The sequence below is a fragment of the Scleropages formosus genome, chromosome 3, assembly GCF_900964775.1.
Source record: "Scleropages formosus chromosome 3, fSclFor1.1, whole genome shotgun sequence".
NCBI lineage: Eukaryota > Metazoa > Chordata > Actinopteri > Osteoglossiformes > Osteoglossidae > Scleropages > Scleropages formosus.
The window spans coordinates 25,386,022-25,498,535 of record NC_041808.1 but is presented as its reverse complement, the minus strand read 5'-3'; the positions used below and the strand labels follow the sequence as shown (position 1 = coordinate 25,498,535).

The 112,514-nt window shown below is 44.3% G+C and overlaps 2 protein-coding genes and 57 non-coding genes across 59 annotated transcripts; 58 read left to right on the top strand and 1 right to left on the bottom strand.

Annotated features, from left to right (window-relative positions):
• The first annotated feature begins 34,615 nt into the window (after positions 1–34,615).
• trnam-cau (transfer RNA methionine (anticodon CAU)) lies at positions 34,616–34,688 on the top strand. The gene has a single exon. It is a non-coding gene; the product is annotated as a tRNA-Met (tRNA).
• A 527-nt stretch (positions 34,689–35,215) lies between these two features.
• On the top strand, positions 35,216–35,288 carry trnam-cau (transfer RNA methionine (anticodon CAU)). The gene has a single exon. It is a non-coding gene; the product is annotated as a tRNA-Met (tRNA).
• Positions 35,289–35,831: 543 nt separating this feature from the next.
• Positions 35,832–35,904, top strand: trnam-cau (transfer RNA methionine (anticodon CAU)). Its single transcript has one exon. It is a non-coding gene; the product is annotated as a tRNA-Met (tRNA).
• A 543-nt stretch (positions 35,905–36,447) lies between these two features.
• trnam-cau (transfer RNA methionine (anticodon CAU)) lies at positions 36,448–36,520 on the top strand. The gene has a single exon. It is a non-coding gene; the product is annotated as a tRNA-Met (tRNA).
• Positions 36,521–37,063: 543 nt separating this feature from the next.
• Positions 37,064–37,136, top strand: trnam-cau (transfer RNA methionine (anticodon CAU)). The gene has a single exon. It is a non-coding gene; the product is annotated as a tRNA-Met (tRNA).
• Positions 37,137–37,679: 543 nt separating this feature from the next.
• trnam-cau (transfer RNA methionine (anticodon CAU)) lies at positions 37,680–37,752 on the top strand. Its single transcript has one exon. It is a non-coding gene; the product is annotated as a tRNA-Met (tRNA).
• Positions 37,753–38,295: 543 nt separating this feature from the next.
• On the top strand, positions 38,296–38,368 carry trnam-cau (transfer RNA methionine (anticodon CAU)). The gene has a single exon. It is a non-coding gene; the product is annotated as a tRNA-Met (tRNA).
• A 543-nt stretch (positions 38,369–38,911) lies between these two features.
• Positions 38,912–38,984, top strand: trnam-cau (transfer RNA methionine (anticodon CAU)). The gene has a single exon. It is a non-coding gene; the product is annotated as a tRNA-Met (tRNA).
• Positions 38,985–39,527: 543 nt separating this feature from the next.
• On the top strand, positions 39,528–39,600 carry trnam-cau (transfer RNA methionine (anticodon CAU)). Its single transcript has one exon. It is a non-coding gene; the product is annotated as a tRNA-Met (tRNA).
• Positions 39,601–40,143: 543 nt separating this feature from the next.
• trnam-cau (transfer RNA methionine (anticodon CAU)) lies at positions 40,144–40,216 on the top strand. The gene has a single exon. It is a non-coding gene; the product is annotated as a tRNA-Met (tRNA).
• A 543-nt stretch (positions 40,217–40,759) lies between these two features.
• trnam-cau (transfer RNA methionine (anticodon CAU)) lies at positions 40,760–40,832 on the top strand. Its single transcript has one exon. It is a non-coding gene; the product is annotated as a tRNA-Met (tRNA).
• Positions 40,833–41,375: 543 nt separating this feature from the next.
• trnam-cau (transfer RNA methionine (anticodon CAU)) lies at positions 41,376–41,448 on the top strand. The gene has a single exon. It is a non-coding gene; the product is annotated as a tRNA-Met (tRNA).
• A 543-nt stretch (positions 41,449–41,991) lies between these two features.
• Positions 41,992–42,064, top strand: trnam-cau (transfer RNA methionine (anticodon CAU)). The gene has a single exon. It is a non-coding gene; the product is annotated as a tRNA-Met (tRNA).
• Positions 42,065–42,607: 543 nt separating this feature from the next.
• trnam-cau (transfer RNA methionine (anticodon CAU)) lies at positions 42,608–42,680 on the top strand. Its single transcript has one exon. It is a non-coding gene; the product is annotated as a tRNA-Met (tRNA).
• A 543-nt stretch (positions 42,681–43,223) lies between these two features.
• On the top strand, positions 43,224–43,296 carry trnam-cau (transfer RNA methionine (anticodon CAU)). Its single transcript has one exon. It is a non-coding gene; the product is annotated as a tRNA-Met (tRNA).
• A 543-nt stretch (positions 43,297–43,839) lies between these two features.
• Positions 43,840–43,912, top strand: trnam-cau (transfer RNA methionine (anticodon CAU)). The gene has a single exon. It is a non-coding gene; the product is annotated as a tRNA-Met (tRNA).
• A 543-nt stretch (positions 43,913–44,455) lies between these two features.
• trnam-cau (transfer RNA methionine (anticodon CAU)) lies at positions 44,456–44,528 on the top strand. Its single transcript has one exon. It is a non-coding gene; the product is annotated as a tRNA-Met (tRNA).
• Positions 44,529–45,071: 543 nt separating this feature from the next.
• trnam-cau (transfer RNA methionine (anticodon CAU)) lies at positions 45,072–45,144 on the top strand. Its single transcript has one exon. It is a non-coding gene; the product is annotated as a tRNA-Met (tRNA).
• Positions 45,145–45,687: 543 nt separating this feature from the next.
• trnam-cau (transfer RNA methionine (anticodon CAU)) lies at positions 45,688–45,760 on the top strand. The gene has a single exon. It is a non-coding gene; the product is annotated as a tRNA-Met (tRNA).
• A 543-nt stretch (positions 45,761–46,303) lies between these two features.
• trnam-cau (transfer RNA methionine (anticodon CAU)) lies at positions 46,304–46,376 on the top strand. Its single transcript has one exon. It is a non-coding gene; the product is annotated as a tRNA-Met (tRNA).
• A 543-nt stretch (positions 46,377–46,919) lies between these two features.
• On the top strand, positions 46,920–46,992 carry trnam-cau (transfer RNA methionine (anticodon CAU)). Its single transcript has one exon. It is a non-coding gene; the product is annotated as a tRNA-Met (tRNA).
• Positions 46,993–47,535: 543 nt separating this feature from the next.
• trnam-cau (transfer RNA methionine (anticodon CAU)) lies at positions 47,536–47,608 on the top strand. Its single transcript has one exon. It is a non-coding gene; the product is annotated as a tRNA-Met (tRNA).
• Positions 47,609–48,151: 543 nt separating this feature from the next.
• trnam-cau (transfer RNA methionine (anticodon CAU)) lies at positions 48,152–48,224 on the top strand. The gene has a single exon. It is a non-coding gene; the product is annotated as a tRNA-Met (tRNA).
• A 543-nt stretch (positions 48,225–48,767) lies between these two features.
• On the top strand, positions 48,768–48,840 carry trnam-cau (transfer RNA methionine (anticodon CAU)). The gene has a single exon. It is a non-coding gene; the product is annotated as a tRNA-Met (tRNA).
• A 543-nt stretch (positions 48,841–49,383) lies between these two features.
• Positions 49,384–49,456, top strand: trnam-cau (transfer RNA methionine (anticodon CAU)). The gene has a single exon. It is a non-coding gene; the product is annotated as a tRNA-Met (tRNA).
• Positions 49,457–49,999: 543 nt separating this feature from the next.
• trnam-cau (transfer RNA methionine (anticodon CAU)) lies at positions 50,000–50,072 on the top strand. Its single transcript has one exon. It is a non-coding gene; the product is annotated as a tRNA-Met (tRNA).
• Positions 50,073–50,615: 543 nt separating this feature from the next.
• Positions 50,616–50,688, top strand: trnam-cau (transfer RNA methionine (anticodon CAU)). The gene has a single exon. It is a non-coding gene; the product is annotated as a tRNA-Met (tRNA).
• Positions 50,689–51,231: 543 nt separating this feature from the next.
• Positions 51,232–51,304, top strand: trnam-cau (transfer RNA methionine (anticodon CAU)). Its single transcript has one exon. It is a non-coding gene; the product is annotated as a tRNA-Met (tRNA).
• Positions 51,305–51,847: 543 nt separating this feature from the next.
• Positions 51,848–51,920, top strand: trnam-cau (transfer RNA methionine (anticodon CAU)). The gene has a single exon. It is a non-coding gene; the product is annotated as a tRNA-Met (tRNA).
• A 543-nt stretch (positions 51,921–52,463) lies between these two features.
• trnam-cau (transfer RNA methionine (anticodon CAU)) lies at positions 52,464–52,536 on the top strand. Its single transcript has one exon. It is a non-coding gene; the product is annotated as a tRNA-Met (tRNA).
• Positions 52,537–53,079: 543 nt separating this feature from the next.
• trnam-cau (transfer RNA methionine (anticodon CAU)) lies at positions 53,080–53,152 on the top strand. Its single transcript has one exon. It is a non-coding gene; the product is annotated as a tRNA-Met (tRNA).
• A 1,218-nt stretch (positions 53,153–54,370) lies between these two features.
• Positions 54,371–54,443, top strand: trnam-cau (transfer RNA methionine (anticodon CAU)). The gene has a single exon. It is a non-coding gene; the product is annotated as a tRNA-Met (tRNA).
• A 543-nt stretch (positions 54,444–54,986) lies between these two features.
• On the top strand, positions 54,987–55,059 carry trnam-cau (transfer RNA methionine (anticodon CAU)). Its single transcript has one exon. It is a non-coding gene; the product is annotated as a tRNA-Met (tRNA).
• A 543-nt stretch (positions 55,060–55,602) lies between these two features.
• On the top strand, positions 55,603–55,675 carry trnam-cau (transfer RNA methionine (anticodon CAU)). The gene has a single exon. It is a non-coding gene; the product is annotated as a tRNA-Met (tRNA).
• A 543-nt stretch (positions 55,676–56,218) lies between these two features.
• On the top strand, positions 56,219–56,291 carry trnam-cau (transfer RNA methionine (anticodon CAU)). The gene has a single exon. It is a non-coding gene; the product is annotated as a tRNA-Met (tRNA).
• A 543-nt stretch (positions 56,292–56,834) lies between these two features.
• On the top strand, positions 56,835–56,907 carry trnam-cau (transfer RNA methionine (anticodon CAU)). Its single transcript has one exon. It is a non-coding gene; the product is annotated as a tRNA-Met (tRNA).
• A 543-nt stretch (positions 56,908–57,450) lies between these two features.
• Positions 57,451–57,523, top strand: trnam-cau (transfer RNA methionine (anticodon CAU)). Its single transcript has one exon. It is a non-coding gene; the product is annotated as a tRNA-Met (tRNA).
• Positions 57,524–58,066: 543 nt separating this feature from the next.
• Positions 58,067–58,139, top strand: trnam-cau (transfer RNA methionine (anticodon CAU)). The gene has a single exon. It is a non-coding gene; the product is annotated as a tRNA-Met (tRNA).
• Positions 58,140–58,682: 543 nt separating this feature from the next.
• Positions 58,683–58,755, top strand: trnam-cau (transfer RNA methionine (anticodon CAU)). The gene has a single exon. It is a non-coding gene; the product is annotated as a tRNA-Met (tRNA).
• Positions 58,756–59,298: 543 nt separating this feature from the next.
• On the top strand, positions 59,299–59,371 carry trnam-cau (transfer RNA methionine (anticodon CAU)). The gene has a single exon. It is a non-coding gene; the product is annotated as a tRNA-Met (tRNA).
• Positions 59,372–59,914: 543 nt separating this feature from the next.
• On the top strand, positions 59,915–59,987 carry trnam-cau (transfer RNA methionine (anticodon CAU)). The gene has a single exon. It is a non-coding gene; the product is annotated as a tRNA-Met (tRNA).
• A 543-nt stretch (positions 59,988–60,530) lies between these two features.
• Positions 60,531–60,603, top strand: trnam-cau (transfer RNA methionine (anticodon CAU)). Its single transcript has one exon. It is a non-coding gene; the product is annotated as a tRNA-Met (tRNA).
• Positions 60,604–61,146: 543 nt separating this feature from the next.
• trnam-cau (transfer RNA methionine (anticodon CAU)) lies at positions 61,147–61,219 on the top strand. Its single transcript has one exon. It is a non-coding gene; the product is annotated as a tRNA-Met (tRNA).
• A 543-nt stretch (positions 61,220–61,762) lies between these two features.
• On the top strand, positions 61,763–61,835 carry trnam-cau (transfer RNA methionine (anticodon CAU)). Its single transcript has one exon. It is a non-coding gene; the product is annotated as a tRNA-Met (tRNA).
• A 543-nt stretch (positions 61,836–62,378) lies between these two features.
• On the top strand, positions 62,379–62,451 carry trnam-cau (transfer RNA methionine (anticodon CAU)). The gene has a single exon. It is a non-coding gene; the product is annotated as a tRNA-Met (tRNA).
• A 543-nt stretch (positions 62,452–62,994) lies between these two features.
• trnam-cau (transfer RNA methionine (anticodon CAU)) lies at positions 62,995–63,067 on the top strand. Its single transcript has one exon. It is a non-coding gene; the product is annotated as a tRNA-Met (tRNA).
• A 543-nt stretch (positions 63,068–63,610) lies between these two features.
• trnam-cau (transfer RNA methionine (anticodon CAU)) lies at positions 63,611–63,683 on the top strand. The gene has a single exon. It is a non-coding gene; the product is annotated as a tRNA-Met (tRNA).
• A 543-nt stretch (positions 63,684–64,226) lies between these two features.
• Positions 64,227–64,299, top strand: trnat-cgu (transfer RNA threonine (anticodon CGU)). The gene has a single exon. It is a non-coding gene; the product is annotated as a tRNA-Thr (tRNA).
• A 543-nt stretch (positions 64,300–64,842) lies between these two features.
• On the top strand, positions 64,843–64,915 carry trnam-cau (transfer RNA methionine (anticodon CAU)). Its single transcript has one exon. It is a non-coding gene; the product is annotated as a tRNA-Met (tRNA).
• A 543-nt stretch (positions 64,916–65,458) lies between these two features.
• Positions 65,459–65,531, top strand: trnam-cau (transfer RNA methionine (anticodon CAU)). The gene has a single exon. It is a non-coding gene; the product is annotated as a tRNA-Met (tRNA).
• Positions 65,532–66,074: 543 nt separating this feature from the next.
• On the top strand, positions 66,075–66,147 carry trnam-cau (transfer RNA methionine (anticodon CAU)). Its single transcript has one exon. It is a non-coding gene; the product is annotated as a tRNA-Met (tRNA).
• Positions 66,148–66,690: 543 nt separating this feature from the next.
• Positions 66,691–66,763, top strand: trnat-cgu (transfer RNA threonine (anticodon CGU)). Its single transcript has one exon. It is a non-coding gene; the product is annotated as a tRNA-Thr (tRNA).
• A 544-nt stretch (positions 66,764–67,307) lies between these two features.
• On the top strand, positions 67,308–67,380 carry trnam-cau (transfer RNA methionine (anticodon CAU)). The gene has a single exon. It is a non-coding gene; the product is annotated as a tRNA-Met (tRNA).
• A 543-nt stretch (positions 67,381–67,923) lies between these two features.
• Positions 67,924–67,996, top strand: trnam-cau (transfer RNA methionine (anticodon CAU)). Its single transcript has one exon. It is a non-coding gene; the product is annotated as a tRNA-Met (tRNA).
• A 544-nt stretch (positions 67,997–68,540) lies between these two features.
• Positions 68,541–68,613, top strand: trnam-cau (transfer RNA methionine (anticodon CAU)). The gene has a single exon. It is a non-coding gene; the product is annotated as a tRNA-Met (tRNA).
• A 543-nt stretch (positions 68,614–69,156) lies between these two features.
• Positions 69,157–69,229, top strand: trnam-cau (transfer RNA methionine (anticodon CAU)). Its single transcript has one exon. It is a non-coding gene; the product is annotated as a tRNA-Met (tRNA).
• A 543-nt stretch (positions 69,230–69,772) lies between these two features.
• Positions 69,773–69,845, top strand: trnam-cau (transfer RNA methionine (anticodon CAU)). The gene has a single exon. It is a non-coding gene; the product is annotated as a tRNA-Met (tRNA).
• A 7,949-nt stretch (positions 69,846–77,794) lies between these two features.
• Positions 77,795–91,812, top strand: LOC108936653 (aminoacyl tRNA synthase complex-interacting multifunctional protein 1-like). The gene is made up of 7 exons (XM_018756163.2): positions 77,795–77,828; positions 80,525–80,609; positions 80,844–80,957; positions 82,083–82,223; positions 82,986–83,194; positions 89,145–89,313; positions 91,028–91,812. The coding sequence occupies exons 2-7, from the start codon at positions 80,531–80,533 to the stop codon at positions 91,192–91,194; spliced, it is 879 nt and encodes a 292-aa protein (XP_018611679.2). The 5' UTR covers positions 77,795–77,828; positions 80,525–80,530; the 3' UTR covers positions 91,195–91,812.
• Positions 91,813–92,144: 332 nt separating this feature from the next.
• On the bottom strand, positions 92,145–96,213 carry LOC108936697 (GTPase IMAP family member GIMD1-like). The gene is made up of 3 exons (XM_018756214.2): positions 95,778–96,213; positions 94,841–95,247; positions 92,145–92,639 (listed from the first exon to the last, which is right to left on the bottom strand). Exons 2-3 carry the CDS (start codon positions 95,234–95,236, stop codon positions 92,370–92,372), a joined length of 666 nt encoding a protein of 221 aa, XP_018611730.2. The 5' UTR covers positions 95,237–95,247; positions 95,778–96,213; the 3' UTR covers positions 92,145–92,369.
• Positions 96,214–112,514: the final 16,301 nt, after the last annotated feature.

Sequence of the window (112,514 nt, the reverse complement as noted above, 5' to 3'; positions counted from 1 at the left end):
TTAAGTGCAGTCTGGTTGTTTCAGTGACATTTGTAATATCTAGTATGTCAGCAATAACAACTTCACACTGCTATTATAAACAGCCTGCCCACTGGGGATATTGTCAATGTTGTGCATGTAGTTCATTTTGAGCGTTAAAGGTTTTTTTTGTAATGTAAATTGCCTCCATTTGGTTAATTGTTGTGTGTGTGTGTGTGTGTGTGTGTGTGTGTGTGTGGGTGTGTGTGTGCACGTTTCATACAGTCATTCTCATTTCCTAAAGGAAAAAATACCATTGATACCGATACTGTAAAATATTGAAATGCCTGGTTCTTTATAGCAGTGTCAATTAAAGTGTCATTATCAAAGTGCTTCTTTCTTCAGTGAATGAATGAATTATTTTAGTAATGATTCTGCTGTGATCTGTACAATTTCCTCTGTCCCTCGGTATCCAGAAGCAGAGTAGATTGCGGCTCTTTGGTCCACCATCATATTTTTACCATTTACTATTTAAAAATTACAGTATTTTTAATAGTTATCTTTTCATTCCAAGGCAAATTTTAACACATGCATCAAGCGGAACCATAAAAAGTGTCTGTGTTTCTATTATGAAAGCTGATGAGAGTGCATGTCTGCTCAGTTAATTATCCTTAACAGTGTATTGTTGACAAGGTTTTGAGCGCAGCTAGTGAATATCAGTGGGTACTCTCTTATCATACTGGCTAAACCTGTAAAAGTTCATTGCAGCTGTAATGTCAGCACTCGTTAGTAGTCTAATCTATAGTCAAAAAGTGACCTTGATTCATTACTGTACTGATCTTCCAGTTAAAATGGATAAATGCTTATGTTTATACATAGCATTACAGAGTAAACTCACATTTTCAGCATGATAATGGATCATGTTTAAACTGTTCATAAAATATCGGAGATGAGAATGACACACAAACACTTTTTCTTGAAATTTCAGACTCCCTGATAGAATTTTTGTTCTACTGAATGCAATGAAAAAACTGTTGAATTTACAAAAACACCGGCATCAAGCAGACACCAAGTCAAAATGAAAAATATTGTTTTTTTTCATGTTTTCATGCTCTGCAGTGATTTTTTGGATGAGGTAATTTTTCAAGGTAACACAAATTTCAGTAACTGAAATGGGGAGCCAGATTAGAGAACATGGTATGCTTCTAACAAAAAACATAACAGCAAACTTTTAACATCAAGAAAAAAAAATTAAAAAGAAAAAATGTAAAATAAAAGGAAAAAATCCATAATCCATGTTATCTTTAGTGTTCTTCTCTTTGCCATCCATTTTATCAAGCCTTATTTCTCTCTAGTATTAGTTTTTTCCAGTAGTATTTCTTTTCCCTTTTGATTTCATGTCTTTGGGTGTGACCGCACCGCCACCGCTATTCTGTGTATGCTCTTTACATTGAATGTAGAGTAACAGTAGAGCGGTTTATGGTCATGCCGGTGCTCCGGGGTGCAACATATCTCACTGAGGGCTGCAGCTCTATCTATCTATCTATCTATCTATCTATATTTGGCATTTGGCCATCAGTTATATAATTCTGCATAATGACCTGATTATGGACAGTTCAGCTTTATCTTATGGACTTGTGGAGACATATACTGTATGAAAGTAACCTTTGAGTCTTCCAGAGTCAGTATCTCTAATGACAAGTTTCACACAAATGAATAAAGGAAAAATTGCCTTGTAGGCATTTTAAGACGCAAAGTAGCCGAGCGTGTCACTCGACCCAAGTTACCCTTAACAGGGATGTGGTACCTAAGATAATGTGATTTTGTGATTTTATTTCCTCTTATCTGTCTCATGTCAAAAAGAGAATTCTGTGTCAGATGGAAGTTAATTCTGTAAAGGAGAAGCTCGTAGAATGTAAGGTTACTGATATGGGCTGCAAAACCATGAATTTCAATAGCAAACTTTTGCTGTATTTTATGTTTTATTCCAGATAAGGACTCACCATGGTTAAGTGCAGGGCAGAGACCACTGGAAAAGAGCAATGGGGGGTCAATTTGACATCTGCTTTAATGAAATCCTAACAACCTCTTCCGACTCTCAGGCTCAGACAAAAGTGAAAATGATCACCTCACCAAAAAAAGTGAAATCATTGGCTGGCTTTCACATGTCTCATATACATCCTTTAGTCACAAGAAACTACCAGATTTAAGGATATAGAACTTCTCTGAACTCCAGTTAGCTCAACATACAGTATTTTAGTGTCATTACTAAGAGTGTTTTTTCTTCTGTCATTTTTTTACCTTTTCCACTCCCCATATCAAAACACACACACTCATACCTGACAGTGTGCATCCAAAATGTGCAGGTGCCAACATAACTAAATACTAAATAATAGGGCAGCATAAGGTGTAGTAGTTATAGATACACCTTGTACTCGAAGGAGACGGTTTAAATCCCCTCTCCTGCTGCAGTACCCTTGATGAAGTGCTTAACCTAAGCAGATACAATAAACATTACCCAGCTATATACATGGGTAAATCACAGCATTTTTTTCAGAAAAGTGTCAGCTAAATGTGTAACCGTTGTGTAGACCATGATTTTCTGCTGTTTTCACACTCTAACACCACGCCCTGCTAGAATACAACATGGAAAAAATTAATAAACATGAATCTGACCCTCATTACAACCCTCGCTGCCAGCTTTGCCCTGGTTTCTCACTATCCGTGCCCAGCTTACCCTGGGTACCTGACCCAAAGATACCGCAGATAAATAAACTTGAGGCAAAGATATTGTACGTTCGTGGCTTAGACCGGCTCCTTCCCATGGAGCTTCCATTCCAGATTAGAGGTCCATTAGGCCATCTCTGTAGCCAAGGGTGCCTATTCCTCTGTCTGTCTTCTCTGCTTCTCTGCTTCCACGGGTTTGTTTCAGGCCCTGTTTTCCTTCTTACCTCCCTTCATACACCATCAATAAGCAGAGAGGTATGTTCTAGGTCCAAATCACTACAGGTTGCAGACTGTGTCATTCTCACAGCCAGGCCATGAGTACGTCGGTTACTCTTCACAATATGCAGCCATTGGTACTCAGCAGCATACAATGTGGTCACACAAGGGTCACAAGCATACTCACACACATACACACAGCAGGCCTCCTGCTAGTTGTCAGGTGTCAGGTTGAAGGAAGTAACCCTTAGTATTTCACCTTCTTGCCAGCCTAGTAATTATCACCCACAGTTTCCTCCACTCCCATGGCACCCTGTGCTTCTACCCTCACCCCACTGACAACTGCAAAAATATACCAGTCCTACTCTGCAAGGTAAAAACCACCCTTCATTTGTACAGTTCTATGAAAAATAATGCATGAATTCTCATCAAAGAGAAGGAACAGTGGTTTGCAGAAGACCAGTAATGTTATCACATGAGGAACAGATGAAATCATGCACAAGGCAGGCCTTGTTTCTTTGAGGGTAGTGGACTGACGAGAGAAAAGTAAACCGTGAACATAAAAAACTCTCACCAGCAAGTTTACTATATTAATTGAATTATTTACTTATTTTACACAGTGGCACAATAAATAATGCTGCTGTCTCACAATGCCTAGGTGGTGGGAGAGGACATGGCTCTATCCCCACTCAGTCTGTGTGGAGTTTGCATGTTCTACCCGTGTCTGCATGGGTTTCCTCCCACAGTCCAAACACATGGTCTTCAGGTTCCCCCACAGTGTGTGAGTGACAGAGAGAGTGTGTTTTGCTGATGTATGGATGAGTGACCCAGTGTAAGTAGTGTATCTAACAGTGTAAGTCACCTTGGTGAATAAGGTGTGTGGGCTCATAACACTACATGCTGTTCATTGGAAGTCACTTTTGAGAAAAGCGTCTGCTAAATGAATATATGTAAATGTAAACTGAATTAGGGATGGCTGGTGGCATCATGGTTGGCATGGCTGCCTTTGGTTCAGAAAGTTGCTTGTTTGATCCCTGCCTCCAGCTGTAGTGCCCTTGAGCCAGATGCTTGTCCTGCAATTGCTCCAGTCCCTTTGCCCAGCTGTGTGACTGGGTAGCTAGTTGTCACCCTCCGATGGGCTGGTGTCCGGTCCAGGTTATGCCTAGCACTTCAACCTTAGGCCCAATGTCTCTGTGACAGGCTCCGGCTTGCTGTGACCCCACTCAGGACAAGCAGTTGTTGAAATTGGTTGGTTAGTAAATTGAATTATATAACAGGATGTTTGCTTATGTATATCAATGGCCTTCATGCAAACATACATTATTATAACACTAAAATAAAGCATACAGTAACAGGAAAAAAAAAGTTACTAGACTCTGAAACCTCAGAGAAATTTGCAAAGTAAATAGCGAGCCTGTTGTTTTATTCCTTATTTTTCTTTCCCCTTTGTCATCCTTCATCTGAAAATAGCAAGTTTTAAATTTCTTTTACCAATTTATTCAGATATTGAGTTTTTGAATAAATTTAATCCATGTGAAACTCTTAAATCCTTTGTGAATACAATGTAACCCAAGAGCAAACTCATAATGTCTACAGACACACTTATCTTAACGGTTTAATAAAAGATGCATTATAAATCTTCTGAATTAACTTTTGTCTCATCTTGTTTCAAGCAATTCCATATTTCTACGAATTCCACATGGTACAGGAAGTCTTGCCATAAGTCTCAAGGCGAGATAACAAAATCCATGAAGTTTTACGCATCTCTGGCTCTGACAAGGATATCGGGCATGTTGTAAATTAGGTGACACCTCTTAAACTGAACACGTACAACAAGAGTCATGGGACACTGAAAGCACCAAAGGAGATTCAGCCCTGAGTTGTGTCACACTTCTCTGAACTGACAGATCATTCGCTGCCATTTTGGACCTTGCTCTCCACAAAATTAGATCTGAAGGTGATTCCATTTGGCATCAAGTTGTTTCTGCTATTTTCTTAATTAACAGAGATGGCTCCCCAGGAATTTTAATGAACTTGAAGAATTTGCATATTGTTATTTTGATGACCAGGAGGGATGTATTAGTTTTGAAGTCAACAACTTAGTGCCAAATGTTTTATTTTGAGCTGCAATTCTTAGTGGGGCAAGACCAGTGAACATTTGTTGTTCTCCTTCTGGGTAGACTAAATTGCTCAAGAACACCTTCTAGAGGGACCAGGAAACATGTTTACTGCTTTCAGGAAGGTACCATTACACTGTCTGCTGTGGGCCAGCAGGAGGCGCACCAGTTGGAGCTGCCACATTGCATTTCAAGGTCTCAGGTTTGAATAGCACTTCCTGCTATAGTACCCACAGTCAAGGTACTTACTCTGAATTGGTGCAGTAAAAAATTATAGAAGAGTAAACTTCAAGCTTACCAAAAGGCTTGGATCATTTCAAGTAGCTTAATACTATACACTGCATTAGAGAAAAGCAATTAGCTAAGCAAACAAATGTAATGGAGATTCCTGCAAGAGGGCCTGTTTTCCAATGTCGGTAAGAGAAATTTTCAAGTATATTTCAATGGTTTACACCAACCTTCATTTTTAGTAGAGGAGGGATGTTCAACCACTTGTACTTGGGAGCCCAAGTCCCTTTCTTTGTTTTTTGCTTTCTTTTGCTCAGTTCACATTTGGCTTTCTTGCATCCTATTTGCAAACTAGTATCTCTTGATTTCTTCCATTGCTTTCATGTCACTGCTATCCAACAGTTCTACGCTCTGCATCCCTGTGTTGAGAAGTGTGCTTTATAAAAATCAGTGTAATTGTCACTGAATTGCAGCTGGGTGGCATGGAAGGGGGACGTGGTGGTGCAGTGGGTTTGACTGGGTTCTGTTCTCCGTTGGGTCTGGGGATCAAGTCCTGCTTGGGGTGCCTTGTGATGGACTGGTATCCCATCCTCGGTGTGTCCCTTCCCCCTCCAGCCTTTTGCTCTGTTGTGGAATGAAAGTTTGCTGTGTTGCTGGGTTAGGCTCTGGCTCCCCGTGACCCTGTATGGGAAAAGTGGTTCAGACAGTGTGTGTAGGTGGCATGGTGGCACAGCAAGTAGTGGTACTGTCTCACAGTGTGTGGCAGGTGTGAGAGTGCATGGGCTTGACCCCAGCTCAGTCTGTGTGGAGTCTGCATGTTCTCCCCATGTCTGTGTGGGTTTCCTCTGGGTGCTCTGGTTTCTTCCCACAATCCAAAGACATGCTGTTCAGGTTCCCCCATAGTGTGTAAGTGATGCAGAGATAATCTGTTCCACTGATGTATGGATGAGTGACCCATTGTAAGCAGTGTATCTAGTAGTGTAAGTCACCTTGGTGAATAAGGTGTGTGGGCTGATAACACTACATAGTATCCATAAGTCACTTTTGAGAAAAGTGTCTGCTAAAGAAGTAAATGTAACTGAACTGAATCAAAACTGAAATTAATTGAAACTGAACATTTTAAAGCAGTTCTTGAGAAGTGTATTACTACTCTGCCCAATGACAGAGTGAAAAAAGCGTGAAAAAGTCTTCAGTTCGGTATGATGAAGTCTACTTTTTGTGCGAAAAGTGCCACAAATTGTTCAACAAATAGTAGTTGTAGACAGCAAATACAGCAAATGATTCCTGTGGAAATGAAACAGAGCTTTGCTGGCAGTTTGTGACAAGTTTTAAAATGTCAGAGTTTATTGGCTTGGAATGTGAAACAGAATCTGGCTGGAAGTCCAGGCTGGTGCCCGGTTGTCATCTTTCCGCTGAAAAACCAAGCAGATACTCAGCAGGCCACAGTCTAATATGTTTACATAGCTGTTACTTTCCTTATGTCACTACAAGATGAACCATAAAAGAAGATCGGATGACATCTTCTGCAGGAAAATTGAACTCATGGGAAATGCCTGCTGCTCTCCAGACACATCCAGTGAGACTCATGAAAATACAGAAGTGAAATCCACAGAAATGTGTTTTGATAAGCTTTGATTTGTACTGCAACAATTTCTTGATTTTACTAACTGGCATGTTCAAAAAGGGTAAGCAGCCATGTAACATTACATGTAGAGAAGGTCAGAAAGATTTTTTATTTGACTCTGAACCATACATTCAAATTTATAGTGCTTATTTGCAAGATAAATCTGTCATTTCACTATAAAAGCATTTTTCATGTTAATTTCTAAAACACCTTCTTAATTTTCATCCTTTGAATACTGAAATACAAAAGCAAATATTTTCCTTTTATTATTATTTACTCAGCAAATGATAAAGGGAACAACGGCTCAAGATCATTCTTATTATGAGGCAGATGAGTTATTCACATAAGAATGAATTAAAATAAAACTATTCAAATAGGAGATAAATTTACACATTTTAGGGCATCCAGTATATTAACATTTAATGATGTAACAATGCAGATCAATTTCTCAAAAACAGCCGTTGTTGCCAAACCCGTGAGAAGGATACTTGACCTGTGCTCAGTAAACATCCGTCTTTAAATAAATCCCTGTGCGGTGTAATGCTGTGGACTCAGGAAGCTGCTGTAAAAATAATAATATAACAACGGATAGACTAAGCACTCTCAGTGAATTATTATGAAAGTATTTGATTAAAGCAAGAGAATGTACTTCAAAGAATGAGCTGAAAGTTAAAACAGACAGGGAACCCGCCAAACCCAATAAAATAAATGCATTCTGCTGAAACAAGCTGCACCTTTGGGGACTTTGATTATTGCACCCTTGCATTAATCTGGCCCTATTCAGGCATCCAGTCAAATCCGGCCAGGGTCACGCTGTTCATTTCAGCAAGCTGGAAAAGCTTAAGCTGCTGATCGACAGAGCCCAGAATAAACCAGCAGCAGGTAACGAAGTACAACCAGATGAGACGATGATTACTGCTTCTCTAGTGTAAGGGTGCCATTCAAAATCTATTGTGAAAGTGACAGTACGAAAAACTCATTAAGATTCTGCATGTTGCTTTGCTCTTCTGCCCAATTGTCCTCACTGCCTTTCAGCAATTATAAGAAACTTAAGCATCTGTCTATAGATATATACATTAATAGAAGTACCTTTTCTAAAGCGAACTGACAGTTCACAGCAGTCACCTACCATTTTGTAAGGACACTTCAGCAGTACTGCTCTCCTAGATTTGGCCTGTATGTGGTTAAATATTCTTTTCTCACTGTGCTGTTTTACAGAGCTGCAAGTGGTGCGTCCTGTGCTCTGATGAACTGTCCGGTGTTGACAGTAACTTCCATTGGTTAGAGGTTGCTTGTTCTCCTTCCCTTGGGAAGGCATTGTTGCAGTCAACTGCAGTTCATACTAAGAGAGTGACATTAATGGGGTACCAGTTCAGAATAATGTCATTTCTATTTTATAACATATAACTTCTGCTTAATACCATGTTGTTTTCATTCCCATTTGAACTATGAACAACCTAGCTACTTCTGTGGTTCATACTGTGGAAAGAAGAGGTTAGTAAGTAAATGTTTTTAAGGAAAGGTCAAGGTGTCTGTTGGTGACATGCACATACAACATCACTATCTCCAGGATTGTCAAATGACTTCTTTTAAATGTGCTCAAAAGTGGTTTTATGTCATTTTAAGAGAGACTGTGCAGTGAAACACCAGACAGCTGATGTACACATATAGTGTAAAACTCACCCGTTGTATTGAAAGGGGCTGCAGGTGGCATAGTGGTTATGGCTTCTTGCTTTAAAGGCTTGGAAGACCCAGATTTGAATCCCATCTTCTACTCTGGTAGCCTTTATCAAGGTTGCTATAGCAATAATTAAAGAGTATTTTGATGTTGATCAGTGTCAAAAAGCTTAACTAAATCCACACACACACACACACTTTCAGAACCGCTTGTCCCATACGGGGTCACGGGGAACCGGAGCCTACCCGGTAACACAGGGCGTAAGGCCGGAGGGGGAGGGGACACACCCAGGATGGGACGCCAGTCCATCGCAAGGCACCCCAAGCGGGACACGAACCCAGACCCACCGGAGAGCAGGACTGCAGTTCAACCCACTGCACCACCGCACCCCCTCAGCTTAACTAAATCCATTATGATTAAAATCTGTCATACAATGAAGGATGAAAAGGGAGTGTTATTTTTTTACGTACTGCAAATGGGCTACAGTCCAGCCTTCACAACCAAATTGTGGCTGAATTGTTCAGAAAGGTGTTCTATAGAGGAAGAAGGTGAGCCACGTCAGAGCGGAGCAAACCTCCTGTCACAGTTGGAATTCCACAAGGAGTGGGAGGATCCCTCCTCTCTCCTTCACCTTGAATCCTGCTGATCTCCTGCTTGGTGTTCAAGAGGCCACAGCGAGTGGTGCACTTCACCAGAGAAAGAATAAAACAGAAATGCCAACATCCAAATCCCATAGTGAGTGGGGGAAGAAAATTCTCATTACACACCATGCTTCCATAGACACATACGGTTGCCATGGCCCCGAACTGCACAAGAAAACATTCATGTACCGCTGGGCTGCTTGGTCCATAAACAACCACACACTTTTTCATTACACAGTATTGTGCTACTATTATTATTATTATTATTATTATTATTATTGTTGTTGTTGTTGTTGTTGTTCTTGTATTGCTGTTATTAATCATTTATAAGAATTAATGCTGAATTAACAATTAAAAGGTAAATGTTTAAATACAGGGGGTGCGGTGGCGCAGTGGCGCAGTGGGTTGGACCGGGTCCTGCTTTCCAGTGGGTCTGGGGTTCAAGTCTTGCTTGGGGTGCCTTGTGACGGACTGGTGTCCCTTCCCCTTCTGGCCTTATGCCCTGTGTTGCTGGGTAGGCTCTGGTTCCCTGTGACCCTGTATGGGATAAGTAGTTTGGAAAGTGTGTGTGTGTGTGTTTAAATACAGTATTAAAATTTGTGTCATAAATTAACACATCAACTGAACAGAGGCAGTAGATACTGTAGTGGTTTGAACTGTTGCCTTTAGACTCAAAGAACCATGGTCTGAATTCTACCTCCTGGTGTACTACCCTTGGATGAGGTACTTGACCTGAATCACACACAGACACAGAGAGAGTCTGAAACCACTTGTTCTGAATGGGGCTGCAGCAAGCCAGAGCCTGAACACAGGGCGCAAGGCTGGAGGGGGAGAGAACACACCCCGGATAGGACACCAGTCCATCACAACATGCCCCAAGCAGGATTTGAACTCCAGGACCTGGCCAAACCCACTGAACTGAGCTAATACAATAAAAATTAACCAGCAACATTGGGTACGCTGTTGGAAACAGGCATCAGCAACAAATGAATAATGATTTTAGAAAATAAGTTTGTGAGCTTTTTAAAACACTTTCAGTTCCACAAATTGGATTTAGTCAATATTAATTCATAATTAATTTAATTTATAACCAAAAAATCACCATGTGTGAATGGATTTAAAGAGTTTGCGTATATGTGCTTACTCTGTGATGGACTGCCATCCTATCCAGGGTGTACCCCCCTTTAGCCTTGCGGCAAGGGATTCCAGGATTAGATCGAGACTGCTGTGACACTGATTAGGAGAAGTGCTTAATGAAAGTGGATGGATGGATGGAAAGTCACATCCAATGCAAAGATTTATAATGCTTGGAGAATTTTGGCAAGTAGCACTGAAGTTACTTCTGTTTTGTACCTGGAAGAACCAGGTTCCAACCCTACCTCCTGCTGTAGTACCCTTTTTAAAGGTACTTGCCTTGAAATGATACAGTACAAATGAATATCTTGTCAAAGTCGATAAATCGTTCTTAGTAGCTAAACACTGTAAGTCACTACTGAGAAAGCTGCAGCATTATCACTATTTTTTCAGTTGCTACCATAAACCAAGGTGACTTAAAGAGATACACAATTATATAAGGCAAAACAGTGCATACAAAGCCCAGAAATTCATTTAACAACTTAATACATATACAAAGTAGCAGTCATTACACAGCAGCACTGCATAGTTAATAATAATAATAATAATATAGAGAACAAGTCCATAACCACACGATACAGTTTAACAGTGTTGCAATGTGCCTAAGCAGATGGAGATAATTCACTCCCTGAAAGCTGTGACACATGTTCCCTCTCTTCATTTGTCTGCAGCTCCTCATGGCTTATTGCCCGCACTGCCAGCACTACTGTCTCCGGGCTTGTTCAGCTTAGTGAACTAACACAGACAGGTCGTGGACATGAGTTTGTTGGGATACTAGATATACCCAGGCACTTGGATAAGGCAAAATGAATGAGTAATGTGGGGCAAATGATTACTTATTCAATCTATGAGTTTCTATGTGAAATGAACTTTGAGAAAAGTGAATCCATAATGAATTTTAACAAAATTGATGGTTTCAAGATTCTGAAAGAAGACCATGATAATAAAAAACATAATTTAGGTTTTATATTTTGCATCTACTTCTGTATTTTGCAATTCCAAAAGAAGATGAAATTAAATATTTACATATTTGCATGTAATATTTTTTATTTCACTGTATTTGTCTCTGCGCTCTCTGCATTATTTACTGCACTCCTAGGAATGTTTTCAGTTTTTTATGTCTGATTTAGCCAAGCAGTAATCTCAAGGCAATCTGTGTTTTTATGACCCTAGATCACAGGTCCAGTTACATAATCCAGGAAGGACCATTACGTGCAAAAAATGATCACCAACCAAACATTTGTGGGATGAAATATTTCTCTATTTACGTGATATATGACTTTGACATGGATTCATTTTGCCAACCAAGAATGCTGGCTGAAATTTACAGTTCCAGTGATTTATCTGTGCAAAGGCAGGACTGTTATAATCCACATATAGTATAACTCAAGCCAGCATGTCTGGTTATTCAACCACCGGAAAACCATCTACAATATTTTATCTGTAATTCAAGTTAACATTTTCTTATTTATGAAAAATACACATTTTCAAGTTTTTTCTTATCTTCCTTCTACAGCACCTGAACAGTAAGCCAGTTTTCCAGACTACAGTTTGTTTACCACATATGTTTGGTCAGTTTTAGAAAAGTTTACTGATACAGTTCGTTGGAAAATTTGATTGTGTGCATCTAAGTCTTCACAAGAACATGAGAATTTAAATTACCTTAGGTTGAGTATCAAACAACTGCTTGATTCCAATTAAAACTTCAATAAATTTTTCAAATTAGTTCATTTCAACTGATTCATGGATGTATGATTCTATGTTTTGGAGCTACACAAAAAGCCAGTTAACTGTTTAATTTAATCAGTAGTTACTTAAATAATCAGAGAATAAACAATAATAAAATGTTAGTTATTGGGCAACCCTGTGAACTAAATATGCATTATAATGTGTAGACAGATTTTAATTCATGTGTGATGCTTTAGACTCTAGACTAATGTGCATATTACTCTTATGACTCTAGTTTCATATCTCAAAGTTAGTTAGTGTAAGATTATCACAATTAATGACTCACTGCTCACAGTTTTCTTTGGAAAGGAATTTCCTACCAGAGGACCATTGGTTCAGAAGTATTTAGTCAGGAAAGTTGGCCTTAGTGAGGATTCTTGCTAATCCACCTCCTCTTAACTGAAATATAATTCTTTTTAAACTATTAAAGTCAACATTTCAAAGACCTCAGAAAAATTTAGTCTCCTCCAATAAGTTGAAATTAACAGTTAATGGGCCTAAAATTGATTTAAACTTTAATGCATACTCAAAAATGTGGTCATGATTTTCTTTGTGATAGCATAAACATAAAATATTATCTTATTGTAAATTTTAGAGCAATTCAGAAAAAAAATAATAATGAAAAAATATGCTATCAATGAACTTCTGAGTCTCATCCAAGGAGCACTTGCAGCACTGTCAGACAGCACAACCACCCTTAACCAAGAGAACGATTCATTACTAACTACCCCAGTTCTTGGTGCCTTCCAACCACCCAACACACATCAGGATGGTTTGTTTATTTGCCAGTTAGTCAGTTTGTTTTTGTTAAATTCATTTTCATGTAATATTTCCTTCCTGCTGTACAAAAAATAATGTTTAAGGTTTAAATGTGTTCCATATACATGATAGTGGAATCAGGAAATATGTGATTTTGTTAAGTCTTACCTTTTCAATAGAGATGTGTCCTGCATTGCTAAAAGGTTCCAAGTAGTTTACTTTCTAAATTGCATTCCAGCTTTTTTCTTTTAGAGACACTTCCTACGGTGTATTTTCAAGAGAGTACAATTGACCCTTGAACAACATGGGGGTTAGGGGCGCAGACCCCCCCGCACAGTCAAAAATTTGCATATAACTTTTGACTCCCCAAAAACTTAACTACTAGTAGTGTACTATTGACCGGAAGCCTTACCAATAACATAAACATTCGAGTAACAAGTATTTTGTATGTTGTATGTTTTTTATACTGTATTCGTATGATAAAGTAAGCTAGAGAAAAGAAAATGTTATTAAGAAAATCATAAGGAAAAGAAAATACATTTACAGGACTGTACTTATTTATCGATACCGTAAGTTTACCTCATCTGTTTATAAGATGAATCGTCTGTCTGTCTGTCAGTACCTACATTAATATTGTCTTATATGATACAAAACACTGTAGATGTTGTATGTATTACTAACACTAGACATCAAAAATGAAAAGATAATGTGAAAAAGAAATTCATATTTATTTACAGGTATTGTTTTTATTTAAAAAAATCTGCATATAAATGGACCTGTGCAGTTCAAACCTGTGTTGTTCAAGGGGCAACTGTACAATACAGTATACTGTGAGTGAAAGACATAAAAAAATATACATCATATACTGAATTATATTTTTTTATGTCTTTCACTCACAAAAAAAAAATATACATCATATACTGAATTGAAAAGCGGAGGAAGATGGATGGATGGATATACTGAATTACATAGCATTTCAGTCTATCCCAGCATAAAAATATTAAAAAACAACATTTGTCAGTGAAGATGTTTTTGGTTCTGTTGATACCCAAACAAAAGTCCTGGTACGTAATTTAGGGATCTGGAGTGGGAGCAAGGCCCTGAGACGGAGCCAGACATCTGAACCTCCAAAGTGTTTAAACATCTATTGGTGCGTGACAGTTTGAAATCAAAATGCGTTACTGACATCCTGCTCTACTTTGATCGCCACATGCTTCATGGGCACAAGTTCAAGCTGACGACTCGCTTTCAATGCAGTGCCACGCTCTGGCACTCGAGCGGGAATTAGCTGTGATTTGCGGCAGGCTCTTCATCAAGCAGGATGGAGAAGCCCCAGAGGAGCTGGGACCCTACGGACTGCCAGGCCGTATCTTTGTTGATGCAATAACTCCTAACACGCACGGTTATGGAGAAATCTGCCCTGCTTCATTTCTTAATTTTTTTTTAAAGGAACTAGGATAGATTGTTGGGGTGATGTGTATATGTACATATCCTCAAGTTGTTACTGTGTAGAAATATTGCAAGTAAAACTGGAAATCTGAAATGTAATCAATGAATGCCAGATTACTGTTTTCAGAAGTTTAAAGAGGCTGTCCAGTCAAAACTGGAATTTTACAGGAAATTAATTACTGCAGTTGACTGGTAGGGTGTACCTTACCAAGTGCTTCTGGGATAGGCTCCGGACCACTTTGAACCTTCACTGAAGAAGCATTTGTTGATTATGCATAGATGGATAGATGTTAGTTAATTACCTGTTTAATTGCATGACATAAACTTTGTTTCAGTAAACACAAAGTTTGCCAATCATGGTATAATTTGAAAACCATGTTTTATTTCCTCTTAATTCTGTAGTTACTCATATGAACAAAGAGCTCTTTTCAATGTTATGCTCCTTCCAGCTCAGCAAACTGCAATTAATGGATGAGCCAGAATTTGTTAACCTAAAAACTGTGCTTAGATGTGATAAAAGTTTATTAGGCCATTTCAAACATTGCAATGGTGTACAAATTCATATTTCAATGAGCATCTGTTTAAAATCTTAGAAGAAGTTTCTGTCACGCAAAACACAGGGAGCTGGGGCGGCTGAACCCAAGTGCAGCGTTGTTCGTCTGAAGTTGAGGGAAGAGGCAAGTTCTCAAAACCAGGGACAGGCGAAGGGTCAGTCAATGGGCGAACAGGACAGAGATGAGGATCCATGGACGTGGTCGGAAAATGAAGCAAGGAGTCAAAAACCGGAGATCGTGAACAGAGAATAGAGTAAGTGTGTGTACAAAGTAACGCGAGGAAGGGCGGTTGTACCAAATGAGATTCCGCGATGGTATGGTAGCTGAAGAGGGTCTTTATAGGATGAGTGATTAATCAGGAGCTAGCGCAGAGTCAGGTGTTGTCACTTGTGTTGTGGGTGTGGACGTAACAGTTTCAAGGCTTAGAGGGGTATTGGCTGCCCTTTTTATTTTTAATTTTTTTTTATTTTTACATTATTGTTTTAATGTTCTGCTACAACAGGAATAATTAGTATCATTAAGCCATATTTAACTGACATCTTTGTCCACAGCGGTCACTTCTAAGTGATGCACATGGCAGGGTACAAGTTCAGCTCCTTGATTCAGGTACTACAGCAGGAGTGGGATTCATAACACAATGCAGCAAAACTTTTCAAAGTTCTTAGTTATTTTGATTTTTGTGTTAACTGTGATTAGTTAGCACTGACTGATTACAGAAATACCACTAGTCCTTCAAGAATGTCAATTTTAGTTTAGTACTTCACACCCTTTGGAAGATTCTAGAAGGCACCAGAACACTGCAGAAAGCACCAAAACATTCTAGAAAGCATCAGATTATAAAAAGTACTGGAATATTCGGTGCTTGGAACCCAGTGCCAAAATTCATCAAAATTTGCTAATTTCAAGAATGTGGAATATTTTGAAAAAAAAAAAAAGACATGAAATTTTTGTTACATTGTGTAATAGAAATCATTCAAATCAGAAGGTCTAAAGCAAAAACTTCTTGAGATTCAGCCAATCTCATGGAAATATTTGTTTTAGTATACATGAATTACTCAGTGCAATTCAGACTTTTAATGCAGACATCAAAATTTATTGGCACATTACACTCTTATGAGCAGAAATTGTGTGCTAAAGCTCATGAGAATTCAAGAGTAAGTTTTGAGCTGTAGATTTTGAGTTCACTCTCTCGACAGGAAAAGAAAGAGCAAGACCTCTGGATAAAATCTCCTGCCTTCTGTATAGACAGTGATCTTCAGAACGACTGACATAAACATAAACCTGCACCTGCAGTCTATTTAGCACTAGTTCATCTTGAGACAATTCCAGCCCACTGCTGCTCATACAGACACAAAGATGTTCAGCCACATTATCATATCAGTTAAATCCAATGCCATTGTGTGTATTTATATAATAATTCTTTTGGTGGATCCCTTTCCCAAAAGGAAATACCAATGTCAGAAAAGAGCAGAGCGCAGTGGAAATCGCTCATTCCACGCAATACTGAAGACATCTGCCACAGAGACTCCACACAGTGCAAATGTCAGGACTCTGTCATACATAGCATAAAATAGAAGGAGAGAAGTTATAGTGTGGCTGATTCCGTCCCCTGCCTCAACCCCGTTGCACCCGGCAACACGGAGGATATTTGTTTCAAGCTGTTGTGGCACATCTTGACTGCTCTCATTCTCCTCCATATGCCAAAATAATTCCTTAGAATTTTACAGGTAGGGCATTTATGGTAGCAGATGTTGAGCAAAAAAAAGAAATTAAAAATTAAAAGAAAAATCAAAGCTTGCAGTCTGGGGGTTGTTGACTCAAATCCCAGAAGGAGCCTTCCTACTCAATCTGTGAACACAGAAAATTTAACCTCAGCTGCTTCAGTGAAATACCCAGCTGTATTTATGGGTAAAGCGATGAGTTATGTTTGATAAAAGCATTGCTTCAGAGCAAATAAATGGTAATAATAATTGTTCTCTTCCAGAGGTATTTCTCTGCAGTGCTTGCATGGACAGATGGAGCAATGCTGGCCCTGACTACAATCATCCACCTCCACCTGTGATTTTAACTGCAATACAGATGTCTATTTTCTCTAAGATATTTTCCCCAGTGTTCAGCCTTGCTCACCATATTCCACCTCCACCTGTGATTTTAACCTCAGTACAGATGTCTATTATTTCCCCAGCGCTAGACTAGATCAGCCCTTGCTTACCATATTCCACTTCCACCTGTCTGATGAGTTGTACTACATATGGTTGCCCTTCTGACCAACAGGCTGTAATATGGAGGTCTGAGAATAGTGCTCTGGGCCGCTTGCAGGGGAGGCTAATTGTTTTTACCAGGCCGGTCACAGTCCGCTTTGAGCTTCTGCCTGGGATTTGAGCTCCAACATCTCTGATTTACTCTCCAGGCAGTGCTGCCATCTGGCTCTCGCTCCATTCATAATCAGCTTTGACATTTCACGCCTCCCTCACCTCAATTATAGATGTACATGGCTTCGAAAAGGCATGCGGCTCGGAGGGCTATTGCCTTCTGATTCCTGTTTCTAAGCCCGATAATTCAATCAGAGACCATTAATTCTGATAATTCAACCATTAGTTTCTCTTCTTTTAAAAAAATATATGTACACATATACTCTTACAAACAGGAACATTCTTTCCTGACTTCTCATTTAGCCAAACAGGAAATTGAAACACTTAATCAAATGGAAGCTTGGTCTTGAATTATTCAAGGTATTCCTGAATACTCCACAAGCAGAGGTGAAAGTTTGATTTTTTGGGGTACTTTTGTTTCCCCTGCTCTCTGCCTTGCTATTGCTTGCAGAGAGAACCAATTTTGAACCTTCTCTCACCTTATGAAGTTAATGAGTTTGCAAAAACCCTTTTAAGATAAACTCACACTGTCTAAAGCTGCCTGTCCCAAGAAGGGTTGCAGCAAGCTGAAGCCTAACCCAGCAACACAGGACACGAGATTGGAGGGGAAACACCCAGGATGGGATGCCAGTCCACTGCAAGGCACTGCAAGCAGGACTTGAACCCCAGACCCACCACAGAGTGGAACCCAGCCAAGCCTGCTGTGCCACTGCGTCACCCAACTCTCCCAATCTGAAGTCATAATTACCATTAGTTTCAATTTCAAAAATTTTTTATGAGCTCCTGAGCCCCAAATTTGACACCCATTTATGCTGAAATATCACCAGCTTCCCTTAAAATCCCATTAACACTGGTAGAATGACTTCAGTTGTTAACATTAGTTTCCATAGCACAACATAGCAAGGCAATTTCCCTTCATTAATCACTCTGTGATAGTGTATGACTGTCTACCTCTTCCTTCATTGTTTTGATATACCTTACACTTAATAAACACATTCAAACAAAACATACACACAAATGACACTCAGAATTTATTTATTATCACTGTAGTGGGCACCTGGCAGAATGATAAGAAGGACCTAAGGGGCATCAATCAAAGCCTCAGAATAAGCAAGTGATTGCTCCGGGGACAGTGGCAGGTGGGGAGATTGACTGGGGCAGTACATCTGTCAAACGGTAACACGGGTATCCTAAGGCGAGCTCAGGGAGGACAGAAACCTCCCGTGGAGCAGAAGGGCAAAAGCTCTCTTGACCTTGATTTTCAGTATGAGTACAAACCGTGAAAGCGGTGCCTCACCATCCTTCTGGTTTTTTGGGTTTCAAGGAGAAAGTGTCAGAAAAGTTACCGCAGGGATAACTGGCTTGTGACGGCCAAGCATTCATAGCGATGTCGCTTTTTGATCTTTTGATGTCAGCTCTTCCTATCATTGTGAAGCAGAATTCACCACCAGTAGGGAACATGAGATGGGTTTAGACTGTCGTGAGACAGGTTAATTTTACCCTAATGATGATGTGTTGTTGCTATAGTATTCTTGCAAACTATGCCAAAGGGACTAAGGTCCACATATCTACTGAATTTCAGCAGGTCTACAAGCCATTGGTAAGAGCTACATGTGGAACAGGATGGCCAGCCTAGGAGGAGGTAAAGAAATAATGAGTGTCACAGAGTCCAGGGTTTCTCCTTAATTAACACATTCATATATTATTCAGGAAATGAGTCTCAATGCTGTCAGATCCCATTCCCCTACTAAGTTTCAGGAGCACATGATGCACTGGGTACAGAATCTAAACATTAGGAGGAAAAAAATTAAGAATGCTTTTAAAGAATTACCTTGCATTTTGAAAAACCTCCCACGGTCATGGAAGTTAGACTGCTGTAAATACACATGAATGGAATCTGCGCTTTGCCTTCCATTAACAGGCTGAATCAAAGCTTGTCTGTCAGCAACTCATAGGCAATTTTATAAATCAGCAATGTGCACTTTGCTCAAAATGCTTTCATATTTCAGGGCTCTGGGGGAGTATTAAAGAATAGGCAGTGCGAATCAGTGCTAGTTTAAACATTACCTGCCCAGAATAATCATGGAAAGAACACCTGTACCTCCTCCTCTGACAGCATAATCACCACAGCTGAGGAAATGCTTCTCAAGCCTGTAATGGCAAGTTATACTTAGGAGCGCATGACTTCTTTGGAATTTGTGCTTTTGTGAAGCAGCTAACAACAGCATAAGGTTAATTACAAATACACAGTTGAAATAATCACAGCACAAATCAAAGGCGTTGATTAGTGCAAAATAATAATGGTGCCAGTTGTGGAAGTAACAGGGGTCAGCAACTCCTGAAAAACCAGTTTAATTTCTGAGGAATTCTATGATTTGAATCGCATAAGTGAAGAGAAAAAAAGTTCCAGTAAAGTGTTTATTGTATAGCTTTTATAAAACTGTGATGCTCTGGAAATGTTCACTGAGAATATGTACTGACTGACACTCATACTCACACATTCACACACATTCATGGTATATTCATTTCACGACCATTTGGACCATGACAGTTAAGATATGAGGTGCAATAAATACCCTTTTGGTACTTGCCAGGATCTTGTCTCATCATATGATGTATGTTGTAAAAATTCTGCTTATTGATAACAGTGAGTGGAATAAACCTGAGACCAGAAGTGTGTCCAGGCAATGATGAAATACCAGCTCTCAGGAGTATTTAAGGAAAACTGAAGCTGTTCCATGTTGTAACAGCGGTAATAGCGTAATTATTTTAGTGCTTTAATTTTTATACAACTTTAACATGTTTGTAAATATTGGGTTGCCCCCTGAAGGACTCTGGGTAACCTGGGGAAGGGTTAGGAACTGTGATGAGGAGTTGCAAAGCTTACAGTTGCCCGGTGGGTTATAGGTACGTTCAGGGCAGAGCTTTCATACCGCCTGTAGTGCTTTACTCAAAGCTGTTCCCAACGGCATAAATGCTTTAATTCTGAGTCCAGCAGTGCCATTGGGGGGTGTTATAGTGGTGTAAGAGATGGGATGGAGCAACACCACCTTTTAGAGAAAAGGAGTTCCTTGGAGTGAAAGCAATTTTTCTTGCTTTTGCAGATGGAAGATTCAAGTCATGGATGTCTTCCCACTGGAGCCCAAGGCCACGCTTTTTTGATGGTTGAAAACAGGTAAACAGGGTCAGGTCAACAGAAACCAATGTTCATTGTTATTATTATTATTATTATTATTATTATTATAAAGTCTAAATTCTCATCCCGTGAGAAGCCTTATTCAAAAGGAGCTGATGACCAGGCATGTTAAATTGAAGCAATATGTATGCAGAGGCACAGTTTATGTCTTTCTCTTCCTTTTTGGAATAAGCTCCAGTCTTCTCTGTTCTATTTCTGGACAAATAATGGTTTCAGACATTTTTGCTTTAAGCACATCATTTTTGGCAAGATCCCACAGCTTGATGTGGGATTTCAAAAAAATTACCACATTTCTATTTTTACTAACTAAAGACAGATGACACACACACACAATGTCTACAACCACTTGTCCCAATGAACCGGGACCTAACCAGGCAACACAGGGCACAAGGCTGAAGGGGGAGGGGACACACCCCAGATGGGATGCCAATCCCTCGCAAAGCACCCCAAGCAGGGCTCAAACGCCAGACCCACCACACAGCAGCCCCCAGCCAAACCTGCTGCGCCACCGCACCCCCCACAGATGTTACAGGCAGTACCAATTTATGATTCTTGTATTATCAGTTAATATAAATGTATATACAAAACAGACACACCACCTGAAACCACTTGTCCCAAGCAGAGTCATGGCAAACCGGAGCCTAACCTGGCAACACAGGGCACAAGGCTGGAGGGGGAAGGGACACACCCAGGATGGGATGCCAGTCCATCACGAGGTACCCCTAGCAGGACTCGAACCCCAGCCCCACCAGAGAGTAGGACCCTGCCAAATCTGCTGCACCACCACGCCCCCTACTATAGACAAAACAGAAGACTGTAAATAAAGAATAAACAAAAATAAGTCCTCAAGAAGAAAATTCACATTGAAACTAAAATGCAAAAGTGGGAAAAAAAAAGGCTTTTTAATAGCTTTTTAAGGTTTTTCAACATCCATTGCTCTATTATGTATTTCACGATAATGTCACCTAAACCAGGTGAATTAAGAGGCTAACACAGAACATATTCAACTGAATTCTTTTCATTCAAGGACATTTACAGAGACGGCACTTTAAAACACTTTGATCTAACAATTCATTCATTCAATAGTTAACGCAGGCCTTTTTTCACACATACATTTTCTGAACTGCTTGTCCCATACGGGGTCACAGGAACCAGAGCCTACCTGGCAACACAGGGCATAAGACCAGAGGGGACACACCCAGGACAGGACACCAGTCCATCACAAGGAACGGGACACCAGTCCGTCACAAGGCACCCCAAGTGGGACTCAAACCCCAGACCCACTGAAGAGCAGGACCCGGTCCAACCCACCATGCCACTGTGCCACTTCGCCACCATGCCCCCCTCCATTATAACCATTTATCCATCAAGTCATTATCGGTAAAGTAAAACCTTGCCCATGTCAGTGCGGTGCAGAGCTGATCCTGGTCTGTTTTTTTGTAAAGGCCAATCCATTACAAGGTCATTACACACTCATTCACTCATATGTCTACATCTACACACTATGGGAGATTTAGAGCCACAAATTCACCTGCCTTTGGACTGTGAGAGGAAACCAGAGCACCTTGAGGAAACCTACACAAACATGGGAGAACAAACTCCTCTCACAGACTGAACTGGATTCGAAGTCATGTTCATACCGACAGCCATGAAGCTTTGAGACCCCACTCTTTTGCCCTAAATCTTTATCAATTCATAACTAATTCCGATTACTAGAAATGCTTTTTTTTATTTCCTGCTTGAGTGGCTGAGCTTTACATACAAATAGAAAGAAATACCACCCTTTGAAAGCCCTCTAGCAACATCCACAGACCCAGGGTCTCCAACACCCCTTCCAGGTCAGGGAACTGGTATAAATGAGACAAATGAGGAAAATAATGTTAAATGAGTAGCATATTTGCAGATCATTCCTTCGAGTGTCACAGCAGCTGTAGATGTATGTGTTTCATTGATAAAGTGACCAGGCTTTTCCATTAAATTTACGTATTGCTTTAAAAATATTATTTAATCTAATAAGTGGTTGTTAGGAGCACATTTTAAGAAATAAAATGAAAAATTATCATGACAAGTAGAACACAACAGGTGGTTCAACCTTCAGCGCACCTTTTTTTAAATATACTGCCAAAGTCAATTTCAGTGGCAGTTCAAAAGTCTACTTAGAGTTTTGTATAATAAGAATAAGACAATTAACCCTTCATGTGCAGAGTGCAGCTTTTACAATCAGTGATCAGCATTTCTGGGGCTGAGGTTAAAACTCCTGAAATTGTTGTGGTAGGGTTCATGTGTTTGAACAAATATTTGTTCCTTTTCCTCTTAACAAATACATTTGGCTTAACATAAACAATGGAATTTGCAAACACTACCAAAACTGAAGAGTTATAATTACTTGTGGAATGGACTACACCAAGTTCAGTGGTCATGTTATTAAAATAAGCAGGCTCCATAGCTCAGTGATTAGAGCACTGGTCTTGTAAACTAGGTGTTGTGAGTTTGAGCCTTGCTGGGGCCTCACCCTTAGTGCTGTTCTTCTTTGGGTGAAGGTGAAAAACAGCAGTGTTGGGGTCTTTGTGGCCTTCCTTATCAACCTGCATGTCTGTTCAGGGGGTGTGGTGGTGCAGTGGGTTGGACCACAGTCCTGCTCTCTGGTGGGTCTGGGGTTTGAGTCCTGCTTGGGGTGCCTTGTGATGGACTGGCATCCCATCCTGGGTGTGTCCCCTCCCCCTCTGGCCTTATGCCCTGTGTTACCGGGTAGGCTCTGGTTCCCTGTGACCCTGTATGGGAGAAGCAGTTCTGAAAATGTGTGTGTTATTAAAATGACTGGAATAGTTTGTGTTGAGATTCTTATTTATTTCATTTGCAGTTTTTGCCAAGCTATTCACATGCCACATTGACACAACCATTAGATTGTTTTTAAGACATTCAAAAAAGTCAAAAATGACTTTGGATTCTGCCAGAACTGTAAGTGTAAGCAATCTGTTACAGTAACTATTTTTGTGTATTTTTCATTATTACACAATGGGACTTTCAAATAAATAATAACAAAATGTGCTGCGGGCAACGTCTAAGGAAAGCAAGTTCAAATAAAAGCAGGAGGCTGTTGTTAGCTTTTTGAAATATTATTTTATCTTTAAAATGCAATCCAGCATGGTTTCATTGATTCTAGCAGCATGTAAAAACTGGTTAAATTTCAAATAAAAGCAGCATGAAATTAATATGTTTAAAATTCGGAGGAAATTTGAGTGTTGTTATTAACAGCACATAAATCTGAAATTAGAAAAACAAGAAATTGATGTGTTGGAGACATGCAGCAACATTAATTACTCTTACTTACACATACCTTTACAACTGCTCTTCTACTATGATTTCAGGTGTTAAATTACCTGAATATTTCATTCAAAAACTCTTATCAACAAGTAACCATCCTCTCTATTTTTCTTAAAAAAATAGGGAATTTCTGCAACTATCTTGTACCGTCTGGTTTATCACTGCGAGAATTGTTCTTAATATTTTTTGTAGTTTTATAAATGGTTAAATATTGCAGTTGTGTGAACAGCTCACACATTTCCAAATATGCTTTCAGAAAATGACTGGATAAATGCATCTGTTACCTTTCTGTAACATATAATATATTAAAACTGATTTTTAGTGGACATCATACCGGCAAAAATCAGCACTTGTATGTATTAGCCTGTCAGTCTGTGTAGAAAAATTCAGAAGCTCATAGGCAACCTGTTACCATTCCCGTGTGTATTCTTAACCATCTGACTGCACTTGTAGAAGAAAATATTATCCTGGATGTGCATGCTGTGCTAACTAGAAAACCCTTAAAAAAAAAAAAAAAAAAAAAATTTTAAAAATTTTAAAAAATCTGTCAGAGTTGCAGCTCTGTAGCAAAATAATGTAAACTTCTTTCTTTCATTTCACACTCAGGATGAAGAGCCCTGTTTCTCTTCATCAGTATTTGGTTTAAAGATGAAAATTTTAATGCTTTTATTTAATAATAGTCACACATTTTCCTGATGTTTTTACCCAAAGCAACTTACAAAATCACATTACTCATGCATACAGCAAGATAACTTTACTAGTGCAATTCAGGGTGAGAACCTTGCTTAAGGGTACTACAGCTGAAGGTGGGATTCAAGCCTGCAACTTTTGGAGCCTAAGGGAGTAGCTCTAATCACTACACTACTAGCTACCTGAAAGCAAAGGAACAAATTCTTGATGCTTGCTTTCAATTGAACATTTTTTCATCATCAGTATTTAATAATTATAACTGTAGGTTAGAGTTGCAACCTTTGAAGTGAAAATAACTCAGGTCTGAATCCCAGCTCCTGCTGCTGTACCTTTCATCAAGGTACCAGCCCTGAACTGCTCCAGTAAAAATTACCACACTATTCAAATGGCTAAATCACTTAAAGTAGTTTACCAGGTAAAATGCTGTTGAGAAAGCAACAACAAAATAATTAAAAAAATGTAACTAATCTCAACAATTGACTTTTGTCAGCAATTCTTGCAATTAGAAGTCTGACAGGGTCCTCATATTACATACCACACATATATAAGAAAAAAAATACTGTGCTGTAAAAAAAGGGTTATAAAGCCTTTCCCAGGGGAATTGTATGCATTTTTTGAAGAAAATTCCTCTCCATATTTCTGTTAGCTGATATGTCTGGCTGATGGGATGAAGAAAATGACTGCTCCAGCCTTAGTTAAAACAAATATCATGTTTTACAGCCAAGTGAGATTCTCAGCATGGCAGAACAGGTACAATTACATGGTCAGTCCTTGGGAACACCAGTGGTCCTGAATCCCACCCCCAAACCACAGCCCCAGTTAGGGAGGAAGGCCGTCTTGGATCACGAGTGCTTTTTCACAAAACAGTATATTAAGTGCCCTCAAGATTGATAACACCAGACAGGCCAGCTGGAAAACCCAAGCAGAATTTTATTTTTTTAAAGTAATACTTCTTTCTAACAGGATTAGCTCTGCAGATGACATGGAAGGACTGGACCTCATTAACAGAACCCAGCTACAAAAGGAACAATGGCAGTTGCAAAGAAAAGTGTATGCAGCCACATCAAAATGAAATTCATTGATTTATTTATTTTGCGTTCCTTTGTCACAGAATGTGACAAATGAAAATACACACACACATTTTCAGAACCGCTTGTCCCATACGGGGTCACGGGGAACCGGAGCCTACCCGGCAACACAGGGCGTAAGGCCGGAGGGGGAGGGGACACACCCAGGACGGGACGCCAGTCCGTCGCAAGGTACCCCAAGCGGGACTCGAACCCCAGACCCACCAGACAGCAGGACTGTGGCCCAACCCACTGCGCCACCGCACCCCCTCCAAATGAAAATATTTTAGATGTGAATCTATAATTGAATAATGCATTTGAGACAATGAGTTCCACATGTACAGTATATCTACTATTATATATAGTACTATACTGTATATATAATTGTACTATACTATGTGTCATTTATAAATGCAAATGCTTGCCATTCTGACTCAGTATCAATTTGGAATATTGTGGTGCTGGAATTGAATCTTAGAGCAATCAGCATTTTGGCTGACGAATGCTGGTAGATGAGACAACAAAGGCAGGTATTTGGAAAAGGACATTCTTCAGAAGCTTTGTCACTATGCTGTCCTTCCATGGCGTCTGCCATTTCTCCACATGTCATTGTGGATGCAGCTGCTCAGCCACAAGTTCTCCTCCTGTTGGAAGCAGCATCTACACAAACAGACACTAAACAAAAGTTAGTGTTGCTTGTGGGAGTGAAGCAAAGCAGCATCAGTATGCAGAATGCTCTGCCAGCATGTGTTAAACACCGGGGAAAGTCTGGCAGTTAATTCATCCCAGCTCTGTGGTAAAAAAAGTGTCCTCCAAAGTTAGAACTTAGTGTGCAGTTCATCTGTGCATGATCGGACCATATATAATTTTTATGTAATATATTTTCAAGAAAAAGTTGGAAGAAAGTAAGAGTGGAACACAAATTGTTTAAAAAAATCATTTTGCATTAACATTTTATGTGATTTCTCTGCATAACTGTCATAGCGAAAAACATTAAAATATTTTAATATAAATGCAGAAATGCATGGTAAAGAAATGTTGCAAAAAACTATACAGTGAATTGATTACACAAATATTGATTTTATTGTCTTATTTTGTTACGTCATGTTATTTTTGTTAAAAATCTGATTTCATTTCCCTATAATGGTACTATTATCATGCTTAAAATCACTTAAAAATCATGTATGATTTAAAAATTATGTATGTGCTGCATTGAATTCCATCACCAAGCTCCCTCATCCCACTAGTCGGGTCATGCAAGGATGAATTTTATTTATTTATTCACTTAGGTGATATGGATTAGGAACACGCTGACTGTTTTGTCTTTTCATACTCCTGTGTGTCTCATTGAAGCAATTCAGGTTTCCCTCAAAGGTTCAACAGCAGGTCTCCTTTTGAGTCTTTGGGTTGCCAGTTTACATCCTTGTGTTACACTACAGCTTTTCACTTAGAAACATAGATCTGCCTTGTACACAAAGGAGTTCTCGGCACATTTGTATCCATTGCTAGCAGTTCAGCTTTTCAAATTGATTTACAAATAGTAGATTAAGCATGTGGTGATGAACCCTGCTCTTGGAGTGGATGCATTTAAAATGCAGCCAGCCTGGAAGGGGTGAGTGAGATGCAACCACTGATAATAGAGACTAACCTAGCTAAACAAATCCAATCTCAATGGCAAACACAAAACTGTGGATGACAGATTATTTATTTGTTTGTGCTTGTGATATTAAACCTATTTTAGCAGTAACTGGAAAACCACCCAATGACAGTACTGTGAACAAAGGTGTACTGTTGTGCGGACAGGTTGAAGATTTCTTTGGGTTTTGGGGATCATGATTTGTGTGTGTGTGTGAATTCCAAGCTGGATCCTGCAACGCATACATAGCTGTGTGCATTTGCTTGCCTGGGTTTTAGCTTTTTACCTCATTAACCTTGAAGCTTCTCTATTGATGGAACCCCTTGCATCTCCACATGTGGGTAAAGCACAGAGCAATTTAGGATGGGAGTACAAGTGCCAGGTACAACGGGCATCAATCTTCCTCTGTGACAAGGACCGGCGCCTGTCGGTGGTGAGGGGGCACAGGTGCACGAGGCAAATCACCCTCGGTGCTCAACCCGGTTGGATTTGATCTCTCTAAGACCTGGCAGCAAGCCGATCCTGCTGGTGCAGGCCTTCTTCACACATGGACTGGATGGCCTACACCTGTTTATCAGCAATCCATGCCAAATGCAAAGCCACCATAAAGACCCTTCACACCATTTACATATAAATTTATCTTTATGCATTTCACGGATGCTTCTCTCTAAAGCAACATACAACTCAGAGTAAAAAAGGATGCATCAGACACATACAGAGGGTTTATATACATACAAGGCATCACTGAAGCACGGTTTGTTTGACAGAGTCGTTGTCTTACTGCACCTTCTCCCAAAATAGGCAGTTATAAAGTAGGAGAGGGTTAAGGAGTAACTCACAAAGGTTTCAGGAGATCAGGAGGGGGTCTGATAAAGATGTGGTTTGAGACCCTTCTTAAATCATGGAAGGGAGTCAGGGACAGTGGGAGATCACTGTCGTTGGAGGAGATGCTGTCGAGTAAGGGAACTGTATACTCTGGAGGACGCAGTGGGAAGGCAGATGACCTTGCTGTGTTTTAGTCCATTTCCAAGGGGAAGATGTTTACAAGGAAGAAGGTCCTTAAAAACATGCACATTCATATAAATAGGCGCCAGGGAAACATCCTGATTCAGTGGGTTCAAAAGCACTATTCATTACTTGGGAGTGGACATGAGGCTTGAAGGAATAAATCCTCCACAGAATTTACAAGTCCAGCCAGGGAGACACAGGTTACTCACAATGTTTAACTGAGACCGTGCATATCCGTTTCCTATAATGTGCCATTTTTGATTGTTTGCATTACGGCCTACTGCTAGCCGGCTGAGCAAGAGAGGCAGGCAGGTATAAATTAGGCGTTATTAACTGAGTGATCCAAACAAACCGTGTAGCCTGTCCTTCTGGCACGGTGCACCTGACAGCTGCTCTTACTGTGAGAAGCACTTTGTTTGGCCCCAGTTGGCATATTTTACCTTTATAAGGAGAGTTTTCAGTCGTCGCCCTCATCTCAAATGTAGAGTGGCAGCGGGCCCGCTGCTTTTAAGTCGAAAAGAACTTATTTCCCTACTTAGAAATGATTAGGTTAAGCTGAAAGCCTAATCAGACATGTACACCAACCTGAAGAGTAAACTCTTGTCCCATTATTGTTAGAATTAGACAATGTTGCCTTAAACTGTGTTTAGTGTCCTACATTTTGTCCATGTATCTCATGTGAAGAAAGATGAGACTCCCCCCAAAAAAGGAATAAAATAATGAAAGAATGCACTGAGCATCACCCTGTAAAAAAGAAAATTAATGCTACTTCCATACTGTTGTGCTGTAATTAAACCGCATAACGAAAAGTTGAGGATGAACTGTTCTGCAAATTGTGATAGTAATGACATAATACATGATATTTTATTGAAAGTTTGGAATATTTCACTGTGTGTAGTAACTGTATATGCATAGTAATATCTGATTACAGTTACAGGTCTGAAATACACTTGGTCCTCAACTTCCAAACACAATTCTGTTTATTAAGATCAAGCTACAATAAAGTTAAAACAAATTTTAAATGATTGAAAAGAAAAAATTTTGTGCCCGCAACCTTCTACTTAGAGTTGATTATTCACAGATTCATCCCAACAACATGCACAGCAATTGTGATATTGATCTTGACACATACTAGACACAACTGACAAACACCATGAAAGTGACATGAAGTAATGTTTTCCCACATTTCTTCTCTCGTTAGGTGTGTATTACTGTCAACTAATGGATAGATATATAAAAAAATTAAAAGCGAAAATTTAACAAAATGAAGAAAATACAATAATGGAAAAACAAAAAACATCAGGATGGGATGTGGTGCGCAGTGGGTTGGACCAGGTCCTGCTCTCCGGTGGGTCTGGGGTTTGAGTCCCACTTGGGGTGCCTTGTGACGGACTGGTGTCCCATCGTGGGTGTGTCCCCTCCCCCTCCAGCCTTAGGCCCTGTGTTGCCGGTTGAGGCTCCAGTTCCCTGCGACCCTGTATGGGACAAGTGGTTTTGTGCGTAAAATATTAGTATCTTTGAAAACTGACAAATAAATCATTAGTAACACAGCTTGGATGTGTACATATATATAAATCACATTCATTTGTTTAGCTAATGCTTTTCGCTAAAGCAACTTATTATGCTACCTACAGTTACTTACACAACTAATCAATTCAGTAGTGCAAATACCTTTCACCTTACTACAGCATGCTGTGGAATTCAAATGCACAACCTCTCAGTCTAAAGGCAGCAGCACCAACCACTATGCTACCATCTGCCCCTAGCACTTACTGCATGACTGAGTGAGTCTCTCTCTATGTATATATGATACACTCACACAGTCTGAACCGCTTGTCCCATACAGGGTCGCAGGGAGCCAGAGCTAAACCGGGCAACTCAGAGCATAAGGCTGGAGGGGGAGAGGACACACCCAGGACAGGACACCAGTCCATTGCAAGGCACCCCCAGCAGGACTTGAACCCCAGCCCAGCTAGAGAACAAGACCAGATCCAACCCACTGCACCACTGCACCATCACACCCCCATATACATATATAAAATACATATTTTTTTAATTTAAAAATTGCTTTTTTTACAAAGATATGCATTGCACACTATTGAAAACAGTCAGCATTAGAAATGTATAATGCATGCCGATTTGCCTGAAATTTTCAGAATATACAAATGTTTACTAAAAATATGTAAAGTGTTTTAAAATATAAACTGTTTTCTGGAGAGAATGCTGTATTAGGTGTGTTTTTCCAACCAGCCACACACTAAAAAAGAAACTCTCTTCAAGAACTGATTTTAAACTTGAAAGCATCCCATATTTTGTCCTATTGGGGGGAAGTTCTTATGCTGTTGCCATGGCATTATAAGCAATTTTTTAATCTAGTTGTTTTGGGGATTAATCCTGTTTTTGTTCCCCTACCTGCATAGAGCTGGGGAAGTGTGCAGGTCTGAATGTGTGTCTTGGGTTGTACCTCCAGCTGAGCCTCAATCATTGGGGCCACCTGAGCAGGCTTTACTTTCACACAGAAGGAGCCTCATGTGGCCAGAGGTCCTTGTGAGTCGCGCCCTTTGAAATCCTGGCAAACAGACTCTTTTGACAGTTTCCACAAACTGCACTTAGCAACTTCATGTCAGTGGGTGAGGGAGGATCTCAACGAAAGGAGAACACAAGTCACTGGACGCACTGTGCCTGTTCTGGACAATGTTTTGATCTGTGAAGTGCTCCTTTCAGAAGTTGTAACTCAATGCTCTGCATGTTTTGACATTTTTCCTCTTAATATTCACTTTTTTCTTCACTAGTTGCCATACAGATTGTTGACACTTGATCCTTTTAGATATGTTTATATTTACATTTACTTTAATGCATTTGGCAGACACTTTTCTCCAAAGAGATGTATAATTTGGAGCAAACAAAAGTATATCCTGTAACAGACAGAGGGTTTAGATACATACACAGGATTACTGGAGCACAGCTTTTGACTGATATAGCCGTCATCACAGCCCACATATTCCGGTAACTGCCTACTGAAGTAACATAAGAATAGGGAAATATGTATATAAAAAGTAGCAGGTGGTGAGAAGTAACCTACAAAGGTTTTAGGAGATCAGGAGGGAAAAGGGTCAGAAAGAGATGGTTTTGAGACCTTTCTTGAAAACTGGAGGGGATACAGCAGCTCTGAGGGACAGGGGAAGCTCAGTCCACCACATCCAGACCAAGACAGAATAAACAGGCTTTAGATTTTGGACACTTGTGAATGGGACACAAAGCAATCAGCGTTGGAGGAGTACAATGCTCCTGCTGGGCTGTAGAGAACATGAGGTCCTGTAGGTATTGGGGTGTAGATCCTTCAACTATCTTGTAGACCGTAACCAGAGTGTTTGAATCTACAATGGCAGCACCAGAGAGTGAATGGGGAGAAAAGAGCAGGGGAGGTATAATGTAGAACTAGGATGTGATCACCTTGTAATTGTAGAAGATACTTCATGACAAAACAGAACTGCATTTTTCTAACAATTCTCCAAAGTCTCTAACAGTGCTACACTACACTGATTTTTCCATTTTTAAAGCAGGGTAATTTTTGCTGTATGAATTCAGAATAAGTATTTTCCTGAAGGGTTCCATAGCAGGAGGTGGAATGTGAACCTGGGTTCAAGTACAAAGGATTAGCTCTAACCATTACACTGCTGAGGCTTCAACAGTGCTTCTTTAGTTCACTAGTCTATACTGTAATTAACTGATCGCAATAAACCAATAAATATTTTTTTACAGTTCACGACAAGAACGTGGAAAGAGTTGTAGTTGTCTGAACTGTTCTGCAATTGTTTCAGTGTTTATTTCACCATCACCATTTGTTGCTTTTTGTCATGCTGTCAACACCACACATGGAATGAATACCAACATATCTATGGTCATAATGTTCAGAGTGGCAGGGGAATGGCACATAAGTGAACAAAATTTTTCTGTGAGAGCATGTTATGAGGGGGAAAGTATCATACAGTGTGTCTGCAAGGTTGTTTCTTTTTAACATGTTCACTGGGATCCATATTATCGCACGATGTCTAATGTTTTAAAATATTCCTCTCATCACAATGCCATTTTTTAGTGTGGACCCCCATGTAAGATGCCATATCTCCTTCAGTTGTCACAGTACATATTCACAAGGACCCTAAAATTAAAGTGATGTCAAATCCAGTTCAGCTATGATCTAGGTCACATCACTGGAGTCTTAAACTTCAAAAACTGCAAGGGGCTTGTATACACCTATAACATTGTAAGTTAACTTAAATAAAGGCCTCAGCAGTAACTTGTTTAATAACTTGGCTGTTGCTACTCATAACCGATTAGAATGTCCAGTTTTTCTATTACTTTTTTTTTCTATTAAATGTTGCACGAAAAAAGGAAAATTAAAAAAAAACTGTATATTTTAAAAAATTATCTAAATTCAGCTAAGGAAAGGGCACAAACCAATTTATATCTGAGCTGTCAAAAATACTGTGATTACAAAATCCTCTTGTTCCAGTAAACGGAAGGTTTTAATCTGGCAGCACATTTATTTTCAAGTGCCTTCCTTTCTTTGGTAAAGTAACTTTATTGTGATATGTGAGTGGTGATGAAAAGCCTATAACTGTAACCGGCATTCTTACACAGTGCAGGTCAAAGGCATTATTTTATTTGAGTTATGTAGTAAATTTTCAGGGTTAATGAGTTTTATTTGGTCAGCTAATAGGTAGGTGAAAAAAGCCCAACTTCCTGCTTGAAGAGCTTCAGACAGCCTTCTCTCCTCAGGCTGATGGAGAATGACTTCTGTGCAGCAACCTATTGGATCTCAATTTCAGAGCTCCCAATCCAATCTGGACTGTGGTACTCTAAATGTGAACACCCTGTGAAAATCAAATACAAAAAGGAAAAAAAGGAAAGACTGAATTTTGCCCTCCAGTTCAAGAAGTCACAAGTGGCCTCCTGCTAGGAATCAGGCCTGCATTCATAGATTGTGGGAAGTCAGTGTACTGAGTCATTGTGGGGATGCAGCTGATGAAGAACAGGTGGAATGACAAGCAAAAATGAAAGAAGTCATTTAAAAAGTTATAAATCCCAAAACATTGTTATACTTGGAAGTTCCAGGATATCCAGGTGTTTCAACACAGAGAAGAGTCTGATATTACACAGTATATAAATAAACTTATCTCTCGTTATCCTTTCTTAATTTACTTGTGAACACAAACAAAATATAGAAAAACTGTGGGATAAAATTACTTATTTCATTATTGGGGAAAAATCAAATTTGCTCCAAGTCTGTGCCAAGTGCCAAAATCACTCTAAATGATGCTCCATATTGTAAAAAACTTAACTCATTGAACTATAATGAATGCCAGTTAAAAACAACATAATGTACAAAAAACATTTTTAAAAGTGGTGTTTTCATAAATTAAATGTCATGTGGTAGTGTGCATTGACCGGCCTAAGGAAAATGCAACATCACATTTGAATAAACTGATAATGAGAAAATTAAAGCAGAAAAAAGATAAAGGCTGCTCTGCCACAAAAGTGAATGACAGGAAAGCATTGTGTTCACCTTTATGCATCACTAACATTGTATGTGTGCTGCAACAGTCTTAAAGAATAATTTAGAAAAAGCATGCACCAAAACTATTCTGATTTTATTATACATTCTGTATATTAAAAAAATAGTATATTGGATGTGAATGCGGTGGTGCAGTGGGTTGGAGCAGATCCTGTTTTCTGGTGGGTCTGGGGTTCGAGTCCCGCTTGGGACGACAGACTGGCGTCCTATCCTGGGTGTGTCCCCTCCCCCTCCAGCCTCACGCCCTGTGTTGCTAGATTAGGTTCTGGCTCCCTAAAACCCTGGATGAAAGAAGCAGTTCAGAAAGTGTGTGTGTGTGTGTGTGTATTGCATGTAGCATTTGGAACAGGTCTGCTGAACCTGTGTAAACAGTGAATTGAATACCTTTTGGTAAACGTAGTATCTCCACTCTGAGCATGTCTGAATGCACTGGAGAAAGTGTGGGGGACAACATGACAGAGAACGTGAGCTTTGTCAGCAAGCCTTGGCATCTTCTTCACAGGAGCCATAATAAGCCGGTATGCAAGACCATGCTGGAAGAACTGAAGATCCACAACATGACCAAGGCTGGAATCCCCAAGCCAGTGCTCAGGGATCATTACAGAGGCATCCTGCAACGTTTGAATCTCCTGGACATCCTGTGGATAATGATAACTGCAATAAAGTATGCCTCGGTTGTGAAGCAGGTAACATATCAGCTACAAAACCTAAAGGTCATGAGTTCAAGCTTCACATGGGACAAAGTGGTATCCATGTATAAAGAGTGGAAGCTGCCTGCAAAGTGGAAATGGCAGCAACTTCAGACAAGTCTGCTTCTCGGAGGAGCAAGCTTTACAAGGAAAGGTGTAACACTTGGTGTGTCAGGGGAGTAAGATGCTAATCACTTTAAGAATGCAACAAAGTCATGTTCTCTCGTGCTAAAAAACTTCTCCCAGCCTCGTTAGCGCAGCAGGTAGCGCGTCAGTCTCATAATCTGAAGGTCGTGAGTTCAAGCCTCACACGGGGCATGGCTGCGTCCGTCGTGAATTTGGCCTCCAGCTTTCGGGGGTGCTTCAGCAGCTTAGCAAAAGCATACGCTCCGATTTACGTTGTAGTCCAAGGAACCGAGTTCTTCCGTCTTCAGTGAAAAGCACCAGGAACAGTGGATAGCCTCCATCGCCCGTGAAGCACTTGGCAACGTTTGTAATTAAAGGCGCAGGAATCCCTCCCGCGTCCCATTTGACGGCAAAAGAGCGATTAGCATCTTAATCCCCTGGCGCACCAAATGCTGCGCGTTTGCTCGTAAAGCTTGCTCCTCCCAGAAGCGGACCTGTCTGAAGGTGCGGCCACTTCGATGTTGCAGGCAGGTTCCACCCTTTGCGCGTGTGATGACAGATGCTTCACGGGAAAGAAAGCGACGCGTCGTCATCGAGAATCTTGACGCTTCGTTTTCCTCTTGGGGAACTGTTTTTAGCGCAGAAAGGTAGCTAGGCTAGCGAGCGAAGCAGCAACTCTTGGAAGCGTTACAAGAATGCAACAGAGTCACGTTCTCCCAGCCTCGTTAGCGCAGCAGGTAGCGCGTCAGTCTCATAATCTGAAGGTCGTGAGTTCAAGCCTCACACGGGGCATGGCTGCGTCCGTCGTGGATTTGGCCTCCAGCTTTCGGGGGTGCTACAGCTGTCTTTTGCTTCAGCAGCTTAGCAAAAGCATACGCTCCGATTTACGTTGTAGTCCAAGGAACCGAGTTCTTCCGTCTTCAGTGAAAAGCACCAGGAACAGTGGATAGCCTGCATCGCCCGTGAAGCACTTGGCAACGTTTGTAATTAAAGGCGCAGGAATCCCTCCCGCGTCCCATTTGACGGCAAAAGAGCGATTAGCATCTTAATCCCCTGGCGCACCAAATGCTGCGCGTTTGCTCGTAAAGCTTGCTCCTCCCAGAAGCGGACCTGTCTGAAGGTGCGGCCACTTCGATGTTGCGGGCAGGTTCCACCCTTTGCGCGTGTGATGACAGATGCTTCACGGGAAAGAAAGCGACGCGTCGTCATCGAGAATCTTGACGCTTCGTTTTCCTCTTGGGGAACTGTTTTTAGCGCAGAAAGGTAGCTAGGCTAGCGAGCGAAGCAGCAACTCTTGGAAGCGTTACAAGAATGCAACAGAGTCACGTTCTCCCAGCCTCGTTAGCGCAGCAGGTAGCGCGTCAGTCTCATAATCTGAAGGTCGTGAGTTCAAGCCTCACACGGGGCATGGCTGCGTCCGTCGTGGATTTGGCCTCCAGCTTTCGGGGGTGCTACAGCTGTCTTTTGCTTCAGCAGCTTAGCAAAAGCATACGCTCCGATTTACGTTGTAGTCCAAGGAACCGAGTTCTTCCGTCTTCAGTGAAAAGCACCAGGAACAGTGGATAGCCTGCATCGCCCGTGAAGCACTTGGCAACGTTTGTAATTAAAGGCGCAGGAATCCCTCCCGCGTCCCATTTGACGGCAAAAGAGCGATTAGCATCTTAATCCCCTGGCGCACCAAATGCTGCGCGTTTGCTCGTAAAGCTTGCTCCTCCCAGAAGCGGACCTGTCTGAAGGTGCGGCCACTTCGATGTTGCGGGCAGGTTCCACCCTTTGCGCGTGTGATGACAGATGCTTCACGGGAAAGAAAGCGACGCGTCGTCATCGAGAATCTTGACGCTTCGTTTTCCTCTTGGGGAACTGTTTTTAGCGCAGAAAGGTAGCTAGGCTAGCGAGCGAAGCAGCAACTCTTGGAAGCGTTACAAGAATGCAACAGAGTCACGTTCTCCCAGCCTCGTTAGCGCAGCAGGTAGCGCGTCAGTCTCATAATCTGAAGGTCGTGAGTTCAAGCCTCACACGGGGCATGGCTGCGTCCGTCGTGGATTTGGCCTCCAGCTTTCGGGGGTGCTACAGCTGTCTTTTGCTTCAGCAGCTTAGCAAAAGCATACGCTCCGATTTACGTTGTAGTCCAAGGAACCGAGTTCTTCCGTCTTCAGTGAAAAGCACCAGGAACAGTGGATAGCCTGCATCGCCCGTGAAGCACTTGGCAACGTTTGTAATTAAAGGCGCAGGAATCCCTCCCGCGTCCCATTTGACGGCAAAAGAGCGATTAGCATCTTAATCCCCTGGCGCACCAAATGCTGCGCGTTTGCTCGTAAAGCTTGCTCCTCCCAGAAGCGGACCTGTCTGAAGGTGCGGCCACTTCGATGTTGCGGGCAGGTTCCACCCTTTGCGCGTGTGATGACAGATGCTTCACGGGAAAGAAAGCGACGCGTCGTCATCGAGAATCTTGACGCTTCGTTTTCCTCTTGGGGAACTGTTTTTAGCGCAGAAAGGTAGCTAGGCTAGCGAGCGAAGCAGCAACTCTTGGAAGCGTTACAAGAATGCAACAGAGTCACGTTCTCCCAGCCTCGTTAGCGCAGCAGGTAGCGCGTCAGTCTCATAATCTGAAGGTCGTGAGTTCAAGCCTCACACGGGGCATGGCTGCGTCCGTCGTGGATTTGGCCTCCAGCTTTCGGGGGTGCTACAGCTGTCTTTTGCTTCAGCAGCTTAGCAAAAGCATACGCTCCGATTTACGTTGTAGTCCAAGGAACCGAGTTCTTCCGTCTTCAGTGAAAAGCACCAGGAACAGTGGATAGCCTGCATCGCCCGTGAAGCACTTGGCAACGTTTGTAATTAAAGGCGCAGGAATCCCTCCCGCGTCCCATTTGACGGCAAAAGAGCGATTAGCATCTTAATCCCCTGGCGCACCAAATGCTGCGCGTTTGCTCGTAAAGCTTGCTCCTCCCAGAAGCGGACCTGTCTGAAGGTGCGGCCACTTCGATGTTGCGGGCAGGTTCCACCCTTTGCGCGTGTGATGACAGATGCTTCACGGGAAAGAAAGCGACGCGTCGTCATCGAGAATCTTGACGCTTCGTTTTCCTCTTGGGGAACTGTTTTTAGCGCAGAAAGGTAGCTAGGCTAGCGAGCGAAGCAGCAACTCTTGGAAGCGTTACAAGAATGCAACAGAGTCACGTTCTCCCAGCCTCGTTAGCGCAGCAGGTAGCGCGTCAGTCTCATAATCTGAAGGTCGTGAGTTCAAGCCTCACACGGGGCATGGCTGCGTCCGTCGTGGATTTGGCCTCCAGCTTTCGGGGGTGCTACAGCTGTCTTTTGCTTCAGCAGCTTAGCAAAAGCATACGCTCCGATTTACGTTGTAGTCCAAGGAACCGAGTTCTTCCGTCTTCAGTGAAAAGCACCAGGAACAGTGGATAGCCTGCATCGCCCGTGAAGCACTTGGCAACGTTTGTAATTAAAGGCGCAGGAATCCCTCCCGCGTCCCATTTGACGGCAAAAGAGCGATTAGCATCTTAATCCCCTGGCGCACCAAATGCTGCGCGTTTGCTCGTAAAGCTTGCTCCTCCCAGAAGCGGACCTGTCTGAAGGTGCGGCCACTTCGATGTTGCGGGCAGGTTCCACCCTTTGCGCGTGTGATGACAGATGCTTCACGGGAAAGAAAGCGACGCGTCGTCATCGAGAATCTTGACGCTTCGTTTTCCTCTTGGGGAACTGTTTTTAGCGCAGAAAGGTAGCTAGGCTAGCGAGCGAAGCAGCAACTCTTGGAAGCGTTACAAGAATGCAACAGAGTCACGTTCTCCCAGCCTCGTTAGCGCAGCAGGTAGCGCGTCAGTCTCATAATCTGAAGGTCGTGAGTTCAAGCCTCACACGGGGCATGGCTGCGTCCGTCGTGGATTTGGCCTCCAGCTTTCGGGGGTGCTACAGCTGTCTTTTGCTTCAGCAGCTTAGCAAAAGCATACGCTCCGATTTACGTTGTAGTCCAAGGAACCGAGTTCTTCCGTCTTCAGTGAAAAGCACCAGGAACAGTGGATAGCCTGCATCGCCCGTGAAGCACTTGGCAACGTTTGTAATTAAAGGCGCAGGAATCCCTCCCGCGTCCCATTTGACGGCAAAAGAGCGATTAGCATCTTAATCCCCTGGCGCACCAAATGCTGCGCGTTTGCTCGTAAAGCTTGCTCCTCCCAGAAGCGGACCTGTCTGAAGGTGCGGCCACTTCGATGTTGCGGGCAGGTTCCACCCTTTGCGCGTGTGATGACAGATGCTTCACGGGAAAGAAAGCGACGCGTCGTCATCGAGAATCTTGACGCTTCGTTTTCCTCTTGGGGAACTGTTTTTAGCGCAGAAAGGTAGCTAGGCTAGCGAGCGAAGCAGCAACTCTTGGAAGCGTTACAAGAATGCAACAGAGTCACGTTCTCCCAGCCTCGTTAGCGCAGCAGGTAGCGCGTCAGTCTCATAATCTGAAGGTCGTGAGTTCAAGCCTCACACGGGGCATGGCTGCGTCCGTCGTGGATTTGGCCTCCAGCTTTCGGGGGTGCTACAGCTGTCTTTTGCTTCAGCAGCTTAGCAAAAGCATACGCTCCGATTTACGTTGTAGTCCAAGGAACCGAGTTCTTCCGTCTTCAGTGAAAAGCACCAGGAACAGTGGATAGCCTGCATCGCCCGTGAAGCACTTGGCAACGTTTGTAATTAAAGGCGCAGGAATCCCTCCCGCGTCCCATTTGACGGCAAAAGAGCGATTAGCATCTTAATCCCCTGGCGCACCAAATGCTGCGCGTTTGCTCGTAAAGCTTGCTCCTCCCAGAAGCGGACCTGTCTGAAGGTGCGGCCACTTCGATGTTGCGGGCAGGTTCCACCCTTTGCGCGTGTGATGACAGATGCTTCACGGGAAAGAAAGCGACGCGTCGTCATCGAGAATCTTGACGCTTCGTTTTCCTCTTGGGGAACTGTTTTTAGCGCAGAAAGGTAGCTAGGCTAGCGAGCGAAGCAGCAACTCTTGGAAGCGTTACAAGAATGCAACAGAGTCACGTTCTCCCAGCCTCGTTAGCGCAGCAGGTAGCGCGTCAGTCTCATAATCTGAAGGTCGTGAGTTCAAGCCTCACACGGGGCATGGCTGCGTCCGTCGTGGATTTGGCCTCCAGCTTTCGGGGGTGCTACAGCTGTCTTTTGCTTCAGCAGCTTAGCAAAAGCATACGCTCCGATTTACGTTGTAGTCCAAGGAACCGAGTTCTTCCGTCTTCAGTGAAAAGCACCAGGAACAGTGGATAGCCTGCATCGCCCGTGAAGCACTTGGCAACGTTTGTAATTAAAGGCGCAGGAATCCCTCCCGCGTCCCATTTGACGGCAAAAGAGCGATTAGCATCTTAATCCCCTGGCGCACCAAATGCTGCGCGTTTGCTCGTAAAGCTTGCTCCTCCCAGAAGCGGACCTGTCTGAAGGTGCGGCCACTTCGATGTTGCGGGCAGGTTCCACCCTTTGCGCGTGTGATGACAGATGCTTCACGGGAAAGAAAGCGACGCGTCGTCATCGAGAATCTTGACGCTTCGTTTTCCTCTTGGGGAACTGTTTTTAGCGCAGAAAGGTAGCTAGGCTAGCGAGCGAAGCAGCAACTCTTGGAAGCGTTACAAGAATGCAACAGAGTCACGTTCTCCCAGCCTCGTTAGCGCAGCAGGTAGCGCGTCAGTCTCATAATCTGAAGGTCGTGAGTTCAAGCCTCACACGGGGCATGGCTGCGTCCGTCGTGGATTTGGCCTCCAGCTTTCGGGGGTGCTACAGCTGTCTTTTGCTTCAGCAGCTTAGCAAAAGCATACGCTCCGATTTACGTTGTAGTCCAAGGAACCGAGTTCTTCCGTCTTCAGTGAAAAGCACCAGGAACAGTGGATAGCCTGCATCGCCCGTGAAGCACTTGGCAACGTTTGTAATTAAAGGCGCAGGAATCCCTCCCGCGTCCCATTTGACGGCAAAAGAGCGATTAGCATCTTAATCCCCTGGCGCACCAAATGCTGCGCGTTTGCTCGTAAAGCTTGCTCCTCCCAGAAGCGGACCTGTCTGAAGGTGCGGCCACTTCGATGTTGCGGGCAGGTTCCACCCTTTGCGCGTGTGATGACAGATGCTTCACGGGAAAGAAAGCGACGCGTCGTCATCGAGAATCTTGACGCTTCGTTTTCCTCTTGGGGAACTGTTTTTAGCGCAGAAAGGTAGCTAGGCTAGCGAGCGAAGCAGCAACTCTTGGAAGCGTTGCAAGAATGCAACAGAGTCACGTTCTCCCAGCCTCGTTAGCGCAGCAGGTAGCGCGTCAGTCTCATAATCTGAAGGTCGTGAGTTCAAGCCTCACACGGGGCATGGCTGCGTCCGTCGTGGATTTGGCCTCCAGCTTTCGGGGGTGCTACAGCTGTCTTTTGCTTCAGCAGCTTAGCAAAAGCATACGCTCCGATTTACGTTGTAGTCCAAGGAACCGAGTTCTTCCTTCTTCAGTGAAAAGCACCAGGAACAGTGGATAGCCTGCATCGCCCGTGAAGCACTTGGCAACGTTTGTAATTAAAGGCGCAGGAATCCCTCCCGCGTCCCATTTGACGGCAAAAGAGCGATTAGCATCTTAATCCCCTGGCGCACCAAATGCTGCGCGTTTGCTCGTAAAGCTTGCTCCTCCCAGAAGCGGACCTGTCTGAAGGTGCGGCCACTTCGATGTTGCGGGCAGGTTCCACCCTTTGCGCGTGTGATGACAGATGCTTCACGGGAAAGAAAGCGACGCGTCGTCATCGAGAATCTTGACGCTTCGTTTTCCTCTTGGGGAACTGTTTTTAGCGCAGAAAGGTAGCTAGGCTAGCGAGCGAAGCAGCAACTCTTGGAAGCGTTACAAGAATGCAACAGAGTCACGTTCTCCCAGCCTCGTTAGCGCAGCAGGTAGCGCGTCAGTCTCATAATCTGAAGGTCGTGAGTTCAAGCCTCACACGGGGCATGGCTGCGTCCGTCGTGGATTTGGCCTCCAGCTTTCGGGGGTGCTACAGCTGTCTTTTGCTTCAGCAGCTTAGCAAAAGCATACGCTCCGATTTACGTTGTAGTCCAAGGAACCGAGTTCTTCCGTCTTCAGTGAAAAGCACCAGGAACAGTGGATAGCCTGCATCGCCCGTGAAGCACTTGGCAACGTTTGTAATTAAAGGCGCAGGAATCCCTCCCGCGTCCCATTTGACGGCAAAAGAGCGATTAGCATCTTAATCCCCTGGCGCACCAAATGCTGCGCGTTTGCTCGTAAAGCTTGCTCCTCCCAGAAGCGGACCTGTCTGAAGGTGCGGCCACTTCGATGTTGCGGGCAGGTTCCACCCTTTGCGCGTGTGATGACAGATGCTTCACGGGAAAGAAAGCGACGCGTCGTCATCGAGAATCTTGACGCTTCGTTTTCCTCTTGGGGAACTGTTTTTAGCGCAGAAAGGTAGCTAGGCTAGCGAGCGAAGCAGCAACTCTTGGAAGCGTTACAAGAATGCAACAGAGTCACGTTCTCCCAGCCTCGTTAGCGCAGCAGGTAGCGCGTCAGTCTCATAATCTGAAGGTCGTGAGTTCAAGCCTCACACGGGGCATGGCTGCGTCCGTCGTGGATTTGGCCTCCAGCTTTCGGGGGTGCTACAGCTGTCTTTTGCTTCAGCAGCTTAGCAAAAGCATACGCTCCGATTTACGTTGTAGTCCAAGGAACCGAGTTCTTCCGTCTTCAGTGAAAAGCACCAGGAACAGTGGATAGCCTGCATCGCCCGTGAAGCACTTGGCAACGTTTGTAATTAAAGGCGCAGGAATCCCTCCCGCGTCCCATTTGACGGCAAAAGAGCGATTAGCATCTTAATCCCCTGGCGCACCAAATGCTGCGCGTTTGCTCGTAAAGCTTGCTCCTCCCAGAAGCGGACCTGTCTGAAGGTGCGGCCACTTCGATGTTGCAGGCAGGTTCCACCCTTTGCGCGTGTGATGACAGATGCTTCACGGGAAAGAAAGCGACGCGTCGTCATCGAGAATCTTGACGCTTCGTTTTCCTCTTGGGGAACTGTTTTTAGCGCAGAAAGGTAGCTAGGCTAGCGAGCGAAGCAGCAACTCTTGGAAGCGTTACAAGAATGCAACAGAGTCACGTTCTCCCAGCCTCGTTAGCGCAGCAGGTAGCGCGTCAGTCTCATAATCTGAAGGTCGTGAGTTCAAGCCTCACACGGGGCATGGCTGCGTCCGTCGTGGATTTGGCCTCCAGCTTTCGGGGGTGCTACAGCTGTCTTTTGCTTCAGCAGCTTAGCAAAAGCATACGCTCCGATTTACGTTGTAGTCCAAGGAACCGAGTTCTTCCGTCTTCAGTGAAAAGCACCAGGAACAGTGGATAGCCTGCATCGCCCGTGAAGCACTTGGCAACGTTTGTAATTAAAGGCGCAGGAATCCCTCCCGCGTCCCATTTGACGGCAAAAGAGCGATTAGCATCTTAATCCCCTGGCGCACCAAATGCTGCGCGTTTGCTCGTAAAGCTTGCTCCTCCCAGAAGCGGACCTGTCTGAAGGTGCGGCCACTTCGATGTTGCGGGCAGGTTCCACCCTTTGCGCGTGTGATGACAGATGCTTCACGGGAAAGAAAGCGACGCGTCGTCATCGAGAATCTTGACGCTTCGTTTTCCTCTTGGGGAACTGTTTTTAGCGCAGAAAGGTAGCTAGGCTAGCGAGCGAAGCAGCAACTCTTGGAAGCGTTACAAGAATGCAACAGAGTCACGTTCTCCCAGCCTCGTTAGCGCAGCAGGTAGCGCGTCAGTCTCATAATCTGAAGGTCGTGAGTTCAAGCCTCACACGGGGCATGGCTGCGTCCGTCGTGGATTTGGCCTCCAGCTTTCGGGGGTGCTACAGCTGTCTTTTGCTTCAGCAGCTTAGCAAAAGCATACGCTCCGATTTACGTTGTAGTCCAAGGAACCGAGTTCTTCCGTCTTCAGTGAAAAGCACCAGGAACAGTGGATAGCCTGCATCGCCCGTGAAGCACTTGGCAACGTTTGTAATTAAAGGCGCAGGAATCCCTCCCGCGTCCCATTTGACGGCAAAAGAGCGATTAGCATCTTAATCCCCTGGCGCACCAAATGCTGCGCGTTTGCTCGTAAAGCTTGCTCCTCCCAGAAGCGGACCTGTCTGAAGGTGCGGCCACTTCGATGTTGCGGGCAGGTTCCACCCTTTGCGCGTGTGATGACAGATGCTTCACGGGAAAGAAAGCGACGCGTCGTCATCGAGAATCTTGACGCTTCGTTTTCCTCTTGGGGAACTGTTTTTAGCGCAGAAAGGTAGCTAGGCTAGCGAGCGAAGCAGCAACTCTTGGAAGCGTTACAAGAATGCAACAGAGTCACGTTCTCCCAGCCTCGTTAGCGCAGCAGGTAGCGCGTCAGTCTCATAATCTGAAGGTCGTGAGTTCAAGCCTCACACGGGGCATGGCTGCGTCCGTCGTGGATTTGGCCTCCAGCTTTCGGGGGTGCTACAGCTGTCTTTTGCTTCAGCAGCTTAGCAAAAGCATACGCTCCGATTTACGTTGTAGTCCAAGGAACCGAGTTCTTCCGTCTTCAGTGAAAAGCACCAGGAACAGTGGATAGCCTGCATCGCCCGTGAAGCACTTGGCAACGTTTGTAATTAAAGGCGCAGGAATCCCTCCCGCGTCCCATTTGACGGCAAAAGAGCGATTAGCATCTTAATCCCCTGGCGCACCAAATGCTGCGCGTTTGCTCGTAAAGCTTGCTCCTCCCAGAAGCGGACCTGTCTGAAGGTGCGGCCACTTCGATGTTGCGGGCAGGTTCCACCCTTTGCGCGTGTGATGACAGATGCTTCACGGGAAAGAAAGCGACGCGTCGTCATCGAGAATCTTGACGCTTCGTTTTCCTCTTGGGGAACTGTTTTTAGCGCAGAAAGGTAGCTAGGCTAGCGAGCGAAGCAGCAACTCTTGGAAGCGTTACAAGAATGCAACAGAGTCACGTTCTCCCAGCCTCGTTAGCGCAGCAGGTAGCGCGTCAGTCTCATAATCTGAAGGTCGTGAGTTCAAGCCTCACACGGGGCATGGCTGCGTCCGTCGTGGATTTGGCCTCCAGCTTTCGGGGGTGCTACAGCTGTCTTTTGCTTCAGCAGCTTAGCAAAAGCATACGCTCCGATTTACGTTGTAGTCCAAGGAACCGAGTTCTTCCGTCTTCAGTGAAAAGCACCAGGAACAGTGGATAGCCTGCATCGCCCGTGAAGCACTTGGCAACGTTTGTAATTAAAGGCGCAGGAATCCCTCCCGCGTCCCATTTGACGGCAAAAGAGCGATTAGCATCTTAATCCCCTGGCGCACCAAATGCTGCGCGTTTGCTCGTAAAGCTTGCTCCTCCCAGAAGCGGACCTGTCTGAAGGTGCGGCCACTTCGATGTTGCGGGCAGGTTCCACCCTTTGCGCGTGTGATGACAGATGCTTCACGGGAAAGAAAGCGACGCGTCGTCATCGAGAATCTTGACGCTTCGTTTTCCTCTTGGGGAACTGTTTTTAGCGCAGAAAGGTAGCTAGGCTAGCGAGCGAAGCAGCAACTCTTGGAAGCGTTACAAGAATGCAACAGAGTCACGTTCTCCCAGCCTCGTTAGCGCAGCAGGTAGCGCGTCAGTCTCATAATCTGAAGGTCGTGAGTTCAAGCCTCACACGGGGCATGGCTGCGTCCGTCGTGGATTTGGCCTCCAGCTTTCGGGGGTGCTACAGCTGTCTTTTGCTTCAGCAGCTTAGCAAAAGCATACGCTCCGATTTACGTTGTAGTCCAAGGAACCGAGTTCTTCCGTCTTCAGTGAAAAGCACCAGGAACAGTGGATAGCCTGCATCGCCCGTGAAGCACTTGGCAACGTTTGTAATTAAAGGCGCAGGAATCCCTCCCGCGTCCCATTTGACGGCAAAAGAGCGATTAGCATCTTAATCCCCTGGCGCACCAAATGCTGCGCGTTTGCTCGTAAAGCTTGCTCCTCCCAGAAGCGGACCTGTCTGAAGGTGCGGCCACTTCGATGTTGCGGGCAGGTTCCACCCTTTGCGCGTGTGATGACAGATGCTTCACGGGAAAGAAAGCGACGCGTCGTCATCGAGAATCTTGACGCTTCGTTTTCCTCTTGGGGAACTGTTTTTAGCGCAGAAAGGTAGCTAGGCTAGCGAGCGAAGCAGCAACTCTTGGAAGCGTTACAAGAATGCAACAGAGTCACGTTCTCCCAGCCTCGTTAGCGCAGCAGGTAGCGCGTCAGTCTCATAATCTGAAGGTCGTGAGTTCAAGCCTCACACGGGGCATGGCTGCGTCCGTCGTGGATTTGGCCTCCAGCTTTCGGGGGTGCTACAGCTGTCTTTTGCTTCAGCAGCTTAGCAAAAGCATACGCTCCGATTTACGTTGTAGTCCAAGGAACCGAGTTCTTCCGTCTTCAGTGAAAAGCACCAGGAACAGTGGATAGCCTGCATCGCCCGTGAAGCACTTGGCAACGTTTGTAATTAAAGGCGCAGGAATCCCTCCCGCGTCCCATTTGACGGCAAAAGAGCGATTAGCATCTTAATCCCCTGGCGCACCAAATGCTGCGCGTTTGCTCGTAAAGCTTGCTCCTCCCAGAAGCGGACCTGTCTGAAGGTGCGGCCACTTCGATGTTGCGGGCAGGTTCCACCCTTTGCGCGTGTGATGACAGATGCTTCACGGGAAAGAAAGCGACGCGTCGTCATCGAGAATCTTGACGCTTCGTTTTCCTCTTGGGGAACTGTTTTTAGCGCAGAAAGGTAGCTAGGCTAGCGAGCGAAGCAGCAACTCTTGGAAGCGTTACAAGAATGCAACAGAGTCACGTTCTCCCAGCCTCGTTAGCGCAGCAGGTAGCGCGTCAGTCTCATAATCTGAAGGTCGTGAGTTCAAGCCTCACACGGGGCATGGCTGCGTCCGTCGTGGATTTGGCCTCCAGCTTTCGGGGGTGCTACAGCTGTCTTTTGCTTCAGCAGCTTAGCAAAAGCATACGCTCCGATTTACGTTGTAGTCCAAGGAACCGAGTTCTTCCGTCTTCAGTGAAAAGCACCAGGAACAGTGGATAGCCTGCATCGCCCGTGAAGCACTTGGCAACGTTTGTAATTAAAGGCGCAGGAATCCCTCCCGCGTCCCATTTGACGGCAAAAGAGCGATTAGCATCTTAATCCCCTGGCGCACCAAATGCTGCGCGTTTGCTCGTAAAGCTTGCTCCTCCCAGAAGCGGACCTGTCTGAAGGTGCGGCCACTTCGATGTTGCGGGCAGGTTCCACCCTTTGCGCGTGTGATGACAGATGCTTCACGGGAAAGAAAGCGACGCGTCGTCATCGAGAATCTTGACGCTTCGTTTTCCTCTTGGGGAACTGTTTTTAGCGCAGAAAGGTAGCTAGGCTAGCGAGCGAAGCAGCAACTCTTGCAAGCGTTACAAGAATGCAACAGAGTCACGTTCTCCCAGCCTCGTTAGCGCAGCAGGTAGCGCGTCAGTCTCATAATCTGAAGGTCGTGAGTTCAAGCCTCACACGGGGCATGGCTGCGTCCGTCGTGGATTTGGCCTCCAGCTTTCGGGGGTGCTACAGCTGTCTTTTGCTTCAGCAGCTTAGCAAAAGCATACGCTCCGATTTACGTTGTAGTCCAAGGAACCGAGTTCTTCCTTCTTCAGTGAAAAGCACCAGGAACAGTGGATAGCCTGCATCGCCCGTGAAGCACTTGGCAACGTTTGTAATTAAAGGCGCAGGAATCCCTCCCGCGTCCCATTTGACGGCAAAAGAGCGATTAGCATCTTAATCCCCTGGCGCACCAAATGCTGCGCGTTTGCTCGTAAAGCTTGCTCCTCCCAGAAGCGGACCTGTCTGAAGGTGCGGCCACTTCGATGTTGCGGGCAGGTTCCACCCTTTGCGCGTGTGATGACAGATGCTTCACGGGAAAGAAAGCGACGCGTCGTCATCGAGAATCTTGACGCTTCGTTTTCCTCTTGGGGAACTGTTTTTAGCGCAGAAAGGTAGCTAGGCTAGCGAGCGAAGCAGCAACTCTTGGAAGCGTTACAAGAATGCAACAGAGTCACGTTCTCCCAGCCTCGTTAGCGCAGCAGGTAGCGCGTCAGTCTCATAATCTGAAGGTCGTGAGTTCAAGCCTCACACGGGGCATGGCTGCGTCCGTCGTGGATTTGGCCTCCAGCTTTCGGGGGTGCTACAGCTGTCTTTTGCTTCAGCAGCTTAGCAAAAGCATACGCTCCGATTTACGTTGTAGTCCAAGGAACCGAGTTCTTCCGTCTTCAGTGAAAAGCACCAGGAACAGTGGATAGCCTGCATCGCCCGTGAAGCACTTGGCAACGTTTGTAATTAAAGGCGCAGGAATCCCTCCCGCGTCCCATTTGACGGCAAAAGAGCGATTAGCATCTTAATCCCCTGGCGCACCAAATGCTGCGCGTTTGCTCGTAAAGCTTGCTCCTCCCAGAAGCGGACCTGTCTGAAGGTGCGGCCACTTCGATGTTGCGGGCAGGTTCCACCCTTTGCGCGTGTGATGACAGATGCTTCACGGGAAAGAAAGCGACGCGTCGTCATCGAGAATCTTGACGCTTCGTTTTCCTCTTGGGGAACTGTTTTTAGCGCAGAAAGGTAGCTAGGCTAGCGAGCGAAGCAGCAACTCTTGGAAGCGTTACAAGAATGCAACAGAGTCACGTTCTCCCAGCCTCGTTAGCGCAGCAGGTAGCGCGTCAGTCTCATAATCTGAAGGTCGTGAGTTCAAGCCTCACACGGGGCATGGCTGCGTCCGTCGTGGATTTGGCCTCCAGCTTTCGGGGGTGCTACAGCTGTCTTTTGCTTCAGCAGCTTAGCAAAAGCATACGCTCCGATTTACGTTGTAGTCCAAGGAACCGAGTTCTTCCGTCTTCAGTGAAAAGCACCAGGAACAGTGGATAGCCTGCATCGCCCGTGAAGCACTTGGCAACGTTTGTAATTAAAGGCGCAGGAATCCCTCCCGCGTCCCATTTGACGGCAAAAGAGCGATTAGCATCTTAATCCCCTGGCGCACCAAATGCTGCGCGTTTGCTCGTAAAGCTTGCTCCTCCCAGAAGCGGACCTGTCTGAAGGTGCGGCCACTTCGATGTTGCGGGCAGGTTCCACCCTTTGCGCGTGTGATGACAGATGCTTCACGGGAAAGAAAGCGACGCGTCGTCATCGAGAATCTTGACGCTTCGTTTTCCTCTTGGGGAACTGTTTTTAGCGCAGAAAGGTAGCTAGGCTAGCGAGCGAAGCAGCAACTCTTGGAAGCGTTACAAGAATGCAACAGAGTCACGTTCTCCCAGCCTCGTTAGCGCAGCAGGTAGCGCGTCAGTCTCATAATCTGAAGGTCGTGAGTTCAAGCCTCACACGGGGCATGGCTGCGTCCGTCGTGGATTTGGCCTCCAGCTTTCGGGGGTGCTACAGCTGTCTTTTGCTTCAGCAGCTTAGCAAAAGCATACGCTCCGATTTACGTTGTAGTCCAAGGAACCGAGTTCTTCCGTCTTCAGTGAAAAGCACCAGGAACAGTGGATAGCCTGCATCGCCCGTGAAGCACTTGGCAACGTTTGTAATTAAAGGCGCAGGAATCCCTCCCGCGTCCCATTTGACGGCAAAAGAGCGATTAGCATCTTAATCCCCTGGCGCACCAAATGCTGCGCGTTTGCTCGTAAAGCTTGCTCCTCCCAGAAGCGGACCTGTCTGAAGGTGCGGCCACTTCGATGTTGCGGGCAGGTTCCACCCTTTGCGCGTGTGATGACAGATGCTTCACGGGAAAGAAAGCGACGCGTCGTCATCGAGAATCTTGACGCTTCGTTTTCCTCTTGGGGAACTGTTTTTAGCGCAGAAAGGTAGCTAGGCTAGCGAGCGAAGCAGCAACTCTTGGAAGCGTTACAAGAATGCAACAGAGTCACGTTCTCCCAGCCTCGTTAGCGCAGCAGGTAGCGCGTCAGTCTCATAATCTGAAGGTCGTGAGTTCAAGCCTCACACGGGGCATGGCTGCGTCCGTCGTGGATTTGGCCTCCAGCTTTCGGGGGTGCTACAGCTGTCTTTTGCTTCAGCAGCTTAGCAAAAGCATACGCTCCGATTTACGTTGTAGTCCAAGGAACCGAGTTCTTCCGTCTTCAGTGAAAAGCACCAGGAACAGTGGATAGCCTGCATCGCCCGTGAAGCACTTGGCAACGTTTGTAATTAAAGGCGCAGGAATCCCTCCCGCGTCCCATTTGACGGCAAAAGAGCGATTAGCATCTTAATCCCCTGGCGCACCAAATGCTGCGCGTTTGCTCGTAAAGCTTGCTCCTCCCAGAAGCGGACCTGTCTGAAGGTGCGGCCACTTCGATGTTGCGGGCAGGTTCCACCCTTTGCGCGTGTGATGACAGATGCTTCACGGGAAAGAAAGCGACGCGTCGTCATCGAGAATCTTGACGCTTCGTTTTCCTCTTGGGGAACTGTTTTTAGCGCAGAAAGGTAGCTAGGCTAGCGAGCGAAGCAGCAACTCTTGGAAGCGTTACAAGAATGCAACAGAGTCACGTTCTCCCAGCCTCGTTAGCGCAGCAGGTAGCGCGTCAGTCTCATAATCTGAAGGTCGTGAGTTCAAGCCTCACACGGGGCATGGCTGCGTCCGTCGTGGATTTGGCCTCCAGCTTTCGGGGGTGCTACAGCTGTCTTTTGCTTCAGCAGCTTAGCAAAAGCATACGCTCCGATTTACGTTGTAGTCCAAGGAACCGAGTTCTTCCGTCTTCAGTGAAAAGCACCAGGAACAGTGGATAGCCTGCATCGCCCGTGAAGCACTTGGCAACGTTTGTAATTAAAGGCGCAGGAATCCCTCCCGCGTCCCATTTGACGGCAAAAGAGCGATTAGCATCTTAATCCCCTGGCGCACCAAATGCTGCGCGTTTGCTCGTAAAGCTTGCTCCTCCCAGAAGCGGACCTGTCTGAAGGTGCGGCCACTTCGATGTTGCGGGCAGGTTCCACCCTTTGCGCGTGTGATGACAGATGCTTCACGGGAAAGAAAGCGACGCGTCGTCATCGAGAATCTTGACGCTTCGTTTTCCTCTTGGGGAACTGTTTTTAGCGCAGAAAGGTAGCTAGGCTAGCGAGCGAAGCAGCAACTCTTGGAAGCGTTACAAGAATGCAACAGAGTCACGTTCTCCCAGCCTCGTTAGCGCAGCAGGTAGCGCGTCAGTCTCATAATCTGAAGGTCGTGAGTTCAAGCCTCACACGGGGCATGGCTGCGTCCGTCGTGGATTTGGCCTCCAGCTTTCGGGGGTGCTACAGCTGTCTTTTGCTTCAGCAGCTTAGCAAAAGCATACGCTCCGATTTACGTTGTAGTCCAAGGAACCGAGTTCTTCCGTCTTCAGTGAAAAGCACCAGGAACAGTGGATAGCCTGCATCGCCCGTGAAGCACTTGGCAACGTTTGTAATTAAAGGCGCAGGAATCCCTCCCGCGTCCCATTTGACGGCAAAAGAGCGATTAGCATCTTAATCCCCTGGCGCACCAAATGCTGCGCGTTTGCTCGTAAAGCTTGCTCCTCCCAGAAGCGGACCTGTCTGAAGGTGCGGCCACTTCGATGTTGCAGGCAGGTTCCACCCTTTGCGCGTGTGATGACAGATGCTTCACGGGAAAGAAAGCGACGCGTCGTCATCGAGAATCTTGACGCTTCGTTTTCCTCTTGGGGAACTGTTTTTAGCGCAGAAAGGTAGCTAGGCTAGCGAGCGAAGCAGCAACTCTTGGAAGCGTTACAAGAATGCAACAGAGTCACGTTCTCCCAGCCTCGTTAGCGCAGCAGGTAGCGCGTCAGTCTCATAATCTGAAGGTCGTGAGTTCAAGCCTCACACGGGGCATGGCTGCGTCCGTCGTGGATTTGGCCTCCAGCTTTCGGGGGTGCTACAGCTGTCTTTTGCTTCAGCAGCTTAGCAAAAGCATACGCTCCGATTTACGTTGTAGTCCAAGGAACCGAGTTCTTCCGTCTTCAGTGAAAAGCACCAGGAACAGTGGATAGCCTGCATCGCCCGTGAAGCACTTGGCAACGTTTGTAATTAAAGGCGCAGGAATCCCTCCCGCGTCCCATTTGACGGCAAAAGAGCGATTAGCATCTTAATCCCCTGGCGCACCAAATGCTGCGCGTTTGCTCGTAAAGCTTGCTCCTCCCAGAAGCGGACCTGTCTGAAGGTGCGGCCACTTCGATGTTGCGGGCAGGTTCCACCCTTTGCGCGTGTGATGACAGATGCTTCACGGGAAAGAAAGCGACGCGTCGTCATCGAGAATCTTGACGCTTCGTTTTCCTCTTGGGGAACTGTTTTTAGCGCAGAAAGGTAGCTAGGCTAGCGAGCGAAGCAGCAACTCTTGGAAGCGTTACAAGAATGCAACAGAGTCACGTTCTCCCAGCCTCGTTAGCGCAGCAGGTAGCGCGTCAGTCTCATAATCTGAAGGTCGTGAGTTCAAGCCTCACACGGGGCATGGCTGCGTCCGTCGTGGATTTGGCCTCCAGCTTTCGGGGGTGCTACAGCTGTCTTTTGCTTCAGCAGCTTAGCAAAAGCATACGCTCCGATTTACGTTGTAGTCCAAGGAACCGAGTTCTTCCGTCTTCAGTGAAAAGCACCAGGAACAGTGGATAGCCTGCATCGCCCGTGAAGCACTTGGCAACGTTTGTAATTAAAGGCGCAGGAATCCCTCCCGCGTCCCATTTGACGGCAAAAGAGCGATTAGCATCTTAATCCCCTGGCGCACCAAATGCTGCGCGTTTGCTCGTAAAGCTTGCTCCTCCCAGAAGCGGACCTGTCTGAAGGTGCGGCCACTTCGATGTTGCGGGCAGGTTCCACCCTTTGCGCGTGTGATGACAGATGCTTCACGGGAAAGAAAGCGACGCGTCGTCATCGAGAATCTTGACGCTTCGTTTTCCTCTTGGGGAACTGTTTTTAGCGCAGAAAGGTAGCTAGGCTAGCGAGCGAAGCAGCAACTCTTGGAAGCGTTGCAAGAATGCAACAGAGTCACGTTCTCCCAGCCTCGTTAGCGCAGCAGGTAGCGCGTCAGTCTCATAATCTGAAGGTCGTGAGTTCAAGCCTCACACGGGGCATGGCTGCGTCCGTCGTGGATTTGGCCTCCAGCTTTCGGGGGTGCTACAGCTGTCTTTTGCTTCAGCAGCTTAGCAAAAGCATACGCTCCGATTTACGTTGTAGTCCAAGGAACCGAGTTCTTCCGTCTTCAGTGAAAAGCACCAGGAACAGTGGATAGCCTGCATCGCCCGTGAAGCACTTGGCAACGTTTGTAATTAAAGGCGCAGGAATCCCTCCCGCGTCCCATTTGACGGCAAAAGAGCGATTAGCATCTTAATCCCCTGGCGCACCAAATGCTGCGCGTTTGCTCGTAAAGCTTGCTCCTCCCAGAAGCGGACCTGTCTGAAGGTGCGGCCACTTCGATGTTGCAGGCAGGTTCCACCCTTTGCGCGTGTGATGACAGATGCTTCACGGGAAAGAAAGCGACGCGTCGTCATCGAGAATCTTGACGCTTCGTTTTCCTCTTGGGGAACTGTTTTTAGCGCAGAAAGGTAGCTAGGCTAGCGAGCGAAGCAGCAACTCTTGGAAGCGTTACAAGAATGCAACAGAGTCACGTTCTCCCAGCCTCGTTAGCGCAGCAGGTAGCGCGTCAGTCTCATAATCTGAAGGTCGTGAGTTCAAGCCTCACACGGGGCATGGCTGCGTCCGTCGTGGATTTGGCCTCCAGCTTTCGGGGGTGCTACAGCTGTCTTTTGCTTCAGCAGCTTAGCAAAAGCATACGCTCCGATTTACGTTGTAGTCCAAGGAACCGAGTTCTTCCGTCTTCAGTGAAAAGCACCAGGAACAGTGGATAGCCTGCATCGCCCGTGAAGCACTTGGCAACGTTTGTAATTAAAGGCGCAGGAATCCCTCCCGCGTCCCATTTGACGGCAAAAGAGCGATTAGCATCTTAATCCCCTGGCGCACCAAATGCTGCGCGTTTGCTCGTAAAGCTTGCTCCTCCCAGAAGCGGACCTGTCTGAAGGTGCGGCCACTTCGATGTTGCGGGCAGGTTCCACCCTTTGCGCGTGTGATGACAGATGCTTCACGGGAAAGAAAGCGACGCGTCGTCATCGAGAATCTTGACGCTTCGTTTTCCTCTTGGGGAACTGTTTTTAGCGCAGAAAGGTAGCTAGGCTAGCGAGCGAAGCAGCAACTCTTGGAAGCGTTACAAGAATGCAACAGAGTCACGTTCTCCCAGCCTCGTTAGCGCAGCAGGTAGCGCGTCAGTCTCACAATCTGAAGGTCGTGAGTTCAAGCCTCACACGGGGCATGGCTGCGTCCGTCGTGGATTTGGCCTCCAGCTTTCGGGGGTAAGCCTCACACGGGGCATGGCTGCGTCCGTCGTGGATTTGGCCTCCAGCTTTCGGGGGTGCTACAGCTGTCTTTTGCTTCAGCAGCTTAGCAAAAGCATACGCTCCGATTTACGTTGTAGTCCAAGGAACCGAGTTCTTCCTTCTTCAGTGAAAAGCACCAGGAACAGTGGATAGCCTGCATCGCCCGTGAAGCACTTGGCAACGTTTGTAATTAAAGGCGCAGGAATCCCTCCCGCGTCCCATTTGACGGCAAAAGAGCGATTAGCATCTTAATCCCCTGGCGCACCAAATGCTGCGCGTTTGCTCGTAAAGCTTGCTCCTCCCAGAAGCGGACCTGTCTGAAGGTGCGGCCACTTCGATGTTGCGGGCAGGTTCCACCCTTTGCGCGTGTGATGACAGATGCTTCACGGGAAAGAAAGCGATGCGTCGTCATCGAGAATCTTGACGCTTCGTTTTCCTCTTGGGGAACTGTTTTTAGCGCAGAAAGGTAGCTAGGCTAGCGAGCGAAGCAGCAACTCTTGGAAGCGTTACAAGAATGCAACAGAGTCACGTTCTCCCAGCCTCGTTAGCGCAGCAGGTAGCGCGTCAGTCTCATAATCTGAAGGTCGTGAGTTCAAGCCTCACACGGGGCATGGCTGCGTCCGTCGTGGATTTGGCCTCCAGCTTTCGGGGGTGCTACAGCTGTCTTTTGCTTCAGCAGCTTAGCAAAAGCATACGCTCCGATTTACGTTGTAGTCCAAGGAACCGAGTTCTTCCGTCTTCAGTGAAAAGCACCAGGAACAGTGGATAGCCTGCATCGCCCGTGAAGCACTTGGCAACGTTTGTAATTAAAGGCGCAGGAATCCCTCCCGCGTCCCATTTGACGGCAAAAGAGCGATTAGCATCTTAATCCCCTGGCGCACCAAATGCTGCGCGTTTGCTCGTAAAGCTTGCTCCTCCCAGAAGCGGACCTGTCTGAAGGTGCGGCCACTTCGATGTTGCGGGCAGGTTCCACCCTTTGCGCGTGTGATGACAGATGCTTCACGGGAAAGAAAGCGACGCGTCGTCATCGAGAATCTTGACGCTTCGTTTTCCTCTTGGGGAACTGTTTTTAGCGCAGAAAGGTAGCTAGGCTAGCGAGCGAAGCAGCAACTCTTGGAAGCGTTACAAGAATGCAACAGAGTCACGTTCTCCCAGCCTCGTTAGCGCAGCAGGTAGCGCGTCAGTCTCATAATCTGAAGGTCGTGAGTTCAAGCCTCACACGGGGCATGGCTGCGTCCGTCGTGGATTTGGCCTCCAGCTTTCGGGGGTGCTACAGCTGTCTTTTGCTTCAGCAGCTTAGCAAAAGCATACGCTCCGATTTACGTTGTAGTCCAAGGAACCGAGTTCTTCCGTCTTCAGTGAAAAGCACCAGGAACAGTGGATAGCCTGCATCGCCCGTGAAGCACTTGGCAACGTTTGTAATTAAAGGCGCAGGAATCCCTCCCGCGTCCCATTTGACGGCAAAAGAGCGATTAGCATCTTAATCCCCTGGCGCACCAAATGCTGCGCGTTTGCTCGTAAAGCTTGCTCCTCCCAGAAGCGGACCTGTCTGAAGGTGCGGCCACTTCGATGTTGCGGGCAGGTTCCACCCTTTGCGCGTGTGATGACAGATGCTTCACGGGAAAGAAAGCGACGCGTCGTCATCGAGAATCTTGACGCTTCGTTTTCCTCTTGGGGAACTGTTTTTAGCGCAGAAAGGTAGCTAGGCTAGCGAGCGAAGCAGCAACTCTTGGAAGCGTTACAAGAATGCAACAGAGTCACGTTCTCCCAGCCTCGTTAGCGCAGCAGGTAGCGCGTCAGTCTCATAATCTGAAGGTCGTGAGTTCAAGCCTCACACGGGGCATGGCTGCGTCCGTCGTGGATTTGGCCTCCAGCTTTCGGGGGTGCTACAGCTGTCTTTTGCTTCAGCAGCTTAGCAAAAGCATACGCTCCGATTTACGTTGTAGTCCAAGGAACCGAGTTCTTCCGTCTTCAGTGAAAAGCACCAGGAACAGTGGATAGCCTGCATCGCCCGTGAAGCACTTGGCAACGTTTGTAATTAAAGGCGCAGGAATCCCTCCCGCGTCCCATTTGACGGCAAAAGAGCGATTAGCATCTTAATCCCCTGGCGCACCAAATGCTGCGCGTTTGCTCGTAAAGCTTGCTCCTCCCAGAAGCGGACCTGTCTGAAGGTGCGGCCACTTCGATGTTGCGGGCAGGTTCCACCCTTTGCGCGTGTGATGACAGATGCTTCACGGGAAAGAAAGCGACGCGTCGTCATCGAGAATCTTGACGCTTCGTTTTCCTCTTGGGGAACTGTTTTTAGCGCAGAAAGGTAGCTAGGCTAGCGAGCGAAGCAGCAACTCTTGGAAGCGTTACAAGAATGCAACAGAGTCACGTTCTCCCAGCCTCGTTAGCGCAGCAGGTAGCGCGTCAGTCTCATAATCTGAAGGTCGTGAGTTCAAGCCTCACACGGGGCATGGCTGCGTCCGTCGTGGATTTGGCCTCCAGCTTTCGGGGGTGCTACAGCTGTCTTTTGCTTCAGCAGCTTAGCAAAAGCATACGCTCCGATTTACGTTGTAGTCCAAGGAACCGAGTTCTTCCGTCTTCAGTGAAAAGCACCAGGAACAGTGGATAGCCTGCATCGCCCGTGAAGCACTTGGCAACGTTTGTAATTAAAGGCGCAGGAATCCCTCCCGCGTCCCATTTGACGGCAAAAGAGCGATTAGCATCTTAATCCCCTGGCGCACCAAATGCTGCGCGTTTGCTCGTAAAGCTTGCTCCTCCCAGAAGCGGACCTGTCTGAAGGTGCGGCCACTTCGATGTTGCGGGCAGGTTCCACCCTTTGCGCGTGTGATGACAGATGCTTCACGGGAAAGAAAGCGACGCGTCGTCATCGAGAATCTTGACGCTTCGTTTTCCTCTTGGGGAACTGTTTTTAGCGCAGAAAGGTAGCTAGGCTAGCGAGCGAAGCAGCAACTCTTGCAAGCGTTACAAGAATGCAACAGAGTCACGTTCTCCCAGCCTCGTTAGCGCAGCAGGTAGCGCGTCAGTCTCATAATCTGAAGGTCGTGAGTTCAAGCCTCACACGGGGCATGGCTGCGTCCGTCGTGGATTTGGCCTCCAGCTTTCGGGGGTGCTACAGCTGTCTTTTGCTTCAGCAGCTTAGCAAAAGCATACGCTCCGATTTACGTTGTAGTCCAAGGAACCGAGTTCTTCCTTCTTCAGTGAAAAGCACCAGGAACAGTGGATAGCCTGCATCGCCCGTGAAGCACTTGGCAACGTTTGTAATTAAAGGCGCAGGAATCCCTCCCGCGTCCCATTTGACGGCAAAAGAGCGATTAGCATCTTAATCCCCTGGCGCACCAAATGCTGCGCGTTTGCTCGTAAAGCTTGCTCCTCCCAGAAGCGGACCTGTCTGAAGGTGCGGCCACTTCGATGTTGCGGGCAGGTTCCACCCTTTGCGCGTGTGATGACAGATGCTTCACGGGAAAGAAAGCGACGCGTCGTCATCGAGAATCTTGACGCTTCGTTTTCCTCTTGGGGAACTGTTTTTAGCGCAGAAAGGTAGCTAGGCTAGCGAGCGAAGCAGCAACTCTTGGAAGCGTTACAAGAATGCAACAGAGTCACGTTCTCCCAGCCTCGTTAGCGCAGCAGGTAGCGCGTCAGTCTCATAATCTGAAGGTCGTGAGTTCAAGCCTCACACGGGGCATGGCTGCGTCCGTCGTGGATTTGGCCTCCAGCTTTCGGGGGTGCTACAGCTGTCTTTTGCTTCAGCAGCTTAGCAAAAGCATACGCTCCGATTTACGTTGTAGTCCAAGGAACCGAGTTCTTCCGTCTTCAGTGAAAAGCACCAGGAACAGTGGATAGCCTGCATCGCCCGTGAAGCACTTGGCAACGTTTGTAATTAAAGGCGCAGGAATCCCTCCCGCGTCCCATTTGACGGCAAAAGAGCGATTAGCATCTTAATCCCCTGGCGCACCAAATGCTGCGCGTTTGCTCGTAAAGCTTGCTCCTCCCAGAAGCGGACCTGTCTGAAGGTGCGGCCACTTCGATGTTGCGGGCAGGTTCCACCCTTTGCGCGTGTGATGACAGATGCTTCACGGGAAAGAAAGCGACGCGTCGTCATCGAGAATCTTGACGCTTCGTTTTCCTCTTGGGGAACTGTTTTTAGCGCAGAAAGGTAGCTAGGCTAGCGAGCGAAGCAGCAACTCTTGGAAGCGTTACAAGAATGCAACAGAGTCACGTTCTCCCAGCCTCGTTAGCGCAGCAGGTAGCGCGTCAGTCTCATAATCTGAAGGTCGTGAGTTCAAGCCTCACACGGGGCATGGCTGCGTCCGTCGTGGATTTGGCCTCCAGCTTTCGGGGGTGCTACAGCTGTCTTTTGCTTCAGCAGCTTAGCAAAAGCATACGCTCCGATTTACGTTGTAGTCCAAGGAACCGAGTTCTTCCGTCTTCAGTGAAAAGCACCAGGAACAGTGGATAGCCTGCATCGCCCGTGAAGCACTTGGCAACGTTTGTAATTAAAGGCGCAGGAATCCCTCCCGCGTCCCATTTGACGGCAAAAGAGCGATTAGCATCTTAATCCCCTGGCGCACCAAATGCTGCGCGTTTGCTCGTAAAGCTTGCTCCTCCCAGAAGCGGACCTGTCTGAAGGTGCGGCCACTTCGATGTTGCGGGCAGGTTCCACCCTTTGCGCGTGTGATGACAGATGCTTCACGGGAAAGAAAGCGACGCGTCGTCATCGAGAATCTTGACGCTTCGTTTTCCTCTTGGGGAACTGTTTTTAGCGCAGAAAGGTAGCTAGGCTAGCGAGCGAAGCAGCAACTCTTGGAAGCGTTACAAGAATGCAACAGAGTCACGTTCTCCCAGCCTCGTTAGCGCAGCAGGTAGCGCGTCAGTCTCATAATCTGAAGGTCGTGAGTTCAAGCCTCACACGGGGCATGGCTGCGTCCGTCGTGGATTTGGCCTCCAGCTTTCGGGGGTGCTACAGCTGTCTTTTGCTTCAGCAGCTTAGCAAAAGCATACGCTCCGATTTACGTTGTAGTCCAAGGAACCGAGTTCTTCCGTCTTCAGTGAAAAGCACCAGGAACAGTGGATAGCCTGCATCGCCCGTGAAGCACTTGGCAACGTTTGTAATTAAAGGCGCAGGAATCCCTCCCGCGTCCCATTTGACGGCAAAAGAGCGATTAGCATCTTAATCCCCTGGCGCACCAAATGCTGCGCGTTTGCTCGTAAAGCTTGCTCCTCCCAGAAGCGGACCTGTCTGAAGGTGCGGCCACTTCGATGTTGCGGGCAGGTTCCACCCTTTGCGCGTGTGATGACAGATGCTTCACGGGAAAGAAAGCGACGCGTCGTCATCGAGAATCTTGACGCTTCGTTTTCCTCTTGGGGAACTGTTTTTAGCGCAGAAAGGTAGCTAGGCTAGCGAGCGAAGCAGCAACTCTTGGAAGCGTTACAAGAATGCAACAGAGTCACGTTCTCCCAGCCTCGTTAGCGCAGCAGGTAGCGCGTCAGTCTCATAATCTGAAGGTCGTGAGTTCAAGCCTCACACGGGGCATGGCTGCGTCCGTCGTGGATTTGGCCTCCAGCTTTCGGGGGTGCTACAGCTGTCTTTTGCTTCAGCAGCTTAGCAAAAGCATACGCTCCGATTTACGTTGTAGTCCAAGGAACCGAGTTCTTCCGTCTTCAGTGAAAAGCACCAGGAACAGTGGATAGCCTGCATCGCCCGTGAAGCACTTGGCAACGTTTGTAATTAAAGGCGCAGGAATCCCTCCCGCGTCCCATTTGACGGCAAAAGAGCGATTAGCATCTTAATCCCCTGGCGCACCAAATGCTGCGCGTTTGCTCGTAAAGCTTGCTCCTCCCAGAAGCGGACCTGTCTGAAGGTGCGGCCACTTCGATGTTGCGGGCAGGTTCCACCCTTTGCGCGTGTGATGACAGATGCTTCACGGGAAAGAAAGCGACGCGTCGTCATCGAGAATCTTGACGCTTCGTTTTCCTCTTGGGGAACTGTTTTTAGCGCAGAAAGGTAGCTAGGCTAGCGAGCGAAGCAGCAACTCTTGGAAGCGTTACAAGAATGCAACAGAGTCACGTTCTCCCAGCCTCGTTAGCGCAGCAGGTAGCGCGTCAGTCTCATAATCTGAAGGTCGTGAGTTCAAGCCTCACACGGGGCATGGCTGCGTCCGTCGTGGATTTGGCCTCCAGCTTTCGGGGGTGCTACAGCTGTCTTTTGCTTCAGCAGCTTAGCAAAAGCATACGCTCCGATTTACGTTGTAGTCCAAGGAACCGAGTTCTTCCGTCTTCAGTGAAAAGCACCAGGAACAGTGGATAGCCTGCATCGCCCGTGAAGCACTTGGCAACGTTTGTAATTAAAGGCGCAGGAATCCCTCCCGCGTCCCATTTGACGGCAAAAGAGCGATTAGCATCTTAATCCCCTGGCGCACCAAATGCTGCGCGTTTGCTCGTAAAGCTTGCTCCTCCCAGAAGCGGACCTGTCTGAAGGTGCGGCCACTTCGATGTTGCGGGCAGGTTCCACCCTTTGCGCGTGTGATGACAGATGCTTCACGGGAAAGAAAGCGACGCGTCGTCATCGAGAATCTTGACGCTTCGTTTTCCTCTTGGGGAACTGTTTTTAGCGCAGAAAGGTAGCTAGGCTAGCGAGCGAAGCAGCAACTCTTGGAAGCGTTACAAGAATGCAACAGAGTCACGTTCTCCCAGCCTCGTTAGCGCAGCAGGTAGCGCGTCAGTCTCATAATCTGAAGGTCGTGAGTTCAAGCCTCACACGGGGCATGGCTGCGTCCGTCGTGGATTTGGCCTCCAGCTTTCGGGGGTGCTACAGCTGTCTTTTGCTTCAGCAGCTTAGCAAAAGCATACGCTCCGATTTACGTTGTAGTCCAAGGAACCGAGTTCTTCCGTCTTCAGTGAAAAGCACCAGGAACAGTGGATAGCCTGCATCGCCCGTGAAGCACTTGGCAACGTTTGTAATTAAAGGCGCAGGAATCCCTCCCGCGTCCCATTTGACGGCAAAAGAGCGATTAGCATCTTAATCCCCTGGCGCACCAAATGCTGCGCGTTTGCTCGTAAAGCTTGCTCCTCCCAGAAGCGGACCTGTCTGAAGGTGCGGCCACTTCGATGTTGCGGGCAGGTTCCACCCTTTGCGCGTGTGATGACAGATGCTTCACGGGAAAGAAAGCGACGCGTCGTCATCGAGAATCTTGACGCTTCGTTTTCCTCTTGGGGAACTGTTTTTAGCGCAGAAAGGTAGCTAGGCTAGCGAGCGAAGCAGCAACTCTTGGAAGCGTTACAAGAATGCAACAGAGTCACGTTCTCCCAGCCTCGTTAGCGCAGCAGGTAGCGCGTCAGTCTCATAATCTGAAGGTCGTGAGTTCAAGCCTCACACGGGGCATGGCTGCGTCCGTCGTGGATTTGGCCTCCAGCTTTCGGGGGTGCTACAGCTGTCTTTTGCTTCAGCAGCTTAGCAAAAGCATACGCTCCGATTTACGTTGTAGTCCAAGGAACCGAGTTCTTCCGTCTTCAGTGAAAAGCACCAGGAACAGTGGATAGCCTGCATCGCCCGTGAAGCACTTGGCAACGTTTGTAATTAAAGGCGCAGGAATCCCTCCCGCGTCCCATTTGACGGCAAAAGAGCGATTAGCATCTTAATCCCCTGGCGCACCAAATGCTGCGCGTTTGCTCGTAAAGCTTGCTCCTCCCAGAAGCGGACCTGTCTGAAGGTGCGGCCACTTCGATGTTGCGGGCAGGTTCCACCCTTTGCGCGTGTGATGACAGATGCTTCACGGGAAAGAAAGCGACGCGTCGTCATCGAGAATCTTGACGCTTCGTTTTCCTCTTGGGGAACTGTTTTTAGCGCAGAAAGGTAGCTAGGCTAGCGAGCGAAGCAGCAACTCTTGGAAGCGTTACAAGAATGCAACAGAGTCACGTTCTCCCAGCCTCGTTAGCGCAGCAGGTAGCGCGTCAGTCTCATAATCTGAAGGTCGTGAGTTCAAGCCTCACACGGGGCATGGCTGCGTCCGTCGTGGATTTGGCCTCCAGCTTTCGGGGGTGCTACAGCTGTCTTTTGCTTCAGCAGCTTAGCAAAAGCATACGCTCCGATTTACGTTGTAGTCCAAGGAACCGAGTTCTTCCGTCTTCAGTGAAAAGCACCAGGAACAGTGGATAGCCTGCATCGCCCGTGAAGCACTTGGCAACGTTTGTAATTAAAGGCGCAGGAATCCCTCCCGCGTCCCATTTGACGGCAAAAGAGCGATTAGCATCTTAATCCCCTGGCGCACCAAATGCTGCGCGTTTGCTCGTAAAGCTTGCTCCTCCCAGAAGCGGACCTGTCTGAAGGTGCGGCCACTTCGATGTTGCGGGCAGGTTCCACCCTTTGCGCGTGTGATGACAGATGCTTCACGGGAAAGAAAGCGACGCGTCGTCATCGAGAATCTTGACGCTTCGTTTTCCTCTTGGGGAACTGTTTTTAGCGCAGAAAGGTAGCTAGGCTAGCGAGCGAAGCAGCAACTCTTGGAAGCGTTACAAGAATGCAACAGAGTCACGTTCTCCCAGCCTCGTTAGCGCAGCAGGTAGCGCGTCAGTCTCATAATCTGAAGGTCGTGAGTTCAAGCCTCACACGGGGCATGGCTGCGTCCGTCGTGGATTTGGCCTCCAGCTTTCGGGGGTGCTACAGCTGTCTTTTGCTTCAGCAGCTTAGCAAAAGCATACGCTCCGATTTACGTTGTAGTCCAAGGAACCGAGTTCTTCCGTCTTCAGTGAAAAGCACCAGGAACAGTGGATAGCCTGCATCGCCCGTGAAGCACTTGGCAACGTTTGTAATTAAAGGCGCAGGAATCCCTCCCGCGTCCCATTTGACGGCAAAAGAGCGATTAGCATCTTAATCCCCTGGCGCACCAAATGCTGCGCGTTTGCTCGTAAAGCTTGCTCCTCCCAGAAGCGGACCTGTCTGAAGGTGCGGCCACTTCGATGTTGCGGGCAGGTTCCACCCTTTGCGCGTGTGATGACAGATGCTTCACGGGAAAGAAAGCGACGCGTCGTCATCGAGAATCTTGACGCTTCGTTTTCCTCTTGGGGAACTGTTTTTAGCGCAGAAAGGTAGCTAGGCTAGCGAGCGAAGCAGCAACTCTTGGAAGCGTTACAAGAATGCAACAGAGTCACGTTCTCCCAGCCTCGTTAGCGCAGCAGGTAGCGCGTCAGTCTCATAATCTGAAGGTCGTGAGTTCAAGCCTCACACGGGGCATGGCTGCGTCCGTCGTGGATTTGGCCTCCAGCTTTCGGGGGTGCTACAGCTGTCTTTTGCTTCAGCAGCTTAGCAAAAGCATACGCTCCGATTTACGTTGTAGTCCAAGGAACCGAGTTCTTCCGTCTTCAGTGAAAAGCACCAGGAACAGTGGATAGCCTGCATCGCCCGTGAAGCACTTGGCAACGTTTGTAATTAAAGGCGCAGGAATCCCTCCCGCGTCCCATTTGACGGCAAAAGAGCGATTAGCATCTTAATCCCCTGGCGCACCAAATGCTGCGCGTTTGCTCGTAAAGCTTGCTCCTCCCAGAAGCGGACCTGTCTGAAGGTGCGGCCACTTCGATGTTGCGGGCAGGTTCCACCCTTTGCGCGTGTGATGACAGATGCTTCACGGGAAAGAAAGCGACGCGTCGTCATCGAGAATCTTGACGCTTCGTTTTCCTCTTGGGGAACTGTTTTTAGCGCAGAAAGGTAGCTAGGCTAGCGAGCGAAGCAGCAACTCTTGGAAGCGTTACAAGAATGCAACAGAGTCACGTTCTCCCAGCCTCGTTAGCGCAGCAGGTAGCGCGTCAGTCTCATAATCTGAAGGTCGTGAGTTCAAGCCTCACACGGGGCATGGCTGCGTCCGTCGTGGATTTGGCCTCCAGCTTTCGGGGGTGCTACAGCTGTCTTTTGCTTCAGCAGCTTAGCAAAAGCATACGCTCCGCTTTACGTTGTAGTCCAAGGAACCGAGTTCTTCCTTCTTCAGTGAAAAGCACCAGGAACAGTGGATAGCCTGCATCGCCCGTGAAGCACTTGGCAACGTTTGTAATTAAAGGCGCAGGAATCCCTCCCGCGTCCCATTTGACGGCAAAAGAGCGATTAGCATCTTAATCCCCTGGCGCACCAAATGCTGCGCGTTTGCTCGTAAAGCTTGCTCCTCCCAGAAGCGGACCTGTCTGAAGGTGCGGCCACTTCGATGTTGCGGGCAGGTTCCACCCTTTGCGCGTGTGATGACAGATGCTTCACGGGAAAGAAAGCGACGCGTCGTCATCGAGAATCTTGACGCTTCGTTTTCCTCTTGGGGAACTGTTTTTAGCGCAGAAAGGTAGCTAGGCTAGCGAGCGAAGCAGCAACTCTTGGAAGCGTTACAAGAATGCAACAGAGTCACGTTCTCCCAGCCTCGTTAGCGCAGCAGGTAGCGCGTCAGTCTCGTAATCTGAAGGTCGTGAGTTCAAGCCTCACACGGGGCATGGCTGCGTCCGTCGTGGATTTGGCCTCCAGTTTTCCGGGGTGTTACAGCTGTCTTTTGCTTCAGCAGCTTAGCAAAAGCATACGCTCCGCTTTACGTTGTAGTCCAAGGAACCGAGTTCTTCCGTCTTCAGTGAAAAGCACCAGGAACAGTGGATAGCCTGCATCGCCCGTGAAGCACTTGGCAACGTTTGTAATTAAAGGCGCAGGAATCCCTCCCGCGTCCCATTTGACGGCAAAAGAGCGATTAGCATCTTAATCCCCTGGCGCACCAAATGCTGCGCGTTTGCTCGTAAAGCTTGCTCCTCCCAGAAGCGGACCTGTCTGAAGGTGCGGCCACTTCGATGTTGCGGGCAGGTTCCACCCTTTGCGCGTGTGATGACAGATGCTTCACGGGAAAGAAAGCGACGCGTCGTCATCGAGAATCTTGACGCTTCGTTTTCCTCTTGGGGAACTGTTTTTAGCGCAGAAAGGTAGCTAGGCTAGCGAGCGAAGCAGCAACTCTTGGAAGCGTTACAAGAATGCAACAGAGTCACGTTCTCCCAGCCTCGTTAGCGCAGCAGGTAGCGCGTCAGTCTCATAATCTGAAGGTCGTGAGTTCAAGCCTCACACGGGGCATGGCTGCGTCCGTCGTGGATTTGGCCTCCAGCTTTCGGGGGTGCTACAGCTGTCTTTTGCTTCAGCAGCTTAGCAAAAGCATACGCTCCGCTTTACGTTGTAGTCCAAGGAACCGAGTTCTTCCTTCTTCAGTGAAAAGCACCAGGAACAGTGGATAGCCTGCATCGCCCGTGAAGCACTTGGCAACGTTTGTAATTAAAGGCGCAGGAATCCCTCCCGCGTCCCATTTGACGGCAAAAGAGCGATTAGCATCTTAATCCCCTGGCGCACCAAATGCTGCGCGTTTGCTCGTAAAGCTTGCTCCTCCCAGAAGCGGACCTGTCTGAAGGTGCGGCCACTTCGATGTTGCGGGCAGGTTCCACCCTTTGCGCGTGTGATGACAGATGCTTCACGGGAAAGAAAGCGACGCGTCGTCATCGAGAATCTTGACGCTTCGTTTTCCTCTTGGGGAACTGTTTTTAGCGCAGAAAGGTAGCTAGGCTAGCGAGCGAAGCAGCAACTCTTGGAAGCGTTACAAGAATGCAACAGAGTCATGTTCTCCCAGCCTCGTTAGCGCAGCAGGTAGCGCGTCAGTCTCATAATCTGAAGGTCGTGAGTTCAAGCCTCACACGGGGCATGGCTGCGTCCGTCGTGGATTTGGCCTCCAGCTTTCGGGGGTGCTACAGCTGTCTTTTGCTTCAGCAGCTTAGCAAAAGCATACGCTCCGATTTACGTTGTAGTCCAAGGAACCGAGTTCTTCCTTCTTCAGTGAAAAGCACCAGGAACAGTGGATAGCCTGCATCGCCCGTGAAGCACTTGGCAACGTTTGTAATTAAAGGCGCAGGAATCCCTCCCGCGTCCCATTTGACGGCAAAAGAGCGATTAGCATCTTAATCCCCTGGCGCACCAAATGCTGCGCGTTTGCTCGTAAAGCTTGCTCCTCCCAGAAGCGGACCTGTCTGAAGGTGCGGCCACTTCGATGTTGCGGGCAGGTTCCACCCTTTGCGCGTGTGATGACAGATGCTTCACGGGAAAGAAAGCGACGCGTCGTCATCGAGAATCTTGACGCTTCGTTTTCCTCTTGGGGAACTGTTTTTAGCGCAGAAAGGTAGCTAGGCTAGCGAGCGAAGCAGCAACTCTTGGAAGCGTTGCAAGAATGCAACAGAGTCACGTTCTCCCAGCCTCGTTAGCGCAGCAGGTAGCGCGTCAGTCTCATAATCTGAAGGTCGTGAGTTCAAGCCTCACACGGGGCATGGCTGCGTCCGTCGTGGATTTGGCCTCCAGCTTTCGGGGGTGCTACAGCTGTCTTTTGCTTCAGCAGCTTAGCAAAAGCATACGCTCCGATTTACGTTGTAGTCCAAGGAACCGAGTTCTTCCTTCTTCAGTGAAAAGCACCAGGAACAGTGGATAGCCTGCATCGCCCGTGAAGCACTTGGCAACGTTTGTAATTAAAGGCGCAGGAATCCCTCCCGCGTCCCATTTGACGGCAAAAGAGCGATTAGCATCTTAATCCCCTGGCGCACCAAATGCTGCGCGTTTGCTCGTAAAGCTTGCTCCTCCCAGAAGCGGACCTGTCTGAAGGTGCGGCCACTTCGATGTTGCGGGCAGGTTCCACCCTTTGCGCGTGTGATGACAGATGCTTCACGGGAAAGAAAGCGACGCGTCGTCATCGAGAATCTTGACGCTTCGTTTTCCTCTTGGGGAACTGTTTTTAGCGCAGAAAGGTAGCTAGGCTAGCGAGCGAAGCAGCAACTCTTGGAAGCGTTACAAGAATGCAACAGAGTCACGTTCTCCCAGCCTCGTTAGCGCAGCAGGTAGCGCGTCAGTCTCGTAATCTGAAGGTCGTGAGTTCAAGCCTCACGCGGGGCATGGCTGCGTCCGTCGTGGATTTGGCCTCCAGCTTTCGGGGGTGCTACAGCTGTCTTTTGCTTCAGCAGCTTAGCAAAAGCATACGCTCCGCTTTACGTTGTAGTCCAAGGAACCGAGTTCTTCCTTCTTCAGTGAAAAGCACCAGGAACAGTGGATAGCCTGCATCGCCCGTGAAGCACTTGGCAACGTTTGTAATTAAAGGCGCAGGAATCCCTCCCGCGTCCCATTTGACGGCAAAAGAGCGATTAGCATCTTAATCCCCTGGCGCACCAAATGCTGCGCGTTTGCTCGTAAAGCTTGCTCCTCCCAGAAGCGGACCTGTCTGAAGGTGCGGCCACTTCGATGTTGCGGGCAGGTTCCACCCTTTGCGCGTGTGATGACAGATGCTTCACGGGAAAGAAAGCGACGCGTCGTCATCGAGAATCTTGACGCTTCGTTTTCCTCTTGGGGAACTGTTTTTAGCGCAGAAAGGTAGCTAGGCTAGCGAGCGAAGCAGCAACTCTTGGCAAGCGTTACAAGAATGCAACAGAGTCACGTTCTCCCAGCCTCGTTAGCGCAGCAGGTAGCGCGTCAGTCTCATAATCTGAAGGTCGTGAGTTCAAGCCTCACACGGGGCATGGCTGCGTCCGTCGTGGATTTGGCCTCCAGCTTTCGGGGGTGCTACAGCTGTCTTTTGCTTCAGCAGCTTAGCAAAAGCATACGCTCCGATTTACGTTGTAGTCCAAGGAACCGAGTTCTTCCGTCTTCAGTGAAAAGCACCAGGAACAGTGGATAGCCTGCATCGCCCGTGAAGCACTTGGCAACGTTTGTAATTAAAGGCGCAGGAATCCCTCCCGCGTCCCATTTGACGGCAAAAGAGCGATTAGCATCTTAATCCCCTGGCGCACCAAATGCTGCGCGTTTGCTCGTAAAGCTTGCTCCTCCCAGAAGCGGACCTGTCTGAAGGTGCGGCCACTTCGATGTTGCGGGCAGGTTCCACCCTTTGCGCGTGTGATGACAGATGCTTCACGGGAAAGAAAGCGACGCGTCGTCATCGAGAATCTTGACGCTTCGTTTTCCTCTTGGGGAACTGTTTTTAGCGCAGAAAGGTAGCTAGGCTAGCGAGCGAAGCAGCAACTCTTGGAAGCGTTACAAGAATGCAACAGAATTATGTTCTCCTAGCCTCGTTAGCGCAGCAGGTAGCGCGTCAGTCTCATAATCTGAAGGTCGTGAGTTCAAGCCTCACACGGGGCATGGCTGCGTCCGTCGTGGATTTGGCCTCCAGCTTTCGGGGGTGCTACAGCTGTCTTTTGCTTCAGCAGCTTAGCAAAAGCATACGCTCCGATTTACGTTGTAGTCCAAGGAACCGAGTTCTTCCTTCTTCAGTGAAAAGCACCAGGAACAGTGGATAGCCTGCATCGCCCGTGAAGCACTTGGCAACGTTTGTAATTAAAGGCGCAGGAATCCCTCCCGCGTCCCATTTGACGGCAAAAGAGCGATTAGCATCTTAATCCCCTGGCGCACCAAATGCTGCGCGTTTGCTCGTAAAGCTTGCTCCTCCCAGAAGCGGACCTGTCTGAAGGTGCGGCCACTTCGATGTTGCGGGCAGGTTCCACCCTTTGCGCGTGTGATGACAGATGCTTCACGGGAAAGAAAGCGACGCGTCGTCATCGAGAATCTTGACGCTTCGTTTTCCTCTTGGGGAACTGTTTTTAGCGCAGAAAGGTAGCTAGGCTAGCGAGCGAAGCAGCAACTCTTGGCAAGCGTTACAAGAATGCAACAGAGTCACGTTCTCCCAGCCTCGTTAGCGCAGCAGGTAGCGCGTCAGTCTCATAATCTGAAGGTCGTGAGTTCAAGCCTCACACGGGGCATGGCTGCGTCCGTCGTGGATTTGGCCTCCAGCTTTCGGGGGTGCTACAGCTGTCTTTTGCTTCAGCAGCTTAGCAAAAGCATACGCTCCGATTTACGTTGTAGTCCAAGGAACCGAGTTCTTCCGTCTTCAGTGAAAAGCACCAGGAACAGTGGATAGCCTGCATCGCCCGTGAAGCACTTGGCAACGTTTGTAATTAAAGGCGCAGGAATCCCTCCCGCGTCCCATTTGACGGCAAAAGAGCGATTAGCATCTTAATCCCCTGGCGCACCAAATGCTGCGCGTTTGCTCGTAAAGCTTGCTCCTCCCAGAAGCGGACCTGTCTGAAGGTGCGGCCACTTCGATGTTGCGGGCAGGTTCCACCCTTTGCGCGTGTGATGACAGATGCTTCACGGGAAAGAAAGCGACGCGTCGTCATCGAGAATCTTGACGCTTCGTTTTCCTCTTGGGGAACTGTTTTTAGCGCAGAAAGGTAGCTAGGCTAGCGAGCGAAGCAGCAACTCTTGCAAGCGTTGCAAGAATGCAACAGAGTCACGTTCTCCCAGCCTCGTTAGCGCAGCAGGTAGCGCGTCAGTCTCATAATCTGAAGGTCGTGAGTTCAAGCCTCACACGGGGCATGGCTGCGTCCGTCGTGGATTTGGCCTCTAGCTTTCGGGGGTGCTACAGCTGTCTTTTGCTTCAGCAGCTTAGCAAAAGCATACGCTCCGCTTTACGTTGTAGTCCAAGGAACCGAGTTCTTCCTTCTTCAGTGAAAAGCACCAGGAACAGTGGATAGCCTGCATCGCCCGTGAAGCACTTGGCAACGTTTGTAATTAAAGGCGCAGGAATCCCTCCCGCGTCCCATTTGACGGCAAAAGAGCGATTAGCATCTTAATCCCCTGGCGCACCAAATGCTGCGCGTTTGCTCGTAAAGCTTGCTCCTCCCAGAAGCGGACCTGTCTGAAGGTGCGGCCACTTCGATGTTGCGGGCAGGTTCCACCCTTTGCGCGTGTGATGACAGATGCTTCACGGGAAAGAAAGCGACGCGTCGTCATCGAGAATCTTGACGCTTCGTTTTCCTCTTGGGGAACTGTTTTTAGCGCAGGAAGGTAGCTAGGCTAGCGAGCGAAGCAGCAACTCTTGGAAGCGTTACAAGAATGCAACAGAGTCACGTTCTCCCAGCCTCGTTAGCGCAGCAGGTAGCGCGTCAGTCTCATAATCTGAAGGTCGTGAGTTCAAGCCTCACACGGGGCATGGCTGCGTCCGTCGTGGATTTGGCCTCCAGCTTTCGGGGGTGCTACAGCTGTCTTTTGCTTCAGCAGCTTAGCAAAAGCATACGCTCCGATTTACGTTGTAGTCCAAGGAACCGAGTTCTTCCTTCTTCAGTGAAAAGCACCAGGAACAGTGGATAGCCTGCATCGCCCGTGAAGCACTTGGCAACGTTTGTAATTAAAGGCGCAGGAATCCCTCCCGCGTCCCATTTGACGGCAAAAGAGCGATTAGCATCTTAATCCCCTGGCGCACCAAATGCTGCGCGTTTGCTCGTAAAGCTTGCTCCTCCCAGAAGCGGACCTGTCTGAAGGTGCGGCCACTTCGATGTTGCGGGCAGGTTCCACCCTTTGCGCGTGTGATGACAGATGCTTCACGGGAAAGAAAGCGACGCGTCGTCATCGAGAATCTTGACGCTTCGTTTTCCTCTTGGGGAACTGTTTTTAGCGCAGAAAGGTAGCTAGGCTAGCGAGCGAAGCAGCAACTCTTGGAAGCGTTACAAGAATGCAACAGAGTCACGTTCTCTGAGCCTCGTTAGCGCAGCAGGTAGTGCGTCAGTCTCATAATCTGAAGGTCGTGAGTTCAAGCCTCACACGGGGCATGGCTGCGTCTGTCGTGGATTTGGCCTCCAGCTTTCGGGGGTGCTTCACCTGTCTTTTGCTTCAGCAGCTTAGCAAAAGCCTCCCATGGGGCATAGGTGTTTTCCTTGTGCATTTGATTGGATCCTTTGTACGTGCTACGATTGCTTTCTATCTTTGCAACAGCGTACACTTTTTTTCATGTTGTAGTCCAATGATCTGAGTTCTTCCTTCTTATATTAATAGATCCAGGAAAAATGGATTTTCAGAGGATCCAATCAAATTTTAGTTTGTAAGGATGACCATTGAGCAGTACAACGTTGAGGAGAATAACCCTGGTTATTGTCTTGAAATGGATCAATCGAACTGCTCCCATCTATATACCGGTCTTGATCAACCATTACACCCCAGCTGGACCCTTTCGCTCGTCTGCTTCAGCTCTCTTGGTGGTCCCATGCACGAAAGGTTAAACACAGAGGTTTTCAGCTCTCTCTCTGTTGTGGTGGAACGACCTTCTCCTCTCACTCAGAACTGCGAAAACTCTGTCTACATTTATGATGGGTCTGAAAAGTCACCTTTTCCGAATCCATTTCCCCCAAGATCTCTCCAGCTCATGTACGGTTTAAATATACATGCACCATAACTTCATGAGCATCACCAGATAAAGCCTTTTATCAACCACTACTCCAGCATTGTATTTGCTTGCTTGTGTTTCTTACTATTATAAAATAAATAAATAATGGTTGGAGGGTATCAAGATTTGTTTCTTCTGTGTTTTGTGCCCCTACTTGAAGGATGACCCTTGGTGCAGCAAGTGGATGGTAATAAACTCAAGTCACATGTCTGAAGCTATGTCTCTTTCTCTTGATGTAATGCATAAATTGTACTTTTGCTGAGATGTACATCGCTTTGGACAAAAACGTCTGCTAAATGAATAAATGTAAATGTAAAGTGGGTACAAGACTCCCACAATGCAGTGAGTCTCACAATCTCTCTCACATAGCATCTTGTTGCATTTTTCAGATGTATTCTCAATTTATTGTGTTGAACCAAATGTTGTGGGCCTGAACTGAGTGTCGCTAACTGGATAAATTAAAAATCCTGATCCATTAACAAAATGTTGAATTACCAGTCGAAGACCAGATGAGTGAAAAAACTGGAAATCGGGAGAATGAATAATGGAGGTAATAGTCAAGGGAAGATGCTTGTTCCATTCATAAAGTAATTTTGTGAATGGTTTGAGAAGTCCAGTAACCTTTTGTATATTGCTTGTACACGTTGTTAGAATTCGTCCACTATGATTTTACTGGACGCAGCTTTATAAGAAACTCACAAAGGCAGTGAAGGAGAAAATGTGCACACAATGAGAGCACTGTCTTGGCAAAGCTACCGTATCCTTGGCTCTGTGATGCTCAATAAACTTATCCACATGACAAAGTTATGTTGGTGATTTAAAAGTTCTGACTGCTGGGATTAACTGTGAAACTGGATGCAAGAAGAGTTTCTAAGTCCCTGTTAGAGAGGGGCTCAAAAAATGTCTAAATATATGCATTATACTATTCACACACATACTTTCTGAGCTGCTTGTCCCCTGCAGGGTCACAGGGAACCACAGCCTAGCCCAGCAACAGAGGGTATAAGGCTGGAGGGGGAGGGGACACACCCAGGACAGGACACCAGCCTGTCGCAAAGCACCCCAAGTGGGACTCAAACTCCACACGCAGCAGAGTACAGGATCTGATCCAACCCGTTGTACCACTGCGCCACTGCACCCTCCTATATATTGTTCAGTCATACTAATTTAACCATATCAGTAAATTTGGTGGTGGGTAGAAACACACTAGGTTAAAGCAAACACACACCAAGGATGTCCTCTGTGTTTAACTTTAATGTACAAAACTAAATCTAAACAAAAAACTGAATAACCATGGTGGGAAAAAGTAATCTCACATATTACCTTACCCCTGGGTTTAGATTTTAAGATAACTTATGATGAAAAACTGTTTTCACACTTGCCAATTTAATTTTAAGACTTCCGTGTGTGTTTTCACAATAGCATTTTCAGCCTAGTTGGAGCTCATGTTATTTGCTACCAGGGTTACAGCCAAAGGTACAATTCTGGTATGAAACTAGAAAATGGGTAGAATTAGACTGTATTTTATTTATAGTTTTGTTGTATAAAATATAATTTAATATAATCATACAAAAAATTTATAACATCTAAGTTTCTTCAACTGTAACTAATAATTCTAGTGTTCCTTGTTCGTACTGTACCTTGATTAATGCTTTTAGGTTAGTTATAATTGTTACTTACTATTACAATGTTGCACTATTATTATTATAATGAATACAAGGACCATTGAAACTTTTTGCATTATTTTGGCCGCCAGTTTCCACTGTTATCCAGTAGTGGAAATCCATACAAGTATGAAAACACAAAAGATTTAATGGCAGAAATATCAAGGCAGGGTTGAAATGGCCCTGCTGAAAGGTCTGGATAAAAAAATGTCACATTATGATCAGCTACCTCATTTCCACATTTAACCAGGTAACATTAAGGAATAACATAAAGCACAAACCACTGGCCTTTTTTCCTCATTGCTGTTCCTGGATAAGACTGAGGCCAGCATCCTGTGAAAGGTAATTTCAGTTGTTCTTGACCTTCGCATAATTGTAGTGACAATTGCTGAGCGTTTCCAAATTGCATCTTCACATCACCAGGACAAAAGACGACATCTGCAGAAAGCTGGCTGGAGCTCAGAGCTGGGCAGTCGCGTCAAAAAGGGCCACTCTGACCTCAACAGACATTAATTTCCTGGAACAGTATTACACTTAAGATATCACCATTGTCCCTCCGCCCCTTGTGATTGCCCTGCAGGCAGGGTTATTTTGCCCTCTGTCTGGTTATTAAACTCAAGGAAATGGAAAGCTGCTATCTGAGAAAGCACAGAACACTGTCTACACCAAAAAAAGAAAAAAAAAATGCGATAGCAGCGAGAGCAGTGTTAACATCATCTAGTATAAAATCCTTGCAGCAAAACTTCAACAAAATGAAAAACTAAAATAAATAATTAAACTACAACAATACAAACTGGAAAAGTGAGGCAGGGAGCATTTTTTTGTTGTTCAGAGAGCCTCAGCCAAATGGGGAAAAGACTAAATTCATCACATTTTCATAAAGACAGATCTGAATTAGAACAACAATCCGAAGTGTGTAACAAAAGAAGACAGCTTGCTGCTGCTATTCCTCTGTGGTGATTCTTCTTCCCTGGGCTCTGGATTATAATGCAGTTGGGATGAAATGCTTTTAAAAGTCAATGACAGACACAAAATCTAAGGCACATGAGTCCTAAAGAGGAGTTCAGTAAGGTTACCATGTTTACAGTAACATATGGAAAATGGAATCAATGTCACTGTACTGAAAAAAGATACGTGTGCAGAATTGTTCAATATGCACAATGTGTGTATATACAGTACATATGCAGAAATAATAATGGATGTTTCATATATGTTGTAGAAAAATGTTTATTTATTTATCTTCCTATCTATTTGTTCTTTAAAGGGATGCTTGAAAATCTATTTTTTGGATTTATTAACATGAACTGTGCACAAAGATCTCCATCTGGTGGTGAATTGCTTGTCACACAATCTGTTTCATGCTTGTAAAAATGACACTTGTTACCCAACCAAAAGCAGAAACTGGAAGGATTGCGCAGTGGCATAATCTAACAATAAATGAATGAAATACGTAAAAGATCATTAAATAATAAAATTACTTCACTAAAATTAAAAAGTAAAAGTAAAAAAAAAAATAAATAAATACTTTGTAACCTGAGTGATCAGGCAGTGCCATACATTTAAACATTTGGTCAGTGAAAAATTATTTCAACAGGAATATATTTAATTAAAAAAATAAATAAATAAATAAAATGAAGATCAGATGAAATAATGCAAGGAATAAGGCACAGAACATACACAGTCTGCATCAAATTGATGCTGTTAGCACACTAAAAGTCTTAATTTCACCTTGTTTACCAAGTAGGTGACCAGTAATGAAGGATTCTTATCATTGAACATCAGGAGGAAACCATTTAGATACTGAGATGATTTCATTACTGTTAAAATCTTGGTAAATCACAACACGGAAACAAACTCAACCAGCTGTTTAAATGATTTAAAAAGGCATATTGAAGGGAAATTCTTGAGAACAGATGTCTTTTGATGTTTTATGAGGCATGAGGGGCAATTTGGACCAATTAGTGGAATCTCCTTCAATGGGACACCACAAGTTCATTGTAAAATTCTAAAATACGGAAGTTCAAAAGTAACCTGGAAACTGGTGCTCAAATGCAGCCGTATTTTTAAAATATTTTGTCACATTCCAGCAAAGTACACCAGTTTAATAACTAACAATACTGTAACAATAGGGGACTAATTTTGAAAGATCACAATATAGTCCAGTGTCTTCACAAGTAATATTTTGCAGTAATTATAAAAAATAATAATAGAAATACTGAGTACATATGAATGGATCAAATTGTCCTGTATACCTACTTTTTAATTTGTCCTCATAAAGTTATGCAAACCACATAATGTTGGTTATTTTATGTTTATGGGAAACAGAGTTCTGTTCTCTTGAAGAGGGTGACTGGGTTCATGCAGTTCATAATGTTCTTGAACTAGATGATGATAGGCTTCATAGAGAGCAAAAATACCTATTCACATAATTTGTGATAGTAGAAACAGTCACATCTTAACCCAACACACCTTTTAAAAGCAATAAAACAGCAAATAAAGTTAAGACATGGAAAAACAAAGAATGCACCTAAAAATGACAAATGATTCCACAATTTAGGGTATGTGCCTTACTCAAGGGTACTATAGCTGCAAGTGAGATTTTGTTTATACTTGTTTTATTGGCATCAATCAGTAATTAAAATGACAGCATTCCTAATGAAGCATTCCTTGTGCACTTACTAATAATTAGGAAAGGATTTGGAAAATGCGTACTGGCAAAATTACACCAATAGATGGGAGTATGTGAATATGTTCCAATTAGACCATCCACGGGATTTCTACAGTTAATTACAAAAGTGGTAAATGTGCCTTTGCAGCAAGGAAACAAACAAAAATAACACATGTTCCACATAAAATCCATCAATAAATTAAACTGCTGGTCCAGTTCAGGTTTGTGGTAGTCCAGAGTCTATCTCAGAGGCACAGGGTGTGAGACAGGATACACTCTGGATTTGAAACAAGCCCAAACCTTTCTTTTCCAGTAACAGTTTCAAGCTCCTTTTTGGGGAGGGGGGGTCTCCAAGCAATCCCAGGCCAGTTGGGATGTACTCTCTCGACGCGCTCCGTAAATCTCCAGCTGAGAGGAGTAGTGACTTTCCCCCAAGGCTCTGAATGTCCTGAAATGCTGTCCTCTGGTAGATGGACCATGTCCACCACATTGAGGACCTTGTCAAGGTGTTCCTTCCACCGTTCTGCAATCTCCCCACGGGTGGTCAGCATTATCCCACCATTCCATAGTGAATGAATAAATAGAAACCATGGTCACAAGGTAAATCACTGACTTTTGGCCCAAGGAGTCCTGGTACCAGATAAGAAAAAGTGAAAATACCAAATGATTAACATGTCAGTAAAAGTACCTCTCCCATTGTACAGCATACAATATTGTGTACATGCATCTAGACATATCCTGCATTGTTATTTTACATTTATTTAGCAGATGCTTTTTACCAAAGCAACTTACAACAAACTCTATGTAGTGTTGTCAGCCCACACACCTTATTTACCAAGGTGACTTACACTGCTAGATACACTACTTACAATGGTTTACTCATCCATACGTCAGTGAAACACACTCTCTGTCACTGACACACAATGGGTAAACCTGAGCAGCAAGTTTTCGGACTGTGGGAGGAAACCCACACAGACACAGGAAGAACATACAAACTCGGTTACATGGCCTTTACCCGCTACCCTATCATTTCATTTCTAAGATATAATTAAAGCCACAACTGGCTGCTTGTTGCCAGTTTCTATTGGCTTAAAGGCAGTGTTAGCTGTGCAAAGTTAAACATTAAAATCTGTTTTCAAAAAAGTTTGTTCTTGAATCTGTTGTATTCCTAACTCATAAAGTAGAAGTCAGGTGAACACAGCTGTTAACAAATGTTTGGTTTCTAAAAAATGCATGAAATTATTATAAATTTCCTCAGCTTTTTATTGAGTTTTTCTTTATTGAGTCTGTATTTAATAGGAATCATTACTTTTTAGAATGATGCGTATGCTGGAAAACAGTCAAAAATGACTTACTGTCTGAAGTAATCAAAAAGAATTAATTTAATAAAGCATAAAAAGGTAGCATATAATGTAATTAAAACCGCTGGCCACAAACTAATAATTAAAGGAAATAATATCTTTCACAATGCCCTACTGATGCTTTTGTCTTGAATATTTATTTTCTCACTTTTGCTAACCGCTTGCTCTGGTGGGGGTCGTGATGTCCAGAGCCTGTTCTAGACTCAGTGGCTGGAGGAAACCCAAATGCACACAGACAGCATGTGAACCACATGTAGATGGACTGGGATTTGAACCAACACCCATACAGCGCAGGCATTGAGAGCTGGGCTGCCCTTAAGGAATCCACCAAAGTATTTATTCTTTACTTTTTCTAAGAGTGCAGTCCTAGGAACAGCTAAGATACTGCGCAGAACCGTCAGACTCCAAGGCCTCTGGTAAAAGAACTGAGCTTGATTAAGAAACACACCACCCCCTGTGGGGTAAGAGGGAGATTTATATATATATACACACACACATTTTCAGAACCGCTTATCCCATACGGGGTCACAGGGAACCGGAGCCTACCCGGTAACACAGGGCGTAAGGCCGGAGGGGGAGAGGACACACCCAGGACGGGACACCAGTCCATCACAAAGCACCCCAAGCGGGACTCGAACCCCAGACCCACCGGAGAGCAGGACTGTGGTTCAACCCACCGCACCCCCTACTATATATATATATATATATATATATGCTCCATATATATATATAGAGCAGTGTCTTTAATTTAAATACACAAATGGAAGTACAGAAATTCTGGAAATCACTGGCTAGGCTGCACAAGCTAATTTTAGCCTGGATCAGGATTCAACTGTTGGTAAAAAACCAACTCAGCTGGTAAGGGCCTTCCGAGCCCACTCTCCCATATTGGTTTTCCAGCATCAGTCTGAGGAGGAGCGAGTCAGTGGGGAATATGGCCAATGCAGCCAATGAGGGAACGTGGAGTGGACAGCTGCCCGCGCCCGCCCACACGAGTCAGTCTTGAGGCTCCTGCCCACTGCAACGCACCTCCTTCTGTCTGCGTGGATCCCGGTCGATACAGGTGACTCTCGTCCTGCATTCTCATCTTCTCTGGACAACCATGTGTGATCGAACTGATGGTCCAGCATAACTTTTAATATACACACTGACTGCACGGGACATCCAGTCATACAGCACGTTGGTAGGCGTGTCACAAGTGTGCTACAAGTGCTGTACCTGTGTGCGTCAAATACTTAATAAACTCAACCCTTTCTCTGTAGTACTTGTTTGTGATTTTTAGCTAGTAAGTAAACCTGTATCCATATAATATTAGAATGTAATGTTAATGTTTATACATTTTATATATTTGTATGTATTATTTCAGATAAATGAAACATTATTTTGGATTACTAAAATATGTTCAATGGAGCTTTTGTAAATACACTGGTATTGCTTTTATTGGTATTATATTTTTGGTTAGAATGTGGAAGTTTGATAAATGGTGTCTTGCTGTATAACTGAGTAAAACAGTGTAAATAGCTTAACATAAGTAACTTTAGAGAAAAGCATAGGATAAATGAGTAAAAGTCAATACTTGTGTAGTGTTTCAGTTGTGGCTGTGTCCCTGTGTTGTCAGTGCTGCAGTAAAAGCAGCTGTTGATATCTGAGAACTGGGTTCTATTTATAGTGCAGTGATTTGTGAGGAGGCCAACGGGGTTTGTAGCAGCTGCTATCAGTCCACTAATCCACATTCTCTCTAGACGTCTAAATGTCTCGGACACCTTAATGCAGAGCCAACAGAGTGTCATTGCTGCTTTGTTACAGCTCACCCAGTAGTAGTTATTTACATTTACGTGTAAATGTACATATTTACACAAATTCACATATTTTAATATGTAGATAAAATGCAGCAGGTAGTGAGGGACTAACTTATGAAGGTTTCAAGAGCTCAGGCAAAAACAGGTTCAAAAGAGATGAGTTCTCAGATTCAGCTTGAAAGCTGGTAGGAATTCAGCAGCTCTGAGGGAGAGAGGGAGCTCAGTCCAAAGCAGGACTAAAATTGAGATCATGTGCCTGTGACAAACAGGTTGCAGGACCCTAAAGTCCAAAGAAAAAAAAATAATATTTTTTGAGCTCTGTAATATACTGAACCTTTTCAGGCAATTTCCGTGAGTTGATGGGGTGGTATTGGTGAAGGAACCCCTATGGCAATAGCTGACTCTTCTGTTAGACTGACTGTGACAGTCTCAGTAGTCTCATTGTGTTAGCCTCAGAATAGCGCCTTTGGCGATCTTGATCATGTCTCATTACTGTTTTGATGCAGCAACCTGAATGTGGTCCTGATCCAGTCTTGCTATTGAAGCATGAGTTATAGCCTTGTCCTCTTTAGCAGAGTTCATTCACAGATTTTCACAAATACACATGGTGCTGTCATTTGTCTGCAGGTCCTTTCTTCATTAGCCTTTCTACATTAATTTTCAGGCTCAGAAGAAAAGGGAACTTTGATCTCTGATACTATCAGCTCCAGTGTTTTTGATGTTTCCAATTTCCTCATCTGATTTCCATCTTTCTAGAGCTCCATTTGCTGTTTTCCAGCAATACTCTGTGCTGCAACTGTGATTCCTTCCTTTTTTTAGTCCTTATAAAAATCCTTTTCCTGCACTCTCGGTGAGGAACGTTGGCCAGCTTCAACATGTTCACGTCAGGCATGAGTAAGACCTGGTGACCATCTGTTTGTACATAGAGTATGTCCAGTTTGATGTGTACTGATTAAGTACCGAAGGGATCCTCTTTCGAGAGGAAGTCCCGCTCATGGCCATGACTGTGGGCTTGCAGGAAGATATTGGCAGAGATTTATATGTGGCAGTTATGGAGTATAAAATATAATAACCTGCTGCAGTATTATTCAATACATCATTTAGTTAAAAAAGTGCTGGAAATATCTACTAGTTTTGACAAGTTTGTGATATCCACTTTGATTTTTACTAGCTGAGAATACAGTTTCTCCATTTTGACCCTAGAAGTTCTGAGGTTTGTCTGAGCAGCTGAAAGACACAGTCTGACTCCTGAAGTGTACAAATATTCCACAGTTTTTCCCAATTATGAGCTTACTCTTAATAAATATTATTATTATTATTATTATTATTATTATTATTATTATTATTATTATTATTATTTATAATATATATACATTTATTTTTTTAACAGTTTTTGCCTAAGCAACTTATAATGCACTGATTTATCTATTTAGACTGCTGAAGAATTTTACTGTATCATTTCAACAGTCAGCTTATAATAATAATAATAATAATAATAATAATAATAATAATAATAATAATAATAATAATAATAATATATGCATGTGTACAACATATGGTTACATAGCCTTCCATCTAGATTAATTTATCTAGCTAATGCTTTCCCCCAGAACAACTCAAAATGTCAAGCTCCATTCATGGATTTCCCTGTTTATATAGAGGGGTAATTTTTTGTGTGCCAGTTAAGGGTAAGTATCTTGATCTAGGGTACTACAGCAGGCGCTGGGTTTTGAGCCTGGGTTCTCTGAGTGCAAGGCAACTTTAGGAACTTGCTACCATGCTGTACACAAATTATAGCAAATACATTTCATTCTGAGCACTTTAAGAGTCTGCTTGGGTGTACTTGTCTTCCAATGGGGACTTTTTCAGAAACTTCCAGTTCATATACAGTATGCTGTGATGAATTTCTTATTTAGTTAACCACCAAAACGATGTGTTGAACTATTTCCATCTTTAACAGAATAAGATGGACCAGAAGACTGGTGAGGCGGACCAGATAATGGAGTACTTCAAACAGCAGGTGCTACTGCTCAAGGAGAAAGCATGTAAGAGAACACCTTTCCATTACAAAAAAAAATGTAGCAATAAAAGTATGTTGTTTCATAGTACTTTTCTGCAGATTGAAGACTTTTGAGTCATTGATGTTCTAGTGCTAATGGGTGAAAGCAGCTAGAGACTGTGGTAAATGGTGTTATTGGATAGTTAGCTGTGCTCAAAAGAAAGAGGTGCAAACTGTTCTGCTGATAGACCATAATTACAGTTAAAATGTGTGTTTGAAGTGTTACAGGCATCAATACGAGAAGAGAAGAAGCTTCTAGTGGAAAATGCCAAGCTGAAGAAGGACATTGAGGAGCTGAAGAAAATTCTGTTCGAAACACAGAAAAAGAGAGGAGGTGAAGTAGTATCAGCATCTTCTGATTGGATATTTCCATCTAAATTCTTAATGGAAGTTTCTGACAATGTCAACATAAATATTAAAACCCTAAAGAAGGCTACGCATGATTCTGATGCCATATCAGATGTTTATAATGCCAGAGCTTCACCCCATCTCCATCTCTATTAAGGTGAATAGTTGAATGGATGGCATTGCAATAAGAGTGTGTCCAATCACATTACCAGAATAAATTCCTAGGGACTTGGCTTTCAACAAGCACAGTGAAGGTGCCAAAACTGGACTTAGTCAAAAAAATCCAGAGTCAGGCTGCAAGATTCTGAGACCAGAGCTTCTCAAGCCAAATTGGAAGGCTTCTGTTATAGAGGGAGTAGCCAGTCTCTGAACACAGGCCATTCGTAGTTCTGGAGATTCCTGCGCTGAAGAAAAAGAATGAAGTTGCATGAACATCCCACCCAAGACGCTTGAGAACGAAAAGGTAGATGGGGTGATTAGTTCTAAGATGGCAACAAACCAAAAGGACTTTGCCTTAGGCTAAAAGAGATGCAATTTCAGACTGATGGTGAAGCTCTGCATCCAGAAGTCAGATTAACTGTGAAGAAATATCAAGTAACAATGTCAGTGAAATTTATTTTTTCACACAAAGCTTTTGTCCTTGGTAAATTTACCCACAGATGTTAATACTTTTACACAAATCGATATGTACTGAAGCAATTCTGTAATGATATTTACTTTTTCAAAGGGGCAAGAGTTGCTCCCCTATGGTTACCTAAATCCGTCATGTTTTGAATGGTTTTTGAGTTATAGCTCGAAGGAAGAGGGAACAAGCAGATCCAGCATTCCTCAAATGAACCACTACAGCAAGCTGCCATCCCAGATCTTCTTGGAGAAGGCTGTTCCAAAGGCTCTTGGAGTAGTGTTACTGCTGCCCTTTGTTACTGGGCTAAGAACAGTTAACACAAAGTAGATTAAACAGAAGTCAAACTCACATGGTTTGTTCTTTAGGGGTGGCACTGAGAGAAAGTTAGTTTTCCCATTTTTACCAATAAAAATCAATTACATTAAATTAAATGTAGGGGCCATCAATGCTGGAAGGGTAATCCGTCTAACTGTGTCCAATCTACAGCAAAACAGGCAGCCATGCCCTTGGCAGTCAGCTCCGCTCAGTGCGCCCCCACACCATCCACCTCTGCTCCCCCAGCGACTGACAGCACGAACGTTACCCACAAAGACAGTGAGGGACGAAGAAGAAGAGCTGAGAGGAAGGGTATGTGGTGGACCTGCCTTGTCAGTGCATGCTCAGATCTCCAGCAGTACAAAGCATGAAATATTTAAGTAATAATTTTTTAAAAAAATCTTTCTTTGTATTTATTACTTATACTTATTTATAATTTCAGAGTATTTCTTAATGCCATTTTTGCCTTTTTCACAGATCCAAGGCCCCAAGATGTTACAAGGGGCATATTTAAGAAGCTTTTAAATTTTATTTATTTTTTAAAATGTATTTAGCAGACACTGTTTTCCATGTAGGGGGCGTGGTGGCACAGTGGATTGGACCACAGTCCTGCTCTCTGGTGGGTCTGGGGTTTGAGTCCTGCTTGGGGTGCCTTGTGATGGACTGGTGTCCCGTCCTGGGTGTGTCCCCTCCCCCTCCAGCCTTACGCCCTGTGTTCCCGGGTTAGGCTCCAGTTCTGTGTGTGTGTGTGTGTGTGTGTGTGTGTGTGTGTGTGTGTGTGTGTGTGTGTGTGTTAATCTACTTACAGTGATTTATTTATTTAGTAAGGTCATTTTTCTGAAGCAATCAATGGTAAGTAACTTCATCACGGGTACTACAGCAGGAGGTGGAATTTGAACGTGGCACCTACAAATCTAAAGGAAACGACTTTAAACTGCCGCACCACCTGTTGTCCAATTCCAATACTACTGTATATCAACCAAAATGTCAATTAACGAGAAAAAAAGCAGAAATTTCTAATTTAATTCCCATGTATCATGTTGAATAAAATCCTTTTTTTTCTGTGTAACACAGCTGAGAGGATGGAGCGCAGGAAAGAGGCTGCAGCCTTTCAGACAGAGGAAACAGTGGATGTTTCCCGTCTGGACATCCGCGTGGGCAGGATCATCACGGCCACAAAGCATCCTGATGCCGATTCACTGTACGTAGAGCAAGTGGATGTTGGCGAGGCCTCTCCCAGGACAGTGGTCAGTGGACTGGTCAAGTACATTTCCCTAGAGCAGGTAGGTTGCTGGTTTTGGCATTCCACACGCGTATGGGGTCTTTCTCAGCTGTCAATGACCAGCCTAGCACAGCTGAAAAGCTAGACCCAAAGGCCTCCCAAACCTGCACATTTATCATTCACGCTCTGCTGAAAATTATGTAAATTATGCTAATTACATAAATCAAGGCAATTATGCTGCCTCTGCTAAAGAAGCCATGGTTATCATCAGGTACCAAAGTGACATCATTCAGATCACAGCTGTCCATGTAGCTATGAAACCCAGTCTGTGTTTAGACTGACTAACTATAATAGTGATGTGTATCACTTGAGATGACCTCGAAAAACACACACACACATATACTTGGCCTTAGAAAATGTCTTTGAATCATTCACTGTTACTCATTGTCATTGCATTTAATAATAATAATAATAATAATAATAATAATAATAATAATACTAAAAGCTGTGGTACTAACATTTAGACTAGAAGTATGAGACATGATGTAAATGAAAGATTTGAAGTATTGTGAATGCTGGTAAGTGTTGTCATTATTTTCAAGGAAAACACACACGCTTTCTGAACCGCTTGTCCCATACGGGGTTGCGGGGAACCGGAGCCTAACCCGGCAGCTCAGGGGACACACGCAGGACAGGACACCAATCTGTCGCAAGGCACCCCAAGCAGGATTCAAACCCCAGACCCACCAGGGAGGAGGACCCGGTCCAACCCACTACGCCACCGTGCCCCCCAAGGAAAACATATCTTTGCAAATAGCAGAATATTGGTAGTTAATTGGCCCTAGAATATATTTAGGCTCAGAGATGTGTCCCATTAAGTAGTTTGGTATATGATGGAATTGTAAGTATTGAAGTTAGTTTTTCCTTTTTTATATAAATATGTAATATACGAAAATTAATGTTTTATACATTTTTCATGTTTGGGGCATTTTTATCAGGAGGTTAGAACTGCATTTAATGGTAATTTAAGTGTAGTTTATGAGAATTATAAGCAGTTCTGAAGAACACAATCTCTGAAATTGGGGAAAGGTTTTGTTCTTTTCTCGAATGCTTTCAGTCATGACCATTACAAGGTACATAATGGGAGCACTATGAACACACTCTCTCGGGTACAATCTGCCTTCAGATGATCAGCTTTCAAAATATTACAGCACTCTTTGAGACTGATTTGCTGGTTTGTGTTACGAAAATGGAAATAAGGTTATTAGATTGTTTTCTCAAACTACAGAGGAGTGTTAAACATTTCAATTGAATTTCCTTTCAAGGCCTTTCTTTGTTTTTATTAGATCACATAAAGTGACTAAGTCATCAAGCTGTGATGGGAGCTGGCATCGCTGCTGCAATGAAATCTTCTGAAACCAATTATTTTACTTGGATTAAAGTATTTGCAGGGTTTCAGTTTATTTGGTTTTGGTTGAAATCTTTGGAATATAAGGTTACAGCTACAAATCCCCAGTTGACTCAGGAGAGCAAAAAGTCCTGCCGAATCTTTACTTGCATTATTCGCAGCAGTTTTGCTTCTGCAATGATATTTGCTCTTGCCCTCACTGTATAAAGGGCAGCTTTTTATATAGCTGATAAGTCTGAAAAAATGTGTAAACATGCAAATCTAGGTGTGTAGCTCAGTCCCGTATCTCCGATTGTTGTTCCAGTCTGATATGTCTTTATAACCAGGGCCATGTCTGACCATTATGACCAGGGGCTCTGCAGCAATGGAAAATTACTGGCATCAGTCTGTTTCAAAGTGCGAGCTGAGATGAGGTATAACCTTGTGCTGAAGTGCCTCTCGTCACCCTGTATCAGTCAGATTCAAAGTGGTTGTAGGCAGGGAGAGAAGTTTTTAAAAGTATTTTAACTATTATAATTACTACTTGCACCTGTGTCTATTCTTTGCACGTATTACTGTCTGTAGCTTTATGCAACTTCTTTGCTGGATCAATTAAATATCTCTCTGTTTGCACCCTGGTTTTGCAAATTTTGCACAATATGCGATATATTAGTGTTTTACTGCCTAAAGGATAGCAAAATATGCACTGGAAAACACACACACACACACACACACACTATCTGAACCGCTTGTCCCATACAGGGTTGCAGGGAACCAGAGCCTAACCTGGCAACACAGGGCGTAAGGCTGGAGGGGGAGGGGACACACCCAGGACAGGACACCAGTCTGTCACAAGGCACCCCAAGCAGGACTTGAACTTCAGACCCACCAGAGATCAGGACCCGGTCCAACCCACTGCACCACCACTCCCCCCACACTGGAAAACATTTTATATATATATTTTTTCCCACTGGGAAATTTAAGTTTATTAAATGGTGATGCTGTGTACTGAATGAACCATGCAACTAATTGCAAATGACATACTTGTTCTATTGTAAACATTAGTTTTATTGGTTTACTTTACTTTGGGGGGGTGTGGTGGCGCAGTGGGTTGGACCGCAGTCCTGCTGTCCGGTGGGTCTGGGGTTTGAGTCCTGCTTGGGGTACCTTGCGACAGACTGGCATCCTGTCCTGGGTGTGTCCCCTCCCCCTCCGGCCTTACACCCTGTGTTGCCGGGTAGGTTCCGGTTCCCCGTGACCCCGTATGGGGCAAGTGGTTCTGAAAGAGTGTGTGTGTGTGTGTGTGTGTGTGTGTGTGTGTGTGTGTGTATACTTTATTTTGTTACAGCAAAGGTATAATCACATTTAATCAAGCGACTCAGTATGTTTGTACTCTCTGTCTTCCTTGTTCAGTTAAAGGATCGGTTTGGGAACCGATGTTTCTGGATAGTGAGTACTGATGTCTGAGCATGGTTCGACTTTAGGAAAAAGAACCTTCCAGACAAGCAAAGCTGCCAACAAATCCATGCCACAATGATTCTCATCTTCTTATTTTACTTCTCTCAGCAGCTGCACAGGCTGTCAAAATGTTCAGGAGAGCAAGAAGGAAATTCCACACCACAGACACATCTTTTCGGCACCTCACGTTTCTACCGAGCAGCGTGAGAAAAGGCATTTCGTGCCTCAGCATGTTTTTGGATGCCTGCAGAAATGAGCCAGCTGCAGAACCCATGCAGTCCCATGAAGCTGACTTTCCTTGACCCCTGTGGGTCACCGTGGTCCTCATTATGCGAGTCCTGTGGTCTTCCTTCATACTGTGATGAGCATTTTATACCAAAGTTGCTGTCTGACTGACCGCAGGCTCTAGGACCGCACACAGCTCAGTGTGTGTGGTGCTGCTGTGGTAAGAGGAGGCTTTCTGGAGAATGCAGGAAAGGGCGCCCAGGCCTCTCTCTGCAGCCTCAGTGGAAATATATATATCTGAAAAAGGAATGCTTTCTACATTATCCACTTGCTATGTTTGTAGCTGGTGCTCAAGAGCAAAACAACTCCGAATGTCCTTATTTTTAAATATGAAAAAGAACGCTGTACTGTACAGCAAAATGTCATGGAGAAAACTAAGTTTGTCACGAAAAGGGTTTGTTTATAGTCAGTGTTTCAGTGATGGATGGATGGATGGATGGATGGATGGATGGATGGATGGATGGTGTCATGATTCCAGGGGATGGAAGCCCCGTTGTTCACCAGAGGCACCACCTGTGATCCATATAACTAACCCAATGCACTTGTTTTCAATTAACCTCAGTACCAGTCCACAGCCCTATAAAAGAGGGTAAAGGTATACTACTTCGTGGATCCTTGATCAACTCTTTACTGCTGACCTGTTGCTTGTCCGATGTATTTCTGTTCCTGTCCAGTCAATGCCAGCCCTTTGTGATCCTGTCCAGGTCCGGTGTACCACACCGTTGCTGTTGTATGTCTTTGTTTTAACTCTCTGCATGCAACGCAGTCTCTTATTCCGTGTCACTCATGCACTTTATCTCTGGTTTTGCACTATGCACTTGTATATACACTCTGGTCCCGACGTTACAGCAAAACACGTCCGCGTTCATTTCAGGTCTGGATGTTACAAATAGATACAATGCAACGCAACTTATTCTTAGATAGCACTCCATCGTGAATTGTGGGTAATAATATAGAACTTGCAGCAACTACACTTCATAGCCTTGGCATATTACGAAGAGAAGCTTGTGGTTTCACATTTGTGTGCATTATACTTCTGTTTTATAAAACTTTTTTCCCCAAGAAAGAGTATAAAGCCCTTGTTTCTTCTTAACCTGAAACTCAGTGTTTGTATATAAAGGTACAGAAATGCCCTGTAATTGTTTACTATTATGCGGTCCCGCTCCGCAGGCGTCGGGGGCGTCCCCGCGCCGGCCCGCCCCGGGTACCTACTCGCCTGGACGACCACCCGACCTTTCCCGCCGTCCGCGGCGGGATTGGTGGCGCGGGGGCGGCAGTTCAAAGACTCCGCCTGAATAGAGGGGGTGCGGTGGCGCAGTGGGTTGGACCACAGTCCTGCTCTCCAATAGGTCTGGGGTTTGAGTCCCGCTTGGGGTGCCTTGCGACGGACTGGTGTCCCGTCCTGGGTGTGTCCCCTCCCCCTCTGGCCTTATGCCCTGTGTTGCCGGGTAGGCTCTGGTTCCCCGCAACCCTGTATGGGACAAGCGGTTCTGAAAATGTGTGTGTGTGTGTTTACTATTATCACTATACCAAGGTCAATTGTATAAAGACTAATAGCATAACCAGCCTGAGTGGGTGAGTTATGGGCCATCATTAAAATGACTTTTGCTTGTTCAGGCAATTGTTCAACTTCCTCCATTGATCTTTGGAGAGCAGAGCTGGACACTGGCTAATTTTGGAAACTGATTGCTTAACATCTGTGATCTCCTAATCCTCCACTTGATTCTTTTGATCTGTGTGGCACATATATTTTGGCATCTGATATGTTAATTTATCTTGCAGTATCACAGTAATTAATAAACACACCAGTCAATTGATCTTAACTGAATTATTTATTCCTTTTGGATACTTGGGGTTTTCCCTACTTATTACACTTAATTGTATGTTAAACTGTATATTCCTCAAAAGTTAAATGGTGCCCGCAAAATCACTGGAATTTTTCGGTTCAGTTTCACTGATTCAGTGCAGACTGTGCTATTTATGAAATCTCATATTTTATAGATGGTGACTCGCTTACTGTGTTATTACCCTCGAATTTGTACAATCATTCTGACAGGCAATTTCCATCTAAATGAGTATGAGTCAAAAAATGTTCCACTTCACCTCAGATTATGATTTCTTCTCAATGTTTTGGTAAAAAGCAGAAAGGTCATCACATTCTTCTTGGTGTCCCAGTATGGTTATTTGTGTATGGTAAGAATTCCGAGTTATCAGCAGACATTGGCTAAACAGAACAGTTAGCACAGTGTCAAATATTTCCCTTCGCATTCTGTCCCAAGAGGGGCATAGAGCTTAACTGTTCTATATACAGTGTCTGATACCTTTGGCCTTGCTTTTTGGTGGAGAGTTGTTCCCAGCCATCTAAATTCTCAAGTAGCACTCATAAAAGCAGTCTCCAAAGATCTAAGAACTTCTCCATGACCAAGTAATTGTCATTGGGTCACCGATGTGAAGTTGGATATTCAGAGACAAAGCTTATATAACATTTGCATTGAATATACAGTACTAATCAATATAATGCTACCATAGTGTCAAACACTATTTATTCCCTAATTTACCTAGGAAATCCATTGCAAATGTCAATGGGAAATGAGAAGTCTTGTATCTCAAGTGTTCGAATCTCAATTCTGGTACTCGTTTAGCAGAATGAAGTTATGTGGTCCCACTGTGTATGAGAATCTGATAAAAATTCACCACACATTTAATGTCACTGTCATTTACACAAAGGGATGTTTAGAGCAGTCTGTCCAGTTTTGAGGTCAGAAGCAGCCAGGAAGATGCCAAACCCAGGGTTTTGAACTCTGTTCATTTTACTGAACCCAGAACTGTACTCCAGTTAAACTTTTCATCCATTGACCCTTCACTGTGTTTTTCCCCAAAGATGGAAAACCGGATGGCAGTGCTGCTGTGTAACCTGAAGCCATGCAAGATGCGAGGAGTGGTATCTCAGGCCATGGTGCTGTGTGCCACCTCCCCAGAAAAGGCGGAGATGCTGGAGCCACCCAGCGGGGCCATCCCTGGGGACAGAGTGACTATCCAAAGCTCCATTGGTAACCATATTCCCCATTGTCTCTGCTCTGGAATCACTCACATAGAATACGCATGTGTCACCCTGTAAGGTTTTGAACTGGTAACAGGGTGTTCCGTTGGGAAATTAACATACATAAGTTCACAAAATAGGATTCAGTAGGGAACTGATGTCCCTACAGGCACGTTTGCACGCATAACATCTGTAAATGCATTTCTAAGAATGTAGGGAGATTCCAGTGTGGTTTCAAAGTGTCTCTTAACAGCTCTGGATGCTTGAAAAACTAGCATTTAATGATTTCCATGGCAGATTGCATTTTACTGGCTGTAGAGTGAAATACCGCCCACCTCCAAAAAAAAGAGCTGTCAAAGATTGAGAATTTGTTGTCTGAAAAAAATTGATCACAGCTGAATCATAAAAGTTTGTTAATGTTTGGGGTCATTTATACTGCAGCTTCCAAGTGGCATAGAAGTGAAGCAATAGGCAAAATGCTGTAGATGGGTAGCAAGTGGTGTAGTGGTTATAACTGTAGTTTTGCACTTGAGGGTCTTAGGTTCAAATCCCCCATCTTCCTGTAAGACCATTGATTAAGGTTCTTGCCCTGAAGTGATGCAGTAAAAATGATCTTGCTGTATAAGTGGATGAATTATTATGGGTGGATTAACAGTGAAATTCTTTTTGCACAAAAGTGTCTCATGATTAACAAAAAAACACCTTCTTTTGTAATACACATTAGGTTCTTTTCCAAATACCCAAATTACGGAAATGTTAAAACACGTGCTGTTTTCATCATCATTCAGTTTAAAAAGGTGGGGCAGTTCTAGGTTTTAGCAGTGGAGCGCTCTGCAAGACCGTGTTGTTTCTGGCTGTTTCCTCCCCAGCGTTTGACCACAGCTCCATCTCAGATGTGTCTCTTTCATGACGGTTCCCAGAGCCAGAACCACTCAGTAACAGTTCAAGCAGGTCACTTTCTGGAATTTGTTCTCTATCGCAGTCTCTGCTGTTTACGTAAAAGGACGTTTAGAGTGAGCCAAAGCAGACAGTGCGCATGACATGGGCTTTAGTAACTTCACACGACAACATCTGTAATGAGCAGAACACGCCAGCAGATGTGCACGCTTGTACACACACTCGCAAACACATGAGGTGACACCAACTTGGGCCTGTGTGTTCTGCTGTGCTGTGCTGTGTGCCGCTTTTCAAAACCAACGCTTGTTCATTAGTTGCCCGCTGAGGCTCACAAGAACAAGCTGCTGGCCAAAACTAGTTGTTGCCACCCTTTTCCATTTTGATGTAATTATTTTCTTGGAAGCTGCTATCTTTAAAAGGCGTGAGATGAGAAATGCTTGGTGTTCCTTCACATATGATGGCAGCTGGCACACAGAACACAAAAACATCCCGTCCTTTGATGCTCATCTATAATCTCACTGAGTGCCTAAGCATGAAGTTCTAGCCAGGAATGACATTTTAAGGTGCCCTTTGGGTGCTTGGCTTCACTCTTTCACTCCCAGGGTAAAGGTGGTTCATCAGCATGCGGCTGGTGTCAAAGTGGTTAGAACTTTTGGAGACTGAGGTGACAGGTTTGAATCCCTCCTCCTACTGTAGTACCCTTAATCAAAGAACTTAACCTGAATTAGTACAGTAAAACTTCTCCTGATGTACAAATGGGTAAATCACCATTTTTTGGAGGAATGTGTCACGTAACTGTAAACTCAGAGCCCTTGTGTTCTGCACAGGTGAGCCAGACCGTGAGCTGAACCCTAAGAAGAAGGTGTGGGAGCAAGTGCAGGCCCACCTGCGCACCGACAGCAAGTGCGTGGCCGTGTACAAAGGGGCTGCCCTCGAGATTCGTGGCAAAGGCTACTGCAAGGCGCAGACCATGAGCGACTGCAGCATTAAGTAAAGCATGTCGGGTCCACTCTCATTTTATTACTACTCATCTCATCTGAGCAATACGAGCCAAATGGGCTGATTCACAGTAAAGACATGCAGATAAGCGTTCTTTGACTTTTCTATCAATGAATATCAGCAGACATTTGAAAAACTCTACATTAGGAATGTACAATTTTTCTTCTCTTTATTGTCACAGTATCACATTTTTTCCAGATGAAAAAAAACTTTTGAATTACACATACATTTAATATCATATAACTTTTCATTTTCAACATATTGTCATTGGATGCATTTTGGCACTGGAAAGTAAGATATGAAACATAACTCTTCAATCCAGCAAAAAATATATTTAGTTACTTATTTTGTGCATTAGGTAAATTTATGTATTTAATATTCATTGGAGCAAAATCGTGTGCGTTAATAAAGATTTATCTACAAGTGTCATGGGAATTTATTCACGAATGATGTCTGGGTGAAGTATGACTGACACATTATACGTACAGTACTGTGTTACAAGGCTATTGTTCATACCAGTTAGCATTCCGTGTTGTTACACATATTACACATTATTAGACAACATAATCATTTCAGAGAGTACAACTGCAATGTTAACAAGTGTAAAAGTTTAAACGTCATTGTCTATTAATCTGTATGTCACAAAATAATTTGAAGTTTTTTTTTAACTTATCAAATAAAGGTAACTAATTCAACAACAACAACAACTATAATAATAATAATAATAATGTATACCAAGTTGGGGGTGCGGTGGCGCAGTGGGTTGGACCACAGTCCTGCTCTCTGGTGGGTCTGGGGTTTGAGTCCTGCTTGGGGTGCCTTGTGATGGACTGGCGTCCTGTCCTGGGTGTGTCCCTTCCCCCTCTGGCCTTATGCCCTGTGTTACCGGGTTGGCTCCAGTTCCCCGTGACCCCGTATGGGACAAGCGGTTCTGAAAATGTGTGTGTGTGTGTGTGTGTGTGTATACCAAGTTGTCAACATGTGCAATAAGGGCAAAAGTACAAGTAAAAACATAGATGTGCAAATGTTTCTAAATGATGGTGGCTGCCTCAGCTAAATTGTTACCTGTGTGCATGTGAATGAGCCATGTTCAGAGAAAAGGTTGGATGTGTGGCGGTTTTGTTACACGAGAAGCACTTATAAATCAGCGGCCCTTTAGAGAGGATGCATTCACTCAGACACTCTTAACTGAAGCCTCCTATACTGGTTCCTCCTGCTAAGAAGGAGCAATCTCTCCAGCAAGGGCTTCCCCTCCATCTGCAGCCAAGGTGATGAGTTCTCCACAAAGTGGTGCCTGTGCTCCAGTGACGTCAGCAGTGCATGGAAAGGCCCAGTAGCCAGTCTCAGGTACTCCTCTCGGTCAACTCCAGCTTGGTCCACATTCCCAGCATGACTGAGCACCAGCATGGCATGGCTTCTCCACCCTGGACCAAACAGCTCCTGGGAAGTGAGTGCAAACCACTGAGGTCAGGACTAAATGCTCCTCAGAAATGTGCTGACTTTATCACAGCCCATTCAGAAAACATTCAGCATCATTTTTAGAACCATTTTCATAAACAGACTGAGCTCTGTTTCATTTCTAAAGTCTAGACTTCAAAAGTCCTTCAGTTTCTCCGTTTTGGCTCTGATGTGGTGCAATGAGCTTTGTCTGTCCCTCAAAGTTGTTGAACCCCTTTCCAAATTCAAGGAGGGTCTCAAATTCCAGCTCTTTCAGACCTACTTCTCTCCTGATCACTTAAAAGCTCAATAAACTTTCATCATATTATGTTTCACATTAACCTTTGTATTTCCTATCATTCTGTACGTAGCTACTGGTATAATGTACGCCAGGAAAATTTGGTTGTATTCGACAAACTGACTGTGCTTTGACAATTGTTTGTTTGTCTCCGAAGCTTTTCATGTTAGTCAAATTCACTTTTGCTTACTCCGAGTTGTTCTTCACATTGGCAGAAAAATGTCTGCTAGAGGAGGGGGGCATGGTGGTGCAGTGGGTTGGACCAGGTCCTGCTCTCCAGTGGGTCTGGGGTTCAAGTCCCGCTTGGGGTGCCTTGTGATGGACTGGCGTCCCGTCCTGGGTGTGTCCCCTCCCCCTCCAGCCTTACACCCTGTGTTGCCGGGTAGGCTCTGTGACCCCGTATGGGATGAGCAGTTCTGAAAATGTGTGTGTCTGCTAGATGAATAAATGCAGCATAATGTTCAAGCAACCCTCAAGTCAACTGTTAAGGAGTATGACAATAAAATGTACAGTACTCAAAAGGCTGAAAATTATTCTTGAAATGAGACTTTTGAGAAACTAAAAATGTGATCTCATATTGAAAGGATTAAAATCAGCAACACTCTTCGACAGACAGAAATGCTATATGATGCAAAAATGTACTTTTGTTTTGTGGGACTCGGGGAAATCAGTGCAAAATACAGACAGAGGTTGAAAAGTATTCAGTCATGCCTTTCAAGACTAATTGTGTTGAGTGGATGTTTCTAAATATGAGTTGAACATTGCGGAAGGCCCACAGTAACTGTTCCAGCTGCAATGGCCTCAAGCCACATGCGTTTAGCAATAAAATGTAAATTAGCTGCACATGGAAGGGAATGCATGGAGAGTCAAGGGCCCTGTACACTCAAAGTAAACAAAGGCTGGAAATTAAGATTTGGTTCAACCTCTGAAGTTTGAAAAGACTTTTATAATCACAAGTAACAAAACTGTAATGTTGTCAACATGATAATAACTTAATTATTTTACCTTAGTAAAGTGTTTAAAAAAGTGTATAAATGGTGATGTTACTGCTCTTTTGCTCTTTTGAAATTGGACTTCACTCTGACATTGGGGACATTCTTGGGAAGAGATTTGGTTTGAAGGCTTTTTTTCTTGTTCAACATTATTTCATTACAGTAATTTGAAAAACGTAAGATGTACTTTAAACATTTTTGGTTCTAAAGGACAGAGAAACTGGGAGATTAACTGATAAACTTTGACTCAGGTATAATTTTACTATAATTTTCTGTCATGGATGGAGTATGATATGGAATACATAACATAGAGTAAGAATCCCAGCAACTTAAAAATGGCTGTAAGTGATGAGTTTATGAATTCACAAATATCATTTTCAAATGCAGAAAAGTGACTGCAGTCATTTTACCTTCTGCCAACAGATGCATGTCTCTGAATTTACATTTACATTACATTTACATTTATTCATTAGCAGATACATTAGCAGATAGAGAGGCTGCATTCACATTGTTTGTCAATTGATAGCTTACTTAATCTTCCTAATGTAAAGCACAAATTGTATTCTCTGAGATGTACATCGCTTGGGAGAAAAGCATCTGCTAAATGAATAAATATAAATGTGACTGTAATCTAAGTATACATTTCATCAGCTGTACTTTCTATAGCTGTTACTATGTTTATAACTGTGTGTTTTATGCTATTATTGTATTGCTATTCCCTTTATCCCTAAGGGGATCTGGAGGAAAGCATCTGCTCACTTTATAAATGTACTTTAAATGAAACTTTGCTGTTGAAACTTAATTTACGAGGTGTGTTTTTGTAGTATTTACAGCCAGCTGCTGCCCGTGTCCCTCACAGCTGTTCAAGTGTGGTAAAAAGAGGGTGAAGATGGAGCACGTGGAGACACTCTCACCTCGACAAAGCGGAGCAGATGATGGCCATCCTCGCAGAAGGGGACGTCGACCCGCACAACTAGTGCCACTATGTGTGGACCCCCTGCAAATGCCTGCTTCACAGCTTCGGCAACAATCTGCTTCTCTATCCCCGGGCTCCGGAGACTGTTGGGATATCCCGGGGTATCCAGGACTCGGAGGTCCAGCGATGCCTTGTCCCCATGCCGGCGCAGGAAGGCAGGGAAAACCCTGCGGCGGAGTTGGCAGTCTCGTGTCACGGCCCCCAGCGAGAGACCAGTACGGAAGTCTCGGCTCCCCAAGAGCATGTTCCCTGTGGAGCTCTTCCCGCTCTGCAGGGTCCCTAGCAGGAGTACATCCAGTGCCACAGTCTGTGATTCCACCAGATCTGTCCCCATCACACTGGAACCTGGAGTCAAAGGCGGTGGCGGCAGTAGAGTCAGGTTCTATGCTGTTAGAATGACCCCAAATTTATGAATATTGTCCACTGGCATGAAGGTGAATGTACATTTCCAAACTACTCTCTGGAAAAAGTGCACTTCCTTTGACTTCCGATGCAAATCCACCCTATATGGAACATGTGGAACAATCTGTATTTTAAGGATTATTTATGAGGTTCCCAGAATTTATTCACATCCATGTGCTGAAAAGGACCCATTCATCTCTCCCAGCGGACAACTCTGACAGCTGCTCACATTCGCATAGGAGCATGCAGCCACTTCTCAGGCCAGCAGCAATATCTTCCTCATTTGTTATGCAAATGGAACTATCCAAACGTTATTCAGCCACAGACAGAGTCATGGAAGAGAAACACACACACAGGTGTGAAACGAAGTGACATCGAGAACCAGGGTTGCGAACACCAGAAAGACTAAAGTGACAAAATCTGCTGATGACTCTCATTATTAATCAAAGATCTTTCAAAAAATTTCCACTTACCTTTTTGCAAATGCAGAAATCGGTCTGAGAGTCTTCTGTACTGAAGCACAGGTTACCTGTGTACCTGTTCGTGACGGTGTCCGGTTGTTTGCTTTAGTTACAGGTTTACTAAATTCTACCTCCATCAGGTTTCGTCAAGCTATCTCCCTCGCCCGCTGTCACTTTACCTTATCAGGCGATAGCTGTAAAAATGTTAAATATTAACCACGATGTAATGTGTGGCTTATCGGTTTGTCATTTGAATGTTTCTTTTTTTTTTATTTACATTTTTTTATTTAGCAGAGACTCTTCTCTAAAGTGACTTACAGGTTATTGGTAGGCATGTACAGCTAAATAAAAGCTTGTGTATCCCATTGAAGCCACACCACTTTTCTTAGAATGATGACCGTTCCAAATGAGAGACCATTAAGAAAAATTAACAGTAGCTCAGAAGTTTTTGAAGGAATAAAGGATGGCAGTTTTTTTTTTTTTTACTATTTTATTACTGCTTTAACTTACTATTTTATCCTGAAATTTTGAATTTTGTTTTGGTTATTGATCTTTTCATCTCTGTGCCTAATTTGTGTTTTCTTACTATTTTCTGTATTGTAATTAACATTTTATGGGACAGAAGGTGGAGAAGTGGTTAGTGTTGATGCTTTACATTTCAGGTCCCTAGGTTTGAATCCTACCTCCTGCTGTAGCGCCCTTGAGGTAAAAATTATGCAGCTGTATAAATTTTTAAATCAGTTTAAATAGATTAACATTGAGTTCACTTTGGAGAAAAGTGTAAAATAAATAAATGTATAATAGTAGCTCATAAATAGCAGATTAAATACAGCTTAAACAAATGCAATTTGTTTGCTTTTCTGTTAATTTTAAACATGAATCTGACAAAAAAAAAAAAAAAAAAAACGCTCTTTTCATTTTGATTTTATTGTATTTTTATAGGGGGGCGTGGTGGCGCAGTGGGTTGGACCGGGTCCTGCTCTCTGGTGGGTCTGGGGTTCGAGTCCCGCTTGGGGTGCCTTGCGATGGACTGGTGTCCTGTCCTGGGTGTGTCCCCTCCCCCTCCAGCCTTACGCCCTGTGTTGCCAGGTTAGGCTCTGGCTCCCCGTGACCCCATTTGGGACAAGCGGTTTGGAAAGTGTGTGTGTGTGTGTGTGTGTGTGTGTGTGTATATATGTGTGTATTTTTATAACAGATTAAAAATCCATTAGTCGGTGAAATTCACATGTTGTGTGACTTCATCTGTAATTTGGGCACAGTCCCTCGAGTGTGAGAACACACTCACCATTCGGGGCTCATCTATGACATTTAGACCTCAGCTGGGAGCTTCAACGAGCGGCCTGGAAGAGTGGATTAATATGGCGTCCTTCGGGAAGACGGATCATATTCACCAAAGTGCTCGAAACCTGAACCTTGTGCAGAGTGCAAGGGGCCTCCAAGGGCTAAATACCCTTCCCACCAACTTCCTGGGGAACCCAACCTGAGTGTGACACACTTGGAATGTATATATTCACACAGTTAAATGTGCAAGTCAAAAGTTTTCCTCCAGCCCATTTTATCTTGATCTCTTGTAGGTCCTCATACCAACAGTGCTCCCTTTGAAATTAAAAAAGAAAAGAAATTAAATATAAATGTACTTCAAGACTGTTCTACTTTAGTTCTGGACAGCAAGTACCAAAGGGATTTTCAGTTCTAGTACACTGAGACCTCAGAAGGAGACCCGTGTAGGTTCAGACAAGGCAGCGAGTTGAGGCAAGTTGTCACCTCCCAAAATCTGTCTAACTTGTCCATTGAGTACTGCAGTCAGCTTGATCTGGTGCACAGGGGTAAATAATTGTGTCAAAACACTAAAAGCACCTTTCTGAGGGGTCACTAAGATTGCACGCAATAAGACACTGCCATGCAGTGTATTTCATCCTGAATGAGTACAATGAGTTCTAGCATAAAAAGCCACCAGATGGGTTTGGTCATTTGGAAGAAAAACCTCATAAAATACATCCCTTTTGAACTAAGTCATTCTCACCCTCAGCATTTTAGACCTTTGGTGGTGTGATCACATGATGACAGTGTGCTCTGTACAAAGGCAAATGTAATATGCAAAACAGGCTTTGACGTTAATGTTGTAAGTCCAAAAGGAGTGGAAATCATTGAAGTATGAAGGAATGGAGGGGAGCTGGACGAAAAGGAGAGTCTGTCAGCCGAATGGCTTTGGAATGAGTTAAAAGATCTTCTGGTGAAACACTGTGTGTGGTTTCCCTGGTTCTCTGGAGTGAAAGTGTGAGGCCATTATAAGTTGGTTCCAAATGTGCTCTTAAGTACAGGAAATCTATCAGCTACATTCCAGATCAGAATAAGATTTATATTCATTTAGCTGACACTCTTCCCCAACGCAACTTAAAAGGTTAAGCTACTAACAGTGATTTACCCATTTATACAGTTGGGTCATTTTTACTGTACCAGTTCAGGGTAAGTACCTTGCACAAGAGTAGTGCAGCAGGGGGTGGGATGCAAACCTGTTTCCTTTGAGTACAAATCAGCAGCTCTAACCACTACACCACCTGCTGCTGAAACCGCAAGTTAGGAGAACCAGAACTACCGATTCACAGCATAGTATAACTTATCAAAAAGGGAACTATATCTGAATAAAATTATATGTTTTTAAAGATATTTAAGTATTCTGAACCTGACTTGACTTCATGACACTACCATTCATTACCTCATGAGTTGGGGGGTTATATATTCCTTTTGTTGGGTTTTTAGCAACAAAATATATAGTATTTCAGCAGATCTATGTGTAATGGAATACTTTTAAGAGGTGTTTAAGTGTAAATTTATGATTTCTTTTATGTCTGATTCACTGATAGACTGCAGATAAGCCTTTCATTCACCTAAATTTAAACATAATGCTTTTTTAAAATTACAGTATTAACACAAAACATGGAGTCATAGAATTTTTAAACTGCCAAAAACAAGAAATACATTTTCTCATATTTTGTGTCCGACAAAATATTCCATTAGAAAAAAATAGGCAGACTCTACTTGGATCAAATATATTTACTTTTTGAAAAACATGTCCTGCCATACTCACCACAGGAGGGCAGAGCATAACCAGCTTCATACAACTGAAACATTCAAACTTCCTTATGGCATACTGTACAAAAAATTTTTTCAAGGGAGAATATGTGGTTAAAATTTCACTTTTGACTTCTACCACAGTTAAAGTGTGCACTGAATACATGTTTAGAATCAGAAATGTTATAATCTGAAAGACAGTCGTACTGGGAGTGTCACGTCAGTTGTGTGCAAAGTTGGGTTTTGCGAAAATAACTGCGCCAACCGATACATTACAATTAAATGTTCTTTGGTTATAGGTTCATAATGTACTCTGTTCAGTCAGTTATTAGACACCACACACACACCTCCTGAAGCTGCTTGTCCCAAGTGGGGTTGCGGTGAACTAGAGCCCAACCCGGAAACACAGGCCACAAGGCTGGTGGGGGATGGACACACCCAGGCTGGGATGCCAGTCCATCCCAAGCCACTCCAAGCAGGACTCAAACCAGAGACACACCAGAGAGTGGGACCTGGCCAAACCCACTGGACCACCACGCCCCCTATTACACACTCTGTTTGCAAATTGTTCCTAAGGAAAAAAAAAAAAAAAGATAAACAGTATTAGTATTGTTTTGAGAATTTTTTTTTCCCTAAATGACCAAGGAAAGTGTCATGTGTGATGTATAGCTTAAACCATACAAAATGTTTGCATGAATATTTGAATAAATAATCAGAATGATTTAGCAACAATCCACTGTATCGTTCTTACATGGAATTGAGGTATTTGTTAGAGTCTGTGTGCAGTTTCTATTTCTTGCAATCAGCTTAATTAAATAAATATGTAGCAGCAAGCTTGTCTAAATCTTAATTGATGTAGAAATCGAGTAAGTGGGAGAATTAGTTAAACCTTGGGAAAATATAACAGGGATAAGGATGTGGTTTCGCTGACCATTCATTGCAGCCTCTTTTTTGTACATGAATGAAGTGTGTTAGCAGTTATCTTGTAAACACTCAAATGCCACAAAATGCATTATTGGCTAAATATGTATTGCTTTCCTTTCACTGCAATCAGAATTTAACTTCCGAGAGAAATGAATGTTATTCTCCTGTTCCCCTTTTAATGGTTAACAAATGTTCTGCTATGTGTGTTTTGTAACTGTACACCTCACAGTAAGCATAAAAGCATCCCGGTAATGAGATGAGAATCAGTTCACATCAAAAGCCTGACAAATGTACACGAAACTAACAGCAGGGGCCATCATCTTGTACATCATGTCCCTGGAACTTGTTTGTCCTTTAATTTGGTCTGTTGGTTTGTGGCTTTTTAACATTTTCACCTGAGAGAATCAGAGTACAAAAACCAAGCTAAGAGATTCATCACAGAGCATGAAATTTGCCTTCATTTGTTTTTGTTACCGCAGGTAACCCAATGAATTAGATGCTTTCCTATGTTCAGCTGATGTGAAGGACCTTTGCTTGCTGGGAAGTCCCTTTGGGGAAAGTTTGAGGTATGGGCATTTGCCACAAAACAAGAGCAGTGCTGTCCTACAAACTGCAGGTGAATTCCAAGATGTGGCGAAAATGAAAATGCATGAATTGGGACTAAAATAAAACACAGGGGTTCCTGTTGTGGTGTGTTTTATGTTACTGTTATCCAATAGCTTTCCAAGCCAACTGCTCGGTTTCAGTTTCATAGAGGCTGTCAGGTTTGAACTGGCATGGGCGGCAACGGATTATTAGCACATTGTCACTGGATTTGATAACTTGACCCCGTGTGGATGGAAAATGGGAAATCAAAATGAAAAACAGCCCGCAAACAAGCAGGTTCGTGCACACACCGAATTCCACTCAGGCCAAATTGCATCCCACAACATTTCAAATGCAAATCAGTTGCTTGGTGTGTTTTCTCTGAACGCATAACAAGGATAATGGTATGGCTGATAATATTGCTCATAATAATAGAGTACTGAGTTATCCTAATGATAACACTGAGTATCCTGAAAGAATACATTTATTCATGTAGCTGACACTTTTCTCCAAAGTCTCAATGTTAAGGTCACAATTATTACATATTTACAATCATTTACCCATTTATACAGCTGGGTAATTTTTTTTTTTTTTTTTTTAAAAAAAACTGGAGCAATTTCAGGGTAAGTACCTTGCTCAAGGGTACTACAGCCAGAGGTGGGGATCAAATCTGCAACCTTTGGGTCTAAAGGCAGTAGCTCTAATCACTACACTACCAGTTGTCCCCCACAAGCTTTTCAGCTGTATTAATATGATATTGACGCAAGCTATGCATGTCCTGTCAAGGTAGTTCCCAGTCTTATTAACAAAGTAATCTAGGATGTTATCCAGTTAAAGTATTTCATAATACGCTGTCCTCAAGCAGGAGGAAGATAAGGAGAAAAATAAAATGGACACCCCAAAGGATGAAATACTTTTTGGCTTGGGTTTCACTTGCCATTTTCTCGAATTTGATTCCTACATATGACCACATACAGTATGACCTGTAGCTTTAACTGAACAAACCACTGCTGACTGGTTAATATCAACCAGTAACATAATTTAGCTGTTTTAACCAGTATCAATATCATATTGTGTATGTTAACTGCACTTTCAGTTATGACTTAGCCTCTATGCTAAGACCAGTCTAGTATTTATGATATGGGCTATAGATACGTCAGAATTAATTTAATTCTTTAATGAAGCAAGAAAAAAAGCTTCTTGCAGAAAAACACATACACACACATATCTCTTCAAAATATATATATTTGTATATACCATATATATACCAGAGAGTGTATTAACACTACATTTCCCGACCTATGGCTTATTCCTATATCCCATCTTGCTGTTTTCATTTATGATTTGTTATGTTTGTCCTGCGTGTTGATGTTGTGAAGGTCATGAGTAGGTGGGAACTAATGGCAACTTTTGTTCAAAAGGTCCAGAGATTTTCTCACATCATATGAGAAAATGTCACCTACTGCCACAGGCCTCTTCTGCGTCACTTTCATTTTGAGGTAAGGAAGCCAAACCCATTGACCATATGGTTTTCGTAAGATACATACTGACAGGTAACAATAAAAGTATGCTAATGTAAATATACACCATTATGCTTCCCTCTTTGAAACACAGGCAATGTTGCTCAAAGTATAATCTGGTCTCCATAAAAAAGAAAAAATTTGGTGCCATACAGGTTTGTTGAAATACCATAAAAAGGGTCGGAGCAATATTCCAAAAACTACTAAATATTAAGTACTAATCACACGAGCACTGAATATGGCGTAAGTTTTTTCCTGGTCTGTAATTCTGTCACACCTTTAAGGAAGAATGTTCATGCTTACTGAATGCTGTGCCTTTAAAATAACACATATGCATTGGTTGTACATACAGCCACCTCCCTCCTTTCCTTTTGATGAAAGCATCAGAGTATCTGTAAGATGTTTCTTACAACGGCCATACAAACTGTGGGTTAAATTCTAATCAAGAAAAGTCATTAAATGACAAAATATTAACTAAAATCCAGAATTGAAGAAATTATTGTCTCAGATCAGTGGGCAGTTCAGCTGAGTCCCATTATGTTTTCTTGTGTCCAGATCAGATTTCCTGGTTCTGAAATGCCTGCAGCTCTTTGCTGTCTGCAGTCTTTACAAACATAGAGACCCAAATTTCATGTCTTTCTAGCCAGATTTGCACTGTATTCACATTGTGTGTGTGTGTTTGTGTGTGTGTGTGTGAGAGAGTGTGTATGTGTCTTTTTTCAGCTTTACTGTTGTGCGTTAGTATTGTACAATGTTTTTCACTGTCATTTAGTCATGTGGTCCTTTTATGTGTTGCTGTTGCATAATTATTTCTGATCACAATTTAAACAGAATCTGTCAAAAAGGTGGAGTCAAATTTAATGGCAGCGCAACTAACTGAAGTCCCGAATCCTTTTTATTTCTGAGCTGTCCGGTGCTGAATGGAGCTGTTGCCAACAAAGATGAGAATCCTCCGGAAATAATGCTGAATTGCAAAACTGTGTCATGTTTCCAGCTGTGAGTTTTATTACTTGTCTGAAACCCAATCCAGTCACTAAGTGATAGAAAGAAAGCACAGTAATAGTTTTAATGACGCGAGCTCACCCGCTTTGTAACAAGTGAATGGAATGTTGACATGAATACAACATTTATAGTCAGCGTTCTCATTTTCATTAGCTGGCAGGCAGAGTGTAGCAAATGAAAGCCCATTCTTAAGGCCTGTACGTTAATCATTCCTTTTGATCATTTACTGTTAATGTTTTTGAAATCTGAAATCAGAGCCGAAATCACTTGAGTGGAGTACAGGTTTTGGACTAAACATGGCTCATTAATTCCACTTTCCTTTTTGGATTGCTTTCATAGGCATTCTTCGCAGATATGTATTCAAGCATAGTGGTGGTCCATGCCTTAAGTAATCAATTGATCTTAAAAGAAAATACACACACATTGGCTGAGGCCGCTTGTCCCGAGTGGGGTCGCGGCAAACCGGAGCCTAGCCTGGCAGTGCAAGGCACAGGGCTGGATGGGGAGGGGCACACTCAGGACTGGACACCAGTCCGCCGCAGGACACCCCGAACAGGACTCGAGCCCCATACCCACCAGAGAGCAGGACCCGGCCAAAACTGCTCCACCACACCCCCCCTTAGAACAGTTCTGTCATTATTATAGAGTGTAACTCTGAGTATAATCAAGTTCAACTACCCACAGGAACTGTACCCTTCACGTTGGCAACATAAGAAATATGCCAAGGATGTGACCCCTGGCCTTCATGGGACCCAAGTTCAAGTCCCACCTCTTGCTGTTGTACCATTGAGTGCCATGTTGTTCCCCCAGCACGGTTGCGTCGGACCCAAGTGCGGGGCACAGGAAGCTTAGTCATGGGGCGGTTCAGTAGACGTTGTCAGAAAACAGGCAAAGGGTCATCGATATGCAAACAGAATCCAAAGGGGCAAATCCGGGAATCGTAATCCAAGAGACAGACGAGTGATCAAGGCAAACCAAGGAGCAAGGAGCAAGGAGCAAGGAGCAAGGAGCAAGGAGCAAGGAGCAAGGAGCAAGGAGCAAGGAGCAAGGAGCAAGGAGCAAGGAGCAAGGAGCAAGGAGCAAGGAGCAAGGAGCAAGGAGCAAGTGATTGATGAGGCTGAACAAGGTTCCTCGTTTGCGTGTGCTCTGGAGCGTCTTTTATGCGATCGCTCCCTGAGACGCCGCAGGTGCTCCTCGTTGCACTGAGGGGGGCGTGACATTGATTGAGCAAGGTACTTTCTCTGAATTACTCTGGTTAAAGTTACCCAATTGTATGAATAGATAACTCTTTTTTCTGTTTGTAGATACATCTCTTGAGAAAATCAGCAAAGAAAAAATAAATCTGAAATATTATGTAAGTGATAATATGAAATAATGATATATTATTTAGCCTACCCTGTCCTTGGTGTGTCCCCTCCCCCTCCGGCCTTACGCCCTGAGTTGCCGGGTAGGCGCCGGCTCCCTGAGACCCCGTATGGGACAAGCGGTTCAGAAAATGTGTGTGTGTGTGTGTGTGTGTGTGTGTGTGTGTGTGTGTGTATTTAGCCTACAGCTATACCTAAAACTCTTGTTTGACTACTTCTTATGAGAGAGGTGTTGGGGGGAAAAAACATGTTTAATACACTCTATCTGCAGAAAGTCCCAGTTAAGGGTGAGCTCATATTGTTTTGTCATTTTAGAAAGATCCGGTACAAACAGTACTGTAAACCAGGGTTGAACATAGCGTATGAGCCTGTTCACATGTGCGAAGTTCAGCTGGACCACCTCTTGCTGCATATTTTTACTGGAGTAACACTGCCAGGAATTTGACAGAAACTGCTTGCTTTCTGCACAGAAAGACAAAATAGAGTTTTTGAAAACGTTCATCTAGCATGACAGCAAAATAAAGAAACAAAGAATGAATATGCATTATCAAGACTGGAACACTACGTATTGGCCAGGAAACATATGTGATATTTCTTTCACCTGCTATGCAAGCAACTTGTTTTGACATTTTATATGTATGTAAATTTAACTCTGTCAGTAAGAGTATTCAGCGTGTCTCAGATCAAAAGCAGGCCTGGACAGTTCATACAAAGCAGAACATTAATCTGTAGATTGTCTATCATTACGTTGTGGGGAAACACTTTCAGGTTTTGTAAATTGAATTTTTTTTATCTGGGAGAGACAGAGTTCATCTGTGCATGATCGAATCTCAGGTGATCAGAATTGGATTGATCAGACAGTCCAGTATATCACAATACAGTAAAATAATAGTACGACTTAAAAAAAAAATTCAAAATTTCAATATCTGAAGCGATTTCATTTTCATGACAATACAGTTTCATTCATAATTGTTAAAGAAACTATTAGTTACATCTAGAACAGAAGAAAGATCATTTTGTAAAACTTGATTCATGAGGAAATCCAGGGCAGGACGTCATTGTATAGGCAGGTGTAAATGATGTGTCCTGTTCTTTGAGGAAGACTGGGGTCTCTACGCTTAACAAATTTCCGTTGTCCCTTTGTTAGCGATAACAAAAAAAGCTATCACCAAAAACAGTGATGAGATATGATGTCACATTCCAGCTCCCTGGTGTCCCGGAGAGGGTGGGTCCCCTCTCCTGTCCCCATCTGGGTATGAATGGCTCTGGAACTCACCCCTGACACATAATGGAAAGGCTACCATCCGCACTTCCGCACAGTGGACATTTGAAACACTTCCATGGGCCGGTCGCCTATTCTCCATGCTCCTGTCGACAGAGGAAAAAGCGAAAGGGATCCCTGCCAAGGGAATGGCGTTTGTTCGCAAAGGAAACGGAAACTGGATAGGACACCCAAATGAATGCACTAAATTGCATAAAAGGAAGTGCTCAGAATTGGGACCCTGGGAAGTAAAATCAGCAGAGACCTTTCTGATTTCATTATTGTCCTCAGTTAGGACTACTGTGGAACTATTCAAATAAAATTTGCCAACCAACTAATTTACATTTGCTTTTTTAACTTTTTTCCAAAGCAAAATCTTAGCGGAATGCTTCTTTCCTTCATTATTCTTTCCTAATAAAAAAAATGTTCTGATTGCTGCCATATTTGCATTTACATTGAAATGTATTCAGTTAGCAAATGCTTTTCTTCAAGCCGACTTACATCTGAGAGAACAACACAAAGAGTGCATTATATCAACAGAAAGAGATATTTGGATGCAGACACTTGATTCCTGAGAACAGTCAGTATTGTTGCCATTTAATATATTACCGAGCTGTATAAAGCGATAAATCACTGCAAAAACTGTAAAATTATAAGTTGCTTTGGAGAAAATTGTCAACTAAATAAATAAATGTAATGTAGACATTTATGCATTTCATGTGTTCATTTCATATATACATATACTGTATATATTTAATATAGATCCAGTATTGTTAGAGCTTTCCTTTTTACATTTATTCATTATTTACGTTTAATATATCTCCACCATTCTAGTTGTAGCTTACATTTTAATCATGAGCTAAAGCTATTGGTTTTGTACTGGATAACATCCATCAGTCAAATCACCAAACCAGAGTTTTTAAATAAAAAAAATGAAATTCATGAAATAATGCACAGCAATGAAACTACATTTAAAACAATGTTTGGCAACTGATATTTTACAGGTGACATTTTAAATGCCCCAACACTAAACCACCATGATATAATAAACTGAAAGAAGTGGACTAGGAATATTTCTTTTGGAAATTCTGTTTGAAACAACAGTAATGAAATAATAGTTTCCTGTATCATGTTCAATCTTATGGATTATAGAAAATATTTAAACAATAGACTTCAGCTGTTGAGACGTAGCATTCTTAATAGCTGCATATGCTACAAATAAATTTAAGTACATTGAAAGGGAATCATTTTGGACCTATTGAAGATAGATGGGAGGTTCTCATTTTCTCCCTTTTGTGTGGGAAGAAGGAACCTATGGATTTAGCTCCATTCACTGAGATCATGCCATTGTTGCATTTTTGTTTAGGTTGACAAAGCTATACTTTTAGCATCCAGAAACGCTCAATGGCACCTTTTGCATTAAACTGCCTATGTGAGACACACTAACAAAAGATTTTTAAAGAATTGAGGAATGACACAGGGCAGGAAGGAAGCGTTTTAGAGAGAAAGATGTATCGTCTCGCAAGGGGGATGGGCTAAACAATTGCCAAATGATCACATTTTTGCCTGGACTACAGAATAGGCAATTAGTCTCATATATACACAAACATTTGCAGGGCTCAGAGTATTGATATTTGTAATGCTTAGTGAATGATATTTGCTCAGTGCTGCTTAAAGCTTTTAGCTGAGATAATAAATTACTCAGAACATTTATCCATATTAATAAAAACAAAGAACTGGGAACTGATAAGCAAGTGCGATGTTTGCAGTGTGCTTCAAATGTAAAAATAGAAACGGTATTTATATTTATTTATCAGACACCTTCAATCTGAAAGAGCTACTTTGCACTGATTTATCCACTTATAAAGCTGGGTAATGTTTCCTGTATGTATTCAGAGTAAGTGCCATGCATAAGGGTAGTGCAGAAGGACATGGGATTCAAACAAGGGTCCTTTGAGTTTCATGGCAGCAGCTCTAACCACAATCCTACCCAAATGTATTTATAACATGTAATACATTCAGTGATGTATTCATAATATATCCCTAATACATTCAGCGATGCATCTGAAATCCCAAGCAAAACTGTATGTGCAAGCTTCCAACATCAGATGTGTTTCTTTGTCCCCATGATGTCCATGCACTGGACATTTGCACATTTGAAAGATGTATCAGTAACATGTATCGGTAAATGAGGTGATTAATGAGCTGATTAAAAAAATTACAAGATATGCTATAGTAACATTGTCTTTCTGAACATTTTGGTCTTATAAACCGTAAAAACATTACTAAATTTGTGTTATACTAAATATTTCATTTTAGCTTCATATATTCCTGCGATACATTGTATCCAATCTGTAGTGTACTTCCCAATATTGTGCGCAGTGGTTCTGGGATAGGCTCTAGTTCACGGCAACCCTGCTCAGAACAAGCAGTTATTGAAATTGGATTGAGGAATTGACTTTATATTGTTCTTATTTATTTGTGAATCACAAAAAATAGACTACTGAACTGTAGAATTTATAATTAGAGTTATAAATGTTAAAATTGTTTTATATATGATTTGTCTTTCAATGGAAAAGAAAAGACATCCTCCCTTCCGATCACCAATATTATCAACAGGTATAATTATTACACTATAAATTTTAAATAAGTATGGAAAATTGGTCTCCCAAAAGGAAATTAGATTTCCATTACTCAGTTTCCATGGGTTATATATAGAGCATGTCTGTCTTTCAAGAAACAATGGGCATGTTTTTGTACAAACAAAAACTAATATGTATATTCAGTGGGATAAGACCCATGAGGCAACAGTGTTCCTTTCATCAGCACTGACAATAACTGAATAAACAAACCTTCCTGGCTTGTACATTTTATGTAACCTCAAGTTCTTTGTGGCTTTGCTGACATGAGCAGTTACAATTCGGGGACTCCAAACCAGGGGTGTGAAATAAAACACTGTTTTTTTTTTTTTTTCTTATGTAAAAGCATGAATAATGGCCTTTGTTTGGGTCAACAATATCCTTTCTTCATGCTCCTTTCAAAAAGCAAGCTCATGCATAATATGATAAATGATTAATGTGACCACAGCGCAAACCAAGCCGCTACAGTTGGGTTTGTCATTAACACCTCTGGCAAATGCCATGTACAGCAAAATAGCATCCATGCTATTTCCTTTTTTAAAAACATTGTTCTCGGCTTTCCAGGCAGGACTGGGATATATTTGGTCTTTTACATTTCAAAGAGATTCATAAAACAGTTCTTTGTTTTGCTCTGATTCCCTTTACAGTTACTGCAAGAGACATTAACACGCGCAAGTTAATAGGCACCTTTAGTACAGACACCAAGAACCTCGGAAACCACTGCTAGCAATAACTGCTCAAAGATCCAGCACACTGATAGAATATGAGCATTAAAAAAAATGATGATATTGCATAAAATGAACGAGGCTGTTTGTACACCTGGATGTTAAGCCTCTATAAAAGATGCCTGTTTCCTTCAAACTTGAACTTATTGAAATATAAAGGTCCATGCCTTCGTTTATTTATGTGTGTGACGGGATTCAATATCCAGCGTGTCCTTTTTTCTTGTGAGTAAAGTTAATGTAGCACACAGCGCAGGCGCTTGCAGAAAATTGTGGGATCATTTTAAATCTGGACTGTATTTGTATGGATATTTTTCGGTCGGTGGAAATGCATCACACCATATGCTTAAAAGTAGAACAGCAAGAAATGCAATAATGAATAAATTAAACTGTGACAGATTATAATGAGAGCAGTTTACAAAAGCAGAAACATTTGTGTCCTTCTAAACATGAATAAAATATATTGGATTGAATCAGAGGTGAAGTCAAAGCAGTAACGGACACTTGAAGTGGATGAGAAGAATGTGTGTTTGTTTTGTGAGTGATTTGACCCCAGGGAAGGCCTAGCTAAGTACAACGTGTTTATGACAAAAGCAAAATAGATTGATGAAGGTTACATGCGGGCCCAATCACTGGTGCATGTAACCTATTGGGACGTGGAAATTTGGATGTCTTTTTTGTGTCCAGCCTACAGATGTTTTCTTAAGCCTTCGGCTGGAAACGCACCCTCATTTGAATTTCTGTCCTCCAAGGACATGGGGACACAGTGTGTGGCACCCATGTGCTGTATCCAGCATGCGGTGTTTATGTGTAAGTAAATTGAATCACAAGGCATTTGCATGTAATTGAATCAGTTAAGGGTGGGGTGGCGCAGTAGGTTGGACCGCAGTCCTGCTGTCCGGTGGGTCTGGGGTTTGAGTCCCCCTTGGGGTGCCTTGTGACGGACTGGCGTCCTGTCCTGGGTGTGCCCCCCTCCGGCCTCACGCCCTGTGTTGCCGGGTAGGCTCTGGTTCCCCACGACCCTGTATGGGACAAGTGGTTCTGAAAGTGTGTGTGTGTGTGTGTGTGTGTGTGTGTGTGTGTGTGTGTGTGTGTGTGTGTGTGAGAGAATCAGTTAAGTCTTGGTACTTTGACATTGTATTGAAAAATGCTCCCAACAGAATTCTCATTAAAGTTGACCAGTATGTCTCAAAATCAGAAAAGGAAAAGCATCCAACTAATGGGAATAAACCAAACGCCGAAATGTAAACAGAACATGGGAGCAGGACATTTTCGATAGCATCCCAGGGGAGCAGCTTGAAAATGGAGTGCATTAAAATGTCAAAAGGAAAGTATGCCGTGAGCTATGTCATAAAGCTAACAGAACATCTAATCTCAACAGTGCATATGTTCATTGTGAAACTCTACGCATGGTACCAATATCAGACAAGGCCACCGGCTAACTGAATTCATTTTCAAAGCTGCCTTTCAAAATGTCTTTGGCACTAATGAAATCAACATTAAACAATGTCAGCTATTAAATACGGTATAAAATTATGCAACCCTTAAAGATGAAAGAGAGTCCAGTGGACAAAATATGTGGACATTTGCATAGTGCTGAGAAAGGAGGCCTATGCTGGTTACTGTGTGGGAATGTGTCCATCAAAGCAGTAAGCGCAGCCCTAATAGATTTAGTATGAGTGCACAATCATGTGTACTTGGTCATTAAAAAAGGGTGGTTTTCTGAAAGACAGCAGCTGAGGTAGTGTTAAGAGCTGCGCCATTCCACTTGAAGAACCTTTGCCCGAGGTTCTTGTCCATAACTGCTACAGCAAAAAATTCCCCGCAGTCTGTGTGAGTAGCTTAACATTATGAGCTCCTTTTATGAAAACCGTTGGCTAAATAAAGAAATTTATTAATAAATCTAGTTGTCAAGTCTAAATGTGTTCTATACATGGCTATATCTATTGTTATTAAGTGGACTGCTGTTTCCACCTTTTAACATCAAAATCATAAATTCCAAATAGTTAGTCTGAAATGCAGACATAGATGATCTATGGCATATTCATTGGTTGTCTTTAATCCTCTAATAAATCATTATAATCTTAGTCTTTTATGCCAGTTATTGTTTAATGACCATAGAATCAATAAATTATCATTTGAGAAGCTCAAAAGGGCAAAAATTATGCTCTTTTCCTTCTATGCATGATCCACTGCAGTACTTTTCTCAGCATATTTCAAAGGTGATAATGGACAAAAAAAGCTCAAGTATTCGAAAAAACTGGAAATGACTTTTTATATGTCACTTTATAGAATTGATGATACCCTGATGGTGAGCAGAGATGTCTGCCGAGACTCATAGGACGGGCGGTCGACTGAATAATGCCATTTTTTGCACACATTCCCTCGCTGGCAGTGCAGTTACTTACAGATTTATAGCCACCCTGTTGCTGCCAAATGCCTTTCAATACAGTTGCTGACCACAAATGCTGTGGAAGTAGGAGAACATGCAGGGAAGTACATCTCTCTTCCAATCGCACTATGATTTCTACAGCAGTCCGTTCGGCACGCCACTCCTATAACTCACCAAGTCAGCTTGCTGCACTGGCACGTTAGTTCAAGTTTACTGCGGCAGCTCAGCAGTTTAAGATAATGTAACATTGGTCAAGTATGTTTATACATTCACATTGCACAAAGAATGTGACTTGGTAGTTTCTCATTCAGACACAGATTTAACTATAATTATAAGAACAAACATTACACACATTACATACCATTAAGGAAAAGCAGCAAATGTGTAAGAATGACACATAAAAGTAAAAGTGACAATTTAATACTGAAATACAAAAAATACTGGACAAATGGTCAAGTTGATTGACCAACTGACAGAGTCTGAATGTCCATTCCAGTGTGGATATGGATTATGATGTGTACTTCAGAGGCTGAAAAGAGACACTGCTTGAGGGGAAAAAACTCTTTTTCCTTCTTGTTTTGTCATTGCCTGTTGGTTGACAAAGCCCCAGAAACACATGCAATAATTCAACAGAAATATTACAGCAGCTGTTATGTACTTTATCACGTTCAACAAAAAGCACATAAAAAAGCATACACTTTTCCAGCAACAAATAATGAAACACAGTTTTCGATTCAATAATACTGCAAAACATGTTTTTCTTTTTTTCTTTGTTGTACCGACCTTTGTTTGTAATATACAGACCCAGGAAAATGTTATGCTGGTGTTCTTCAATTGTTCCAGAATTATTCATTCATCAGTCTATAAATCACATGTTCAATTTATTTTCTGTAAAAGCACACTTTGCACCAGTCTGCTCAAAAACTGCACATTACAACATGTTTTAAACCACAAAACACTACAAGCAAGACAGAACAATTCAAGTAAACAGAAATGTCAAGTTATTAACATTTATGGAAAATTACATCTAAACTCCAGATGGTAAGGATGAGAAGAATGCAATTTTTTCAGAAGACTTAAGAAAGAAATTAAAGTTATAAGTGTCTAAGGCATTCTGGCTTCATGTTGTATCGGGTACTCCAGAAAATTAAATGACTTCCTAAATAACTTCCATAAACATCTGAAAAAGTTTCCAAAGTAGAGAAAATTCTTTTGACCGATTATGCAATAGAACATCTAAAAGCACCCTTGTGTTTTTCAAATAAAGT

Coding starts and splice junctions, on each gene's coding strand:
- LOC108936653 (XM_018756163.2), top strand. CDS start 80,531: ATGGACCAGAAGACTGGTGAGGCGGACCAGATAATGGAGTACTTCAAA. Junction 80,958..82,082: donor AACACAGAAAAAGAGAGGAG/GTGAAGTAGTAT, acceptor TCCAATCTACAG/CAAAACAGGCAGCCATGCCC. Junction 83,195..89,144: donor AGTACATTTCCCTAGAGCAG/GTAGGTTGCTGG, acceptor TTTTCCCCAAAG/ATGGAAAACCGGATGGCAGT.
- LOC108936697 (XM_018756214.2), bottom strand. CDS start 95,236: ATGGGGACAGATCTGGTGGAATCACAGACTGTGGCACTGGATGTACTC. Junction 92,640..94,840: donor ATCTGCTCCGCTTTGTCGAG/GTGAGAGTGTCT, acceptor CTCACTTCCCAG/GAGCTGTTTGGTCCAGGGTG.